This window comes from Puccinia triticina, chromosome 11A (genome assembly GCF_026914185.1).
Source record: "Puccinia triticina chromosome 11A, complete sequence".
In the NCBI taxonomy this organism is placed as follows: Eukaryota; Fungi; Basidiomycota; class Pucciniomycetes; order Pucciniales; family Pucciniaceae; genus Puccinia; species Puccinia triticina.
In genome coordinates, this window is record NC_070568.1 from 1,919,779 (window position 1) to 2,062,257 (window position 142,479).

General features: G+C 47.7%; 18 protein-coding genes across 18 annotated transcripts; 13 read left to right on the plus strand and 5 right to left on the minus strand.

The window, feature by feature from the left end:
* Positions 1-7,842: 7,842 nt before the first annotated feature.
* PtA15_11A208 (uncharacterized protein) lies at positions 7,843-8,695 on the plus strand (the record flags this gene model as incomplete). The annotated part of the gene is made up of 3 exons (XM_053161093.1): positions 7,843-7,988; positions 8,263-8,365; positions 8,447-8,695. 3 exons carry the CDS (start codon positions 7,843-7,845, stop codon positions 8,693-8,695), a joined length of 498 nt encoding a protein of 165 aa, XP_053025074.1.
* Positions 8,696-8,721: 26 nt separating this feature from the next.
* PtA15_11A209 (uncharacterized protein) lies at positions 8,722-10,348 on the plus strand (the record flags this gene model as incomplete). The annotated part of the gene is made up of 6 exons (XM_053161094.1): positions 8,722-8,778; positions 8,848-8,864; positions 9,253-9,345; positions 9,416-9,612; positions 9,700-9,931; positions 9,976-10,348. 6 exons carry the CDS (start codon positions 8,722-8,724, stop codon positions 10,346-10,348), a joined length of 969 nt encoding a protein of 322 aa, XP_053025075.1.
* Positions 10,349-14,896: 4,548 nt separating this feature from the next.
* On the plus strand, positions 14,897-16,022 carry PtA15_11A210 (uncharacterized protein; the record flags this gene model as incomplete). The annotated part of the gene is made up of 2 exons (XM_053161096.1): positions 14,897-15,542; positions 15,625-16,022. 2 exons carry the CDS (start codon positions 14,897-14,899, stop codon positions 16,020-16,022), a joined length of 1,044 nt encoding a protein of 347 aa, XP_053025076.1.
* Positions 16,023-17,903: 1,881 nt separating this feature from the next.
* On the plus strand, positions 17,904-19,523 carry PtA15_11A211 (uncharacterized protein; the record flags this gene model as incomplete). The annotated part of the gene is made up of 3 exons (XM_053161097.1): positions 17,904-18,006; positions 18,081-18,916; positions 18,978-19,523. 3 exons carry the CDS (start codon positions 17,904-17,906, stop codon positions 19,521-19,523), a joined length of 1,485 nt encoding a protein of 494 aa, XP_053025077.1.
* Positions 19,524-29,035: 9,512 nt separating this feature from the next.
* On the plus strand, positions 29,036-29,502 carry PtA15_11A212 (uncharacterized protein; the record flags this gene model as incomplete). The annotated part of the gene is made up of 2 exons (XM_053161098.1): positions 29,036-29,058; positions 29,343-29,502. 2 exons carry the CDS (start codon positions 29,036-29,038, stop codon positions 29,500-29,502), a joined length of 183 nt encoding a protein of 60 aa, XP_053025078.1.
* Positions 29,503-34,995: 5,493 nt separating this feature from the next.
* On the plus strand, positions 34,996-37,195 carry PtA15_11A213 (uncharacterized protein; the record flags this gene model as incomplete). The annotated part of the gene is made up of 8 exons (XM_053161099.1): positions 34,996-35,338; positions 35,422-35,532; positions 35,600-36,153; positions 36,234-36,353; positions 36,452-36,461; positions 36,532-36,614; positions 36,689-36,799; positions 36,899-37,195. 8 exons carry the CDS (start codon positions 34,996-34,998, stop codon positions 37,193-37,195), a joined length of 1,629 nt encoding a protein of 542 aa, XP_053025079.1.
* A 4,055-nt stretch (positions 37,196-41,250) lies between these two features.
* PtA15_11A214 (uncharacterized protein) lies at positions 41,251-41,943 on the plus strand (the record flags this gene model as incomplete). Its single annotated transcript, XM_053161100.1, has 2 exons — positions 41,251-41,406; positions 41,503-41,943. 2 exons carry the CDS (start codon positions 41,251-41,253, stop codon positions 41,941-41,943), a joined length of 597 nt encoding a protein of 198 aa, XP_053025080.1.
* Positions 41,944-57,339: 15,396 nt separating this feature from the next.
* On the plus strand, positions 57,340-57,976 carry PtA15_11A215 (uncharacterized protein; the record flags this gene model as incomplete). The annotated part of the gene is made up of 2 exons (XM_053161101.1): positions 57,340-57,405; positions 57,476-57,976. The coding sequence occupies 2 exons, from the start codon at positions 57,340-57,342 to the stop codon at positions 57,974-57,976; spliced, it is 567 nt and encodes a 188-aa protein (XP_053025081.1).
* A 240-nt stretch (positions 57,977-58,216) lies between these two features.
* On the minus strand, positions 58,217-58,845 carry PtA15_11A216 (uncharacterized protein; the record flags this gene model as incomplete). The annotated part of the gene is made up of 4 exons (XM_053161102.1): positions 58,217-58,488; positions 58,553-58,592; positions 58,650-58,766; positions 58,810-58,845. 4 exons carry the CDS (start codon positions 58,843-58,845, stop codon positions 58,217-58,219), a joined length of 465 nt encoding a protein of 154 aa, XP_053025082.1.
* A 6,162-nt stretch (positions 58,846-65,007) lies between these two features.
* On the plus strand, positions 65,008-65,636 carry PtA15_11A217 (uncharacterized protein; the record flags this gene model as incomplete). Its single annotated transcript, XM_053161103.1, has 4 exons — positions 65,008-65,043; positions 65,087-65,203; positions 65,261-65,300; positions 65,365-65,636. 4 exons carry the CDS (start codon positions 65,008-65,010, stop codon positions 65,634-65,636), a joined length of 465 nt encoding a protein of 154 aa, XP_053025083.1.
* A 240-nt stretch (positions 65,637-65,876) lies between these two features.
* On the minus strand, positions 65,877-66,513 carry PtA15_11A218 (uncharacterized protein; the record flags this gene model as incomplete). Its single annotated transcript, XM_053161104.1, has 2 exons — positions 65,877-66,377; positions 66,448-66,513. The coding sequence occupies 2 exons, from the start codon at positions 66,511-66,513 to the stop codon at positions 65,877-65,879; spliced, it is 567 nt and encodes a 188-aa protein (XP_053025084.1).
* A 12,115-nt stretch (positions 66,514-78,628) lies between these two features.
* On the plus strand, positions 78,629-78,841 carry PtA15_11A219 (uncharacterized protein; the record flags this gene model as incomplete). The annotated part of the gene is made up of 1 exon (XM_053161105.1): positions 78,629-78,841. The coding sequence occupies one exon, from the start codon at positions 78,629-78,631 to the stop codon at positions 78,839-78,841; it is 213 nt and encodes a 70-aa protein (XP_053025085.1).
* A 1,510-nt stretch (positions 78,842-80,351) lies between these two features.
* On the plus strand, positions 80,352-80,846 carry PtA15_11A220 (uncharacterized protein; the record flags this gene model as incomplete). Its single annotated transcript, XM_053161107.1, has 1 exon — positions 80,352-80,846. The coding sequence occupies one exon, from the start codon at positions 80,352-80,354 to the stop codon at positions 80,844-80,846; it is 495 nt and encodes a 164-aa protein (XP_053025086.1).
* Positions 80,847-99,286: 18,440 nt separating this feature from the next.
* On the plus strand, positions 99,287-99,746 carry PtA15_11A221 (uncharacterized protein; the record flags this gene model as incomplete). The annotated part of the gene is made up of 2 exons (XM_053161108.1): positions 99,287-99,487; positions 99,639-99,746. The coding sequence occupies 2 exons, from the start codon at positions 99,287-99,289 to the stop codon at positions 99,744-99,746; spliced, it is 309 nt and encodes a 102-aa protein (XP_053025087.1).
* A 6,202-nt stretch (positions 99,747-105,948) lies between these two features.
* Positions 105,949-106,443, minus strand: PtA15_11A222 (uncharacterized protein; the record flags this gene model as incomplete). The annotated part of the gene is made up of 1 exon (XM_053161109.1): positions 105,949-106,443. One exon carries the CDS (start codon positions 106,441-106,443, stop codon positions 105,949-105,951), a length of 495 nt encoding a protein of 164 aa, XP_053025088.1.
* An 18,820-nt stretch (positions 106,444-125,263) lies between these two features.
* On the plus strand, positions 125,264-128,287 carry PtA15_11A223 (uncharacterized protein; the record flags this gene model as incomplete). The annotated part of the gene is made up of 2 exons (XM_053161110.1): positions 125,264-125,306; positions 127,944-128,287. 2 exons carry the CDS (start codon positions 125,264-125,266, stop codon positions 128,285-128,287), a joined length of 387 nt encoding a protein of 128 aa, XP_053025089.1.
* Positions 128,288-128,713: 426 nt separating this feature from the next.
* Positions 128,714-128,980, minus strand: PtA15_11A224 (uncharacterized protein; the record flags this gene model as incomplete). The annotated part of the gene is made up of 1 exon (XM_053161111.1): positions 128,714-128,980. The coding sequence occupies one exon, from the start codon at positions 128,978-128,980 to the stop codon at positions 128,714-128,716; it is 267 nt and encodes an 88-aa protein (XP_053025090.1).
* Positions 128,981-132,669: 3,689 nt separating this feature from the next.
* PtA15_11A225 (uncharacterized protein) lies at positions 132,670-133,200 on the minus strand (the record flags this gene model as incomplete). Its single annotated transcript, XM_053161112.1, has 2 exons — positions 132,670-132,684; positions 133,030-133,200. 2 exons carry the CDS (start codon positions 133,198-133,200, stop codon positions 132,670-132,672), a joined length of 186 nt encoding a protein of 61 aa, XP_053025091.1.
* Between the last annotated feature and the right edge of the window lie 9,279 nt (positions 133,201-142,479).

Genomic DNA, 142,479 nt, shown 5'->3' on the forward strand with positions numbered 1-142,479 from the left:
AAACTCCAACTCTGATCTCTCTCTTTGCAGATAAATCTGTTCTTGCCTATTCTCTTCTTTCTCATTGTTCTCAACCCTCAACCTTCATCACCACCAAGAAAGATAAACTGTCACTACACTAGAGGTGACATCAGACTAATTCCATTGAGCTACCCACCAGTTGCACAGTTGGCTGCATGGACATCCCCCTGTAGGAAACAAAGGGGCCATTGTAGCCTAGTTGTGGTAGCACCAGAGCTGGAAATAAGTGACAGCTATTGTTGTTTGGTGTCACCGGATGTCTGGTGACAATTTATTTTTCCTGGTGTACAGTGCTGGGGGTTTGTGCTATGGAACTTGTATTGTTAAGGGGGGAAGGAAAGGGTGATGGTAGGGCCCATGCCACATCTAGATTGGTGTGCCAACTAGCACCCTTTAACAAATGAAAATGGTAGTTGAATAGTTCTCCGGCACTATTCATTGTGCCAGGGCACTATTCCAAGTGCCAGAGGCACTATTCAATGAAAAGTGTAGTTGAATAGTGCTCCGGCACTATTCAGTGTGCCGGGGCACTATTCAGTGTGCCGGGGCATTATTCAGTGTGCCGGGGCACTATTCAGTGTGCCGGGGCACTATTCAGTGTGCCGGGGCACTATTCAGTGTGCCGGGGAACTATTCAGTGTACCGGGGCACTATTCAGTGTGCCGGGGCACTATTCATAGTGCCTTTGGCACTATTCACGGTGCCTGGGCACTATTCATAGTGCCTTTGGCACTATTCAGGGTGCCTGGGCACTATTCATAGTGCCTTTGGCACTATTCAGGGTGCCTGGGCACTATTCATAGTGCCTTTGGCACTATTCATAGTGCCTTTGGCACTATTCATAGTGCCTTTGGCACTATTCAGGGTGCCTGGGCACTATTCATAGTGCCTTTGGCACTATTCAGGGTGCCTGGGCACTATTCATAGTGCCTTTGGCACTATTCAGGGTGCCTGGGCACTATTCATAGTGCCTTTGGCACTATTCAGGGTGCCTGGGCACTATTCATAGTGCCTTTGGCACTATTCAGGGTGCCTGGGCACTATTCATAGTGCCTTTGGCACTATTCAGGGTGCCTGGGCACTATTCATAGTGCCTTTGGCACTATTCAGGGTGCCTGGGCACTATTCATAGTGCCTTTGGCACTATTCAGGGTGCCTGGGCACTATTCATAGTGCCTTTGGCACTATTCAGGGTGCCTGGGCACTATTCATAGTGCCTTTGGCACTATTCAGGGTGCCTGGGCACTATTCATAGTGCCTTTGGCACTATTCAGGGTGCCTGGGCACTATTCATAGTGCCTTTGGCACTATTCAGGGTGCCTGGGCACTATTCATAGTGCCTTTGGCACTATTCAGGGTGCCTGGGCACTATTCATAGTGCCTTTGGCACTATTCAGGGTGCCTGGGCACTATTCATAGTGCCTTTGGCACTATTCAGGGTGCCTGGGCACTATTCATAGTGCCTTTGGCACTATTCAGGGTGCCTGGGCACTATTCATAGTGCCTTTGGCACTATTCAGGGTGCCTGGGCACTATTCATAGTGCCTTTGGCACTATTCAGGGTGCCTGGGCACTATTCATAGTGCCTTTGGCACTATTCAGGGTGCCTGGGCACTATTCATAGTGCCTTTGGCACTATTCAGGGTGCCTGGGCACTATTCATAGTGCCTTTGGCACTATTCAGGGTGCCTGGGCACTATTCATAGTGCCTTTGGCACTATTCAGGGTGCCTGGGCACTATTCATAGTGCCTTTGGCACTATTCAGGGTGCCTGGGCACTATTCATAGTGCCTTTGGCACTATTCAGGGTGCCTGGGCACTATTCATAGTGCCTTTGGCACTATTCAGGGTGCCTGGGCACTATTCATAGTGCCTTTGGCACTATTCAGGGTGCCTGGGCACTATTCATAGTGCCTTTGGCACTATTCAGGGTGCCTGGGCACTATTCATAGTGCCTTTGGCACTATTCAGGGTGCCTGGGCACTATTCATAGTGCCTTTGGCACTATTCAGGGTGCCTGGGCACTATTCATAGTGCCTTTGGCACTATTCAGGGTGCCTGGGCACTATTCATAGTGCCTTTGGCACTATTCAGGGTGCCTGGGCACTATTCATAGTGCCTTTGGCACTATTCAGGGTGCCTGGGCACTATTCATAGTGCCTTTGGCACTATTCAGGGTGCCTGGGCACTATTCATAGTGCCTTTGGCACTATTCATAGTGCCTTTGGCACTATTCATAGTGCCAAAGGCACTATTCATAGTGCCTTTGGCACTATTCATAGTGCCTTTGGCACTATTCATAGTGCCTTTGGCACTATTCATAGTGCCTTTGGCACTATTCATAGTGCCTTTGGCACTATTCATAGTGCCTTTGGCACTATTCATAGTGCCTTTGGCACTATTCATAGTGCCTTTGGCACTATTCATAGTGCCTTTGGCACTATTCATAGTGCCTTTGGCACTATTCATAGTGCCTTTGGCACTATTCAGGGTGCCTGGGCACTATTCATAGTGCCTTTGGCACTATTCATAGTGCCTTTGGCACTATTCATAGTGCCTTTGGCACTATTCATAGTGCCTTTGGCACTATGAATAGTGCCAAAGGCACTATTCATAGTGCCTTTGGCACTATTCATAGTGCCTTTGGCACTATTCAGGGTGCCTTTGGCACTATTCAGGGTGCCTTTGGCACTCCTGTCTGGCTGTCCAGTGCGCAACCTCCACACCCATGTCCAAGATCTCGCGCGGCGTTGGAGATAGGCGTCTAGTCGGTGCGCGGCCTTGTTGGGCGTCCAGGGTTTGATGGCGGGCGGGGAAGGCGGGGAGGGGGCAGCCAGGAAAACGGCGGTCATGCACGGGCACCGCGTAGATCCTTCGGAGGCTTCAGAAGCCGAGCAGCTCAAGGGCGTCGAACAGGGACTCCAGGTCTGGTTCCACAAGACATGCGCCTGCGAAATCTGCAGGCTACACAGATGGTCAGTGGTCAGTGGCGCGGGAGGGGGCTTCATCGATGGAGGCACTGAACTAGAGGGATCTTGGCCGCGAGCATGAGGGCCGCACGGGGCGCATGATTCTTGTCCTCTGATACCGGATGGTTGAGTGCATCCTTAGGTGCATGGGTGTTCTCAAGCCAATTAACAAGCGCGGTGCGGGGCGCGGGCGCTTGTTGGAGCTGGCGAAGAGGCCGACAAAGTGTTGCCAGAGCGGCCGTCGGCTCTGGACTCGCTGAGACACAGGCAGGTCTATGTATGGGCAGCCGCACGATTTTTTTGGCGGCGGAAGAAGAGCAGCCGGGTGTGTGGGGTGGGAGGCAAGTCCGTCCGGATAGCCGTGCATGGCGGGAGACCGGAGTATGAAGTTCCTGTGCGCGAATAGTCCCAGTTAGCAGATCCATTAGAGAGACGCGGAAAATTCAAGGAGGGAGGCCCCGGGGTAATTTGAGTGTTTTGCCTTATGGACCTGGTGTGATCCCACTTTGAGATTGCGCCGCGGCCTCTGACCGAGATTGCATTGGCAGAAATTGATATTTTATCGACCGGGAGCGGGTTTGCATCGAGCAAAAGCGATATCGGGTCGAGCAAGGGCGAGGTTGCATCGTGCCAGCCCGGTGGAATCTCGCGAAAGCGGCATCACGCGATATTGAGTCGATCGTAGCGTCGCAGATGGTCAATACAATGTGGCTTGGGGCCGACGTTGAGTCGGGGGGCCTTTGGGTCGGTTTACAACCTGGGCAACACAACATCAACCGGGGGTTGCGTCGGTGGGGTGTCTGCCAATCTTACATCACCCACCGGCCTTTTCAGATCGGACCACAGCGATGTAACATCTGCCATCGCCGATTTAACATCACAAGACAGTTACGTCGGACTCTTGCACCGATGTAACATCGGTTCAAAACATCTGACGTAAGCGCGGATGCAGCCATCCGATACAATTGTATTGGCAGTGAATCGGGAGGGCTGAACCCCTCCAGCGTCTCGAGAACGTCCAGCAGCTCGTCAGTCGCGAGGAACAGCCGGATTTGCTTGGCCATGTCCAGCTCGGTAGCATTGTCCAAACCGGCCACCATCTCGTAGGTTTTGATGAACCTCTCGACCTTGGTTCCATCGAAGCACAGCCGCTTGTTCGGCGATTTGATCTTAACCATCGCGGCGGATTCTAGAAGGAAAATTGACGGACGACGGGGTGCGGCTCACAGCGTGGCAAAGTAATGCTTTTGACGTGTGTAGAGAACCCTGCACCAGGAAAAAAAAATAGTCACTTGATGACAAGTGACATCATGCCAGCTCCAGCGGGCTACCCACCATCTACCCACCATCTACCCATCATCTACCCACCATCTACCCACCACCTAACCAGTTTAAGAATTTCCACAGGAGATCCTCAGTTTTTGCTGGGCACCACTGATCCCCATTTCTGGTCAGCTGATACTCAGCTTTAGCTCCCAGCTTATGCTCAGCTTTGGTGCCCAGCTCATGCTCAGCTTTGTTGCCCAGATCAGAACCAGTCCTGGCCCAGCTTATTTTCAGCTTTATTCCAGTCATGGCTCAGCTTAGACTCAGATTAGGACTATAATTGGCCCAGCCAATGCTCAGCTTTGGACCAGTATTGGCTCAGCTGATTTTCAGCTTTGGATAAATCTCGGCCCAGCCAATGCTCAGATTCTGAGTCTGACCACTCCTGTAACAGCTTATGCTCATCTGTGGACCAGCCTTGGCTCAGCTGATGCTCAGCTGTGGACCAACCTTGGCTAAGACAATGCTCAGCTGTGGACCAGCCTTGGCTCAGCTGATGCTCAGCTGTGGACCAGCCTTGGCTCAGCTGATGCTCAGCTGTGGACCAGCCTTGGCTCAGCAGATGCTCAGCTGGGGAACAGCCTTGGCTCAGGTGATATTAATCTTTTGAATAGTCTCAAAAAATCTGATACTCAGCTTTGTAACAGCCTTGGCTCAGCCAATGCTTAGCTTTGTACCAGCATTGGCTCAGCTGATGCTCAGCTTTTGAAATATTTTGGCCCAGCTGGTGTTAATCTTTGAAACAGTATTGTCCCAGCTGATCCTAAGCTCTGCACAAGCCTTTCCCAAGATGATGCTCAGCTTTGGACCATTGTTGGCTAAGCTGATGCTCAGATTTGGAATATTCTTGGTCCAGCTGACACTTGGATTTGTTTCAGGCTTGGAATATCCAATGCTCAGCTGTGGCCCAGGCTCAGCCAATGCTCAGCTTTGGCCCAGGCTCAGTCAATGCCTACTGCTCAGCTTATGATGAGCATCAGCTGTTCCTGGGAAAAAATTTGGATCAGCTGACTGTGCCACATTGAGTGCTCTGGTGCAGTCCTGCAAGCTCTACAAGTGCTGGTGCAGCAGACTTGGAGCAGCGCTGGAGTATCTCTGGAGCAGAAACCAAAGCTGCATCATGTCACTTGCCATCAAGTGACTATTTTTTTTTTCCTGGTGGGAGGTGCACTATGGAGTGGACTTACTTCTATCTCTACTGTGCCCCGCCGCTGAACCCCTTTAAAAAAAGAAATGACCAAAGAAATGACCAAGTCCTCAAACGTCTTGATCCTGAAACGTGGACTATACCACTTTGAAACGAGCCAAACAACGATATGGTTGGATGGATCTTGAGAGTTCCGGAGCAAAAAGAAGCAAGCTTCCTTCAGCTGGGATTCCAAATTCGGACAAATGATAGTAAAAAATAAAAAAAGTGTAACCGCCAAGCGCCTCAAAACCACAGTCCGAGACTGTAAATCTTGAGGTCACTGGTTCGATCCCGGCTCGGGGGACCAAATGTGGAGCTCCGTCTGGTGCTAGGCCGGCGGCAGCGCTGGGAGGGGATAGGTGTTGCGTAGACTGCCCTCACGGATGGTCCAAAAGATGAGTCGTTGGGATTTGAGTTGATAGCTGTTGGTGAAGTGGTTTTGAAGTTGTTTGCCGGGGTTTGGATCCTCAGCGGCGGTTTTTTTTGATGGGAGAAGATTCTGAATGGGTGATTGGACTCTTGGATTTGGACTCGTGGGACTCAGAAAAAAAGGATTCTTGAAATTTTGATAACCCCCTGACTTGGATCAGAACAGGTGCTATGGCCTCCTATCCTCCAAGTTCGCCGGGAACTTGGATTCCTGAAGGCCTGTCACAAGGATGTCGTCATCTCCTCGTGCGCCATGCGCGCGCACTACACAAGAAAACAAGAAAAGAAAGAAAAGAAGGCAGAACAACACCAAAACAAAGCTCAGAAGAAAGAACCAACAATGAAACTGAAGAAGATCTGAGAGAGAAAGAAGAAAAAAAAAAAGAAGGGAAGAAGAAAAACAAGAAAGAAAGCCACAATCTAAGAGATGAAAGAGAAAAGAGCAGGGGAAACAAGATCAGACAACAAACAAAAGAAAAGCAGAAATAAACCCACAGAAAAATCTGTGTTAGGACCAAGAAAGAGAAAAGATGAAAAGGGGAAGGGATGGGAAGTAAGAATGAGAGGAGAGTGGGGAAAAGGGAGAAAGAGGATCTCAGAGAATCTTGAGGGCTGATCTTGAAGATTGAACCTGAAGCTGACTACCATTTTGACCACCACACCGGAAGGCACCCAGCGTGTCTTACAACAACCTGATGTGGGTCCTGACGCCACTTGGCCTTGGACCCCCTGTCCCCTATCACCGTGATGCCAAGCTGGACTCCGGGTCAAGCTGGCGTCATGTAACGCCCAGCTGGCGCCTGTACAGCCCCCGCGCCCTCATGGCGCCCCAGCTTTGCCCAATTTGTCCAGGTGTGTAGGTTACATCCATATGAAGTTGATGCCGTGCGGGTCAAAGATGCATCAGCAGCGTGGTGGTGGCATCGTCGCCAAGGATATGTACATACAGCATGCAGGGCCAAGTCAAGGAAGCCAATGCAAGCTTGCTGGGGGAACTGGAACGTGTATAAAAAGAGGTGCCCTTGAGTTTGGATAATCTCCAGGGCGTCCTCTGCCGCTGTACTTCCAGCGTGTGGTTTGTCCTCACCCCCTCCGCTGTTGCACTTGCACAGTTTGAGGGGCTAAACTCGTTGGCCCCCCTTTGCATAATGCCTTCGATGCAGCGCGCTGGGGGTCATCCTCTCACTGTTTTTTAACCCTGCTAGACAGGGATAGACAGTGGGCCAGGGTGCATCAGCTTGCTGATGTTAGGTGGCTGGTTGCAGGCTATGGTTGTATTTCACTGCAAAAAAAACTATGTCAACTGCATGCAGTTGACATGCAGGGAGTTCAATTCTGACTCTAACTTGAACTCAGGTTGTGGCTCTGGGTAGTGGTACAACCTGCCCCTTGCATCACGATGCCAAGACACATACATATGTACATATGGCCCTGAGCTTCGAGGCCAATGCTCAACCAGCGGCGGATCCTCAACCTCCCTGAGCCTTGTGATGTATCAGGCAGCTGAGGAGCTCCCATTGAGTCCCTCAACGGCCACTGGTCATTTCGAGTCGGCTACACTTTTGATGACCAGCACTGGTCAATTGGGGGTGACTTGATAGCTGGATCTGCAGAGACGGACACAGTTTCTGTTAGAGTGAATCATGCACTTATGCAAAAGCTAGAATAGAAACATGTACTTCAGGCACCTACAGTTCCGGCACTCTCTTGCCCGGGCTCCTCTTTGACAGCTTCTGATTCTGTAGTATGAGGGATCCCAGGTGCAGGCGGAGGGATCCTGCCACCTGTCAATGATGGTGGGCAGGACACCCTTGATGTTGAATTGATTCAAATGGGAGGGCCGGGCTCCGGGATGATGCGCTATCCCCTCGGATCCCACATGCAGCTGCAGCGGGGGCGGCTGGCGCAATGGAGGGAGCCAGCCAGCTGTTGGTCCAGAACCTCAGCGCCAATCTGTCCGACGACAAGGTCATCAAAACATTCAGGATCTATCTCTCCCGACAGGACCTTAGGAAGATGACAAAACGATCCGACCGCGATGCGCTCAACTATTGGTTCCCTTAAGTCCATCTCTCCCCCACTTTCCCCCATCCAAAAGCTGCGGACAGCTTCGCTTACTTCAGTCTTTTTTGTTTTGGTCCTCTTCTGACACCCGATTGTCAGGCGCATTTCCAAGATATTCCAGACTCTCCGTTCTCTCCTTTGTATCAATATTGGCGGGTTGGATTCGGTGATCAGCCTAAGCTTCACGTATTTGCTCTTGTACAACAAGCCGGCCGAGCCAGCCAAATAACCCAGGATTTGCTCGCAATATTGGTGCTCAAACAGCGTGGCTTGGATCAACACCACCCAAGCAGTAGCACCGCCACCCATCCTCTTTCAAGTATCAGAAGCAGCAATCCAGCCCGCAGCTACCCACCATACCGGCTCCGTCAGATTTCTACCTGCCGATGTCCGCTTGGCCACCAACTTCTTCCACATCCTCACTCATCCTCAGGCTATCGTCAACCAGCAAGTCGCCGCCATCATCTCGCTTCCGCCCACTCTGCTTGCCAAGCTGGCCCGGACTCCAGACATTGATGTCCAGCAATGGAACATCGAGCAGGAACACTGCCTCGAAATCTTCCTTGTCATGGCCCTCTCCGCCCCGAAACCATCCCCCTTGCCTTGCTGTCCAGTAGTCCCCGCAATCTCCTCGACTACAATTGGATCAATGACCGATTCGATTTGGAGAGGACTTGCGACAAAAGAGGACTACTGATGATCAACGAACTCAAAAGATGCTTCATGGCCGACCGACTAGTACCTTCTTATCGTAATCTGATTGCAATGGCTGTCATCGAAGTCAGTGCAACTTTAGTCCTTTTCTGTTTGATCCGCAGCTAACTTCGCTAATTGGCTCTTGACTTATAGGCCAAATTAAAAATAATGTACGCAGGTTTCTTGCCGGTTGATCTAATATTCTTTTTGCTGTGCGCAAGGTGCGTGAAAATCTTGTTTTTTTTTATGATCTTCAGAGTTGCCTTCGATGATGCTAATACAACTTGCAACACTTCATCTTGAAAAAACAAGGCCCGGAAATTATCTCCCACTGTGGATACTAGCATTTGATTGTCTTCTCCTGCTGAAAGGATTTCAAGAGGCTATCATTCGATACATGTTCTTAGTTTTACGTGATGATCCATCTCTGCTGCTTCGCCGGCGGTTGGCAATGGGTTTAGTCCAGTGCTTACCGATTTTAGTTTTGCTGGAAGAAATTGGTATGTAACCCTCTGACCACAACTTCTCAGTGATCGACGAAAGTCACCCGTTCAATAGCCTAAAGTTCAATCACAAGACCGTCACAAAGCATCTGAGAGCCGAAGTTGGTCGTGCATTAATTCTGAGAGAATGTATCATGTCTGTTATGTTGTAAGTGTTCCACCCCTTCCCTCTCTGTCCGTTATCGGGTTCTCACCCATTCGTTGTCTTCACATTTTAGAGACCCCGCCGTAGACACGGACGTGCAAACTTGTCTGTTGAAAATATCAGAGATCCTCTTCAAACCTTCGGATGAATCTGTGCCCGTTCGGATTCCCGAAGAAAAGCGACCCAAATCAGAAGCTCCGATGCCTGTTTCTACAAAAATTTGGATTCATGCTCCCTCAGCTCCCGCTATTGAACCGGCACAATCTGCAGGTTTGGTTTTTTTTTTTGTCTCTTGGTTTGTCAAGTCCACCACGTTCTTTTTGACTTCACTAAGGCGCTCTTCTATGTGCCTATCAGCTCCCCTGCCGAAGATAATTTTGAAAGATCATCAGCATCATTTGACAAATGATACCGACCCGGGGGCCTCCTCACCCCCAGCCCCATCGGCACCAGATGTACCGTCGAAGCTAGCCGCGGCCTCAATAAGGAAACCAAAACCTCCACCCAAACCCGAAAAGTTCCAGGCTAGTGGCATGTCGATTCCCGATAATAAGATGTGCCATTTATTACTCTCTAAGTGTCGAACTTCGTATGTGGCTGCCGGGATCTGATGATGCTTGATGTTATTATTAGTGTTGAGCTGTTTAATGAGCCAGTCGACCCGGTCAAATACCAAATCCCGACTTACTGCGCGGTGATTGGAGGCCAACAGAGCGCGCGAGATCTGGGGACGATCAAAGCGAACCTGGTCGCGGACCGATACAACAGCATCGGCGAGTTCGAGGCGGACGTGCGGCTAATGCTGAAGAACTGCTTCACGTTCAATGCGCCGACTACCCCGGTGAAGGTGATCGGACGGGACCTCGAGAAGGCCTTCGACATCGCTATGGTCAAGGTTTGCAAAGACGCCGGGTTGCCCCCTACCGCTGGATCATCATCCACCCCTGGAGACAAACGCAAGGGCGTCGAGCCCTCCGCGTCTTCGAAAAGATCTCGCGTCGGGTGATTCAATAACTAACTTTTGCTTGTATGCTTGAACTCGAATCTTGAAATCATGTATCCAAAAAAAAACCACCCTCCCCTCCCGGATCTGCCACTCTCTTCATTTATTGTCCAACATAGCAGGTCAAAGAATATCATGATTACTTGTGCCTTCTTGTTAATTCTCCATTTACTCTCCTTCCCAATTTTCTATATTTCTGCAAACACTTGACAAAAGAAACCCGATCTTGTTCTCCATGATCTTCTAATGAATAGTATACATGTACAATGTATTTTTTCTTCTCCTTTTTTGGGTGGTCTTGTGTGTGTATCTGAAGTTCTTTTGGCTTTTTGTGCAACATGTTCAGGCCCCATCTAGAGAGGGGAGGGGTTTTCCTCAGGGGGAGGGGATGATTTGCGCTGAGGCACTATTCACTGTGGCAAGGCATCCCACTGTACCTTTTTTTTCTGGGTCAGGACAGTTTTTGGTCAATATTTTGGTAAAAAAATTTGGCAGTTGAAAAATCAACTTTTATATTGCACAGACCAGGTCACTAAATCCACAATTGCACCCACATGGTTTTTGGGAGTCAGAAAATCAACTCCCCCCTTGGGAATGGGAGCCAAAAATTTAATTTCACAAAAAATCCATGAATTTAAAGAAAAATTCATATCTCCTCACTTTGGCACCTCAGCCCCCAAAGATTTTGCAGTGGGCAGAAATATATCTTTAAAGCACCTGGTTAGCTGCTTGGCGTAGCAAACCCCAAGAAAGAGGTGGGCTACTGTGGGTGCAATTTGGTGAATTTCCTTAGCAAGAAAGCTACCAAATTGTTAGCCATGGTGCCCCAAAGTGCACCAAAATTTTGTATCATGAATTTAAATACTCTGTAAACAAATGGCTAGCTGCAAGGCAGTGACCCATCAAAAGAAAATGATTTTGAGGCATGCCTTCACCACAGTTAATAGTACCTCCACCACAGTCATTAGTCCCTCCACCACAGTTCTTAGTCCCTCCGCCAAAATTATTATTCCCTCCACAACAATTATTATTCCCTACAAAAAAATTATTAGTCCCTCAGCTACAGTTATTAGTCCTCAGCTACAGTTATTAGTGCCAGCTACAGTTATTAGTCCCTCCCCCACGGTTAATAGTGCCTCTGCCACAGTTATTGGTCCCTCCGCCACAGTTATTAGTCTGCCAACATATAAACTGTAGCTTAGGCACTATTAACTTTGGCGGAGGGACTAATGACTGTGGCGGAGGCACTATTAACTGTAGCAGAGGCACTAGTAACTTGGGCAGAGGCATGCCTCAAAATCATTTTCTGTTGGTGTTTTACTGCCTTGCAGCTAGCCATTTGGTTACAGAGTATTTAAATCCATGATACAAAATTTTGATGCACTTTGGGGCACTGTGCCTAAGGATTTGGCAGCTTCCCTCAGAAGGAAATTCACCAAATTGCACCCACGGTAGCCCACCTCTTTCCTGGGGTTTTCTACTGCCAAGCAGCTCACCAGGTGCTTTCCACAAGTCTTTCTACCCACTGTAAAACTTTTGGGGGCTTTGGGGCACTGTAGCTAGGGCTTTGGTGGATTTCCTTAGTAGGAAATCCATCAAATTAGACCCCCAGTTGCACATGACTTTCCTGGCGTGTGCTACTGCCAAGAAGCTCAAAAGGTGCTTTAAAGACGTCTTTGTCCCCACTGTAAAACCTTTGGGGGTTTGGGTGCCCCAGCAAGGAGATATGATTCTTTCTTTAAATTCATGGATTTTTTGTGAAATTAAATCTTCCACTCCCATTCCCAAGGGCGGAATTAATTTTCTGACTCCCAAAATCCACGAGGGTCAAATTTTGGTCCTCCAGACTGGGGGTGGAAGTCGTGACCGGGTCTGCGTGAGGTAAACACATTTTGGGATTCAATTTTTCAACTCCCAAAAATTTCATGGGAAGGCTTTTTTGGGTGAGGATACCCCTCAATCAACACTTTTTGATTGGATTATGGGTTTTCCAACAGCATCTGTTATTGTGTAGTGGTTAGGTTTTCCCTTTGGTAAGTTTGAGTGGCCATGAGTTTGACCCTGTGTGTTGATGTCTGGGTTTAGAACATCCATCTATGGGTTGATGGCAATTTATACAGGCCACATGCCAACCAATAAGTCTATAACTATGGGTATAAACAGGTGGGTCCAATCAGACCAGGTGACATTTCAAAAAAAAAGAACCACTGGGCAGAAACCTTTGCCACGATATTTCTGGACTGCCCTCCATCTGAAAAGCACAAAAATATGTTCAGGTTGTGGTTTGAGCCCATGGTCTTGACAGCTTAAGGGCCCACTTGCAAAATGTAAATCCTTCAGGTGCGCCAGTACAGCTTATTGCCTTGTGCAACTGTAGTGGCAGAGTGATGCAAGGGTGGCATTTCCCCCAGCAGCCATGGGGCACTGGTGGCTTGCACTTTGCTCAAGGGGGGGCCACCTTTCAATTAAGTTAGCCTCCTTTGGAGGCTTGCGCCTTGCCAGGCTTTGCCCAAGTGGGGCCGCATTCCAACTCAGATTAAAGTTTGACATCAGACAAGTCCAGAGCACAACCCTGTTAAAATCAACCCAACCAGACCAATAAGTACCAGCTTCGGGTAAAGAACAGAAACGAGTAAGTAAATATTTCAACTATTTTTCCTTTGGAAGCACTTCTACTCATCCAGAGATCAATTTTCCAGATTTAGCATGGGTGTCAAATACGTGACCTGTACCTGTATTGAACTTGGCTGTAATAAGCTGAACCATCTAGACGCTGGAGTCGTCAAAACAGGATTTCGAATGTCCCAGTCGGCATTTACCAACCATCAAAATAAAATCAAGGAAAAATTAAAGCAGACTGGCCCATCAAACACCCTTGACAACTCATTGAAAGAAAGACAGGAAAGTTATTTTTATAATCCAATAAATAGTTCATTTTATTCCTTCTTCTTCAGTCTAATACTCAGTCCAGCCATGATATTGAAGTTTCTTCTGTCCCTCTGATCAATCTGTACCAAAATTAAAATAGATATCTCAAAATGAATCCGGATCAACAGACCAGGTGATTTTTTCAATATGGGGACTTGGGAGCCAAAGACTTGAGTAATAAGTTAATTTTGCTTGATTTAGGTTGGTACATCCACGGCTGCGGTTCCCCCAAGAAATGATGATAGGATTCCTTTGGCACTTCTCCAATCATCAAGCTCCAGCAACAAACATGCAAATACCGTCCCCGCTGCGTCTGTTAAATCATTCGATTTCTACGAACCTCATGCTCTGGTTGTGATGATTCAAGCAGCCGAACTTTCGCTAGTGGAACGTCTTAGTGAGGATGCTGTCAACCGCTTTTTGAGGATGGAAATCGAAAAATGGCTATTGAACGATCCCAATACTCCGAACTACCACATCACCTCCGACCAAATACCAAAAACAATTGACACAGTTTTTAACCGTCTTGGCCTATCGCAAATTATTATACATGCCACCTGTTGCCCGTCTTGTTTTTCAATCTATCCAGCACCAGTCCGCCCCACAGCCCACTCGCTTCGCAAAAAAAAACCATTCAACCCACCATCAATCACGCATTGCACCTCAAAATTTTACTCGACTAGCAAGCGTTTTGTGAATTCTTTGGGTGGGAACTGCCCTCCTTGCGGTGAAGCGTTGTTCAAGAGCCCTCCACCCATTCGCGATTATCCTTACACACCTGTCAAGACATTCTCGTACCACACACTAGCCAACTGGATTGCAATCAAGATTCGCCATGCCAAATTCGAAGATCTGCTAGATTCGTCACTCTCACAATCAGTCGAATCAAACTCTAGTACCATGAACGATGTATGGGACGGAAGTGTTTGGAAAACGTTCCAGGATTCAACTGATCCACCCAGGCTTTACACTTCTGTTAGTGGCAACCTTGTTTTCAGTTTATTTGTTGATTGGTTTAATCCTTTTCGTGGCAAGCATCAGGCGCCAGTCTCTGTTGGAGCTATTGTACTAGTTTGCTTGAACCTCCCGCCCTCAGAAAGATATCGGGAAGAAAATCTGTTTCTCTTTGGAATTATTCCTGGCCCAGAGGAGCCTTCGGTGTTTCAAATGAATAATATTCTTCAGCCACTCGTTGATGAGATGCAACGCTTCTGGAAAGGCATCTGGTTTGATTGTTCCTCTAGAAACCCTGAAGGACGCCTTTTTAAAGCTGTAATATTTCCTTTAATTGCTGATTTGCCTGCCTTGCGCAAGACTGCAGGTTTCATGGCTCACAACTCGACAAACTTTTGCTCTCATTGCCTTTTGAATTCTGCCGACATCAACGAGATTGACCCCAAGAAGTTCAAACCAAGAAATCACGAGTCTCATCTAGCCCAGTCTTCGGAATGGTACAAAGCTAAAACTCATTCTGACAGAGAAGAAATTTCTAATAAAGAAGGTGTGAGATACAGTGTCTTGAATGATCTTCCGTACTGGCGGCCGATCGAGTACTGCGGTATTGAGCTCATGCATAGTTGCATCCTTGGAAACCTCAAGGATCATGCTCAAACGTTTCTCGGCATGCTCGATGCTGGTAATGTGATGAAGAAGACGTACAAACGACGTAAAAACCTTCAGCTTGTCAGCCGAACTAGAAATCCTTTTGATATCCTTGCTCAACCAAACGCTAGTGATACTCTCAGCGGAAAACGCAAACAACCAGAAGTGGAAGTCTCTTTAGCTGCTCCAAACGTTAGAAATCTGCGTTCTAGTAAACATAAGGAAAAATTAAATGTTAAAAACCAAAGTGCTAGTAATACCGAAAAATCTAGTTCTCGTGCGCCTCAAAGCCCGGAAGAAACGACTTCACAACTTCAGAACTTAAAATCCCTTTCCCAATTTTCTCCCTTGTGGCGTGACCATCCCAAACAGCTGACGATGCCAGAGATTACCGGCCAAAATAGCGGTGAAATACACAGAACCTTGACAAACGAGGTTCCTGAGACATCCCCTCAACATAAGAAACAGAAAAAATCTACTCCGAAAAAATCTACTCCTAGCTCTCACTCCTACGAACTTCGAGAAAGGGGTGCTCTCAGCTCAAAATCTCAAGGGAAAAAAAGGCTGCTGGATGAGCCTGATGTTGACACCTCATGTTCTTCGGACACAAGGCCCAGTAAAATTTCCAAGAACCAAAAGTCAATGGGAGAAAAGAAATCTTCAATGGGTATGTTTGATGCCTTCTTAATTAATTGGTACATTTGACTAGATGCTGAAATAGCTTGTGCTTGACGCATTTAAATTTACAGGAAAGGCTGCAAAAATTTCACGGAACTCGCAGGAGATATTACAATCACCATCAACCTCAACCACGCCCCAGCCAGGCAGGATCACACGCTCCAACAATGTTTTATCAAAATCGAAGTCCCCCACTAGCTCCATCAGTTCTACTAATTATTCAAGTACTACGCATACTTCAAAAAACTCCGAAAAAAGCAAACAGTCAAGTAATTCCAAATCAACAGAGGACGGCACCATTGGAAGTACAGAGACTGTAAAAGCTGTTACAAGTAAGAAGTTAGAGAATGCTGAACTGAAAGCCGAACTGAAGGCCCTGAGCGCAGCGGATCCGAAACTCTTACCAGAAGAACTTGAAGCTGTGCACAAGTGTATTTCGGCAGCACGTGTGCCATCTTGGATGACTTGAGTAAAGCCAGCTGTTGGGATCGCTGGAAACAACTCGCTCAAGGCAGCAGAATGGCTGATGCTTTATTCGGTTTACTTTTCTCTAACGTTGATTCCAATTTGGAAACTCACCACTGAAAATCCACACCGAGAGGTCCTCCTAACTAGTACCGTCCAGCTGATATCAATCACAAACTTCCTCACATCTCGGACTGTCAAAACTGCTGACCTTGAATGGTTCTCAAATACAATGATCGATTACCGTACAAGTCTTTCCAACGGTTGGAAGGGTCAAGTCAAAAGCAAACCAAACTTGCACATATCACAACATTATCCTGAGCATATCATGCGATTTGGTCCACCTGCGTCAACTGCTTCCTGGGTTCACGAACGATTGAATGGAGTGCTAGGGAAAATTTCTACAAATAATCGTATTGGTATACAAATCCATCTGTATCTATCTGTTCAAAATTAATACTATTCTGACATTTGATCCTCCTTGTTTGCACTCCAGAAAACATGAATAAAACAATTGCCGAGAAGTGGAATGAGAAATCGAAGCTGATCTCACTGCTGAAGCAATCAATTCAACTCTCGAGGAAAGTCCCATCCAGTATTCTCGAATGTATGAAGTCTTCTCAAGCTTCTCCCAAAAAAGAAAAAGAAAATCTGACGCTAAAAAAACTGGAAACACTTGAATTCAACCAATGGATTTCAATAATTTGCATTGGGACGGAATCAGTTCCATCAAGTATTGAAATTCTTCCTGAAGTTCAATTTCATGACTTTTTGGTTTGTTCAAAGAAGCGCTACAGCCTTCAAGAAAAACATCTTGGTAACTCAACTATTCAGTTTACGTTTCAGGGATTGATTAAGTTTGGCTGTATTTCCAAAATATTTACCAGCAACCAGCTCCAGAGTAGAATTTTTATTTCTGTTGTCCCCTTTGAGGAACTTGATCATAACGACATAGCTAACGACCCATATAAAGCATATCCACGCCTTAACTGTAAATTAGTTTATTCAAATTTTGTCTCGTCAATTGTGATTGAGGATTGCATGATTGTAAGTCATGCTGCACTTTTGACCAATCCTCCAGGCACCTTCAACATTGCAAGGGAAACATGTTCGGTGGTAGGATTAGCCAGTGTAGTAAGTCATTCCATGTTTCTTTTTATTCAAACTGCGCTAAATTTGATGAAATTTTGATTCACAGGAAATATCGGATAATACAGCCAACTAAACCGCAGCTTCCTAGTAAATTAAATTTAAGGTGCATCATTCCAAAACACCCTGTCTGCTCCAGTTCTCATCATAAAATCCTGTTTCAGCAATCATTCCCACCAGAGCATTTACTGCAGCAAAGTTTCCTCATTTTCCTTCTGGCTGTCGGTGGAAGCACAGTGCACAGGGGCAAATCTAGCTACTATTGCTTCAAAGTAGGTGCTGAAACCACTTTAATTCTTGTGCGGCAAAACTTGATGATTTCTTAAATCAAAAAAAGGGAATGACTAATATGGTGCGCCATCAAGGTGCCACCGACCTGGGCACCAGATGGCCTTCCCAGTTAGATGCCAGCGTGACAAGCCGGTAAGGGAGGCACCATGCCCGGCTGTCATGGGGTCGTCTAGGCCGGCCGCCCGGCTGGCGCCATTGGATATGGGGGGCCCCAACTGTGTCCTGGGTCGCCCGAGGTGCTAGAATGCCCAATCGGCGCCCTGGCCGGGTGTTACACAAGATATGTACATAGTACGTAAATAAATACATATGGACATGCAAAGCACAAAGGGAAATTCGAACTTTGCGGTTGCGTAACGGTCTCCCCTAGGTTAACCGCTCCGGTGTTTTTTTTGTCAAGAGTGATCATTCACAGCTTTACAACCGGCTTGTTTTATATCTCACGATGGAAACACAAGGCGAGGCGCAACACGAGACTATTGAACCACAAACCAGAGATGATGCTATGGACGTTTCTGATTTGTCTGACGTGGATCAAGGTAGTGAAGGTGCGTCTTCTTTCCTTCTTTCTTTTCATTAAAACCGCTAAGAAATTTGTAAGCATTGATCATTTTCCACACAGATTCTAGCGATGTCGATGCCAATGTGCTAGAATCAAACTTGGATTCTAAAAAAAAGGCACAAAAGGCTAAACGGAGAAACAAGAAGGAAGCGGCACAGATATTAGGAATTGCGAAGTCTCATCCTCTGCCACATCCTGCTGGCGCTTTGTCGACTTCTGTAACCGGTTTCATCAAATTTATGATGGGCTTGTCGAATCCACAATCGCCTTTACCAGCCCCGCCTTCTGATGCTGAAATTTTGGCGTGGACCAATTACGTCTCGCAGCGCCAAGAAATAGTTGTGCAGAATTTGCAACCCACAGCACAGTCCAATCAAGCGACCAATAAGAGCTCTGCAAATGCAAAGTTTCAGCGAAATGAAAAACTCAACCAAATCCGAAGCCAAGGATTGGCTCTTACTACTTATACTGCGGCACCAGAGGTCTTGCCTGACGCTAGATGCCCTCCGATCTCTTCTCAAACAAAAATTCTTTGCGACAACACGTTTCAACGCAAAGGATTTTCTCGGATCACTTTCCAATGGAATGCGCGATCACTCACTGCTTCAAAATGGAATACTGCAACGGCATTAATTCTGATAGAAAGGTGGAGCGACTGGTACAAAACGATAACCGAGAATCCGAATGATCTTAAAGAGGATATCCAAGGTATAATTGAACGATGGCTTAGAACCTATAGAAGTATTTATAGCAAGCAATTAAAGGCCAAACCCGATACTCATGCCATTCCTTCAAGCGATGAGCGTGGGCAATCAACTAGTGCTGGAGAGCGTGGGGATGGTATGCCTGCAGTTCCTGCACACGTTTCTGCAAAGCATAGGAGGAACCGGAAAAATGTTAGATTTCCTTTTTTTGCATTTCAACAGGATCCCATTTGCTTATAGGCATGTCTAACAGGTTTCCGAACGAAGATACCAGGCAGCAAAAGCACTCTTTCCGAACAATAATAGCTTCACCATCCTTTTCAAGGATAGTCGATGTGTTTCCGATTATGAAGACAACATCAACCCAAATTCCCCGCCAACTCGAATCATTCCCCGCTGGCGCAGTGATATTTTTACCAAAGTTTCACATCAGTTAGACGAGGCAGCAATACTACTTCAAAAGAATCCAAGAAGTCGATCTAATGTGTACAATCAACTTCGTCGAGGGGGTGCTAAGTTAGAGTCGCCCGACGCTGAAAAACCGATGGAAGCCCCTCAGAAATTCCCCCGTGATTCATATGATGAAGAATACTTAAGCGGAATTCTGCCCATCGAACGCCGTCACCTGAAAATGAAAGACCCAATCAATCATCAAGCCTTTCTTGTATCGCTCTGTAAGCAAACGGTCCGTGGCTACAAGAATCCAGACGAATCCATCGCTGCAAGCCAAGGTATAAGTGCAGCCGAAACGGGGAATTCGGGCCAGCCGAGTGTTGGCTCTACTATGCGGATAAATTGAACTGATTTTTGGAATCGGATCACTTTGGTGTGTATGCATCTGCATTAATATATCTATCATTTTGCGCAAAAAAGATGGTCCAAAATTCAAGACCCAATCTTCATCAAGTAATTTGATAAATATACTGAACTCTTCTGATGTTTTGCTTTTCTTCCTTGACCTTCTTTCTCATCTCCAGGCCAGATTTATGAGAATTTTTGAATAAATCGAAAACAAGCTTCACACACTTTCAATTCAATTCCTGATCCCTTTTTTTTCCATCAAACTAAATATCAATACTCTATCTGTGACTGGCCTCTGCATCAAACTAAAAATCACTACTCTATCTGTGACTGGCCTCTGTAAAGCCATGTGAGATATTCATGTGCTCTGATGTAAATAGATGTAAAACGTTTTATGTGAGATATTCATGTGCTCTGATGTAAATAGATGTAAAACGTTTTATGCCCTCTTTCTGTTTTTTTTTACTTGTCTTCTGCCGCCTCCAGAATAGTTTCTAACTATAAATCCTTTTTATCCCCTTATCGGAATTTAAATAGATGCATAGAGTCCCATTATTTCATTAGGAATGGAGGCAAGCTCATCTGTATTGATACAAGCTTGCATAATTATACCTCCTCAAACACACGTCCCAAAATTCCGTGTATTACTTGCATTTTCTCTAGTTGCCAATACAAGTACATCAGATGGAAACATGGTTTGTTGTGCACAGAGATTATTTCTGGATGGGCTTGTCACCATGCTCCCAAACCATGGTTACAAAGTTTGCTCCTCTGAGTTGGCCTTGTGCTTGTTATTGGGTCCTGGGTGAAGGACATACAATGGTGACACTGAAGGACATGGAATAACTCATATATATGCCAGCATTCCCTCAAGGGTTCAAATCTATTCCCCCAGCTCACTGAACCAAAGCTGCTTTTCATATAATCTGGCAATTCCTTACCTGGCCAAAGTTGCCCAAACTGAGCATGAGTGTCTACCCAATCAATTCACAGTGCCTGGGCACTATTCATAGTGCCTGGGCACTATTCACAGTGCCTGGGCACTATTCACAGTGCCTGGGCACTATTAACAGTGCCTGGGCACTATTAACAGTGCCTGGGCACTATTCACAGTGCCTGGGCACTATTCACAGTGCTGGGGCACTATTCACAGTGCCTGGGCACTATTCACAGTGCTGGGGCACTATTCACAGTGCCTGGGCACTATTTAAAGTGCTGGGGCACTATTCACAGTGCTGGGGCACTATTCACAGTGCTGGGGCACTATTCACAGTGCCTGGGCACTATTCACAGTGCCTGGGCACTATTCACAGTGCCTGGGCACTATTCACAGTGCCTGGGCACTATTCACAGTGCTGGGGCACTATTCACAGTGCCTGGGCACTATTCACAGTGCTGGGGCACTATTCACAGTGCCTGGGCACTATTCACAGTGCCTGGGCACTATTCACAGTGCCTGGGCACTATTCACAGTGCCTGGGCACTATTCACAGTGCCTGGGCACTATTCACAGTGCCTGGGCACTATTCACAGTGCCTGGGCACTATTCACAGTGCCTGGGCACTATTCACAGTGCCTGGGCACTATTCACAGTGCCTGGGCACTATTCACAGTGCCTGGGCACTATTCACAGTGCCGGGGCACTATTCACAGTGCCTGGGCACTATTCACAGTGCTGGGGCACTATTCACAGTGCCTGGGCACTATTCACAGTGCCTGGGCACTATTCACAGTGCCTGGGCACTATTCACAGTGCCTGGGCACTATTTAAAGTGCTGGGGCACTATTCACAGTGCTGGGGCACTATTCACAGTGCTGGGGCACTATTCACAGTGCCTGGGCACTATTCACAGTGCCTGGGCACTATTCACAGTGCCTGGGCACTATTCACAGTGCCTGGGCACTATTCACAGTGCTGGGGCACTATTCACAGTGCCTGGGCACTATTCACAGTGCTGGGGCACTATTCACAGTGCCTGGGCACTATTTAAAGTGCTGGGGCACTATTCACAGTGCTGGGGCACTATTCACAGTGCTGGGGCACTATTCACAGTGCCTGGGCACTATTCACAGTGCCTGGGCACTATTCACAGTGCCTGGGCACTATTCACAGTGCCTGGGCACTATTCACAGTGCTGGGGCACTATTCACAGTGCCTGGGCACTATTCACAGTGCTGGGGCACTATTCACAGTGCCTGGGCACTATTCACAGTGCCTGGGCACTATTCACAGTGCCTGGGCACTATTCACAGTGCCTGGGCACTATTCACAGTGCCTGGGCACTATTCACAGTGCCTGGGCACTATTCACAGTGCCTGGGCACTATTCACAGTGCCTGGGCACTATTCACAGTGCCTGGGCACTATTCACAGTGCCTGGGCACTATTCACAGTGCCTGGGCACTATTCACAGTGCCTGGGCACTATTCACAGTGCCGGGGCACTATTCACAGTGCCTGGGCACTATTCACAGTGCCTGGGCACTATTCACAGTGCCTGGGCACTATTCACAGTGCCTGGGCACTATTCACAGTGCCTGGGCACTATTCACAGTGCCTGGGCACTATTCACAGTGCCGGGGCACTATTCACAGTGCCTGGGCACTATTCACAGTGCTGGGGCACTATTCACAGTGCCTGGGCACTATTCACAGTGCCTGGGCACTATTCACAGTGCCTGGGCACTATTCACAGTGCCTGGGCACTATTCACAGTGCCTGGGCACTATTCACAGTGCCTGGGCACTATTCACAGTGCCTGGGCACTATTCACAGTGCCTGGGCACTATTCACAGTGCCTGGGCACTATTCACAGTGCCTGGGCACTATTCACAGTGCCTGGGCACTATTCACAGTGCCTGGGCACTATTCACAGTGCTGGGGCACTATTCACAGTGCCTGGGCACTATTCACAGTGCTGGGGCACTATTCACAGTGCCTGGGCACTATTCACAGTGCTGGGGCACTATTCACAGTGCCTGGGCACTATTTAAAGTGCTGGGGCACTATTCACAGTGCTGGGGCACTATTCACAGTGCTGGGGCACTATTCAAAGTGCTGGGGCACTATTCACAGTGCTGGGGCACTATTCACAGTGCCGGGGCACTATTCACAGTGCTGGGGCACTATTCACAGTGCCGGGGCACTATTCACAGTGCCGGGGCACTATTCACAGTGCCGGGGCACTATTCACAGTGCCTGGGCACTATTCACAGTGCCTGGGCACTATTCACAGTGCCTGGGCACTATTCACAGTGCCTGGGCACTATTCACAGTGCTGGGGCACTATTCACAGTGCCTGGGCACTATTCACAGTGCCTGGGCACTATTCACAGTGCCTGGGCACTATTCACAGTGCTGGGGCACTATTCACAGTGCCTGGGCACTATTCACAGTGCTGGGGCACTATTCACAGTGCCTGGGCACTATTCACAGTGCTGGGGCACTATTCACAGTGCCTGGGCACTATTTAAAGTGCTGGGGCACTATTCACAGTGCTGGGGCACTATTCACAGTGCTGGGGCACTATTCACAGTGCTGGGGCACTATTCATAGTGCCAGAGGCACTATTCAGAGTGCCGGGGCACTATTCAGAGTGCCGGGGCACTATTCATAGTGCCAGAGGCACTATTCAGAGTGCCGGGGCACTATTCATAGTGCCAGAGGCACTATTCAGAGTGCCGGGGCACTATTCATAGTGCCAGAGGCACTATTCAGAGTGCCGGGGCACTATTCATAGTGCCAGAGGCACTATTCAGAGTGCCGGGGCACTATTCATAGTGCCAGAGGCACTATTCAGAGTGCCGGGGCACTATTCATAGTGCCAGAGGCACTATTCAGAGTGCCGGGGCACTATTCATAGTGCCAGAGGCACTATTCAGAGTGCCAGGGCACTATTCATAGTGCCAGAGGCACTATTCAGAGTGCCAGGGCACTATTCATAGTGCCAGAGGCACTATTCAGAGTGCCGGGGCACTATTCATAGTGCCAGAGGCACTATTCAGAGTGCCGGGGCACTATTCATAGTGCCAGAGGCACTATTCAGAGTGCCGGGGCACTATTCATAGTGCCAGAGGCACTATTCAGAGTGCCGGGGCCTGGCACTATTCAGAGTGCCAGAGGCACTATTCAGAGTGCCGGGGCCTGGCACTATTCAGAGTGCCGGGGCACTATTCATAGTGCCAAAGGCACTATTCAGAGTGCTGGGGCACTATCCATAGTGGCAAAGGCACTATTCATAGTGCCAAAGGCACTATTCATAGTGCCAAAGGCACTATCCATAGTGGCAAAGGCACTATTCATAGTGCCAAAGGCACTATTCATAGTGCCAAAGGCACTATTCAGAGTGCCAAAGGCACTATTCATAGTGCCAAAGGCACTATTCAGAGTGCCAAAGGCACTATTCATAGTGCCAAAGGCACTATTCATAGTGCCAAAGGCATTATTCATAGTGCCAAAGGCACTATTCAGAGTGCCAAAGGCACTATTCAGAGTGCCAAAGGCACTATTCATAGTGCCAAAGGCACTATTCAGAGTGCCAAAGGCACTATTCATAGTGCCAAAGGCACTATTCAGAGTGCCAAAGGCACTATTCATAGTGCCAAAGGCACTATTCAGAGTGCCAAAGGCACTATTCATAGTGCCAAAGGCACTATTCAGAGTGCCAAAGGCACTATTCATAGTGCCAAAGGCACTATTCAGAGTGCCAAAGGCACTATTCATAGTGCCAAAGGCACTATTCATAGTGCCAAAGGCACTATTCATAGTGCCAAAGGCACTATTCAGAGTGCCAAAGGCACTATTCATAGTGCCAAAGGCACTATTCATAGTGCCAAAGGCACTATTCATAGTGCCAAAGGCACTATTCAGAGTGCCAAAGGCACTATTCAGAGTGCTGGGGCACTATCCATAGTGGCAAAGGCACTATTCAGACTGCTATGGGTAGTACCCATATCATACTAGGCAGGTTGCAGAGGCACTATTCAGAGTGCCGGGGCACTATTCAGAGTGCCGGGGCACTATTCATAGTGCCAGAGGCACTATTCAGAGTGCCGGGGCACTATTCATAGTGCCAGAGGCACTATTCAGAGTGCCGGGGCACTATTCATAGTGCCAGAGGCACTATTCAGAGTGCCGGGGCACTATTCATAGTGCCAGAGGCACTATTCAGAGTGCCGGGGCACTATTCATAGTGCCAGAGGCACTATTCATAGTGCCAGAGGCACTATTCAGAGTGCCAGGGCACTATTCATAGTGCCAGAGGCACTATTCAGAGTGCCGGGGCACTATTCATAGTGCCAGAGGCACTATTCAGAGTGCCGGGGCACTATTCATAGTGCCAGAGGCACTATTCAGAGTGCCGGGGCACTATTCATAGTGCCAGAGGCACTATTCAGAGTGCCGGGGCACTATTCATAGTGCCAGAGGCACTATTCAGAGTGCCGGGGCACTATTCATAGTGCCAGAGGCACTATTCAGAGTGCCGGGGCACTATTCATAGTGCCAGAGGCACTATTCAGAGTGCCGGGGCACTATTCATAGTGCCAGAGGCACTATTCAGAGTGCCGGGGCACTATTCATAGTGCCAGAGGCACTATTCAGAGTGCCGGGGCACTATTCATAGTGCCAGAGGCACTATTCAGAGTGCCGGGGCACTATTCATAGTGCCAGAGGCACTATTCAGAGTGCCGGGGCACTATTCATAGTGCCAGAGGCACTATTCAGAGTGCCGGGGCACTATTCATAGTGCCAGAGGCACTATTCAGAGTGCCGGGGCACTATTCATAGTGCCAGAGGCACTATTCAGAGTGCCGGGGCACTATTCATAGTGCCAGAGGCACTATTCAGAGTGCCGGGGCACTATTCATAGTGCCAGAGGCACTATTCAGAGTGCCGGGGCCTGGCACTATTCAGAGTGCCGGGGCACTATTCATAGTGGCAAAGGCACTATTCAGAGTGCTGGGGCACTATCCATAGTGGCAAAGGCACTATTCATAGTGCCAAAGGCACTATCCATAGTGGCGAAGGCACTATTCATAGTGCCAAAGGCACTATCCATAGTGGCAAAGGCACTATTCATAGTGCCAAAGGCACTATTCATAGTGCCTTTGGCACTATTCAGAGTGCCAAAGGCACTATTCATAGTGCCAAAGGCACTATTCATAGTGCCAAAGGCACTATTCATAGTGCCAAAGGCGCTATTCATAGTGCCAAAGGCACTATTCAGAGTGCCAAAGGCACTATTCATAGTGCCAAAGGCACTATTCATAGTGCCAAAGGCACTATTCATAGTGCCAAAGGCACTATTCATAGTGCCAAAGGCATTATTCATAGTGCCAAAGGCACTATTCATAGTGCCAAAGGCACTATTCATAGTGCCAAAGGCACTATTCATAGTGCCAAAGGCACTATTCAGAGTGCCAAAGGCACTATTCATAGTGCCAAAGGCACTATTCATAGTGCCAAAGGCACTATTCATAGTGCCAAAGGCACTATTCATAGTGCCAAAGGCATTATTCATAGTGCCAAAGGCACTATTCATAGTGCCAAAGGCACTATTCATAGTGCCAAAGGCACTATTCATAGTGCCAAAGGCACTATTCATAGTGCCAAAGGCACTATTCATAGTGCCAAAGGCATTATTCATAGTGCCAAAGGCACTATTCATAGTGCCAAAGGCATTATTCATAGTGCCAAAGGCACTATTCATAGTGCCAAAGGCATTATTCATAGTGCCAAAGGCACTATTCAGAGTGCCAAAGGCACTATTCAGAGTGCCAAAGGCACTATTCATAGTGCCAAAGGCACTATTCAGAGTGCCAAAGGCACTATTCATAGTGCCAAAGGCACTATTCAGAGTGCCAAAGGCACTATTCATAGTGCCAAAGGCACTATTCAGAGTGCCAAAGGCACTATTCATAGTGCCAAAGGCACTATTCAGAGTGCCAAAGGCACTATTCATAGTGCCAAAGGCACTATTCAGAGTGCCAAAGGCACTATTCATAGTGCCAAAGGCACTATTCAGAGTGCCAAAGGCACTATTCATAGTGCCAAAGGCACTATTCAGAGTGCCAAAGGCACTATTCATAGTGCCAAAGGCACTATTCAGAGTGCCAAAGGCACTATTCATAGTGCCAAAGGCACTATTCAGAGTGCCAAAGGCACTATTCATAGTGCCAAAGGCACTATTCAGAGTGCCAAAGGCACTATTCATAGTGCCAAAGGCACTATTCAGAGTGCCAAAGGCACTATTCATAGTGCCAAAGGCACTATTCATAGTGCCAAAGGCACTATTCATAGTGCCAAAGGCACTATTCAGAGTGCCAAAGGCACTATTCATAGTGCCAAAGGCACTATTCAGAGTGTTGAGGCACTATCCATAGTGGCAAAGGCACTATTCAGACTGCTATGGGTAGTACCCATATCATACTAGGCAGCTTGAAAATCTATTTGATGACACCAGGAAAAAACAATGATCACTTGTCTGCAAGTGACATAAAAAAGTACAAAGGGGCCTTTGTACTTTGCTATGTCACTTAAGGACAAGTGGCGCACTATGAATAGTGCCCCGGCACTCTGAATAGTGCCTCTGGCACTATTCATAGTGCCAAAGGCACTATTCAGAGTGCTGGGGCACTATCCATAGTGCCAAAGGCACTATTCAGAGTGTTGAGGCACTATCCATAGTGGCAAAGGCACTATTCAGACTGCTATGGGTAGTACCCATATCCTACTAGGCAGCTTGAAAATCTATTTGATGACACCAGGAAAAAACAATGATCACTTGTCTGCAAGTGACATAAAAAAGTACAAAGGGGCCTTTGTACTTTGCTATGTCACTTAAGGACAAGTGGCCATTGTTTTTTCCTGGTGAGATTCCAACTCTAATGCTGCTTCACCCAGGGGTTTACATTTTCTTTTTGTGTGTGATGTCATATTTTACCAACATGTTTCCACTCACAAGATAACACAGGAAACCTGCCAATCAGATTGCGTGTGAGATTCTTTTCGATCCTATACACACTTTATTACAAGAATAACATACAAAATGGTTTACTACATTCAAAAAGCATCACCAAGCTAACAACATGCTACCCATGATTCATTTGAATATTTTGCAATCTTTGCCTAATCTTCTGAGCTTTATGTCTTGAAAATTCTTGTTCAAATAAATATAATGTGTAATCAAGTTGGTCTCCTGCTTGTGTCAAATTCCCAAGCTTCCACCAACTTGCAACAGCAATGCCCACAAAGAAGCTGACCACGAGAATATTCCGTAAATTTAGATGTCCAGAGTGCCGTTGTGCTTCGGAAGATTTGATCACGTGGGTGCATTGGTTGAATGGTCCCGATTTATTCGCACCGCCTTCAGCGGGAAGCATTTTTTCAGACTTTATAGTGTTGGTCGATGACGGAACTCGTGTATGTTCGTCGGCATCCACTGGGGAACCCAGTTGAATCTGGCTTAAGAACAAGACAGTTTGGGAGGTCAGAAAGAAAATAGATCAGCAGACCAACAAAGAAGTAGAATGAGATTGGGTTACTTGCATTTTTGTTTTCTTTGCTAATGTTTTCAAGCTGCAACCGTAGCTGTTCGATTTCAACCCCTCGTATACTTGCATGTGCATTAGCGGCTTGGCAATTTTCTACATGTTAGATATATAAATGTTTAGTGTATACAAACTTCAAAAATTCTAACTTGTTGGGAAATTGAAGACTCACTTCGAACGCAAAGTCGTTTCTTTTTACTATTTTCAAGCAAACGTTCAAGGTTTGCAATCTTCTCCTTGGCCTCCAACAAAGAATTGCTTCGAGATTCAACCTGGTTCTGCAACTCGATCTCTCGATTCTGGCTCTGCTCAACAACTGATTTTAGCGAGGTGGTTTCCTCCTGATGTTCGTCCTCCAAGCTTTTGATTAGCAGATTCAAGTTTTGTATTTTCTGGTTCTTTTTCGCAAGTATTGTTTTTATTTTGAGAAATAACGGATCTTCAACAATATCCGACATATTCGGTCCATGTTGTCCCACACAGGGAGCTGTCGGCTTTGGCTTGGTGAGATCTTGAGCGGATTCCATTGTGCAGACGATGCAGCTCGGGAATGTTCTGGTGGTTGAAGTTCTGATGTGTCGAGATTTGAGACTGGGGCAGGGTGTATGTGCGGCTACATATGATGAATCAGTTGATTAGAATGGTAGGCAATAGAAAAATTGAATCAATGGCAAAGTCCACCCTTAGCAACTTGAAAGGATACTATAAACCCCTATTGCGGGAGCCTTGGACAACAAAGGTTTATTTCCAAGTGCCTTTCGTTTTCAACCGTGGGAGGTTCAGCGCTTACTTTGATTCGCTCTCAGTGCCCCCCCATTTGCTTCTGAGAAGACCTGATTTTCATTTCATGATTACTACATACTACATGCCACACGAATTGTCTTCAACTACATAAATACACAACGCTGCCGATTCCATCAAGTTGTCTTTGCTGTTGTTAATCTCCATATCCCCGACGCAATCATGAAGCGCAAAACCTCAGCCGTGTACTATCATTGCCCTCATCTGGACTCTTGCCGAGGAAGCAGACTCGGAATATTAAACGTGAAGCCCTGCAAAGAATGCTTAGGACTTACCCGTAGCGCAGTTCGATTGCACACCTCGCGCATGGATCTCCATCCTTTCTGCCAGCAAACTTGTCCAGTACATGAAATCGCTCAAAGAGGTGGTTAGTAACTTGCATATTATTTGCACCTAATTACTGCTTGCCTGACCGACCCACTTCATGTGTTCATTTTCAGGTAAACATCTAGCCGATTTCGAATTCCAGCGAGTTCAGCCATACCATTCAAGGACTCAACGAACTCAGCACATTCAGCCAGCTCATCCAAATCACACCTCAAACGGCTTCCTCAATGGGTGGTTTGGAAGAAGCTCAGTCAAATCTCAGGCCACACAAGCCGAAATTCGACAAGGAATCAACTCAGTGAACCCTCCTCACAAATCCTTAAATTTTTTCTCTTCACTTGGATTTTGTATTATTGGCGTGTATATCTTCATGTGATGGTTGTGGTACGACGATGGTAGTCTACAGTTTTGAACTGTTTTCCTGAATAGAACACTTTCTCCATTTTGCATAAGATTTCAACTGTAAATTTTTTATCCATTTGTGTGATCATGGGCATCAGTTAGAATTACAAGCCTTTTTAAATGGTGAACAAGAGTATTGTTGTGTGGAAAATGGATTCTCAAGAGAAATAATACGCAGACAAAAATACTGTAGGGAAAATATATATGTTGAGATGCTCAATGAGGGCATCTTGAGGGATGGATGGATTGGGAAGTGTTGTGGCTGGCTTATATTCTTGAGCACTTTGCGAGAACAATTTTTCAAAGCAGCCAACAAAGTCTGTTTTTTTGAATAATTTGATTAACAGATTGGATGGCACAGCGGTGATCAGGAAGATGTCCTCAGAAGCACCACGCAAATATGAGTGCCTCTGGCACTCTGAATAGTGCCTCTGGCACTATGAATAGTGCCTCTGGCACTATGAATAGTGCCTCTGGCACTATGAATAGTGCCCCGGCACTCTGAATAGTGCCTCTGGCACTATGAATAGTGCCCCGGCACTCTGAATAGTGCCTCTGGCACTATGAATAGTGCCCCGGCACTCTGAATAGTGCCTCTGGCACTATGAATAGTGCCCCGGCACTCTGAATAGTGCCTCTGGCACTATGAATAGTGCCCCGGCACTCTGAATAGTGCCTCTGGCACTATGAATAGTGCCCCGGCACTCTGAATAGTGCCTCTGGCACTATGAATAGTGCCCCGGCACTCTGAATAGTGCCTCTGGCACTATGAATAGTGCCCCGGCACTCTGAATAGTGCCTCTGGCACTATGAATAGTGCCCCGGCACTCTGAATAGTGCCTCTGGCACTATGAATAGTGCCCCGGCACTCTGAATAGTGCCTCTGGCACTATGAATAGTGCCCCAGCACTCTGAATAGTGCCTCTGGCACTATGAATAGTGCCCCGGCACTCTGAATAGTGCCTCTGGCACTATGGATAGTGCCCCGGCACTCTGAATAGTGCCTCTGGCACTATGAATAGTGCCCCGGCACTCTGAATAGTGCCTCTGGCACTATGAATAGTGCCCCGGCACTCTGAATAGTGCCTCTGGCACTATGAATAGTGCCCCGGCACTCTGAATAGTGCCTGTGGCACTATGAATAGTGCCCCGGCACTCTGAATAGTGCCTCTGGCACTATGAATAGTGCCCCGGCACTCTGAATAGTGCCTCTGGCACTATGAATAGTGCCCCGGCACTCTGAATAGTGCCTCTGGCACTATGAATAGTGCCCCGGCACTCTGAATAGTGCCTCTGGCACTATGAATAGTGCCCCGGCACTCTGAATAGTGCCTCTGGCACTATGAATAGTGCCCCGGCACTCTGAATAGTGCCTCTGGCACTATGAATAGTGCCCCGGCACTCTGAATAGTGCCTCTGGCACTATGAATAGTGCCCCGGCACTCTGAATAGTGCCTCTGGCACTATGAATAGTGCCCCGGCACTCTGAATAGTGCCTCTGGCACTATGAATAGTGCCCCGGCACTCTGAATAGTGCCTCTGGCACTATGAATAGTGCCCCGGCACTCTGAATAGTGCCTCTGGCACTATGAATAGTGCCCCGGCACTCTGAATAGTGCCTCTGGCACTATGAATAGTGCCCCGGCACTCTGAATAGTGCCTCTGGCACTATGAATAGTGCCCCGGCACTCTGAATAGTGCCTCTGGCACTATGAATAGTGCCCCGGCACTCTGAATAGTGCCCCGGCACTCTGAATAGTGCCTCTGGCACTATGAATAGTGCCCCGGCACTCTGAATAGTGCCTCTGGCACTATGAATAGTGCCCCGGCACTCTGAATAGTGCCTCTGGCACTATGAATAGTGCCCCGGCACTCTGAATAGTGCCTCTGGCACTATGAATAGTGCCCCGGCACTCTGAATAGTGCCTCTGGCACTATGAATAGTGCCCCGGCACTCTGAATAGTGCCTCTGGCACTATGAATAGTGCCCCGGCACTCTGAATAGTGCCTCTGGCACTATGAATAGTGCCCCGGCACTCTGAATAGTGCCTCTGGCACTATGAATAGTGCCCCGGCACTCTGAATAGTGCCTCTGGCACTATGAATAGTGCCCCGGCACTCTGAATAGTGCCTCTGGCACTATGAATAGTGCCCCGGCACTCTGAATAGTGCCTCTGGCACTATGAATAGTGCCCCGGCACTCTGAATAGTGCCTCTGGCACCATGAATAGTGCCCCGGCACTCTGAATAGTGCCTCTGGCACTATGAATAGTGCCCCGGCACTCTGAATAGTGCCTCTGGCACTATGAATAGTGCCCCGGCACTCTGAATAGTGCCTCTGGCACTATGAATAGTGCCCCGGCACTCTGAATAGTGCCTCTGGCACTATGAATAGTGCCCCGGCACTCTGAATAGTGCCTCTGGCACTATGAATAGTGCCAGACTGGCACTATGAATAGTGCCTCTGGCACTATGAATAGTGCCTCTGGCACTCTGAATAGTGCCTCTGGCACTATGAATAGTGCCTCTGGCACTCTGAATAGTGCCTCTGGCACTATGAATAGTGCCCCGGCACTATGAATAGTGCCTCTGGCACTATGAATAGTGCCTCTGGCACTATGAATAGTGCCTCTGGCACTATGAATAGTGCCTCTGGCACTATGAATAGTGCCTCTGGCACTATGAATAGTGCCTCTGGCACTATGAATAGTGCCTCTGGCACTATGAATAGTGCCTCTGGCACTATGAATAGTGCCTCTGGCACTATGAATAGTGCCTCTGGCACTATGAATAGTGCCTCTGGCACTATGAATAGTGCCTCTGGCACTATGAATAGTGCCTCTGGCACTATGAATAGTGCCTCTGGCACTATGAATAGTGCCTCTGGCACTATGAATAGTGCCTCTGGCACTATGAATAGTGCCTCTGGCACTATGAATAGTGCCTCTGGCACTATGAATAGTGCCTCTGGCACTATGAATAGTGCCTCTGGCACTATGAATAGTGCCTCTGGCACTATGAATAGTGCCTCTGGCACTATGAATAGTGCCTCTGGCACTATGAATAGTGCCTCTGGCACTATGAATAGTGCCTCTGGCACTATGAATAGTGCCTCTGGCACTATGAATAGTGCCTCTGGCACTATGAATAGTGCCTCTGGCACTATGAATAGTGCCTCTGGCACTATGAATAGTGCCTCTGGCACTATGAATAGTGCCTCTGGCACTATGAATAGTGCCTCTGGCACTATGAATAGTGCCTCTGGCACTATGAATAGTGCCTCTGGCACTATGAATAGTGCCTCTGGCACTATGAATAGTGCCTCTGGCACTATGAATAGTGCCTCTGGCACTATGAATAGTGCCTCTGGCACTATGAATAGTGCCTCTGGCACTATGAATAGTGCCTCTGGCACTATGAATAGTGCCTCTGGCACTATGAATAGTGCCCTGGCACTATGAATAGTGCCTCTGGCACTATGAATAGTGCCCTGGCACTATGAATAGTGCCTCTGGCACTATGAATAGTGCCCTGGCACTATGAATAGTGCCTCTGGCACTATGAATAGTGCCCTGGCACTATGAATAGTGCCCTGGCACTATGAATAGTGCCTCTGGCACTATGAATAGTGCCCTGGCACTATGAATAGTGCCTCTGGCACTATGAATAGTGCCCTGGCACTATGAATAGTGCCTCTGGCACTATGAATAGTGCCCTGGCACTATGAATAGTGCCTCTGGCACTATGAATAGTGCCCTGGCACTATGAATAGTGCCTCTGGCACTATGAATAGTGCCCTGGCACTATGAATAGTGCCTCTGGCACTATGAATAGTGCCCTGGCACTATGAATAGTGCCTCTGGCACTATGAATAGTGCCTCTGGCACTATGAATAGTGCCCTGGCACTATGAATAGTGCCTCTGGCACTATGAATAGTGCCCTGGCACTATGAATAGTGCCCTGGCACTATGAATAGTGCCCTGGCACTATGAATAGTGCCCTGGCACTATGAATAGTGCCTCTGGCACTATGAATAGTGCCCTGGCACTATGAATAGTGCCCTGGCACTATGAATAGTGCCTCTGGCACTATGAATAGTGCCCTGGCACTATGAATAGTGCCCTGGCACTGTGAATAGTGCCAGAGGCACTATGAATATTGCCCAAGACTGTTCTCGAGGCCTTGTTCCAGTGTCCAGAAACAAAAGAAGGAATATTGGAAACAAACTCTTCTCATTTAACCAGTGATACAAATTGAAAAAAATTAGTCATACCTAATTCATTCAACTGGGCACTAGCTGTGAAGCCTTAAGTTCTCTTGGCTGCAAAATTTTGTGTCCCCAAGTCTAGCTCTGATTTCACAATTATTGCATGGAGGCTGCAGCCATTGATGACTGCACCATTGATGATTGATGTGTTGGGGAATTATTTCAAGCTGGAATCTGCCCATTTCTTATTTGGAGAGAGAGAGAGAGCTTCACAAAGAGAAATGAGAAGCAAAAAGAAGAAGAAATTACACCACATGTCTGTTAATTGTCTCAATGGGTTCACAAAAAGATAGATTGTGCTGGTATTTGCTCAGTTCTTGATGAAGGGTTGCATATTAGGAGGCTTATATACAAATAACCATGATCCAAGTTGGTTGCTTGTATAATTGCCCTGCTTCCTCATGACAATGACGTCATGTATTTTTATAGTACACCTAGACTTTAACCAGTTTCATTGTAGCATTGTACATATTTCAAAGTGGTTCAAGGAGCCCATAAAATCTGTGAGCATTCTGCAAGTGCTCTTTACCAAGATTGATCAAGTTTGCTGGATTTCCTCCATCATAGCAAATATTCATAATAATTTGGCAGGAATCATGCCTGATCAAGTGACCATACAATATTGCACTGGACATTCTTTCTTTTTCAGCTTGCTACATAACTCACCCAAAATATTAACACTTGTGAACCTCATTTGAGTCTGACTACCACTCATTTTGTCCACTTGGTGGCTTTGTGATGCAGAACCTAGAACTGGATCAACCTGGCCCATTTCATTCACATCTCACATGGGCTTTCTTTTGTTTCCCAGAAATGTGAAAATCACTTCAACGTTACAAACCAGATATGTATGCATATTGAGATTTATGCAAAACAGTCCAAAAAGAATTCCGTGTCCAATCCACATAGCTGAGGCAGCGAATGATCTTCGTTGACAACCCATGACAAAGTAAGTCAATTTTCCTGCATCTCTGTCTACGGTTGCTCTGGTTGCTGGCAAGGCACAGCTGCGGTCTGCCCTCCAGAGCTTGCCAATCCATCTCCCTCATCTTGTAACACATCACTCAGTAGCTGACATCGTAGTAGCTGACATCGTATTTTTACTCAAAACTCGTCTTTCTCGACATGTCCTCTGCCACCCATTCCATTGGCGCCACATTCAACTCAGCCACCCTGACCCTCTATCCGGCCGATTTACTCTACCCAGCCCAACTCATTGACCAAGTTCTCAAAACCAAGCCAATCCCCGTCCAATCCCTCGCCAACCAGTGGATTGGCATCAATATCATCCCCAAAGCTCCCTCCGACACATGGCTCATCAACGGCCTCTCCCTCTACATCACCGGCCTATATTTCAAGGCAATCTGGGGTACGAATGACTACCGATATTGGATCAAGAAGGAAATCATCAAATGCGTCGAATCGGATGTCGATAAACCACCGATCTGCCAACCCGGCTGCCATTGCCGTTCGACACTGAAGTTCTAGGTTTCGTCAATCTCAAAGCAAGCCTCACACTTTATATTCTCGATCGACATCTCAGACGATCAGGCGGTGGTACATCTCTCGGCTTGAGTCGGGTCATCCCAAAAATCTTCCTCCCTGCGATTTCGGGCGAAATGCGGGATAACATGCTATCGACCAGCAGCTTCCTGCGCATCTGTCGGAAATTGAATGGAAACAAGCTGAAATCTTGGGCTGACCAATGGATCTGCCTCTGGTTGTCCAGTCTTCCAAGTCACCGCGTATTTCAATCGGAAAAAGTTAACCCACGAGCTCACCTTGAGGCAACTCAACCGATCAAAGCAGTACTACCAAGATGATTGGACCACTTGGGCGGAGAAGCGCAACGTGAAACCAGTCGATCGGTTCGAAGGACAAATGTCGAACAGAATCCAAGAATGTGACGGTATTCCTTACGAACATGTGCTCGATATCAAGGAACCTTTCAAGCGCTACGAGCTGCCCTCTAACCACAAGAATGAGAAATTCAAGCGTTCCAGTCGCCGATACGCTTCATCCAACCAAGCCCCTGCTGATCTCACGGAAAACTCGAGCGAAACGTTTACTTATCCGCCCTGGGAGCGTTCACAAGAGGAGCGCGATCGATGGAAAGTGAGAGATTGGATGGAAGAAGAGGACCTGTTTATCACTCAATCGAACGTTGAGTGGATTCATCTGGATGTTGAGGTCGAATGGATCTGTGACTTCAGATTTGAGATGAAAGAGTTCATGTGGCTAGAACAACTTCAGAGGGACCGCAATGTCGTCGCTCAACTACAGGTAAGAAACCACATCCCATCTCCCCCCTGTCTGGCTCAGCAACACAAAAAGCTGACCGGGATTCCTTTTGGTTATCTCAGGCGGTCAAAGCGTTGAAAACTCTACCTTCAAAGATTGTCTCGAGTCACTTGTGCCGAGTTGTTCTCATCCCGGAGTCCTGTTTCAGAATCCGGGTTGAGGCCGTCTTGGCCCTCGTCTCGGTTTGTTTGGAACTTTTACTCGATCAACCTATCCATCCATCTGCATATTTGAACCCCCCCCCCTCTTTCTTTCTTTCTTTTACTTTTCAAAACCACAGTGTGCAAACAGTCGGTGCGGCTTTCTGGGCCTTTTATCTCCTCAAACTCTTCCAAACACGCTACTGTTATCATCCCCAAGTCGAACCTGACAGTCCATGGAACATCAGAGCAATCCCTAAGCCCAACCAATTCAACAACTTTGCCGATTATTTCATCCGCAAGGTCTGTTTTTTTATATATCCAGTGATGTCGCGCTGTGTACTGATTGATTGGCACATCTCTATTGATTCTCACAGGCAATCGTCGTTGCCCTTTCCCACGTGCGAGATCAGACCAACAACTTGCCTTCGGTCTGCCATCAGTTTTTCCTTGACCAGCTGGTCTATAACAACAGTTCCTTGAACGCGGTTAGTTTTATTACCTGTCTGAAAGTTGCGCATAAATGTGCATGGCCTACTGGAGGACGTCCTTAACGTTTCCGCATCTCCTTGAAATTTCTTCTAAAGTATTCCGATGCCCATTACATAGCAACTACAATCGGATCAATGACCGATTCATTGATTCATCTAGCCAACAATGGTGGAAGGGAGCAACTAGGCGAAATCTTTGGAACCAAAGCGCTTTCAACAGGGGTGCTTCCGGATTTGGAGAGGACTTGCGACAAAAGAGCACTACTGATGATCAACAAACTCGAAAGATTCTTCATGGCCGACCGACTAGTACCTTCTTATTGTAATCTGATCACAATGACTGTCATCGAATTCAGTGCAACTTTAGTCCGTTTCTGTTTGATCCGCAGCTAACTTCGCTAATTGGCTCTTGACTTATAGGCCAAATTAAAACTAATGTACGTAGGTTTCTTGCTGGTTGATCTAATATTCTTTTTGCTGTGCGCAACACCTTGAACCCTTTACACCTCACACCCTTACATCTCACTGCGCGCGGGCCGAGCGCGCCTCAGCGCTCATACAGGTACTGTCGGATTACACATAATCCGACAGTACAAGCGCTGAGGCTTCTCACCACCAACCGCGGGCCGAGCGCGCCTCAGCGCTCCTACAGGTACTGCACGTAATCCGACAGTGCGAGCGCTGAGGCTGCTCACCACCAACCACCACCATATTATACAACTTTTTGAGAGCAAGTATCACGGGTACACCTCCCCGGGTACTGCGGGTACCAGGTGCCACCTTTTGGTCAAAAAACAACCCGGTACCTGTACCCACAGAACATTTTGAGAAATTCAGGTTGTTTGGTAGATATGGAGGATTGAATGCAGGTTGCATTCAGGGTCTTCCCTAAAAATATGTGAGTAAGAGCTATTAAAAATATGATTAAATGGAGGACTTCCCGGGCGATATGGGACTCTTGCAGATGTCAATATAGACCCAAAAAGTCTAGATTTTTGCAGGGAAATCTAGCTTTTTGGGGTCCAGATCAGTTCTGGGAGACCCGCAGATTCCGACCGGAAGTCCTCCAATCTTCCCCAATGCCATGCAACGGGTATTAGGGAGTTTTCAGTGTACCAGATTTAATTCTGAAACAAAATTTCCAGAAATCCAGGCAGTTTGAAATTTATTGAGGATCAAAGATTGACCTCACCCTGGATTTTCCTTCCGAAATAGGATAGAAGGACTTCTAGGAATCTTATTCAAGCTCTCCCAATCACAGTCATTCCTCTGAGGGTTCTTTTGAATGTGTTGTATTATATTCTGAAGTAAAATTTTGAGAAATCCCATTTGTTTGGAAGGTATTGAGGATTAAATATAAGTTGCATTCAGGGGGTTCCCTCAAAAAAAAATGTGCAAGATCTGTTGAAAAATATTAGATTTACTAGTTCCAGCCATCTCTTTTGGGGTACTTTCAAGTGTTCCTGATTGTATTCTGAAATAAAATTTCCAGAAATCTGAGTGGTTTGGACTTTATTGAGGATCAAATATTGGTTCCTGCCAGCAGGAAGTTGCTGTGATTTGGGGGAAGGAGGGAGTAGAGGGGAGAGATATGGTTTTTCAGGGAAGGATCTGGATTTTTAGAAATATTTTCCAATGGAAATTTTATTTACAATTAAATTGTATCAATCTTTGAAATAAGATTGTGGAGTTTGACATACTCTGTGGATGAATTGGTTTGAAGTTCTTAGTGGCAGCACATATCAAGGCTGATATCTGATAGATGGCCAGTTGAATAGGTCACCCTGGGTGAATTTTATTCATCCATAAATTTCCTATAATGATTTATCAAAACATTATCCCATGATTTTGAATGCAGGAAATCCATGATCTGCATTCCAGTCCATCAGTGTTCATTGAAAATGTACAAGTTTTAAGGGCATGTACATTAGAAGCCACAATATCTTACTGGGATTGGATGTATTTCCTTCATTCAGGTTTTCTTTCAATACCGGTCACCAAGGGTATATGTACCTCAGGTTGCCTGTTGAGACGGATGTACCGGTTCGGGCTTACAGCCCGGGCACCGCTGCGGTGATCTAACCGAGGAGGGGTCTGTTTCCGATGTTCCTTGGCATGGATGGCGGTTCAGTGCCACAACTTGGCCAACTTTGGCAAAAGACTGGCCAACTTGGCAGTCCAGGGGCGGAAATTAAATTTCTCTGGCAAAATTGGCGGGCCAGTACCTCCATAACATCTGGTGTGTTCACAACTTTTGTATTGTGGGTTTCCATCCGGATTGCCTTGGACATGCAAGCAATAGACCTATCTTCCAAGGAGATCCTGACAGGCCTTCATGAGGTACAACATCATGAGTCGGTTTGAAATCTTGAATCCGGGACACGTCTTTGCCGTCCACACTGTTAAGCTTGATTTCTATCCCATCAGCGGTGCTAGAACTGGGCCATCGCTTGCTTTGCCCATACTCCCAACTCAAGAGTGACATTGGCAAAGCATTCCTCACTTTTTCCTACACAGAAAACTCTTGCTTGGGATGCCAAACTCATGCTATTGGTATATTTAGTCCTTCATCTTGTAGCCACAGCCGTACGTAGTCCTTAGCATAAATTCTTTTTCTTCAGGAACTCGCTGAAGATGGAATGTAAATATCAACTAATAGCAAAGAGAAAACTGGGTTTCCTTCAGCTCTACCTGCCCACATCAATCCTCGCGCTCCGGTGTCTTCACAACCAAATAGCACCTCCACCGAGTCCAAGATATTCGGACGACAGCAAGATGTTGAAGTACCAGACGCCAATAATGAAGCTGATGAATGATGGGCCTGCACGGGAGAGGGCCGAGCTTGAATGCATGACACAGAGCTCATCAAACACTCATGTTTGCTCTACTTGGACACAATCTTGTATTGCCCGCTGCTCTGCAACATGGTATGTGGTTACACACTTACCTCCACAAACAATGAGAAAAAAAACATTTTGTGGAACTGGCACATCCAACAACCCACCTTATCCATTTTTTGATTGCTCCCTTACCCGCTGTTTTCTTCCAGGGCACCCACGTGTACACCACACTCATCGGAAACATGCAAGTGCGGAAAGAATACTCTGTAGAATAGAAATAAAAGGGTTTTTTGACAGGGGGGAATCTAATTGTGTTATGAACTTTTGTTGCAGAATCTTAGCTCTGTTATTTCAGAACACCTTGTAACCTTGTATAGTATAGCATCAGCGCTTGCAGCGCTTGTACTGTCGGGTTACGTGTAATCCAACAGTACCTGTATGAGCGCTGAGGCGGGCTCGGCCCGCGCGCAGTGAGATGTAAGGCTTTGAGGTGTAAGGGTGCGAGATGTTAGGGAAGGGTACCGAGGTGTAATGGCACCGAGTTGTAAGGGTACCGAGGGGTAAGCCGAGGTGTAATGCCGAGGTGTGTAGGACTTCGGACTTTGGTTCAAGGCCGAACTAGAGGGGGGAGTCGTCTGGAGTCGGGCAGATCTTCCTTGCAGATTCCCATCGGAATCTTAAAGCATTCCATTCAAGCCCTCCAACAAGCAAATGATGGTCATGGGCCAGTTCCACAAGGAACTCGGTGAACACTTCCAGCAGAAAACCTTTTTCCGCTTCTTCTCTGGACTCTTGGTACATATCAACGCGTTGGAAGTCTCTCTGGGAAGCTGTTATCAATCAGACATGATGACCTTGAGCACCTATGTTTATTTATATATGTATAGTAATTGAGAGGGAAATTAAGTTGACTCAGTCCCAACATCACACCGACATCCGTTTCTTTGCTGAACCTCCTAACCTATCTATGATGCCTTTGTTTTATCCTTTCCGTATTTTTCCTTTCTCCAATGATTCCCTGAACCTATGCGTAAGCTGCTAACATTTCCGAACAAGTGATTCCCCGTTTTGTTACCTGTCTCGTTTCAAAATATCCTGTTTACTTCTCATCCAAAAATGCCAAAAGAATTTTCATCCCGCTTTGATTTGGAGCTTAACTCTTACACAACCCGCACCCAAAACAAACACCTTGCATCAAAACTTCCAGCTTACAATACCCCCCTCTGCCAGGCATTGTACGATTTCTTGCGACTCCTTCTAGGTATCAAGAAAAACTCAGACCCATGGCCAACCTCACCTACTCCTGCTCAATTGGCTCAGTTCCACTTTGGCTGGTGCCCCGACAACCCTGAAGAAAGCCTTATCAACTATATTTCCAACCAAATGGTAACTCGCCCCAATCTCACATCTCCCGTTCACGGGAAGAAGAAGGTGTTGCATGAATCACTCAAGACGACCTTCTTGACACACCTCAATCAAATCAAATTTCCACACGCGTGTTTCAACTGGGATGAACCGTGTTCTTCGGCGTGGAATGAAGCATTTTCAAACTTAATTCTCAGACACTGGTTCCACGCACGAGCCAATGGAGCTTTCTTGGCGTACCCGATGGACCCCCATGCTGCAGCTGAATCTTCTACTATCATGGCTCTGATCCGCCGATGGTTTAATGGACGGCGTGATGATTTACACAGAGAAGAAAGAAAACCCGGTTCTGCTGAAAGTCAAAAGAGGTTGATTCGGAAGAGTCGTCTGCGCAAAACGGTATGTCCATTACTTCCATGTTTGTTTTCGTATCAAGATGCTAGGCAGTGTGACTGTAACAATATATCTAACAACATGCATGTTTAAATTCTGTAGCTTTCTAAGAACCGAACCGAGACACTCCAAAGACTAAATGTGGATGAAAAATTCCAAGGAATCTTTTCAGATCCTCAATGCAACTCAGACACCGAAGACCTGGAAAATGGAAAACAAGTTAAGGTCAAACTTGCGTGGCGCTCAAAGATAGCCGATTCTCTTGCAGAAAAGATTGACATGCTCACCGTTCAAAGGAAAGAAGAAACTAGTAGGAAGGCATTTGGTCCAGGTCAACTCCTTGAAAACCGCCGACAAAATTCCGATTCAAACAGTACAGTCAGTCAAGCCAAGATCCCAAGATGCTTACCTAGAGATTGGTACGACAAGCAGCTTTTACAAGACCTTGGAAAATCAGCCCGAGAACACCTATCCGATCAAGCTCCCCTTGGCCTGTCAGATTTATGTTTTCATTTGGACCAATTGATTTCTTCACAGCAGTAAAAACAACCTGAAGTCATTGATACATTTGAATTATTTGTACATAAAATACATATACCTTGACCTCATGTTGTACATAGATAAATATCTATTTTATACTCTTCAGCCCTGAGCAGTTCTGATTAATTTCTGTGCCAATCCCTGTTTCAGTGTCATTTCTACACCCAGGCCATGGCCACATTTTTTATTATGGCCTCATGCTTTAAATTGATCATTCCATACAGCTCCACTCAACCCCCCACTGATTAATTGTTCACCTGGTGATGACAGAAACGCTTAGCTGGTCAGTACATCAACTACATACATGAGAAGAATTGCAGGCAATTAGCTCTGTCAATGCACCAAACACTGCAAAAATAACTGGGTCAACTGTAAGCAGTTGACATGTGGGAACTTGACGGAGGCTTTTGGTGTTACTCCAACCTTCCTCAAAGGGTTCCCTCAACCAAACTTTGTGCACATTGCACAGTGACTGTGCCTAAAAGGCAGTCATTTAATTACAAGTGGGGCTACAATGGCAGCTTGGTCAGAGCACCCTGCATGTCAACCGCAAGTGGTTGACCCAGTTTTTCTTGTAGTGGAATATCAGCTATGTATGCCTTTACGGGGTGGGTGTGAGAAGGGGTATTAATATAGAGCAGAGCCACAGTGCTTCTGGCACTGTGAATAGTGCCCCGATACTGTGAATAGTTCCTCCGGCAATGTAAATAGTGCCCTGGTACTGTGAATAGTGCCCCGGTACTGTGAATAGTGCCCCGGTACTGTGAATAGTGCCTCCGGCACTGTGAATAGTGCCCCGGTACTGTGAATAGTGCCTCCGGCACTGTGAATAGTGCCCCGGTACTGTGAATAGTGCCTCCGGCAGTGTGAATAGTGCCCCGGTACTGTGAATAGTGCCTCCGGCACTGTGAATAGTGCCCCGATACTGTGAATAGTGCCCCGGTACTGTGAATAGTGCTTCTGGCACTGTGAATAGTGCCTCCGGCACTGTGAATAGTGCCTCCGGCACTGTGAATAGTGCCTCCGGCACTGTGAATAGTGCCTCCGGCACTGTGAATAGTGCCTCCGGCACTGTGAATAGTGCCTCCGGCACTGTGAATAGTGCCCCGGCACTGTGAATAGTGCCTCCGGCACTGTGAATAGTGCCTCCGGCACTGTGAATAGTGCCTCCGGCACTGTGAATAGTGCCTCCGGCACTGTGAATAGTGCCTCCGGCACTGTGAATAGTGCCTCCGGCACTGTGAATAGTGCCCCGGCACTGTGAATAGTGCCTCCGGCACTGTGAATAGTGCCCCGGCACTGTGAATAGTGCCTCCGGCACTGTGAATAGTGCCCCGGCACTGTGAATAGTGCCCCGGTACCCTCCCGCACTGTTGATCCGGGGCACTATTCATAGTGCCAGAGGCACTATTCAGAGTGCTGGGGCACTATTCATAGTGCCAGAGGCACTATTCAGAGTGCTGGGGCACTATTCATAGTGCCAGAGGCACTATTCAGAGTGCTGGGGCACTATTCATAGTGCCAGAGGCACTATTCAGAGTGCTGGGGCACTATTCATAGTGCCAGAGGCACTATTCAGAGTGCTGGGGCACTATTCATAGTGCCAGAGGCACTATTCAGAGTGCTGGGGCACTATTCATAGTGCCAGAGGCACTATTCAGAGTGCTGGGGCACTATTCATAGTGCCAGAGGCACTATTCAGAGTGCTGGGGCACTATTCATAGTGCCAGAGGCACTATTCAGAGTGCTGGGGCACTATTCATAGTGCCAGAGGCACTATTCAGAGTGCTGGGGCACTATTCATAGTGCCAGAGGCACTATTCAGAGTGCTGGGGCACTATTCATAGTGCCAGAGGCACTATTCAGAGTGCTGGGGCACTATTCATAGTGCCAGAGGCACTATTCATAGTGCCAGAGGCACTATTCAGAGTGCTGGGGCACTATTCATAGTGCCAGAGGCACTATTCAGAGTGCTGGGGCACTATTCATAGTGCCAGAGGCACTATTCAGAGTGCTGGGGCACTATTCATAGTGCCAGAGGCACTATTCAGAGTGCTGGGGCACTATTCATAGTGCCAGAGGCACTATTCAGAGTGCTGGGGCACTATTCATAGTGCCAGAGGCACTATTCAGAGTGCTGGGGCACTATTCATAGTGCCAGAGGCACTATTCAGAGTGCTGGGGCACTATTCATAGTGCCAGAGGCACTATTCAGAGTGCTGGGGCACTATTCATAGTGCCAGAGGCACTATTCAGAGTGCTGGGGCACTATTCATAGTGCCAGAGGCACTATTCAGAGTGCTGGGGCACTATTCATAGTGCCAGAGGCACTATTCAGAGTGCTGGGGCACTATTCATAGTGCCAGAGGCACTATTCAGAGTGCTGGGGCACTATTCATAGTGCCAGAGGCACTATTCAGAGTGCTGGGGCACTATTCATAGTGCCAGAGGCACTATTCAGAGTGCTGGGGCACTATTCATAGTGCCAGAGGCACTATTCAGAGTGCTGGGGCACTATTCATAGTGCCAGAGGCACTATTCAGAGTGCTGGGGCACTATTCATAGTGCCAGAGGCACTATTCAGAGTGCTGGGGCACTATTCATAGTGCCAGAGGCACTATTCAGAGTGCTGGGGCACTATTCATAGTGCCAGAGGCACTATTCAGAGTGCTGGGGCACTATTCATAGTGCCAGAGGCACTATTCAGAGTGCTGGGGCACTATTCATAGTGCCAGAGGCACTATTCAGAGTGCTGGGGCACTATTCATAGTGCCAGAGGCACTATTCAGAGTGCTGGGGCACTATTCATAGTGCCAGAGGCACTATTCAGAGTGCTGGGGCACTATTCATAGTGCCAGAGGCACTATTCAGAGTGCTGGGGCACTATTCATAGTGCCAGAGGCACTATTCAGAGTGCTGGGGCACTATTCATAGTGCCAGAGGCACTATTCAGAGTGCTGGGGCACTATTCATAGTGCCAGAGGCACTATTCAGAGTGCTGGGGCACTATTCATAGTGCCAGAGGCACTATTCAGAGTGCTGGGGCACTATTCATAGTGCCAGAGGCACTATTCAGAGTGCCGGGGCACTATTCATAGTGCCAGAGGCACTATTCAGAGTGCCGGGGCACTATTCATAGTGCCAGAGGCACTATTCAGAGTGCCGGGGCACTATTCATAGTGCCAGAGGCACTATTCAGAGTGCCGGGGCACTATTCATAGTGCCAGAGGCACTATTCAGAGTGCCGGGGCACTATTCATAGTGCCAGAGGCACTATTCAGAGTGCCGGGGCACTATTCATAGTGCCAGAGGCACTATTCAGAGTGCCGGGGCACTATTCATAGTGCCAGAGGCACTATTCAGAGTGCCGGGGCACTATTCATAGTGCCAGAGGCACTATTCAGAGTGCCGGGGCACTATTCATAGTGCCAGAGGCACTATTCAGAGTGCCGGGGCACTATTCAGAGTGCCGGGGCACTATTCATAGTGCCAGAGGCACTATTCAGAGTGCTGGGGCACTATTCATAGTGCCAGAGGCACTATTCAGAGTGCCGGGGCACTATTCATAGTGCCAGAGGCACTATTCAGAGTGCCGGGGCACTATTCATAGTGCCAGAGGCACTTTTCAGAGTGCCGGGGCACTATTCATAGTGCCAGAGGCACTATTCAGAGTGCCGGGGCACTATTCATAGTGCCAGAGGCACTATTCCGAGTGCCGGGGCACTATTCATAGTGCCAGAGGCACTATTCAGAGTGCCGGGGCACTATTCATAGTGCCAGAGTGCCAGAGGCACTATTCATAGTGCCAGAGGCACTATTCAGAGTGCCTGAACACTATTCAGAGTGCCTGAACACTATTCATAGTGCCAGAGGCACTATTCAGAGTGCCGGAACATTATTCATAGTGCCACTATCCATAGTGCCAGGGGCACTATCCATAGTGCCAGGGGCACTATCCATAGTGCCAGGGGCACTATCCATAGTGCCAGGGGCACTATCCATAGTGCCAGGGGCACTATCCATAGTGCCAGAGGCACTATTCAGAGTTCCGGGGCACTATTCACAGTGCCAGGGCCCTATTGACAGTGCCAGAGGCACTATTCACAGTGCCAAGGCTCTATTGACAGTGCCAGAGGCACTATTCACAGTGCCAGAGGCACTATTCACAGTGCCAGGGCACTATTGACAGTGTCAGAGGCACTATTCACAGTGCCAGGGCACTATTGACAGTGCCAGAGGCACTATTCACAGTGCCAGGGCACTATTGACAGTGTCAGAGGCACTATTCACAGTCCCAGAGGCACTCTCCCCACCTATATGTGCACACAATGTGAGAGGGGGGGAGGCTTAACCACAAATTAGCTCAAGACATGATTTATACAATCGAACATCTTTTATCATACCACCCCCCTTCAAAAAGAATTTCACCCAAAAAAAGTTATGTTATCCAAAGGACAAAAAGAAATTTTTTAAAAAAGTTACCTTACATTACAGTACATCATTTTTTTGTTACGTTACAGGAATGGGCATTTTCAATAAATAAAAGAAGTTTACATTCTCCAATTCCACTGCTGTAAAGTACTGTAATGTACCTGCCCATCACTGCCAGGGCATCGCACGGTGGTATACAACGGTTTTTTGAGGCCCTCGAATACTGATTTGTCAAATATTTGAGTATTTGGAATTACTCAAAGGAAAACCTTCCAAAATCCACTCAAAACACCAAAACATCCTGTTTGTGAATAAATTCGGCCTGTTACTGGGCGACAATATTTTTGTGGGTCAAAAATATCATGGTGCTCAAGGCACTTTTCATAGTGGTGGACACACTGTTGAGAGTGGCAGAGCCACGTTTCATAGTGGCGGATGCACTATTGAGAGTGGCAGAGCCACTTTTCATAGTGGCGGATGCACTATTGAGAGTGGCAGAGCCACTTTTCATAGTGGCGGATGCACTATTGAGAGTGGCAGAGCCACTTTTCATAGTGGCGGATGCACTATTGAGAGTGGCAGAGCCACTTTTCATAGTGGCGGATGCACTATTGAGAGTGGCAGAGCCACTTTTCATAGTGGCAGACACGCAATTCAGCGTCTCGGAGGCAGAGTCTTTTTTCTGTTGCCCCAAAGGGGCCAGTAGGGGGCCTATGAAAACTCCTCTGGGGCCTTTTGGGCCCCAGAGAAGCTTGCATGAGCCCTCTATGGGCCCCTTTGAGCCATTATTTGACTTTACTCAAATATTCAAGCCTAAAATAGCCTGGGAATTATTTGAATCAAATTTAATCAATTCAAGTATTCAAATTAGTATTTGATTCAATGTGCTATGCCCTGGCTTTACCTGCCCACCTTCAGTAGTTCACTGTGTCCCTTGCAGATAACCACAGCAAGTGCAGGGTGTTCCATTTTTTTAAAAATTCAAGGAACTAGCTCCACTAGCCCTGGGTACCTTTCAGGACACACATTGACCTGCTGAAAAGGGGCGGGTCCCCGCCAGCGGGTGCAAAAGTGCCATCTCTACTCCTCATCAGGATTACCCAGCAGACAAAATACAGTTTTGTCCAGATTCCAACTGAGCTGTGCTTGCCAAACTAGTCAAGCAGTTTTCTGAGGAGTTTTCCTCCTTGTCAAACTGGAAAATCAGTTTTCTGAGGAGGTTTCCTCCTCATCAAACTGGACAAGCAGTTGTCTCTGGAGCTTCCCTCCTCATCAGACTGGACAAGCAATTTTCTCAGGAGTTTAACTCCCCATCAAACTCATGGATTACTGAGGAGGTTTGCCCCTCATGAAATTGGCCAGTTGCCAGAGGAGGGTTCCTCCTCATGAAACTGGCCAAAGGGTTGTTTGGGGAGGTTTCCTCCTCATGAAACTGGTCAAACAGTTGGCTGAGGCAGTTTTTTTCTCATCAAACTGACTGCCAGAAATGATGGCTGTGATGTGGCACAAAATGTAATTTTTAAGAGCTTACTGACCAACTATATGATAGTGACTGGATTCATGGTGGATATGTGCTTTGAATAGCCAACTTGGACTTTGGAGTTGCTAGTGTGCACACTGGCAACCAGAGCGTGACATGACATGTGTGCGCGCGCTCCTCTGTGCGCTTCAACACTTTGAAAATTTTCGCGGTCTAGGCACCCAGTCCAAATTACTCCGAGTCCAATTTTCTCAGAAACCAACCCAAGCTCTCCCCAAGTAAGCTGCTTCTGTGATTCATTCAACTTTGTCTCTCCGTTTGCTGGAAAGGCACCAAGCAGGAACTAACTGCTACTCTTAACAAAAACAACCCTCTCTACGACTCGCTTGCTCATGAGCTTCAAAGAGCTTGCAACCACGCACAATGAGGAAGACAACCCCCGCCTCGCTGACCTGGTCTCCTTTCTTCAGGCATCCAGGCGTCCTCTTCGCACGCGTGAGTAGCTCAAGCCCCGATGATGTGTTGATCAAGCGTAAGCTGATGGTCCGATTTGGCTCGGCGTAGGATAGCGCTGCTGATGGACTTCCTGAGAAGCGCGATCGCCGGGTTGTCCATCTGCCAATGGGCCGGTTCGGCGAGGCGGTGGAGCAGGCCCGTTGCGTGCTGTTCCTTGCCTCCGAGGGCAGCAGCCATGTGATCGACGAGGGACTTCATGTTCGACAGCGGCGCGCAGGCCTGTTATCTCGTCAGTCTCTCCAGACTAAATCTCGCCTTCCCAGCCTGTACATCACCCTTTCTGATCACACTTCTCTGTTTAGACCCTGACCGGCGAGCCGTCCTCCGAGCCGCACAAGAGTCTCGCCTGTAGCTGGTCAAGAATCAAATCCCTTGTACATAGACCGTATCAGTCCTAGTCCCTAGTACAGCACAAACCTCGGACAGAGGTGACTAAATTGCTGTAAGGCGTGTAATTGAACAGAAGCTGACTGGGTCTTGTCTTAGCCAGCTTTGAGAAACAAGCAGCTACGAGCAACGTAAGAGAAAAACCTTTTTTCTCTGTTGAACTCATTGATATGGGAGTCCAGATGCTGACACATCTTGCAGCTGTTCTTTCCAGACTCCTTTCTACATCCTTCCTCTATCTGCTCAAAGGCAGTCCCTTTTCTCTATCTCTCAAATTAGCCAGAGAAGGATTGTGACTCCGCTCTTAGTTGTGTCAAAGTTGTGTCAATTTTTTCAATTCGAAGGCCGGACCCACGCTCACAGAGATCTTGGTCGAGCTGGACAACTTACGCCAGCAGCTGGACAAGCTCTCAGTCGTCACCGGCTTACAAACTCGCTATCGCTTTGTATCTCCGATTATTGAGGCCAACTAATCTTGTCATCAATCATTGACCGTGTCTGCACCGGCTGGCAGTCCCCAAAACTGAGCCCATCATGCCTAGAAGTAGTCGCCCCCGAAAAGATCCCTTTCTATCCTCTTAACAGTAGATACCATGACTTGATTGCTAAAGACGTCAGAAGATACCCTCAAGATGTAAGTCTTTGTCACCTGGTTCTTTACATCTTACCACCCAACACAAAAATAATAGAAGTTTCAAGGTTAACCAAAATGGATTTTTCTTATCACGTTGGAACCTTCAAACTCGGATTTATGATGGGGTCTTGACGAGCATCGCAAACCCATGGTTCATGACGACATTGACGATGGCAGAGTGATCGATCAAAGAGTATTCCGCTTTCTGTCCTTTGGCTTCTTCTTGAGACGAAAATGCTTCTAAAAATTTGGAGGGCATACTGTGTTCCTAGGTCCAATTGCAAGTACATTTGAGTCACGCTATCCTACGTGCTCGAAAAGAGAAAAATAACTTGGAAGCTTACAGAAATGAAGTCATCCAAGTCGATGCAAACGTTCGACCAAAGGTAGCATTTCCAGCTTGCCAGCATAAGCTCAGATTGAAAAGAGAACACTTTTCTTTGGCAGTCGGACATTGGTGCCCAAGATAGCGTTGAGATAAGCTTTGTATTTGTCCTTTCCAAAGCAAGCAACCTCGCCCGTCGAAAACATCTCGACACCCAAGACTGGATCAGCACCGGCCAGACGCGAAAAACTGAATTGAGGAGCCTTAACACCAACATAGGAATCTCATCATGGCATCGGTGGCCATTGCCACTGCATCGATTCCAGTCACTTTGGAGACAAATGGGAATGATCGAGAGGCCTGGACATTGCATTTAATCACCTGTAATTAGAAAAGTCAGTTACTGTAGCCGATTTGATGGAAGCTGTCTTCTCGTTGCTTGAGCTTACTAGCCTTAGCTGTGTAGTAAAAAAGCAGGCAAAACCGCGGGTCTCGCGGACCGCCGCCAGATGGGGCTGCCTCTCTGCGCCTATTGGACAGGACCATACCGTATCTGGAGCGCGGCCATCATGGGGCATGGCGTGGATGCTGGGCCGCAATCCTGCTGCACGTGGCTCCTTTTCCTCTTGGGTGGCACTGGACTTGATATACAGACAAAAAGGCAGGGGCAAGGCGGTGGGGTTGTTTCTTTTTGGGGGGAAAACAAGACCTGAGAATGCACATGATGGAGCACCCACAACCGGGCGAGTATGTAAGCAGTAGAAAAAACAAGCGCAGGGCTTCAGGAGGGCTTGAGGCGGTCGAGGGCCAGCAAGAGGCCGTCGATGCGTTGGTCGACGAGGGCGTGGTTAGCATTCGCGTTATTTTAGATAGTACTGAGGAGCTTGGAGAGGTGGGCAGTGCGGTCGGAGGTAGCGCGGAGGCCATTGAGGGCGTCGTCGAGTCTAGCCCGGAAGGAGTCGGCGCTGGCGTGGAGGTGGGCGAGAGAGCGGAGTCTGCTGAGGAGGTGGGGGACGAGCGGGAGCAGGGGGTCGAGCCGGGGCAGGAGGCTGTAGAGCCGGTCGAGCTTGTGCAGGGCGTCTGGGGGCAGAAGCGGGGCGCGTGACCAATGGTTGGCATCAAGAGTGTTGCACTCCCTGATGGTTCTTACGGTGATGGTCATGGCCAGTGCTGGCCCTTTACATCTGGGGTTTGAAAGGGGGGACTTTGACTCCCTCGCACAAGGCTGAGGGAGGTTGAGCATTGGCCTCAGGCTGTTATAGTGATGAGCTACTGCTCAGGTATGCATTTATGATGTTTAACTCAGGCTTCAAGTCAACTCGGGTACATTGTTTGACTCAAGATCAAGCATGGGCATGCCTCAAGATCTCGCATGTCAACTGCACGCAGTTGACATCATTTTTTTTGCAGTGTTTTGTTTTGTTGTAATTTTTTTTTTTGATATCATTATGATAAGAGATTTGGGAGATTAATTTTGGTCAGCTCCATTTCCAAAAATTATTTTGGTATAGATTTCATGTATGGAAATGCCCAAAACGAGCTGCTATAGTGTGATTAGTCTTAAAATATTGCCTGATTGGGTATTTTTTGGTGTTTCTGCCACTGTATCTCAACCCTCAATGGAAATGATTTTGTGATATTGATACCATTATGATAAGAGCCTTTGAGAGATTAATTTGGGTCAGCTCTTGCCCATGAAAAACCCAAAATGTGGCAGCTACAGTCTCATGGGTCTCAAACAATCACCAAATTAGGTTTTTCTTTGTTTTTCTGCCATTATATTCCAACCAGGAATGTTGATCATTTCATGATATTGGTACCAGAATATTAAAAAATTTCCAAAGATTATTTTGGCATAGAGCTTATGGATTGAAATCCCAAAAAGGAGCTGCAATAGTCTAATTAGTCTCAAAATATTGCCTAGTTGGGTATTTTATGGTGTTTCTGCCACTGTATCTGAACCAGGGCTAACATTTATTTCATGATATTGATACCATTATATTTTTTTTTTTGATAGATTAATTTGGGTCAGCTCTTGACCATGAAATTCCCAAAATGAGGCAGCTACAGTTTTATGAGTCTCAAAATATCACCAAATTGGGCTTTTCTTTCTCTTTCTGCCACCATATCTCAACCAGGAATGGTGATTATTTCATGATATTGGTACCAGAATATTCATCCATTTCCAAAGATTATTACGGTATGGTGTGTTGATCAATATCATGAGATCATTCCCATTGCAGGTTGAGATACAGTGGCAGAAACACCAAAAGATACCCAATTAGGCAATATTTTGAGACTAATCAGACTATCACACCTGCTTTTGGGCATTTCCATACATGAAACCTATACCAAAATAATCTTTGGAAATGGATGAATATTCTGGTCCCAATATCATGAAATAATTACCATTCCCAGTTGAGATATAGTGGCAGAAACACAAAGAAAACCCCAATTTAGTGATATTTTGAGACTCATGAGAATGTAGCTGCCACATTTTGGGATTTTCATGGTCAAGAGCTGACCCAAATTAATTTCTCAACATGTCTTATCATAATGTTATAAACATCACGAAATCATTCCCATTGCTGGTTGAGATACAGTTGCAGAAACACCGAAAGATACCCAATTAGGCAATATTTTGAGACTAATCAGGATATAGCAGCTCCTTAATTTTGGGCATTTCCATACATGAAAGCTATACCAAAATAATCTTTGGAAATGGATGAATATTCTGGTCCCAATATCATGAAATGATCACTATTCCTGGTTGAGATATGGTGGCAGAAACAGAAAGAAAAGCCCAATTTGGTGATATTTTGAGACTCATGAGACTGTAGCTGCCTCATTTTGGGTTTTTCATGGGCAAGAGCTGAACCAAATTAATCTCTCAACATGTCTCATTATAATGGTATTAACATCATGAAATAAATATTAGCCCCAGTTCAGATAAAGTGGCAGGAACACCACAAAATACCCAATTAGGCAATATTTTGAGACTAATTAGACTATTGCAGCTCCTTTTTGGGATTTCAAACCATAAGCTCTATACCAAAATAATCTTTGGAAATTTTTTAATATTCTGGTACCAACATCATGAAATGATCACCACTCCTGGTTGAGATATAGTGGCAGAAACACAAAGAAAATCATAATTTGGTCGTTGTTTGAGACCCATGAGACTGTAGCTGCCACATTATGGGTTTTTCATGGGCAAGAGCTGACCCAAATTAATCTTTCAAAATCTCTTATCATAATGGTATCAAAATCATGAAATCATTCCCATTGCGGGTTGAGATATAGTGGCAGAAACACCAAGAAATACCCAATTAGGCAATGTTTTGAGACTAATCAGACTATAGCAGCTCCTTTTGGACATTTCAATCCATAAACACTATACCTAAATAATCTTTGGAAATGGATAAATATCCTGGTACCAATATCATGAAATAATTGTTGTAGTGTAGAATCCTTAAGTCTCCATTGCTCCGCCCCAACCACCTCTTGAACTCTCCATACTCCAAATGTGGAGTTTGTACACCCCACTCCACTACATCCCCCCTCAAACTCCACACCTCTGCATACACATAAACAGAAAAAAAAGGAAAAATCTAAAGGGATAATAAAGTGAGACGGGGGAAAGGTCGATAACAGTGAAAAAAAAAAAAATTAAGATATAGAACTGAGGATGATATAGAATTAAATTAAGATCTTTGCCATTGATACCGCATGAAGATTTGCCCTTAGAGTCTTGGTGAAAAAATCCGCCAAATTTTCTGAAGTTGAAACCCATTTGAGTTGTATGTTGTGTTTGCGGACCGTGTCGTTAACAAAGAAAAAATTGTGTTCCAAACTCTTCATCCGTCCTTTGGAAGAATTGTCGTCCAAAACCAAACCCGCCGCGCGATTATCACAATTGATTTTGAGTGTTGTGTTGATGTCAAGTGATTTGATTATGGGAATAAGAAACAAAAGGAAATCGACCAATGATCCGAGTGATATAAATTCCACCGCACAAGTGGATGTCGCCACCACCTTCTGTCGACGCGAACCCCACGCCACTGGACTGCCAAAGAGAGTGATGATGAATCCTGAAGTAGAACGCTGGAATTCTCCTCCCCAGTTCGCATCTACCCAAGGGGTCATGTCATTTCCAACCGGGCTCAGACGAAGACGTTTAGATTGAGTTGTATGTATGTATTGGTCCAGGTGTGATAACGAATTCCAGTGAGAGTCGTTTGGATTAGAGCTGAACCGGGCCAAGTAATTCACCGCAAAACTGATATCGGGTTGGGTCCCCAAGGCAAGGTAGTTGATTGAGCCTATGAGTGACTGTCCACTCCGGCCTCCGTGGCGCTCAGTGAGTGGGTGACGGAGAGAGTGGCGGCTGTCTTTTACGCAGCCTGCCTGCCTGCCTGCCGCTCTCTCTGTGCAGGTTTCTGCACCTGACACAGTCGGAACGCAAAGACGGGGCTCAACCTGTATAGCGGGAGCCCCAGTCTGTCGGCCTGCGGGCCGACTGTGTGTGGGAAAAAGGGGAGGAGGAGTTCCTTTGACGACTCAGAGGGCTGAGACTCTCTGTCAACTCAGGAATCTCCTCCGAGCAGGACAGAAACCTAGACTGCTCGGGGAGTGGGGTTCGAGGCGCTAAGCCCATCAACTCCGGCTCGTCAAGGAGCCTGAGCCTAAGTGGCGAGAACCCCACACTCCCGACGGGGCGGAGTGCCTTATGTCTGCAGTTTTTCTCGTAATCCCCCCCTGCCTAACCAGCGGTTGGCGGTCCTCACTAGGTCGTAGCCAGTTGTCAAGCTCGCGGCTGGTCTGAAGTCAATGCATATTTGCGGACGAACAGGTTAAAGGCAGACACTTTAAGTGATAGGCGACGGAAACATGTGCCTAGTGATATTGTTAACTACCGGAAGAAATAGAGTGATTGCCTTGATTTCTTGCTCGGGTACCGCTGCTATGAATCACCTGTCTAACTCTTCCCGTTCCGGGAGTAGCAATTGTATGTTGTGTGCCATGCTATAGCCTGACAAGCCACCTTGCAAAAAGGCTATTGGTTCCGTTATCTTTTGGATTGACCGGTCTCACTACCAAGTCTATTTTGGTGCTCGGCCAGGAGGAGGTGAACATGTTTCCATTCTATTCTGACCCATCGGCCGCTAGTTGATAACCGTTGGTTCCTGTACCCCATGGTGACACAGGTCTTGACTGGTTGGGGGAAGCTTAACGGGCAGGAGACGCGCGGGTAAACATGATGTGGAAGGCATTTAAAAAAGGACATGTTCCATCACCAATTCACTCAAAGAGACCTTAGGCTCGCGGAGGGAGCGGGTTGTAGCGACTGCCCCAGTGATTGAAGGGAAAAGGTTGAAGTCGCATGCCAAGTGGGTAGTTGAGTCAATTTAAAACTTGACAATCCGCGGAGATGTTCAAGTGATGGGGAGAAACCTTTCTATGCGCGCTAATTACTACCCTGGCACTGGCCACAGGGTTATTAGGTGACATTATTATTAATATGTACTCATGCCAAAAAAAATGAATTCTTAAGGAGTCTATTACAGAACACTACATGGCCTTCATCTACGAAGCAGATAGATACAAGAAGAAATTTATTGTATCAAAGGGTATGAACCAATGGTTCCCTCCGAATATGACCTGGGTTTCCCAATTGGGACAAGCACACTTTACGTGTTGGACGTTCAACTGAGAATCTTGTGTTGTATGTACATGTGTAACAAGGCGTAATCATGCTTGTCTGAATGGCCTCGCAGGACTCAACAGGCTGCGAGAATCAGGAGATTTAAGGTTCTTATTTCCCTCCATTCCAGAGTACAGCACTTTCGGAAAAGGATGTCAGTGGATCCCAAAAACCAAAAACCAAAAACCGAAAAGCAGAGCCTGCAGGTCGTGCATGCGCCTGCATATGAACTGTGGGGCTGCAGATATCGGACGCTATTTGCAATCCTGAAAATCCAGCCCCGGCCGGCTCCCATACGCCAATGAGCCATCGAAGGCCATCGACTACTGGCTTCGCTTCCTGCCAGGTACCCCCCCCTTCCCCCCAACCGCTGCCACCAACCGACCGAATATTCATTCTCGTCCACTTCCCGCCAGCCACTCGAATCCCAATCCATCTCAACCCGCCGTCGCCATGGGATTTGTTACGTATGCACCAGAAATCAAGGCCGTTTGCGTACGCCTGCTGATGAATGGATCCACCCCCGAGCAAATCAACCTTACGATTGGCTATCAAATATCTAGTCAATCATTCGCACGGTGGAAGGCGCTCTTCATCTCGACTTGAGCGGTCGTGCGGGATCCATCTGAATACCTAGCGCGCGGTCGACCTCTCCGGCTCTCTCCAGAGCAAAGCGAGTTTGTATGGGAGATGATCCTGGGCGATCCGACTATGTATCTTGATGAAATTCAATCCCGTTTGGCTCAAGAAGGGATCGACGTCTGTATCACTACTATTCACCGGGAGTTAACCACGAGGTTGGGTCTTTCGCGTGTAGTTGCACGCACCGTCAACCCAGCTCAATGTCCGGTCAAGCGAGCTCAGTTTTGCTTGGATGTAGGCAGACTACCCGCCGACTACCTCGTCTTTACTGGTGAGTCGTTTTTCGTTTTTGATTTGAGTCGTTTTTCGTTTTCGATGGCCCTGTTTTCCAACACTGATCAATCTGAATTTCATTTCTTCTCTTCTTCTCTCTCCAGATGAAAGTGCGGTCTGCTTGGAGGTACAGCAGCGTTGATTTTGCTGGACAAAAAAGGGATTTCGCTCAAAACGGATTCGCAAGGTCCGCAACTCAACACGATACAGTGTCCTGCCGGCGATATCTCTAGATTTTGGTGTCTTGGGCAGCATTATACAGGAGGGTTCAATCACTCGCCTGGACTTTGAGTTTTTCCTGATTAATATATTGGCATGTTTGTATTTTGATTATCTACTTGACATATGTATTGATACTCATGTGGCTTTGATTACGACTAATAAAATGATCAGATACCGACAATGTCTCCGTTTCCTGCGAAAAATAGCGTCCTCATCCTCGATAACGCAAAAATACACCACGGGACAATTCAGAAGATATGCAACGATCAACGAGTGGTAGTAATTTACCTCCCACCTTACTCGCCCGACTTTAATCCGATTGAGAAGCTGTTTGCGGTCCTCAAGATGCATCTCAAACGGGATCGGGTTTTAACCGGAAAGGCCCGCAATGCCAACATCATCAGCAATTACCTGCGCACGTTGGCGACCCCCAACTTAATGCGATCTCTGTACCTCGATTGCGGTCACTTGTCTTTTTAGATGGTATTTCACTAGTCAAATTTACTGTTGCTCCTCGTATATATTATGTTATTTTTACTTTACCTGGTCCTTTCTTGTATATAATTTTGTTTCAATTTACTTTTACTTTATTAGTGTGATTTTTTGTGAGTTAAGTGATTGAAGTGATCAGCGCAATAGATCTGTTAATCAATCAGCTGTTGGATCTGAGGATCTCCTGCTTGGTAGCCTCGGGACGAGAGCAGCTGCTGATCAGTCATGACATGAAATATAAAGGGCCATCGCTTGTAGGATGGTGCCGCCAAACTCCCAACCGCTCAATAGCAATGCCGCCTCAGTTCCGCACCCGTTCTCCAATTCTGGAAGATGAGGATGGTATGACCATCAGAGCGGTATGTTAATGATTAACAGTGTGTTTGATTGCGCAGATCATTCAGCCTTATTGATTAATTCCAAATGTAGGGACACCGATGCACGATCAACACATCCTTAGACATTTACATCCCTAATTCAACTGGACAAGGGCCATGGTGGACCCGAGTATTTTTGCCACATGCAGTGACGCTAGATGTAGTAGCAAAAGAGACACAGTTCGAGGACTTTGTTGCGGACGTGGCGGCCGCTTGCGACAAAATCTCACCTGGGGCTGGGGCGGTTCTCATGGACTCCTTCAACACGATGGGCCGGGTAGGACAGCTGGTCTTCTGGAATGCCATCATCCCTGGCTGCGAGGATATGGACTTTGATGATGACTTCCAATTGTCCTACTGGGGCAATTTCGACGACTGGTTGACGAGCGCAATTACCGTAGGAACCCGGTCACTTGAGCTCAAGATTCAAATGCTCCAACCATACGATCCATATAGCAGGCAGATGAGCAACCCATTTTGGAGAAGGGTTGAGCTCCGCGATCCTTCTTGGAGTATGGTTGAGGCCCGAGAACGTCGGACGAACCTCACTTGAACTCAATATTCAGGCATCATACATACTTTTGCTTGCTTGTTTGTTTCTATCAAATACTGGCTAGACTATGTACATCTAACAGCCACAAGAATAACAACAAAATATGTATAGGATACCAATAAAAACACGAGTTTGGAGGGGAAAATAATAAATAAGAAAACATCGAGAGATTGGCGGGTAAAATAAGAAATAAATAAGAAAAGAACAATCAATGTGGAGTGATTATGGAGAGATCACAGACTATCTATTGGAGGCGTATTCGACTTCGTTTTTGATTTCTCGCCGGTTCTTCTGGAGGGTGGCCACCCATAGGGCCATGCCATCACACAACTGTTGAGCAGGCCCTTTGGCAAACTTCAACATGAGTAGTGTATCCGGATGGACGCGGCGAAAATACGTCCAGTGCGTTATCTTGTAGTGCTCGAGGAGGATCCGGGTATGATGGTCATGTACGCCGATTTGGCAGATGCCAAGGTACTGGTCTAACGTGCCCAAATGTTCGACACCGAGGACTGGGAGGAGGGGGAGGGGCTCTTGACACCACTCGCAAGCGGTGCTACATCGGGAGGGGGATACCGATTCCAATCGCGGGTTTTTGTGAAGACCGGTACCGGGACTAGTATGAGAAACCCATCCTCCCATCAAGGAGGATGGAGGAACCGAAGAAACTGACGACAGTGGGGATGACGTCGGAGGGATAGATGACAATGACAAAGATACCGAATGGGGTGATTGGCGGGACGCCGGTGGAGTTCGGAAGGAGCCGGACGCCGGTGGAGTTTGGAAGGAGCTGTGAGATCGACCTGATGGGGTCGGAGCAATCCTGCCCCCACCTTGACCACCTCGTTGACCGGTTGGTGTGGCAGCATTCCGCAGAGCTCGTCTCGGTGTGGTACGCAAAATGTGAAAAATCAAAAGTTTTTCTCATGTACATACAGAAGGCCTCAAGATACCATCCATTGGACACCATAAATGGACTCCACGGCTAAAGTAACCCCTAGTCCCCACTGGAAGCATCACTGGAGCCCCACTACACTGGAAGTTAGACCCCTTGGACAACCTGTAGCACCCAGTCAACCACCTGTCAGGCGCCTCAAGTCACATTCCTCGCACCATTCTATCTCCACTACATATATTGGTTTGGGTTTGTTTGTTATGTACATGACATCATGCAGCACTGCCCCTGCAGGCTGTGCCCCTTCAACTGAATGGTTCCCCGCATTCTAGTTCCTTCTAACTCCACTTTGTTTGGTCTTATTACATCACCTGATCCTTCCCTGCACAGCTTATGCACCCCTTGCATAAATTATGACATCATCTGGCACAGCCCCTCCTCATGTATGCACCCCTTGCATAAATTGTACACAGCCACTCCCTCTTAACTCCCTCATGTTGTACAGCCCAGGCCAGCTAAAATACCTCACTCAGGGGCTGCCCTGGAGCCAAAATCCCTCACATTTGTCTATATAAGGAGCTCTCTTCCCCCCCATTTGTAGTTCCTCAGTTTATTACTCATCAAGTTTTATACTCACCCATCACCCAAAACACTTACGTACCCACTCAACCCTCTTACTTACATATAACAACCCTTACATACTGAATAACAACCTTTTTATACTGTGTCACGAAAAACTTATCTTGAGCTAACCACTCCTATCACTTATTAAAACTTGCCAAGCTTACCTTGGTGGGTCTTGTAGCTGGTAGTATAGAAGGGCAGAGCTTGCACCTCCTTCATCCCCTTCTCCATTCAGCAAAAGGGTTTCACAACCACTTTTGAGTCTTACATCGGGGGTCGAGGCTGGTTGGTTTTCTTTTCCAGCCAGATAAAAATTGGGTTGTCCTCCTCCTCAGGCGGATGGGTCAGGTCGACTCCTGCATCCCCTCGCTCCAGCGCGTCGGTCCAGTTCCAAATCCGATCGTTGCCAATGACCATGTACAACGTCGGATTATCTTGGCAGGTAAAAGTGAGGCCCTCGGCGGCGGAATTCGGATGCTGCAGGCACGATTCCCGGATCTGCATGCAGAGCGTCTGCCTGTTGGACGCCGAGACCGCCTTGGGCTGCAGGTCAAACCATATCAGAAATGGCCCCCAAAGCAACGGTCAAATAAGACTTACATTAACTTCTTTGCGCCGCATTAAATGCTCCGCTTGCTTCCGCTCTTCAGCAGTCCCATACTGCATTCATAGAATATCGTCGCACTCGGTATTCTAAGTGCAAGCGACCGGATCAGAAACTGTTTCCAAGGTTTATGCAAATATAAAACAGTCAAACAGCTTACAGTGGCCTCGTCCTTCTTGCCCTTCTCTGGATTGGCCATGGAGACCGAGACATGACAGGGAGACTTGTGAACCTTCTCGGCCCGCGCGGCAAATAAGGCGAAGGCGTCCTCGGTATCAAGGGTGATCGGGCAAGACTTCGGATATACATTGTTGTTCATGATATAACCGACCCATTTTAACAAACCGCCCGCCTCCGCCTCAATCATGAACTCAAGCATGTTGTTTCGGGAGTTGAGGTAGGCCGAAAGGCCCCGTTTGAAGTTGTACAAGTCCCATCCGGTGATGTCAGTTTTCCAGGGAGTCAGGGTGGCGTGAGTGGTCGTCCTGATGAATTTTGAGGGCACCTGCGGGTTGGAAAACTTCTTCTCCATATAGACCAAGTACGCTATGTGAATGGGAGTGATCACCCGTGATTCTTCTTCATTGTCTGGATCGTAGAATCGATCCTCGGGTTTGTTATGGGACTCCGATCCCAATCGCGCCCGGGTGCCAACGCCAAAACCAGGGCCGGGGTAGCTCGAGGTGGCGGGTGCAATGGCAAGGTGGCCACCGGGACCGGTGGGCTGAGCACCCAAAGCGGCGAGGGCCCGTTCGGCGCCGGGAGTGGTGGCGGTGAAATCAGCATGGCCGGCCGGGTAGCTGCGAACAAGTCCGTCCGGGTAGCCGGTCGGGTGACCACCGGCATAGCCGGTCGGGTGACCACCGGCATAGCCGGTCGGGTGACCACCGGCATAGCCAAAATCAACGTGGCCGGTGTTGGTGGGCAGCTGACCGGATGGGCTGGCGGTACCATAATCAACGTAGGCCGGGCCGTTCGGGGCGCCATGAGCAGTTGCAATGGCGGTGTGATAAACATGGTGGCCGGCGACTAACGGAGGGCCCCCAGTAGCGGCACCAGCAGGTGTAAGACTCCTAAATAGGGGTCTTCACTGATGGGTCAAAAGGAGGCACGAGGGATAGGCTGAAGAGCCTGGAAGTGATTCTAGTGCCAACATATACTGGATTTCGGGGACTAGCCAGTAGTGAGAAGGGATCCAAGGTTCTCTGTAAGTACAACTAGATTGATGAGAGAGGAGAAGGAAAAAGGCTTACCTAGCCAGTAGAGAGAAGGGATCCAAGGTTCTCTACTGGACTAGGGAAGAGAGGAACTGAGACTAAGTACAATAGGCTTATGTAATCTTGTGAAAGGCTATGTGAAGGTCTTGTGAGAGGATCCTGTGAGACCCCCAAAGGTGGGGCTCACAGCAGGGCCCGGAATATGGCTGGCGTCCAAGTTGTAGTAGCCGGCGAAGCTCGGATGATGGCTGCGGTCGGCTGGGTTAGGTAATCCAGAAATCCCTTCGGCTTCAGATGGGGTAGGGTACCAATGGGGCATGGAGATCGGCGCGGGCGCATCGAGTACTGGGCAAAATTGGTTGAGCTAGACATTTTGTGGTTTTGGGGTTTTGGGATTCGAGTTTTTGGATTCGAGTGGCTGGCGGGAAGTGGACGAGAATGAATATTCGGTCGGTTGGTGGCAGCGGTTGGGGGGAAGGGGGGGGTACCTGGCAGGAAGCGAAGCCAGTAGTCGATGGCCTTCAATGGCTCATTGGCGTATGGGAGCCGGCCGGGGCTGGATTTTCAGGATTGCAAATAGCGTCCAATATCTGCAGCCCCACAGTTCATATGCAGGCGCATGCACGACCTGCAGGCTCTGCTTTTCGGTTTTTGGGATCCACTGACATCCTTTTCCGAAAGTGCTGTAATGTCTTTGTTTGTTCAATCATGTAGAAAATATAAGTGAGGTAGAGACGAACTCAATACCCTAAGGGCAGACGTAGGTGGTGGGAATCAGGAAAGTAGGGTGTGAAAGCTATGAGATAGCGCAACACAAGATGAGGGTTGCTTGGGAAAAGGAAAGGGCAAGGGCGCGGAACAATGTCGTCGCGGGATTGCCAACGCTGGTACAGCACTTTCGGAAAAGGATGTCAGTGGATCCCAAAAACCAAAAACCAAAAACCAAAAAGCAGAGCCTGCAGGTCGTGCATGCGCCTGCATATGAACTGTGGGGCTGCAGATATCGGACGCTATTTGCAATCCTGAAAATCCAGCCCCGGCCGGCTCCCATACGCCAATGAGCCATCAAAGGCCATCGACTACTGGCTTCGCTTCCTGCCAGGTACCCCCCCCTTCCCCCCAACCGCTGCCACCAACCGACCGAATATTCATTCTCGTCCACTTCCCGCCAGCCACTCGAATCCAAAAACTCGAATCCCAAAACCCCAAAACCACAAAATGTCTAGCTCAAACAATTTTGCCCAGTACTTCGATGCGCCCGCGCCGATCTCCATGCCCCATTGGTACCCTACCCCATCTGAAGCCGAAGGGATTTCTGGATTACCTAACCCAGCCGACCGCGGCCATCATCCGAGCTTCGCCGGCCACTACAACTTGGACGCCAGCCATATTCCGGGCCCTGCTGGTGCCGCTACTGGGGGCCCTCCGTTAGTCGCCGGCCACCATGTTTATCACACCGCCATTGCAACTGCTCATGGCGCCCCGAACGGCCCGGCCTACGTTGATTATGGTACCGCCAGCCCATCCGGTCAGCTGCCCACCAACACCGGCCACGTTGATTTTGGCTATGCCGGTGGTCACCCGACCGGCTATGCCGGTGGTCACCCGACCGGCTACCCGGACGGACTTGTTCGCAGCTACCCGGCCGGCCATGCTGATTTCACCGCCACCACTCCCGGCGCCGAACGGGCCCTCGCCGCTTTGGGTGCTCAGCCCACCGGTCCCGGTGGCCACCTTGCCATTGCACCCGCCACCTCGAGCTACCCCGGCCCTGGTTTTGGCGTTGGCACCCGGGCGCGATTGGGATCGGAGTCCCATAACAAACCCGAGGATCGATTCTACGATCCAGACAATGAAGAAGAATCACGGGTGATCACTCCCATTCACATAGCGTACTTGGTCTATATGGAGAAGAAGTTTTCCAACCCGCAGGTGCCCTCAAAATTCATCAGGACGACCACTCACGCCACCCTGACTCCCTGGAAAACTGACATCACCGGATGGGACTTGTACAACTTCAAACGGGGCCTTTCGGCCTACCTCAACTCCCGAAACAACATGCTTGAGTTCATGATTGAGGCGGAGGCGGGCGGTTTGTTAAAATGGGTCGGTTATATCATGAACAACAATGTATATCCGAAGTCTTGCCCGATCACCCTTGATACCGAGGACGCCTTCGCCTTATTTGCCGCGCGGGCCGAGAAGGTTCACAAGTCTCCCTGTCATGTCTCGGTCTCCATGGCCAATCCAGAGAAGGGCAAGAAGGACGAGGCCACTGTAAGCTGTTTGACTGTTTTATATTTGCATAAACCTTGGAAACAGTTTCTGATCCGGTCGCTTGCACTTAGAATACCGAGTGCGACGATATTCTATGAATGCAGTATGGGACTGCTGAAGAGCGGAAGCAAGCGGAGCATTTAATGCGGCGCAAAGAAGTTAATGTAAGTCTTATTTGACCGTTGCTTTGGGGGCCATTTCTGATATGGTTTGACCTGCAGCCCAAGGCGGTCTCGGCGTCCAACAGGCAGACGCTCTGCATGCAGATCCGGGAATCGTGCCTGCAGCATCCGAATTCCGCCGCCGAGGGCCTCACTTTTACCTGCCAAGATAATCCGACGTTGTACATGGTCATTGGCAACGATCGGATTTGGAACTGGACCGACGCGCTGGAGCGAGGGGATGCAGGAGTCGACCTGACCCATCCGCCTGAGGAGGAGGACAACCCAATTTTTATCTGGCTGGAAAAGAAAACCAACCAGCCTCGACCCCCGATGTAAGACTCAAAAGTGGTTGTGAAACCCTTTTGCTGAATGGAGAAGGGGATGAAGGAGGTGCAAGCTCTGCCCTTCTATACTACCAGCTACAAGACCCACCAAGGTAAGCTTGGCAAGTTTTAATAAGTGATAGGAGTGGTTAGCTCAAGATAAGTTTTTCGTGACACAGTATAAAAAGGTTGTTATTCAGTATGTAAGGGTTGTTATATGTAAGTAAGAGGGTTGAGTGGGTACGTAAGTGTTTTGGGTGATGGGTGAGTATAAAACTTGATGAGTAATAAACTGAGGAACTACAAATGGGGGGGAAGAGAGCTCCTTATATAGACAAATGTGAGGGATTTTGGCTCCAGGGCAGCCCCTGAGTGAGGTATTTTAGCTGGCCTGGGCTGTACAACATGAGGGAGTTAAGAGGGAGTGGCTGTGTACAATTTATGCAAGGGGTGCATACATGAGGAGGGGCTGTGCCAGATGATGTCATAATTTATGCAAGGGGTGCATAAGCTGTGCAGGGAAGGATCAGGTGATGTAATAAGACCAAACAAAGTGGAGTTAGAAGGAACTAGAATGCGGGGAACCATTCAGTTGAAGGGGCACAGCCTGCAGGGGCAGTGCTGCATGATGTCATGTACATAACAAACAAACCCAAACCAATATATGTAGTGGAGATAGAATGGTGCGAGGAATGTGACTTGAGGCGCCTGACAGGTGGTTGACTGGGTGCTACAGGTTGTCCAAGGGGTCTAACTTCCAGTGTAGTGGGGCTCCAGTGATGCTTCCAGTGGGGACTAGGGGTTACTTTAGCCGTGGAGTCCATTTATGGTGTCCAATGGATGGTATCTTGAGGCCTTCTGTATGTACATGAGAAAAACTTTTGATTTTTCACATTTTGCGTACCACACCGAGACGAGCTCTGCGGAATGCTGCCACACCAACCGGTCAACGAGGTGGTCAAGGTGGGGGCAGGATTGCTCCGACCCCATCAGGTCGATCTCACAGCTCCTTCCAAACTCCACCGGCGTCCGGCTCCTTCCGAACTCCACCGGCGTCCCGCCAATCACCCCATTCGGTATCTTTGTCATTGTCATCTATCCCTCCGACGTCATCCCCACTGTCGTCAGTTTCTTCGGTTCCTCCATCCTCCTTGATGGGAGGATGGGTTTCTCATACTAGTCCCGGTACCGGTCTTCACAAAAACCCGCGATTGGAATCGGTATCCCCCTCCCGATGTAGCACCGCTTGCGAGTGGTGTCAAGAGCCCCTCCCCCTCCTCCCAGTCCTCGGTGTCGAACATTTGGGCACGTTAGACCAGTACCTTGGCATCTGCCAAATCGGCGTACATGACCATCATACCCGGATCCTCCTCGAGCACTACAAGATAACGCACTGGACGTATTTTCGCCGCGTCCATCCGGATACACTACTCATGTTGAAGTTTGCCAAAGGGCCTGCTCAACAGTTGTGTGATGGCATGGCCCTATGGGTGGCCACCCTCCAGAAGAACCGGCGAGAAATCAAAAACGAAGTCGAATACGCCTCCAATAGATAGTCTGTGATCTCTCCATAATCACTCCACATTGATTGTTCTTTTCTTATTTATTTCTTATTTTACCCGCCAATCTCTCGATGTTTTCTTATTTATTATTTTCCCCTCCAAACTCGTGTTTTTATTGGTATCCTATACATATTTTGTTGTTATTCTTGTGGCTGTTAGATGTACATAGTCTAGCCAGTATTTGATAGAAACAAACAAGCAAGCAAAAGTATGTATGATGCCTGAATATTGAGTTCAAGTGAGGTTCGTCCGACGTTCTCGGGCCTCAACCATACTCCAAGAAGGATCGCGGAGCTCAACCCTTCTCCAAAATGGGTTGCTCATCTGCCTGCTATATGGATCGTATGGTTGGAGCATTTGAATCTTGAGCTCAAGTGACCGGGTTCCTACGGTAATTGCGCTCGTCAACCAGTCGTCGAAATTGCCCCAGTAGGACAATTGGAAGTCATCATCAAAGTCCATATCCTCGCAGCCAGGGATGATGGCATTCCAGAAGACCAGCTGTCCTACCCGGCCCATCGTGTTGAAGGAGTCCATGAGAACCGCCCCAGCCCCAGGTGAGATTTTGTCGCAAGCGGCCGCCACGTCCGCAACAAAGTCCTCGAACTGTGTCTCTTTTGCTACTACATCTAGCGTCACTGCATGTGGCAAAAATACTCGGGTCCACCATGGCCCTTGTCCAGTTGAATTAGGGATGTAAATGTCTAAGGATGTGTTGATCGTGCATCGGTGTCCCTACATTTGGAATTAATCAATAAGGCTGAATGATCTGCGCAATCAAACACACTGTTAATCATTAACATACCGCTCTGATGGTCATACCATCCTCATCTTCCAGAATTGGAGAACGGGTGCGGAACTGAGGCGGCATTGCTATTGAGCGGTTGGGAGTTTGGCGGCACCATCCTACAAGCGATGGCCCTTTATATTTCATGTCATGACTGATCAGCAGCTGCTCTCGTCCCGAGGCTACCAAGCAGGAGATCCTCAGATCCAACAGCTGATTGATTAACAGATCTATTGCGCTGATCACTTCAATCACTTAACTCACAAAAAATCACACTAATAAAGTAAAAGTAAATTGAAACAAAATTATATACAAGAAAGGACCAGGTAAAGTAAAAATAACATAATATATACGAGGAGCAACAGTAAATTTGACTAGTGAAATACCATCTAAAAAGACAAGTGACCGCAATCGAGGTACAGAGATCGCATTAAGTTGGGGGTCGCCAACGTGCGCAGGTAATTGCTGATGATGTTGGCATTGCGGGCCTTTCCGGTTAAAACCCGATCCCGTTTGAGATGCATCTTGAGGACCGCAAACAGCTTCTCAATCGGATTAAAGTCGGGCGAGTAAGGTGGGAGGTAAATTACTACCACTCGTTGATCGTTGCATATCTTCTGAATTGTCCCGTGGTGTATTTTTGCGTTATCGAGGATGAGGACGCTATTTTTCGCAGGAAACGGAGACATCGTCGGTATCTGATCATTTTATTAGTCGTAATCAAAGCCACATGAGTATCAATACATATGTCAAGTAGATAATCAAAATACAAACATGCCAATATATTAATCAGGAAAAACTCAAAGTCCAGGCGAGTGATTGAACCCTCCTGTATAATGCTGCCCAAGACACCAAAATCTAGAGATATCGCCGGCAGGACACTGTATCGTGTTGAGTTGCGGACCTTGCGAATCCGTTTTGAGCGAAATCCCTTTTTTGTCCAGCAAAATCAACGCTGCTGTACCTCCAAGCAGACCGCACTTTCATCTGGAGAGAGAAGAAGAGAAGAAATGAAATTCAGATTGATCAGTGTTGGAAAACAGGGCCATCGAAAACGAAAAACGACTCAAATCAAAAACGAAAAACAACTCACCAGTAAAGACGAGGTAGTCGGCGGGTAGTCTGCCTACATCCAAGCAAAACTGAGCTCGCTTGACCGGACATTGAGCTGGGTTGACGGTGCGTGCAACTACACGCGAAAGACCCAACCTCGTGGTTAACTCCCGGTGAATAGTAGTGATACAGACGTCGATCCCTTCTTGAGCCAAACGGGATTGAATTTCATCAAGATACATAGTCGGATCGCCCAGGATCATCTCCCATACAAACTCGCTTTGCTCTGGAGAGAGCCGGAGAGGTCGACCGCGCGCTAGGTATTCAGATGGATCCCGCACGACCGCTCAAGTCAAGATGAAGAGCGCCTTCCACCGTGCGAATGATCGACTAGATATTTGATAGCCAATCGTAAGGTTGATTTGCTCGGGGGTGGATCCATTCATCAGCAGGCGTACGCAAACGGCCTTGATTTCTGGTGCATACGTAACAAATCCCATGGCGACGGCGGGTTGAGATGAATTGGGATTCGAGTGGCTGGCGGGAAGTGGACGAGAATGAATATTCGGTCGGTTGGTGGCAGCGGTTGGGGGGAAGGGGGGGGTACCTGGCAGGAAGCGAAGCCAGTAGTCGATGGCCTTCAATGGCTCATTGGCGTATGGGAGCCGGCCGGGGCTGGATTTTCAGGATTGCAAATAGCGTCCGATATCTGCAGCCCCACAGTTCATATGCAGGCGCATGCACGACCTGCAGGCTCTGCTTTTTGGTTTTTGGTTTTTGGTTTTTGGGATCCACTGACATCCTTTTCCGAAAGTGCTGTAAGGAGAGAGAAAGCGAGCCGATGTTTGAGGAACAGGTTATGTCGGTGATGATGTGTGGAAGGGGTGCTTTGCTGATGGTATGATTGAAAATTCTTTTAGGATCTATGAGGTGAGAAATTCATTGTGGTCTGACTCGATCACAGAGATGTTTACTTGTCTATCAATATGGCCCGTTCACGACCAGGCTAGTTGTAAATAGTGGTCAGGGTTTGATAAAAAGCCTCTTTATTGATGCTCGTGGTATAGTCACCGTACGCAATGGGTCTCCGAGTTGATAGGAGATGACAATAGCATCTGTTTGCTGCAAAATCAAGGATACAATGGCTGGGCCACCCGGGCATGCCGAGACCAGCCTTAAGGAGCCCACTTGTTGGGTCCGGAGCCGGTTTCTGACACCGATGGTCTTACAAGGCTATGTCAATATCGGTGGTGGTGTTTTGGCCTGGACAGTCTACATGTCGCTGGTCGCCGATTATCGAGAGGCTTTGCTTGAAGGTATTGGGAAAGGTAAAACGGGTTGGGGTATGTATCGGAACAATGGGGGGGGGGGATTTGGGCTGTATGGAGCCTGCAGGTTCTCACTTTGAGTGGGTCAAACATGAATCCATCTCTGCTATACTTCAATGTTCAGCCCGTGTTGGCTTTTTTCTCAGAAGCCAACCGGTAGTTTGAGGGGCATAGCACATTTTTGAAAAGGGACCGGTGAAAAACCGCTTTAGTTTGAAGTCCATCCTTGAAGCGCTGCTCCCATTCGCTGAGGTGCTCAGAAACTGTCCTGCCTTGGGCTTTGCCCGGCGGATTGGAAACTTAAAATCCTGCCTTGGGCTTTGCCCGGCGGATTGGAGACAAAAAGTACTGCCTTGGGCTTTGCCCGGCGGATTGGAAACTTCAAGTCTTGCCTTGGGCTTTGCCCGGCGGATTGGAAACCAAAAAAGGGCCTGCCTTGGGTTTTACCCAGCGGATCTGAGGCTATCTTCCTGCCTTGGGCTGCTCCCGGCGGATTTGAAACTTTTGTATACAATGGCATTATGGCTATAAAGAGATCTTTGGTTTGAAACTTTCTTACCTATCTACTATATCGTTTTCTTGAATAACGGAGTTGTTGGGTGAGCCAAAGAAGAAACAAGGAACAAAGTCCCCTAAAAAGAAGGAGGGGACGAAGTTCCAACAAAAAGAAAATAGTGAACAAAGTTCAAGCAAAAAAGAAAGAAAGCAGGGACGAAATTCCTGCGTATGAGTAGCGAACGGAAGTGGGAGCTAGGAGACAATCCCTCGCTCATACTCCGTTTGCTACAGTGGCCTTCTTAAGAAGGCCGCTACCCATGGTAGCTCTCTGGAGGGTCTGGGGACCACCCTCGGCCGGAGCTATTCAGGTCGCACGCTAGCTGCTACCTGAGTACATAGCTCTGCCAGCAGGGCGTGACCGCACTGGCTCAGTACAGTAGAGTCTCACTTGACATGTGAGACTCTTGAGCTGCATAGGTCACTGGCTCACCTCCGGCTCCCGTGGACACCGGGGGCCTCTGAGCTGCGCTCTGCCGGCCACCTAACAATAAAGAGTAGCTGAGACCGGTTCGCCCCATGAAGTCGTAAGGTTTTCACCAGGCAACGGAGTGTAGATTGGCACTAATTTATTGTTTACCTCTTTGCGATACTTGCTTACAAGTTGATCAATTAGCAGATGTTGACTTAAAAGAATGCCGTTGTCTTCATACTCCAGTCGGATACCAACAAGTTTGTTGGGTTTTGAATCCCATTTCACTCAAAGACTGCCTTCCATCTTCTCTCGTAATAGATTGATATCTGACTGTAGATTTCCAAAAACAATCCCATTGTCCACGTGAATCCAAACAATAATGACCGAATTACCCTTTCTGTACCGATAAAGACATTCTTCCACTTCGTCGCACTCAAAACCCCAACCGTGCAATAGACTCTTGAAGTGTTTCCACCAGCATCGACTGGCTTGACGAGTACCGTATAATGCCTTCTTAAGTCGGAGAACCTTGCCCGCAAGATGTGGAAATAATTCAACCAGTGGATCGACGTAAATCGTCTCTTCAATTGGACTGTGTACGAATGCTCCGGTGATGTTGAAAGAATTAATGTGCCACTTGTTTCTGACCGCCAGATTAAGTAGCATACGAAGAGTTGAAATTGATGCAGTTGGGGCAAAGGTTGAACGAACGTATTTTCCAAGCCTTTGTTTGAAACCAGGCACAACGAAGCGCACCTTGAGCTTGTTAATAGAGCCGTCCGTATTCCTCTTGATGTCAAAAACAAAACGTGTACCTATAGAATGTTTTTTTCCTTTGTCTTCAATTTCGAAAGTTTCTATTTCCTCCAGTTGATCCCACTTGGATATACAAGCCTTGCGCCACTCAGTAGATGCCTGGGATTGAAGCGCGGCTTTTAATGTCGTCGGTATTTCTGCATCTGAAATTGCTTGAAGAGTTTCCACTTGTTTGTCTTGATCCTTGCATATCTCCTTAGTCTGTTCTTGTCCAAGCGTCAGAACTCTATGGACGTTGGGATTGTTAGCAAGGGTTGAAGGAGCGGACAAAAGGGGTTTTCCTTGAAAGTCAAGGAAAGTGGCACACTCTGAGTTGACCACCTTTTGCGTTAAGGGGTTCCAAAAGAACCAACCACGTTTGTCGTCTTGATATCCCACCAAGTAACCCGTCCATCCCCGTTTATCCAACTTTCGACGACGTTTTTTTGGGATATGAATTGCTTCCCGAGCGCCGAAAGGATAGAATGATGATGCATCCGGCTCACGACCAGACCATAGCTCAATCGGAGTACTCTTGCAGCGCTGATTTGATATCTGGTTGACAAGAAAGCAAGCGCATTGGTATGCATGGGACCATAATTTTGACGGTAGTTTGGAATGTGCAAGAGTTGAACTGGCTATGTCCCCAAGAGTCCAGTTGAGCCTCTCGGCCTCGCCGTTCTGCTCAGGAGTATAAGGGGAAGTAAAGATTAGGTTGCAGCCGATGGAGTCGAGGTAACTGGTCAAGGATTGGACCGTTGTGGTGATCAATTCGGTACAGGCGTAGTCAGTTCTCAAAATGGCGCGGCGCGTGGAGGATCAACTCTCAAGTGCGCTATGGTGCGCAGGAACCCTTTCTTCCTATGTAGTGCTGTCTTCTTATTCTTTCTCCCTCTTCTTTCTCTTTTCTATCTTCTTGTTCCTTTTTTTGTTTTTTTTTGTTTCTTCCCTGCGCGTGTTGGATGGTTTGGTTATGTGGTGGGTTGGTTTTGTCTGAGTTTTGTTCTTTTTGTTTGTTTCTTCTTTCTGTTGAGTTTGTTGCGCGCGTGGGTGTATGATAGGGGGTTTCAAAGTTGGCAGATCCCGCTTCCAGGAGCGGATCCAGAACTCAAAATCAGGAAAAAAAAAGTTCCTGATTTGGCTTCTGATGACCTGATCTCCTTCCTCGATCTAGCAGTCAGGAAAGGTCCTTTCTGCCACAGAAGCCCAGGAGATGATGTCTTAAACCGGCAAAAATTTCACATCCATCTCATGCCCCGGGGCCCGAACACTCATCCAACATCCCAATTCCGTATGTATCCCTTCACATTATCACTCCACTGATCCAGCATTCCCACTTGGCCAAGTCCCACCATCACTCAACCACTCCACCAACTCCACTTTCCCGCTCCCATCATCACACCTGGGTGCAATCATCTACATATGTATACTTCTTTTAATAAAATCTTGCCTTCTTGCTCTCTTGGCCCTACCACTCGCTCAATAATTTCAACACCGCACTTTTTCATCACATCACCCTATAAAATATTCTATCCAACTCTTTCATATCCACGAAACCAAACTCAATGGCTCCTACTCTACCAAATCCCACCAACTCCCAAAAAGGATCCACCCAACCGGCCAGGAAACGAAAATCAGCCGCTGAGAAACACTCACAATTGACACCGAACACCACCAAATCTGCTGCTGAAAAACGCCGAAAGCCTGTCAGTTGGGAAAAGGACGGTGTGGAACTCCGTCCGTGCGTGGGCCGGCGGCAGTTCTGGGAGGGATTTGAGTGATGTAGTGATGAGTGCCCTCCTGTGAATAAGGTCGGATGAGCTGAAGATCAGGAAGCGAGGAAGTTGGATGATTTTTTTACGACGGCGTTGAGCGCGCGTCGGCGGTTTGAGTTATTCAAAAAAGAGGTGGGGGCTAATGGTGCCTAAGTCGCTTTGAGAGATCACGAAGCAAACGCCAAGAGTTGGGGAAACGAGGGGATCGACAGAAGAATTGAGAAGTTAGAGTTCTAACTCTGTCTTCGAGGGATCAAGAAGGTTTGAGATCGACGGATATTGCGAGAAAAGCCGCCGTACAGGCAACAAAAAAGGAAGCGGAGACTCGAATGAATATTCTAGGATCGATATAAGCTCAGCGAAAGCACTACGAAGCCACTCTCAGATCGGGATCGAAAAAGCTGATAGAATTCCTCCTTGGATCAGAAAGGGTTCTATGCCTCCCCTTCGGCTAAGCTCGGATGAACTTAGACTCCAGGGAAGCGCCGCGCACTGCGGACCCATCATCATGCCCCGCGCGCCCAAAACAAAAAAAGAAAAGCATAATAAAGGAAAAGGAACCAACCCGCCACCTTCAAAACCTCCAACGCGCGCACAGAGAGAAAAGGGAATAAGAATAATAAAAAAAAGAAAACAAGATAACCAGCACCAGGACATAAGGAAACAAAGAACAGAGGAGCAACAAAAAGGAAACTAGAGACGCCTCGCCGTACCCGCTGCGCGCCGAGCCGAACTGAGTTTTGACCGTGATTCCCTGACTGTACCGTGTTGCGCACCACATCTCCTCCACGCTTGCAGTCTGTCCCTAGACTGCTCGCGTCCGCCTCCGTTGATTGAGTGTTTGAATGGAAAAGACTGGAGAGACCGTTGAAAATGACCTGAGAGAAAAAAGAAACAACCAGGGCCACGGCGATGCTCACGAATGTGGCTGAAGCAGAGTTTTTACACGAAAGCGGTAGAATTACCCTGGAGGTGCACAATTGGGAGGACTTACTTTTGGTCTCCTGTGCCTCCGCGGGAATAATACCGTTTTACCTGATCCGCCGAGAACCTCCGCCCCAACTGAGTGCCGTCGAGTTCTTCAAGAATGTAGGAACCTCCATGCACCTGGCGCACAACCCGGAAGGGCCCATTCCAGCGGCCGGCAAATAACTTGCCCCACTGCGTTTCAAGAGCGCGGTTGTAGGCCAATACCATATCACCAGGCTGGAGAGGGGATCGCAGGCGACTCGCGTTCTTCTCTTCCCAGTACTTGACGGACCCTTCTCGTGACTTCATCAGCTTCTTGTGCGCTAACTCGCGCACCTCCTCCGCTGCCGCTTCCAACGTCGAATCTGAAGAGGAATCATCGCAAATTTGTCCTAGGCTCACATGTGTGGCGACGTATTGCTTTCGATGGTGCAGCGGAGAGCCCTCGGAGGTGCATAACTGGGGAGGACTTACTTCTGCTTCCCAGTGCCTCCGCAATGCGCCAGTGTCCTCCACTGCAAACAACCCCTTCTTCAAACCCTGAGACGCTAGTTTACCCTCCTTGCGGATAAACTCAAAGATGACCGATGGAGCTAGTTTTTCCTCATTGCGGAGGCGAAGTTGAATTGCTAGAAAGTTCTCATTGCCAAGACGCGTCCGACGGGGCGGAAAACCGGCTGGAATAGAAAGGTGGAGAAAATTCCCGGTGGGGCTCACATACGTGGCATGTAATGTTTTCGACGACGTAGCAGAGCCCTCAGAGGTGCATAACTGGAGAGGACTTACTTCTGTTCTCCAGTGCCTCTGCGGAAACCCATTATCCTCCTCATACGCTTTCCTCTGATCCTGAAACGCTGGATCTTGAGAAGATAGAGTAGCCGCCCGTACCGAAAGAGTCAAGCCGGAAGAAATTGAGACTGAAGAAACGATTGGGAGTGAAATATTTTTGGATTCTTTTGACTTTTCTTGATGTTTTTGATGTTTTGAATTCGGCTTGGAATGAAAAAATAACGGTGAGCGCGCCAAATGAACCTCTTTGAGATAAGCTAACCCTTCAGCACGAGAGCGAGGCTCTACATTAGCTCGGCCAATAGTAGAGTTAGCTGAAGTCATAAAAAATGATGTTCCTCTTCAGGATCATTGCGAATGCTGGCCATCCGCGACAAAACCGCTTTCCTTCCCTTCCCAGGAAAGTCGCGTTCCCAGCGCCCCTGGTCCGTGGCACACAGCGATATCTCGATTTGCCGGCCCTCTGAATCCGGCAACAGAATCTTCTCGCCGCCCTGGCCTGAATAAAGGAGGGTTGCTTCGAAATCAATGAGAAAGGGACGACCCAAAATCAAGGGTCCCTCGGCGCGGGTGATCCAAAAGTGGCAAGACCCAATGATCGTGCGCCCCACGCGGATCTGGACATCCTCAGCGACTCCCATCAACTCGCAGGATTGATTGGCAATACCGTAAACCGCCGAGCTAAAATTTACGCGTGGGCTAATGTTAAATTTGTTAGCCATCGCATTTGAGATCAAGTTCAGTTGGGAGCCGGAATCGATCATGGGAGAAGCTGCACTCTCCTCATCCCCAATCAAACAAGGCAGGAATCCAAGGGGGCACGAATAGAGCCGCGAGTCCGCTCCGGGGCCTTCCGGGTCGGGTCCCTCTGCCAACAACGTTCCGGAAGCCGTCCTGAGTTCCTCGGTGCCCGCTTCCACCCGACGCTTAGTCACCCACTTTTTCCATCCCTCTGCCATAGCCGGAGAAATTGCTAAGAGCTCCCTGACTGTTACTCCTGGAACTGGAAGGTCAGAGACCTTCTTGATCATGTCGTCGATTGCGTGAGGCTGATCCTTGGAAATGGCCCTCTCAAATCGAACCTTCTGAACTGGCGGCTTCGGTTTGCTAGACGGCTCTGGTGCTTCCGTGCTTTGCGGAATGGGATCCGCCGACGGCGCAGCTGGGCTCCTCTCAAAAAGCTCGGGCTCTTCGTCCTTGTCCTCCGCATCAGAATCCGCCGGAGGCGTCGCGGTCTTCCTGACTGGCTTTCTCACCACCGAAGGAGGGACCATTGGCGCCTTGTAGGGCTTCGGAGGTTCGTGCTTCTTACGGGCCGGATCCGCCTCATAGGTTCCCGCAAAAGATTGAGACGAGATGGCCGGGGGATACCAAGGCTCAAGGGACCCACAAGTAGCTCGAAACTCAGTCGAAGAAGCAGCTGCAGACTTAGGCTGAAAAGATGCAACCACGTGTCGAATCGGCCTCGAAGAATCAAAAGGGATTAAAGCTCCGTTGGGCAGAAAAAAATTACTACCCTTTTGCTCGACCAGGTTCGCCTCTTTATCTTTAACCAGCTCCATGCAACGGCCCGTACCGTGACCCTCTCGGTGACAGTAATAGCATACCATTGGCCCACGAGCTTCGCGCGGCGTTCCAGGTGTAGAAGGGACACCCTTCAGCACGAACTTCCGCTCCAAGCGCTGCTCGAAAGACTGCAGCATCTTAGAGATTTCGTCCACGGTCGCGGGAGGTTTATCTGAGACCGGAACATCCTTCGGGCGGCGGTCGTCCTCCATTTTTTTCATGATCTCATTAGCGGCCTTGAATTCAGATGCGGGAACTGCGCCCACCTTGGGTTTGATCTGCTCAGAGGTAAAAGCCACCTCCTCTTCCATCTCAGATTTGACAGCTGCTCTGAGTTCACTAAGGACTGGAAGGCGGTACCGTCCGTCCAACGTCTTGACCATCTTTTTCTCCTTGACTAAATAAGACTTGATGCGCTGCTGAAAACCGGATGAGAATGAAAAGAAAAAATGATCGACGGCTAGATCTTCGGAAGATAGGTGCTGATAGCGAATTAAATAGGATAAAATGACATCGAAGACGGATTTAAATGATCTGTACGCGTCCAATGATGAGATGCCGCCTTTGGCGGTCCACGAGTCTTTGAGGGCTTGAAGATCCGCGACAGTGTAGCGGACTGTATCGACCTGACCCCAACGCTCGATCATCTGCTCGCGAAGCGTAGTCCACGACTTCGTCGCGTAGCCGCTCATGTCCCATACCGCATCTTGTATGTCCTCACTCCCGAGGAAAGAGGGAATCTGAAGGACCTTGTCCTCGTCGGACGCGCCGTCCAAGTTGGCCGCGAGCTCATACTGACGCAGAAAGGCTTCAACCCGAGTTCCAACGAACTTGAGAGACCGGTCTTGAGGCTTGATTTTTACCATCTTGCGCGAAGATCCCGAGTCCTAAGACGAATCCATGAGGATCTAACTAGAAAGGAAAGGCGTTCGAGGGCGGCTCACAGCAGTGGCAGATGTAATGCTTCGAAACTTGTAGTAGATACCCGCGGAGGTGCACAATTGGGAGGACTTACTTTTAGTTTCCTGTGCCTCCGCCACTGAACACACGAAAGAAATAAAGGAAAAAAAAAATTTCCCGGTCGGTAAGAAATCGGATCCGTCCGGAAGAATAAACCTAAAAAAAAGACTCGACCGCCAAGCGTCTCAAAACCGTGAAAATCGGCGAGACTGTAAATCTTGAGGTCGCTGGTTCGATCCCGGCTCGGGGGACCAAATGTGGAACTCCGTCCGTGCGTGGGCCGGCGGCAGTTCTGGGAGGGATTTGAGTGATGTAGTGATGAGTGCCCTCCTGTGAATAAGGTCGGATGAGCTGAAGATCAGGAAGCGAGGAAGTTGGATGATTGTTTTACGACGGCGTTGAGCGCGTGTTGGCGGTTTGAGTTATTCGAAAAAGAGGTGGGGGCTAATGGTGCCTAAGTCGCTTTGAGAGATCACGAAGCAAACGCCAAGAGTTGGGGAAACGAGGGGATCGACAGAAGAATTGAGAAGTTAGAGTTCTAACTCTGTCTTCGAGGGATCAAGAAGGTTTGAGATCGACGGATATTGCGAGAAAAGCCGCCGTACAGGCAACAAAAAAGGAAGCGGAGACTCGAATGAATATTCTAGGATCGATATAAGCTCAGCGAAAGCACTACGAAGCCACTCTCAGATCGGGATCGAAAAAGCTGATAGAATTCCTCCTTGGATCAGAAAGGGTTCTATGCCTCCCCTTCGGCTAAGCTCGGATGAACTTAGACTCCAGGGAAGCGCCGCGCACTGCGGACCCATCATCATGCCCCGCGCGCCCAAAACAAAAAAAGAAAAGCATAATAAAGGAAAAGGAACCAACCCGCCACCTTCAAAACCTCCAACGCGCGCACAGAGAGAAAAGGGAATAAGAATAATAAAAAAAAGAAAACAAGATAACCAGCACCAGGACATAAGGAAACAAAGAACAGAGGAGCAACAAAAAGGAAACTAGAGACGCCTCGCCGTACCCGCTGCGCGCCGAGCCGAACTGAGTTTTGACCGTGATTCCCTGACTGTACCGTTTTGCGCACCACAACGGTGAAGATGGGATCTTGAGTATACGAATCTTGCTCGATTGGCTTGCTGTTGATGGCAACTACCAGCGCTGGAGAGGTGATACGAGAAACGGCTTGACCAAATCGGCTTTAGCCTCGGAGATCTTGCTGATTATGGAAGGTGCTGGAATAACGCACCGTGATAACAAAGGAATTCAGACGAAGATGCAAGAACTTCAGGGAGCGTTTAGCAAGGCAAGTGATTGGCTTTGTAACACTGGAGCTGGAGTTCTTGAGGAAGACATTTTAAATGGCACATCAACGGTTCCTGGTTAGTCTTAGTTTACCTCTTTCTCCATCCGATTCTCAGATTGGTCATCAACAGCTGAATATTTTGCCTTTGATATTAATTAACTAGCTGCGTTAGTTAAGAGATGTAAATATTGGGACGAATTAAATCCCATAATGGGTACACGAAGCTGTGCGAACCCTGAAGTCACGGTGGAATTGACCAACAGTGGTGTTCCAGACTTGCTGAATCGTGAAGTAGACAACAACGAGCATGATTCTCAGAGCACTAATGAGATGAATAGAACAGATGATAACCAAAACTCTCCCCCGAACTCTTCAACTCCGGTGGCCACAGAAAATCCGATCGGAGCTCAATCTGGCGCTGCAAAACGCAGGCCTAGTAAAGTTATGTTATTTTTTGACTCGCTTTGTGCTTAAACTTATTTCAACGAAGTGACCAACATTATTCTTACTTATTTATGTCTTAGGTCGCGAGCCTCTGCCTCTTGAAAAAGCTATTGAAGAGACCAAAATTTACCGAGCTCAATGTATTGCATCCAAAGAACGGCGTGATCGGTTGAAGATTGAAGCAGAAAATGTTCGGGCCAAGATGGTCGACTCTTGAGAGAAAAGAAAGCTTCGATTGGAGGAGCGACAAATGAATGTGCTTGAGATGGATGCCAACTTGCGAGTACGGAAAGCGGAGATGGAGGAGGTACGAGCCCGGTTTCAATTTATGCAAGATTTGAAGGCCCAGGGCTATGACCAAGCCACCATCGAACAATTCCTCAACGAGCAGTTCCAGAAGGGCGAAGGTAGCAGCAACATCCGCCAAGAGGCAGATGACTCGGATGACTCAGATTCCGAATAATTGTAACTTTGAATAGGCTATTTGCAGGTGTTTTCCTCTCGATCGTGCCTTTAGTTTCATTTGATATCTCCTATCTCCATGTGTCGGTTTTCCCTTGGATTCTGTCAAGCTTTCGTGATATGCTCTGCCTCACTGAACTTAATCAAATCATCACACACATGCTTTGTTGTCTTGCTTGTTCAATGTTGGAAAAAATCTTTGTAAAATATCAGAAAAAAGATCGATCTGGAATTCAAAAACTTTGAGCCTGAACACAAGGAGATTTAGGAGTGATTTGCAATATTAAATCAGGAGCTATTGGTTGATGCAGAATCCGATCCATCTTCTATGATATCTCGGCTCAACACAGGTGTCAAGACATCCCAGTAGCGGCATAACCTTTGAGTGCGAGCTGAAGATCAAAATGATGATTGGGTCAAACTAGGTTCGCCATCACTTCATGTCTGAAAAAAATAATATTCACCCATAACCACTTCGTTGCCATGCTGGTTATTAGCCATCTCTGCACGAATCATGAATTGATAAGCAACCCTGTAGGATTCTATCAGATTATTGACTTGTGTGTGTACTCCTAAGGAAAGCAAGCTAATTTAGAAATATTTATAAACATAAAACAATTATCATATGTTATAGAAACATACCTCTTAAATCACGGTGATTTATGCCTTGTTCATTCAGAAGATTCATTATTTCCAAGCAGAGCATTTGTCTAGTCATCCCATCTGGATCGAGACCCTGCCACCGATCATAGTTGTTTGGCGTGGCAAGCCAGCGGACAATGATTTGAATGCTTGAGCTTCCAACAAGTTTCCACCTTATGAACTTCTGCCCGAGTGCTCGAGTTCAGAGGAGGGCATTGCGAAGGCACCTGCGGCTCTTACGAATCCGTTTCAGAGCGGATAGACTCGACTTGGTTCTTGGCAATCGAAGAGCTGAGGTGGCATTGGCAAAATTCCTCATCGACTCCAACCGATTCTCTGAACAACTCCCTCATTGATTCGACCTCCCTGGTTTCCCAGACACAACCCCCTCTCTTTCAATTCTCCTTTCCCCTTCTCTTCTGTTATCTCGTTTACATCAATATCCACCCCCACCTCTCATAACACTAGCAATCCTGTAGTTGTGTTTGTCATAAGTATTGTGTACGCCCCATGTCACGTAGATGTTACCTAGATTCATAGTGTGCAATGCCATAGGCCAAATTTCACTTAAAAAAAAAAAAAAAAAAAAAAAAAAAAAAAAAACCATCAACTCCATCTCGGTCCCATGGTATCCGTATTCTTCTTTCAGATTCGATCCTTTGGGTGGAGGTTGTTCGATTGGTTGCCATTGGCTGCTAAGTAGTTGGGGTTCAATTGTTTAGTTGGTAGAATTTCCAATGGAAATTTTAGACCAAAGTCATAAGTTGAGCAATTTTTACCCACACTTAAAGTGGCTGAAAAGTGTGGCTTTTTCAAATATCCCTCCACGTTGTATTGCTTTCAAAGATTCCGAATTCTCCAAAGTAAAGATGCCCGAAAAGCCCTTTGATATCCTCGCCAAACTCAAGTGCAAATTCAACTTCAAGATACCGGTTCGAAAGCAGTCCAAAGGCAAAGGCCGAAAAAAGATCTCATCTCTAGCAAAATCAGAAAAAATTGAGCCGGAAACTCCTGGTGGATCTCGTGCGCTACCCAAATCTGTGGAACCGCACAGTGAATTGGAATGTTATACGACTGCAACCTCCTCAAGCACTCGCTCAAACCGTTTACAGAAGCCAACAGCAGGCACACAGGTTCCAGATCTTCGGGGGGATATTGAGAGGATTCTGGCTGAGCAAGGCCTACCACTACATAATTTTGGTGCTAATGCGCCAAAAGAGGGGAGTGATCGGATTCAAGCCACAATTGATCCAGCTCTTCTATCCGACAATGACTTGCCCGCTGACTGGAGGAATGAACCAATTTTTGACGACCCAAGTATGTTTTTACCTACTTACTTCCATTGTAATATGAAAAGATACTAAAGTTTGCGCTGAACAGATAAGCTATGTTGCTTTTGTGACGAGGAGCTTCCACAGGCGCCTTCAGAAAAGCTCACAAAGCTCGGCAACTATCTCAAGAACTTACCAGAAGTTCGAAGTAGGATCGAACTCAGTAACCCGCTGGCGTTACATCTACCCGTGAGTGACAACACTTTTTTTTTGATGGATTGGTGTTACTGTTATTTAATAAACAGTGGACCTCAATATATCTTATATCTTAGTTTCCTAGGACTGCTGGGTACTGCCAGCTTCATCGGGCCGAGGCCACTGTTATTCCGGAAGGAATTGAAAGAGGATGGCCCGGTAGAATTGACTTTGACGCTCTCAACAAGTTGGGTGGATATTTGTAGTTTTTTGATCATTTTAAATAATTCTAACACTTTTTCTGATCATCAAAGGCGGGTCAAATCTTATGAAATTTATTTTCGAAAGGTCTTTGCTAGAGAGATTCCATCATCTTTCATGGATGCCGCTTTGAAAGGCTGGAACGATCTTGGACCTACCAAAGTTCGAAGTATCTTCAGTGAGATGGGGACATTGGAGCTTGAGCAGCCAGGATAGTTGAGTCAATGATCTAATCCAACCCCAATACAATTGAAACTGATTTTTTATTTAAATTTTTGAAGCTATGGTGTCCAGGGTTATCAAGAAATTTATCGGGCACTCCATTCAATGTTCTTAGATACCACTCATCTTGCCCCAATTACTGCATTGGTCCACCCAGTATCACCCGATTATCTTGTGCGCAAGGCAATGTTACCGGAGGCTGCGATGTGTCTGATTGCCGAAGACCTACAAACTTGTACTACAGACCCACTTGTTATGAGGACATTGGAAGAAAGCCGCGCCTTCGGAACTGCCATGTTTCCTGATAATGATTAAATTACGTTGGAGAAAAATGTGTCCCCAGTCTTACAAGCGCACCCTTTCAGTATTAAAATTAAAGAGTTGTGCAAAAAAGGCAACAAAACATGTTTCTTTCGAGTAGAAATCAATTTTCAAACATTAATCATTGAGAAAAGATAAAACACGAGTCATTACATCCTTTTGTTTGTTTATCCCAGCAAGAGTTGGACGGAGAGCAATTGAATCTGAATCTGTTTGTGGATTTTCTTGTGGTTGTAATTCTAGCTCAGATGAATCTGGATCAAGAACACTGGGATCAAAGCTGTCAGTCTGATTCAGATAGTTGTGAAGCACCGCACATGCCTGTTCCAATTGATATTAGCGAACAGGAATTAAGACCAGCAGATTATCAAAGTGGCAGGGAGGAGGCTTACCATTATCCAGGAAGTCACTCGCACCAAATCCTTCTTCCCCGATATCCGCATGCGCAGGCCTTTGAGGCTTTGAAATCGTCCCTTCAAAAGTCCGATGCAGTTTTCAATAAGGACGCGGACTGTTGACAGGTAGTGATTGAACTTGTGCTGATCGTCAGTAAGTTGTATTCCGCGTTGGCGCCTGAAAGCAGGGACAATGTTTGGTGTGGGTGCGAAAGCGGAGTCTGCCAAGATGTACTCGCCGTCTGAGAAGAAATTGTTTGGCGTTTTTGTCAGTCCAGAGTTACTGGTCATGCGTTGATCGTGGGAGCAGCCTGGCCATCCCGTATACACATAAGTGATGTTCTTTTCTTGATCGCATGCAATGAGAGTGGCGATGGCGTAGAATCCCTTGCGAGAATAGTAATCGGATCCATCTTTCCGCGGACACTCATGCAAGACCACCAAGGTGCCATCGATAAGCCCAATGCATCCGTCAAATCCAAGATCGCAGTACTGATCCTTCAGAGATTTCCGCTTTTCTTCATTTGGCCAGTTGAGAAGCTGATTTTGAAGCCGTAAGATGGCCATGATGCAACGATCGGTGTAGAGCTCAACAGTACCTTCTGCAAGTCGAAAGAACCTAGCCATCATGCCCACAGAAGCCGCATTTCCAAAGCATCCGAGACGTTTTAAAGCCACCATCATTTGCTCACAGACAGGCCTCTGTGGGTTTTGAGAGTTATTATGGTAGACCGGATCGTTAGAGACTTGGTCGCATAGCTTTAAGAAGGCGCTGCGAGACATGCGAAACTCTTGTTTAAATCGCTTTTCATCTAGATCATGCATGAGATATTCGTGGATGAATGGTGGTTTGGCGACTGGGTTACGATGTGCAAGGTAACGAGACGAAAGAAGAGCCGCAAGAGTAGTTTGTAAATCATAGATTTGATTGATTTCGAAGTCTTTGTCTGAGTCGTCTGAGCTATCAGTGCTGCTGTCGGATGAATCTCCCTCATCAAGACCGAGTAATCCTAAAACAGCAACCTGCATCTGTGTGTCTTCAATGGCACTCTCCAACTGACAAATCATCGATTTCCGTGTTGAGGTGCGAACCATCTGTGTAAGTACAAGCTGTGGAACGGGGCAGGGAATTTAGATCAACTGATCACAAACAAGTGTCTTGGAATGAAGAATGGAAAAAATGACTTACAGAGAAAGTTTAACCTGACTGTTGACAACAGCAAGATTTGAAGAGGATGGAGACTGAGTATAGGGTTTCGGGTGGAGAGCTGAGGTTGCTCCCCCCGGACTTACCCGTTGGGTATGAGTTTAGTTTAATCTGGTACACAAAACACACAGGCGATTTTGTTGCGCATGAAGCAGGTGCTTCCCAGGAGTTCTCAGAAGCCTATCGGGGCACTCAAAGTTACACAAGTATCAGGTTGTATTTGGCGGGGGAATTTTTTTCCTGCTCCTGGGACCTGATTCCGGTCCTGGACGCGGGATCTGCCAGCTTTGAAACCCCCTAATACGCATCTCATTCGGTCATCAATCGGGGACGCGTATTCATGAGTTGGTCGGCTGAAATCTACATGGGCAATCTTCAAGAGTACATCGATAGGACTCAAGCTCATCTTCTCGACATCGATGCCGTGGGGATCAATCTTCCGGATGTCATCATTTCTTATCTTGTACTCGGCAAGCTAATGAATGATTATAAACTCAATCAGATCATTGACACCTGTGCGCTATCTGAAGAATGCACTTCATCTCCGTATCTCGTTCTGGATGCTCTCCAAACTTGGTTGACTCACAAGAGTGGTCGAAAGGACTTAGATCACGGAACTGTGTTGATCAATACATCAAATATTCCGACTCCAACCAGCAAGTTTCCGTTCAAAATCCTTCATTATTGCGCAAACAGGGTTCATAATCCTGAATCTAATCACGCTGAAGAAAATTGTTACAAGAAGTATCCTGGTAAACGACCGACAAGCTCTTCAAAGGGCAAGAATGCCAGCGCCAGCTTCGCTCACGCTTCGGTCTTTGTTTCCTTTGCTTCTGGACGTGCTTCTGAAGATGTCGTAATCGATTCAGCAGCTTCTCATCACATGCTTCGCAATCGAAGTCTTCTTTCTTTGTTTGTTCCGGAGAAAATTAACATCAAAACTGGTAATCCTGACACCCCTCTCATTGCCTCTGGTCATGGGACGGCTGAAATTTTTACCAATGGTCGGGTAATCAAACTCGTTGATTGTCTCCTGGTTCCAAACATCACTCAGCAGTTGATTTCACTCGTCAAACTCATCACATCATCTGTCAAGATCACAAAGAATAATCAATACTTTGACATCTCTGACAAATCAGGATCGCTGTTCTCCGGTGACATCATCGATAACTTACTTCAGGCTCAATACATTCGATGTCCCTCTGCGCTAATCAACATCAAAGATTCCAACCATGAAATATGGCATCATTGATTAGGACATCCGGGCAATCAAGTCATGAAGGCCATGGGTCTTCCAATGTCAAAAGATAACTCGTTATGCGAGGTATGTAGTTGTTCCAAGATGACTCTTGTTCCGTTTCCCGGTCATTTTTCTCCTAGCAAGTTTCCTCTTAGCCGTCTTCACATGGACCTCGTTGGCCCAATCAATCCCCCCTCTCTCTCTGGCTTCAAGTATTTTTTGACCATAGTGGATCAATACTCATCCTTTAAATTTGTTTGGTTTTTAAAGGCAAAGTTGGAGGCTTTTGAAGAATTTGAACGTTTTGTCAACCTAGTTGAGAACATTCAAGACAGCAAAATCAAGGAGATCGTTTCTGATCAGGGAGGAGAATTCGTCAATCACCAATTCAGTGAATTTGCCGCCGAAAAGGGAATTCTTCAGACCTTCTCTCCAGCTGAAACTCCTCAGTTGAATGGTTTCGCCGAACGAGCAAATCGAACGATCCTGGATAAAGCTAGATGTCTCCTCTTGACTAGCAGTCTGCCCAAAACCTACTGGGTGGAGGCTGTAAACGCTGCCACATTCATCTCCAATATGTTAGCTACTCCATCTCGCCATTCCTCTCCGTATGAGCTATGGACTAAAACTTCTGCTCCTTATCATCGTCTCAGAGCTTTCGGTTGCAAAGCATATATTGCCGTCCCGAAGCATCACAGATCTTGGAAGCTTGGGAACACTGGGGAGATAGGAATTCTTATCGGTTTTGAGAATGAAGGCTTGGTGTATCGGATTCTTCGGCTGCAAGACAAGAAATTGATTAAGACTCGACACGCAAAATTTGATGAAACGTTCTTTCCAAAAATATCCAAGGATTCGGTTCCTTTCGCCATGTCAGAAACGCTTGTCAAAGGAGAATTTGCTCATGATTCATTTGAAGCGGATTCAGATGCTTCTTCAGAATCTTCAGTTGATGTTGATCACTCACCGCCTCGGGCTCCTCCTCCTCCTCCAGTCCCTCATCCTGAACGCACTGAGTCACCACCTCGGCCTCCCTCTCCTTCTCCGGTTCCTAGGCTTACAGTTGTTGGTCCTCGGCATCCAACTCTAATTAACGGTGAAATCTCAACCGAGAATATACTCCCTTTCCGTCGCCAGCAATGTCCTCGCACTTTTGTAACTGAGTTGGGAGACAATATTCCAGGGCATTATCATCAAGCCGTCAAGAGCAGTGAGTCTGTTGGTTGGCTGAAGGCTATCAAAACTGAGCTAGAGGCGATGGATAGACTCAATGTGTGGAATGTTGTAGATTGATTTCCGGATATCAAGACCGTGGGCACCACTTGGGTGTTTAGGATGAAAAAGGACGGAAAGGCTGTTGTTTTTCAAGCAAGATTGTGTGCTCAGGGATTCTCTCAAGTTCACGGAGTTGATTTCTCAAAAACCTTTGCTCCTACTGGCCGTCTTAACTCACTTAGGGCTCTTATCTCTCATGCAGCTGCCAATGGGCTCAAGTTTCATCAGCTCGACGTCAAAACCGCTTTCCTTAACGCCAATCTTGAGGAGGAATTTTTCTTGTCCATCCCTCAAGGTGTCAAACTGGACAAAAAACGGAAATGTCTAAAATTGAACAAGGCTATATATGGTCTCAAACAAGCGCCTCTTGCGTGGTATAATCGGCTGTCTAAGTGGCTTGTCTCCGTTGGCTTCAGCATAGCCATCTCCGACCCCTGTGTTTTCTTTCGGATGGGCGAAAATCCTGTTTGGGTGTTTGTGCATGTTGACGACCTTGCCGTTTTCAGCAAAAAAGTTACGCCTTTCAAAGATCAAATCAAAGACGAGTTCGACATGAAGGATATGGGTCAAGCGGATTTGATGTTGGGAATCAAGATTCTTCATGAACCGGACGCAATCGTCCTGTCGCAACTTCATTACGTCAACTCAGTATTGGATTTGTATGGCATGACTAACTGTCGTACGGTTTTGACTCCCTTGATCCCAAATGTGCACCTTGACAAAGCTACAGTGGGGGAGCAAGACTGGTTGAAGAGTCTCGGAGTCAATTACTGAAGTGCGGTTGGGGCATTGAGCTACCTTTTGACTGCAACTCGCCCGGACATCGCTCACGCCGTCAGCTCTTTATCGCAATTCCTGGAGGCTCCCGGTATCAATCACTGGGAATCTTTCACCCATGTGCTCCATTACCTGGCCGGTACCGCTGACAATGCCTTGATCTATTGACGGGGGACTCCTAAGCCTCTCACGGGCTTCACGGATGCGGATTGGGGCAACTGCCTCGTCACACGAAGATTGGTCACTGGCTATCTTTCTCAGTTCAATAATCATCTCATTTCTTGGCAGACAAAGAAGCAACCAGTGGTCTCGCTTTCTTCTTGCGAGGCTGAATACAGAGCTCTCACTGATTTCTCGTGTGAACTCCTCTGGCTTTGACAATTTTTGGATGAAGTGAAGGTCTTCTTGGCAACGTCTCCGACGGTGGTACATGAAGATAATCAAGGTTGCATTGCTGTGGAAAACTTTGAGGCGAATACAAACGCGAAGAGGATGAAGCATGTTGAGATTCAACTGCACTTTATCCGGGATGTGATCAAAGACGCAAAGATTTTCCTTGAATATACTCCAACAAGTGAGATGCTCGCCGACTTTTTGACCAAATCCGTCCCACGGCCCGCCTTGGCTAAATCTCTCCAGAAGCTGGGTCTTCTTCATCTAGAGGGAAGGGGGGGTGTTAATATCTAATCATTATCCCTCTAGTACTTCAGCTTGAACTCGGTCTGTTCCTTCAAGGCCTGAGAACAGTTTGCTTGAGAATGATGTCACTCAAATTCAACTCTCGGACCTTCATATTTCCTCCGGCAAAATCTCCGCTTGGTCCTCTCTATCTCTCATATTTAAAGTTGTCCTTCTATCCGAAATCATCTTTCTTCTCTCGTGGATCCCGCAACAATCATAGTTGCTCCCTATAGCTTGTACATTATAAATTACCTTCAAGCTTTGGATTCACCACTGTCGTCATCATTCACATAGACGACCACTCTACTCTTTTCAGTTCTTGCGTACATACGCTTTCCCTTCTATTCAACAACTTGCCGATCTCTAGCGCTCAGTTCACTCATCCCTTCCATTCAGCACTCCGCCGACTTTCAGAGCTTTGTTCTCTATTGTTGCTCCTTTTGATAATTCGCCGACACTGTCTTCTGAACATCAAGACTTCTCTTACCAGTAGGTTCATCATCAAGTACTTTGACAATCACTCATCGGTATTGAACTAATCTTTATATTCTTAGTTCTTCTTTTGTTTCCTTGTCTCTTGTCATGTCGTGTTCTCTTGTGTTCCTGTTCCAGTGTTATCCTTGCCTTTAGGTATTTTCTTTTCTTTTCTTTTCTTTTCTTTTTATTGTATTTCATCGTTTCCTTTAGCTTACTCGAAATACACTTTAGCTTGTTGATTCACACATCTGAGCATAGCCGCCATTCACCCAATCATTATGCAGCCAAACCCCGGTGACGCCACAAACCTTCCGCAATACCTTGCCCCAGTAGTGATGACCGCCCCAGTATCCTTGCAACATCAAAGTGTAGACCTCACCAGCGACCATAAGCTTGAAAGGCCAGTTCATTTGGCCCATGAACTCGAGAGGTTTATCTTCATCACTGAATGTGGTCACATTGATATGGAAGTATAGGTGAGGGGCTGATTTGGAATCGGCAAAAGAGATAGTCAAGACTTCTTCCAGGTAGTTACTGGGATGCAGGATGCCGCTTTTCTTTTTAGGACAAGATTTATTACCTGCGAGGGCATTGCAACCCTTACATTGCAGACCCAAGGTTCCAGAAAGTCCAGAAGTGGCCCACCGCGTGACCAGGAGACCGGTGTTGACAAAGCTGATTGCTTTCTCTTCAAACATAGACCTGAAGATCTTCAGGCAACCCAATCGGCGCTCTCCGCGGGGGTGGTCAGCTTGTTTTTGGTGGATTTTCCGCGGACAGGTGAACGTGCGACTTTCTTGTACGGTAAAGAGGGTGTGTAGGACCTTCAAACTGTTTGATTGAGGGCTCAAGGCAATCTCCATGAAGAAATCACAGGAACTGAACTCGCCAGGGATGAAAGATTCAGGATGAAGGTTCTGTGCTGCTTCAAACAGTTTGTTTGAACCTTGGGTGAGTATTGATTTGAGGTTTTTGTTCTGAATCATTTCGTTGGTTGTCCGGGAGGTGAAGTGCGAGACAAGACAGTGGAAGATGTTGGTTTTTTTTCCCCCAGGCGATCGGAGCCAGAGCGGACTGTAGACCGCATATAAAGAGTCCAGGGCAGCCAACAACCAGCATTGATTCTTCCGGTTTGGCTGCAACAATGCAGAATAGGACTTGAAGGTTGTATGCGGGGAACGGTTGATGTTTTGCGAGTTTGGAGGTCGTCCAAGTTTGGGTCGCTTCTTTGGATGGTCCAGGAGAGCTTGGGTTGTGTCAGGAGCGCGTCCGTTGTTTAATGCGGCCCATTGACGCTTAGTAGGTTTGATTCACCCAATCGAGTGAGATACATCCTCCTGGTTCCTTGCCTTGGTGCCATAACGAATTGGGCAGCCCCGTTGGATCATTGCATGATCCATCTCAAGTGCCTTGAAGAAGGCGTACAGCTCCGCAAATCCGGCCTTCAGAGTCTTCTTGCCAGAACTAACATCATAATACAGTTAGAATGGGAGACTAATGGAAGGATGTGGAAACAATCCAACGTACCTAAACATGTAGTAGACCCTGTGCATGCTCTCCTGAGCATTAGTTGAACTCGGAAGCCCATTGTCACCATTAGGACAATCCTCCAACATCTTGCGGTGGCTAGGGAATAGCATGGCCTTGACGTCGGCCATTGTCCACCAGTCAAGCCACGCCTTGATCTTGGGGAATCGGCGCCACATCTCTTCTACTTTCTCGTTGTGAGTTGGGCCATCATCCTCACACGGCTGGAGTAGCCCAAGGCACTTTGACTCAAACAGGGCCTGCGGATAACGTGCGCTACATTTTAGTAACAGTACGGATATCACAAGAGAAAAAGTAACCAATACAATTGCTTACTTGTTCGTCAGCCATGATGACAGAACGGTTCCGCTTGACCCGGGTAATTGATTGCCAAAAGTGTTTGCGGCAGCCTTTGAGTTTCTGCAACGCTTTGTCGGGATTGCTTTCTCCAAATACCTCCATATAGGCGGCCACAAAACCCCGCTGCTGGGCTTTGGAGAAATCGACGATGCTGTGGGCCATGTTCTCCCGCTCGTGTTGCAAGAGTGAGGGGATCAGGAACTGTTGAAAAAGGACGGAGAAGTGGAATTTATAGTATGATTTGCTCAGCCCTTGGATCCAGCTCAGCTGGACAGGTATCCATCGGCCAATGTCGTCACAATACATTGAGGTGGTGAGCAGATACCCCGAGTTGAAGAATCGGTAGGTAACATCAGATATTAAACCGCCAGAATACAAGTTGTTACCTGCTTCGCCACAATCAAGAAGGCGCTGAGACATCCAGTTGGTCTGGAAAGTAAAGTGCTTGTGACCCCTCTTGCACAATATTGATATGATCTCAAAGCCATTGCTGTGGACAGAAAGATCAAACATTGATGTTAGCAAAAGTAGAACATCAATGATCTGGTCAGTAATGTGCAGCAACTCAACAGTTACCATTCAAACAAGACATCCATGAACCGGTCGCCTCCATCTCCATCCTTGGATGATCCGGGATCCTGGGATCCATCTGCTGAAGTATCTGACACCAAAGGTGCCGCAGTCAATCCGAGTTAGCTAGAGATTTGTGAATAGTCACTACACTGTTGCTCGGGTGGCCGGGCCCGGTTGCATTGCCAATCTTATAGGACAATGTGATCATAATGTGTCAGTATGATCACCTTCCATTCCATAAGCCAAAATAAAAGCAAATATAAAGGAAAAGGGGGACATACCTTCAGCTGGAGTGCACTTGCCCTTGGATTTTTCATGACGGTTTCAGTGAGGTCTTTCTTTGCTTGTGGGTCCGGTTTTTTTGATGATGGCCATTGATGGTTGTGGACACCTTGGTAACATAGGAGACACCAGCGGGTTTTTTGGTGGTAATCAAATCTGCACTGGGTATCCGAACAACTGTCCCAGATAACCTTCCCTGGGCAACGGCCTGCAAGCCCTGGAAATTTTGGATTACTAAGGAGGATATTCAGCTGATCAGTTTATTTTTGGAAAAAAAAAGCGGACAGAAGGCTTGATGTACTTACTTGGTGAGATGCTCTTCAAGTTTTCCCACACCGGTGGGAGGCGGGCCACTGTAGTCACAACCTTCTTGATCACACCAAAACACACCCAAGCAGTAAATTCGAATGGTCTTCCACTCGTCGGAGTTGCTGCCATTGCTAGACTCCTTGGAGAACCCAACTGCTCCAAAATTGTGATACTCGTCGCCAGGGCAACGGACAAAAGTCGTGGATCCGTTTGGGTAAAGTGGATACCCTTGGCGGTCCAATACGCAGCCGTGATTGATGTAGGTTGTAAATTCTCGGTCCATGGCGGTAGGAATCTGCCAGTATGGCAGGTGGTCAGGCGCCCCGTTTGAGTCTTCAAGATCAGGTTGGCCAGGATGATGGCTATTTTTTGTATCTCCAGAATTGGAATCTGCTGTCGGGGGGGAGCGCTTACTGTGGCGGGGAGAGGTATACTGAGGGGGGGTGATAGCGTGGTAGGATGGCTGGGAGGGTTCAAAAAAGGGATGCCGGGTGGCACGCCTGTGGATGCTGTGATTTTCTTTTGGCGGAGCATTAATATGTGGATATGCGCGTATGGTCTTTGTGATCATTAAGCTTATTGCTTATCTTGGGTAATAGTAGAACTTTGGACATCAGGGTATGTAGTTAGGAAGGCTAATAAGCTTTCAAGCTTGATGGATGGGTGGAGGTGTGCAAAAATCGATATCCCAGGCGAAAAATCTGAATGGGGAGGTTGTGGGAAACCTATATGTCCGTGGCATGGTGGTTGGGTCAAAACCTAGTTAGGTCTGGGGAGATATAAGCTTCCCAAAGTAAGTTTAACTGTTGACTCCGAGGAATTGTGAGGGAAGGGGATGTAAAATTAATTGTTTGGTAGGTTATGTACATATTTACATGAATTGTAACATGCATTGTGACATGGCATACTGTAAAATTACAGGCCACCGCGTCCTAGGTGCAAAATTACAAAGTTTATATTACAACATGTTACTTTACAATGAGTGGTTTGTACGACATAAATTGTAAAACTAATTAAATAAGAGGTTTTGTACATTTTTACAATGCCCCCACTTTACAATGGGGGGGCATTGTAAAACACAGTTTGTAAAAATGATTCACCCCTTATGATAAGATATTTTGACAGATTAATTTGGGTCAGCTCTTGCCCATGAAAAACCCATGATGTGGCAGCTACAGTCTCATGGGTCTCAAACAACGACCAAATAAGGTTTTTCTTTGTGTTTCTGCCACTATATCTCAACCAGGAATGGTTATCACTTCATGATATTGATACCAGAATATTGATCAATTTCCAAAGATCATTTTGGTATAGAGTTCATGGATTGAAATACCAAAAAGGAGGTGCTAAAGTCTAATTAGTCTCAAAATATTGCCTAATTGGGTATTTTATGGTGTTTCTGCCACTGTATCTGAACTGGGGCTAACATTTATTTCATGATATTGATACAATTCTAATAAGACGTGTTGAGAGATTAATTTGGGTCAGCTCTTGCCCATGAAAATCCCAAAATGAGGCAGCTACAGTCCCATGAGTCTCAAAATATCACCAAATTGGGCTTTTCTTTCTGTATCTGCCACCATATCTCAACCAGGAATGGTGATTATTTCATGATATTGGGACCAGAATATTCATCCATTTCCAAAGATTATTTTGGTATAGCTTTCATGTTTGGAAATGCCCAAAAGGAGCTGCTATAGTCTGATTAGTCTCAAAATATTGCCTAATTGGGTATTTTTTGGTGTTTCTGCCACTGTATCTCAACCTGCAAGGAGAATGATTTCATGATATTGTTACCATTATGATAAGACATGTTGAGAGATTATTTGGGTCAGCTCTTGACCATGAAAATCCCAAAACATGGCAGCTACACTCTCATGAGTCTCAAAATATCACCAAATTGGGGTTTTCTTTGTGTTTCTGCCCCTATATCTCAACCGGGAATGGTGATTATTTCATGATATTTGTACCAGAATATTCATCCATTTCCAAAGATTGTTTGGTATAGGTTTCATGTATGGAAATGCCCAAAAGGAGCTGCTATAGTCTGATTGGTCTCAAAATATCACCTAATTTGGTATTTTTTGGTGTTTCTGCCACTGTATCTCAACCCACAATGGGAATGATTTCGTGATATTGATACAATTTTGATAAGACATGTTGAGAAATTAATTTGGGTAAGCTCTTGCCCATGAAAAATCCAAAAGGTGGCAGCTACAGTCTCATGAAGCACCCGCTTTGCGGGGAGGCTACTCGGCATGTCGGTTGCTTTTTTTTTGTTGTACTTCTTTTTGCTGTTGTTGCAAATCCACAACCAAATGAAATTGGTGAGCTTTTTTTAGGCTACATTCAGGGTTGCCTTGCAACAACCTCGTTCTGCAGACTTGCCATTCTTGGCCCGCGTTCCATTCCTTTTTTTTACTCTCATTACTTTTTTCTTGCTTCACACTTTGGGATCTTCTCATCCTTTATCTCAGCACCATACCCTGCCCTTAAGGTACAAAGAGTGAAACTAATTGTCTTTTTCTCTCATCATTGTCATCTTCATGTTCATGTAGCCTGAGTCCTGACAAGTGAAATTATATCCTTAAGTCTTGCAATTCTTACAGCAACCACATCAGCCGCTATTGTCATCCCCTATCATCTTGTGGAACCCATTGGGCAGGGTGACAAAATCACAAGCGCCACTCAAGAAGACCGCCATCTAACCCTGAATGTTACTTTGACCAGCCTGTTTGTGAGCAAAAATCAAACCTCTCTATGGGAAAGCAAAAGCCTCCATGGCTAAACCAGCCCACAATGACATCTCACCTTGGACTGCCGTCCTACGAACATCCTTCAATTATCACATCGGCAAATCACCCCTTCCACAAATCACCACCGACAAAACCTCTTCTTCAAAAATCCACTTGCCTTATCTTTAAATTTATCATCAACCATCTCGCAATGACCTTGATTGGTGTTGTTGCCCTTTCCTTTTCTCGCTGGATCCTCATTGTGTGGAGTGCTAATCTATCTCATCACATACACATCCAGATTCCTTATTTCCACCAAGAGGCCTCAGGTGGTGTGACGGCCACATCTACCGGACCTCACCGAACTCAATCACCTCAGAATTCTCAGCTGTGGATGTTTCTTGTTCGACCTACGGAGCTTAAACTCCAGTTTTCCCTAGAGATTGATTGGTTCATACCCCCAACCAAAAAGCCGATCAGGATCATATTAAGGCAGGGGTTTGGAAGTCATAGGGCTAGCCAGGTCTTACCGCCACATCCAACCCGACCTCATACATTCAAATAAATCAAGATTTACAAACCTCAGACTTTTAAGCTGTGTTGTCAGCCGCCTGCGCGTACATACTGCGCAGAGACTGAAAATACACAGGCCGCTGTGAGAACTCCTTTGGGATGGGTTGGCAGACCTTTGAGGGGGAAATAACAATATGATATTCCAGCTAAGTAATACTACTGTTACGGGTGGTTTGAAAGACCTGCCCCTCTATTATACTACACAGAATTCTGACAACAAATTTATTTATTGTTGTGGCGTGACTTTATGATGGAGAAAACTTGTATGTAGTAGTTTCTATCAGACCTAGATCAGTTTTAACAAGTACAAGGTGCGTATACAACCTCTATATGGCAAGATGGGCAAAGAATATAATCAAGTGAGAATATGTTTTGTTGGGTTTTTAATGGTTTCAGCAGAGGGAAATGATGATGGAGTGTGGTATGGGATTTCTATGTTAATGTATGATGACTGTGTCTTCCGTGATGATGGCAAAATGATGACTGGTGACCACTGAGCTGGGGTGCCTGGGTGATGATGGAAAAATGGTGGGAGGAGGGCCTCCTTATATATTCTTTTCTGAGTTATTTTTGCTGGTGAGGGCTGCACTTGAGGCATTTCTGCTGGTGGTGACCCTGTGGATTGCACTGCCTTCTGCCAGGGGTGCATAACTTAAACTGATGTTCCGCATGACCATGTGTGATTTGTACTTTTTAAGGCAAAGTCCACCTAGGTTGGTTGCACTGCTAAAGTGGAGGCTTTCTGACCACATGCATCAATGTAAGGTCCGTGCAAATCTGTTGAGTTGTTGAGTGGAGGCCTAGTCAATGCAATTTCCAACACGCAGGTTGCGTGAGGTGATCTGTAGCTAATAGTGGAGGCCTGCCTAACTAGTAAATCTAACTATACTCATCTATATATGCATGCCTTTTATGATTTATATGAATTTCCACCTGGGTATGGCCTGTACTAAACCTATAATTGTAACTAACTTCTAAACTAAAAGAGCTAGCTGGGTAGTTGAAGTGAGTGACTAGGGTTAAGTTTGTATTTAGAATCTATTTCTCTAATAATATTCTATCATATGCTAGTATTGTAGGCTGTGAGTTGAGGTTTTGGCAGTTTTGTTGCGCGCCACAGATCTGGATCACCACCCCGCTGAAAAGGAAAGCGGCACACGCGCTGAGGGCATGTCAGGCCTTTGTTTCTGAATAGGATATGTTCATCCCCATGAGGTCGCCGACCTCGAATGAGCACCTGTGAGCACACATCCTCTGTGCTCCCAGGGGATGGATGTTTCCCAAGCTGTTTGATGAACAGTGGACCACAGGCCAGGCAGCTACAGCTGCGGTATAAAGTACGGGGGACCTCTGCACAAAGGAAGTTCCCTCAGATCAGTTACCACACCCGACTTTATTGTTGTATTTGACCAACTACGCCGAACACAACGATTGGGGTTATTTCTTGATCCACCTATCTTTTACTCCCATCCTCTCTGCACTCGACCCAACTCCCTGTTTTACTAGGTAAGTCGGGCCTTTTCCCTTTCGCCTCTTCCCTGTCCTAGACAGGACCAGTTCTTCGAGTCCCTTGGACTTCGGTTGTATACGCTCAGCCAGCCCCTCCAGACGGAGGCGCGGCTTTCCTCCTTGTGCTGCGGCCAAGTCAAGTACTGACGGACGTCGTGACAGCTGAGACCAACTGAGAACCTTAGAATATATCTAAGGTTAAGATTCAGGGCGCGGCCACGATAGAGACCCGCCCTGACATGTGTCAACAGTGTATCCGCTGCGCTGCGTTTAGCGCAGCGCAGCGGTTCGCGCAGCGATTTTTCGGGTCGCTGCGCTACGCGCTACGCGCAGCGGGCAAATCGCTGCGCTACGCGCTTTTTTATTTTCCCGTAGAAAAAAATCACAAAATAGCGCGCTGAAGAAGCAATCACGTAGCGGTCAGCGCCGCTTTTCTCTATGCCATGTGGGAGCCAAAAAAAAAAAAGGAAAAAGGTTTTAAGATAAATAACAACATGTATAAACCATAAAACTGTTCCACTATCCGCTAATTTAGCAGGTAGCGTAGCAAATTTTTGCTTTCACTGCGCTTTTTCTAATGACCCTGGGAGGGTAGCGGACAATTGCTGCGCGTAGCGAGTAGCGCAGCGGTTTTCTCGCTGCGCTATTGCTTTTTGGTCTGGTCACGTAGCGGTCAACCGCTACGCTACGCTAAAAGGCAGCGGATACACCGTCGGCTGTGTGCGGGTTGAATTTGTCAGAGTTCGCCTAATGACGCTGAGGCTTTTTTGACCTCAGGTAAGTGACCAGACCCTGAGCAAGCCACCTCGCCTCAATAAGGCGAACAAGACTAACCTGGCTTGTTACCGTGTCTACAGACAACAATGCCCAAGCTGCCACCTTCAACTACCCTGATTTCAACCAGGATGTTTCCATGGGAGACATAAACCCCTAAACAGTACAGGACCATTCTGACTGGGCTGGCCGTCGTTTTACCGTGAGAGCTTCCTCTACGAGACTGGGCTACAAAGACTATAAAAGGATGTCCTTTGAGACCAATGGCTAACTTGGGTTCCCCATCCTCTTCGTCTCTTTTAGCTTACCATCATCATCAACCTTATTCAATCATCAACCAACAGTTGCTTAGAAATTTCCTTTTCTCATCATTTTGCTGCTACGATCCAGTTTCACTAGCCTTTATCATCCTGCTGTCAAAGCCCTCACCGCGCAGCTTGCTATTCTTGTTCTACTTTCTTTTCTTACTTTCTTGCTCAAAACTTTAGACCTTTATCTAATGCGCGACAAAGGGGAGTGCAACTATAGCAGCGAGAGGCTGTGAGTGTGATGACACTGAGAGACGACACGGGCAAAGTGGAAGCACACCTATAGCAGCAAGAGGCTGTGAGTGTGATGACACTGAGAGACGACACGGGCAAAGTGGAAGCACACCTAGGACCGAGTGAGGATGAAGTTTGAGTGAGTTTGATGATGAAAACAATGAAGTGAAAATGAATGAAAACAACCAACGATATACTGACCTATAGCAGCGAGAGGCTGTGAGTGTGATGACACTGAGAGACGACACGGGCAAAGTGGAAGCACACCTGAGAGAGAAGAAAAGCAAATGAGACAAGAACATGGGAACGAGATGAGTGATACGAGAGCATACCTAGGACCGAGTGAGGATGAAGTTTGAGTGAGTTTGATGATGAAAACAATGAAGTGAAAATGAATGAAAACTACTACAAGCTAGGCAGACGTAAACACTACAAAGACACTTAGGGTTGCCGAGTATCACCATCTAATCTCAAACCTAAACAATCTAAGTCCGCAGCACGGCGCATGAGAGTCTGCCCGGCTCCATATGCCTCAATATTATCTTCGTCAGACCGCTCTCAAGCGATTTAGCTTTTTCCTTTACTTTTTCTCATTTCCACTCACTTTCGCCAGCGCCCCTGCTCTCAGGTAAGAGGATGATCCACTTCACCTTATTTTTCTAAAAACACATTGCTTTCTTTCATTGTACATATAACCTGACTTGGAAATATAATTCTCTCAGTTTGTGAATTCTTACAGACTTAGGGGCTTTCAAGTACAGTTTTCTATCCATCTCGATGAGTGAATACGTCCGACTAGAAACGGGAACAAGATCGCACTAGGGGAGGAACAGCGCTTGGTACTATTGTTTAAACTGCACTATCTTTCTCTTTTTTTGGACAATACACCATGCAGGATCGGAAAAAATTGGATAAATGTATATATTCCGCGACTCTAAGGATAGAAAAAGTAAAGTTACAACAGATGGTGATAAAAAGAAAATCAGAAAGGAGGTGCTCCTATGCACCGAAAGGGCCGAAAAGAAAAATTAAGAGATCAGCCTAATAGCCAAGCAATGTTGGGATAGCAAGTCTTACATGGTTGTGCAGATCTGTCGACTTGATTGTTCTGCTGTGGTCAACAGGCCGGAGTTTTCTTTTTTTTTGGACAAAACATGAGGGGAGAGCTAAGGGCAACCAGAAATGTCTGGGGAGTTAGTGCAAATGAGACCACATGAATATGCATTGAAAGGAACCTACGGCGTTAGGAGGAGTACGGTGGGGACACTTCCAGGCGCAAACCATCACATAAAGAAGATCAGGAGAGGGATTCAGGATGGGAATGTTGGGAAAGTATGGGTCGGTCAAGGGAATCTTAGCGAGGAATGCGATGAAGAGGATTTGAGCTGCTTACTTGGAGGGGTAAGTGGAGCGGGGGCGCGGCAGATGATGCAGTAGTGATTGCTGCCACCCCTCGCAGGCCGGATTCGCCCGACTGGTTACCCATTTTGCTCGAATCAGCCTTGTGGGGCATATGTACACTTCGGTGCGCGCTGTCGAATCGACACTGCACTTACGGAGACGGTGGATCTCAACCGGGCGAGGGCGAACTCATTTACCTTTTTTGCGCATGACCTAGTTTTCGTGTTTCTGGAGCAAATCCGGACATCAGTTTGCTTGGATGAGGAAGTGGAACCACACAGCATTCCGTGGAAGCATTAGCGCCAGTCTCCTCGTGTCTTTCCAATGTGAGAGAAAAGACCATTTTCACCGGTTGCAGTGTACGCATTTAGTATTTAGCATTTAGCTTTCTTGGTTTAAAATGCAACACGGCTTTTGCGTTTCGTGACGTCAGATATATGTCCTCGATGCTTTCAGTCCTCGATGCTTTCATGTCCTATGTTTCGGGTGTGTTTGCATGTTGTACCAAAAAGTGCCGACCACTGACCTTAAGTTCCATATATGTAACTCAGATTTATGTACCAATGCGGCGCAACGTCTTGCCGTTCAACCCCCTCACCCCCGCATTAGGTCAATACCGCACTCAAGACAAGCTTTTGACCGGGGATCTCCTATAACTAGAAATGCACACAGTCACATTCGCGCAGAATTGTGCCCGGGAAAAGCTACTGAACCTATGGGCAAACGGTACTCCTCTTGAGCCCCAGTCGACAATAAAACCAGGCCTTTCCCACGCGATAATTTCATCATCTCACTATCCCATCCCCCACATCTCACCTCACATTCTCCAATACACTCACTGCCCCCTCCACTCCTACATTCCACAACAATTCGTACCCAAACTCTCCTTCTTCTAACATGCATCGCAAGGAAATCGGTGGTCCTGGTGGCTGCGTCGTCAGCAACGAATCGCACACCCCTCGTGGTGAAATAGGCGGTCCCGGCGGCTGCGTCGTCTCAAACTCCCCTCGAGGCGAAATTGGTGGACCCGGTGGCTGCGTCGTCAGCAACGAGGCCCACACCCCTCGTGGTGAAATAGGAGGTCCAGGTGGCTGCATTGTCAGCAGAGGCATGTCCAGCTGTCTTTACTAATTGCACTGCGCCATTTACCGCAACTCTTGGCCGAAGGTCAGGTATACCTCCCAATCTTTTCATCGTAACCATGAGCCCGACGCGAATCACTAAGTTGACTTGGTCTCCTCATTTTCAGGTTCCCATGGCCCCCGTCTACAGTTCAGTTGGACACTCCCCGGCAGTGGTCGTAGTTAAAACTCAGATCGCCTCTATATGTCCATTTCAGCCGAAGTCCCTGTATTAGTTGTTAGCCTTGCATGCAACCTCCTTCCCCTGTGCATATTCCAGTCCCTGAACTCGTAATGTAACACATCCAGCGTCTCCAGTTGCAAGTTTGTCCTTTAGACATGAAAGCCTTGTTGCAAGCCGGCCGGAAGCGTCCTTGTGCAACCAAGTCTCATTAATCTCCCTGTAAATCGTTGCATGACAGCTGCAGGTGTCGTGTGCAACAACGAGGTGTCGCGCTTCATAGCCCGTCATGCCATGCATTGACCCTTTCCACTCTGCACCCCCAATTGAGAGAGTCAAATTGAGAGAGTTGATGAGTGAAATGCAAATCTCAGGAGGAAGGTCTTTTTTATTTTATTTATGTATTTATAGTGTTTTTGATTTCACATATCACACTGTGCAACTAAGAGCGGAGTGATTACAGCTTTATGTATCTTGTTTTGTGGTGTTGTTGTCCTGTTGATGGTACAAGTTGTCATCAGGATCCCAGCAATCTGGATGGTATAAGGAAAAATAGAGAAAAGGATAAAGAGAAAAGAAATGAGGAAGAGAAAAGATGAGAGAAAATGAAAGGCAATTGGATCCCAGAGAGAGAAAAGATGACCATGAGGAAATAAAGAAAAGAGGCTGAAGCAGGGAGATAATTACATGAGCATAAAAAAGATAATTGGTTTCACTCTTACCCATTAGAAGAATGTTTATGTCTAGAGTAGGGGACATTCTCTATCCCACCATAGGTTGAGTTGAGTTTCTGGATAAGAGCAATTTGCTCGACTGGCACCTACCCAAATGTGGTGCAACCCAGTAGAACAGCCCCTCAAGCTCCGACTCACCAGAACAACAGGCCAAATGGGACGGACTGACCCAGAGGCAATTTCTACCGCCCTCAGTACCACCTCCAGCGCGTGGATTCACAATTTCCAGCGGGATCAACTAGACACACACCTCAAGCAAATGCAAGGTTGGTGGTGTAAGACTCAAAAGGTGTCGTGAGACCCTTTTGCTGAATGGCAAAAGGTATGGATGAGGTGCAAAACTCTGCCTTTCTGGATATCAGAAAACAAGACCACCAAGCTAAGCTTGGCAGTTTTATTCAGGATATGTTCAAAGATGAAGAGTATAGTTGGATTGTTTGGTAAAGAGTTCTGAGTGTCTAAGGAGCAGATGAGATATCTGAATGGGCAAAAAAATACTGATGACTTGGACGGTGTCAGCCTGTAGGTAACTAACCGTGTCTGAGAGGGTTGTTACTAGCAAGATGATGGTGTAAGATGCCAAGGATGGGCCAATGGGTTCGTGGTAAGACCTGTAAAAGGTTTCACTCTATCAGTAATCTTGACTGAGAGGCTTGCTCAATTAAGGCGCATCCAGATCAACACAGGGTGTTAATAGGCATCCAAGGAATAACTCAACTTGGGTTTGAGGTTTTACCTACAGAAAGGTAAGGGTAATCAAGAGTTGAGAGTATTCCTGAATTGAATGATGGTTGAGAATGAAAGCACTGTTTAACTATAGTATGGGTTAAACTTTGCTGTAAATATATTCTGAGGGATAAACAGTCCTGAGGGGCGTGTTTATATGGAGGGGAAAGAGCAGGAGGGGATATGAGGCGCTTGGAGGCGCTTCAGGACCAGGGGGGAACTGGAAGCGCTCAAGGGAAGCAGATCCTCATGAGGATCAACATTGGAAATGATCAGGGCAGTGTAATGATCAGTACTGATCCTGGATCAGTAGCTGTGCACACTAGCTGATCATAAGCAATCATTGATTCTATTCAGTGCTCTTTGAATTGGATTACATCATGTATTGTTTATGTAATTATACCATAACCAATATATTATGTAAATGGGGACTGAGGCGTAACAGGGGATAACTGAGTGATACCTGTCTTGTGGTATTTCACGTGTACAGTAATATTACAATGTATTGTAATCTTACTGTTGCACGTAACTTAACTCTCATAACAACAGTACATTATGGTAACTGTATTTAACTATGGTTATCTGTAATGTAATGTATAACAGGAGTACATTCTTAAGCTTGTATCAAATGATATACATATGTAATAAAGGTGTAAAAAGGAATATACTATATGTAATGTGAACAATTGCAGGTACTTGGTACGTGTAAGGTACTGTGACATGTACTCTGTGGCTGACAGACGGGGCTTGAACCCAGGTCCTTGAGCAGAGGTCCAATCCTCTGCTACCATTCCGCATAGGGTTGAGCTGAGTACCGGGATGGTACTCAGCTTGTGTTGGTTTCTCTTTGCAGCCCTTTATTGCTTAGGGTTGCCTAGGTGACCCGGGAGTTGTTCCTCCAACTCCCCAAGCCACCTGAGTGTGGGAAGGGTTCTCTCTCATCTCTCTGGCGGTTTTGCCACACTTCTCCCCTCCCTGAAGGAAGGCGTGGCACAACGGACAATTGAGCTGGGGGAGTGGCCACTGCTCCTTGGGGAGTGTGGCCTCTCCTTGCCTATGAGCACTAAGATGTGGGGGTCTGAGCCCGACCCGCTACTCCAGGTGGCCTGGAGCCTGCTCAGACCCAACACTCCAGGAAACCTGGACCTAGTGAAGGCTAGGTGCCCTCCCCTTCCCCCCCATATTGCAATAAAACCTGGATTCATTGCAGTTGCAGACCTCCCCCCTTCGCCCCAACCATGCCGCCTACGTAACTTCACACCTCTGTTACCTGCTCCATTAGTTCCTCTAGTTCATGGGGAACCTTGACCCGTAACTGATAGCGGTTCCAATGATTCCGTCTGATCCCCCTGGGTAGCTCGTTGGCCCAATTCTCGGCCAAGGTGACGCGCTTTGCAACAAGATTGATCTGGTTCTCAATCAGCGTTGCTTGGATCTTTTTCCATTTGGCGTTGAAAAACCAATCCTTGGATTTCCGCTTGGTGATGACGCTCTCTGTTGTAGTGTTGTCGGTCCAGACAATGAAAGTTTTCCCTCCCCTTGCCCCTAGTTTGATTAACATCAGCAGCCCTAGCCGCACCACTATGGTTTCTAGCCTTGTAATCCTTTCCTCCTCTTTATTCTCCTTGTCAATGTCTGTATCCAGCTCCGTCATTGATTGCAGGCGGAATTGTGCCCACCTTTTACCAATGAGCCCCCCCACCCCAAATCCGGTTGACGCATCGCCGACCCATCCTACCTCCATTGGTTCCTGTCTTGCAATCAGCCTTGTTGGTTTAAAGTTGGAAAGTGTCCTGAGCCACGTGTGCAGGTTCTCTTCGGCGTCTGGGGGTAGTGGGCTGTCCGTCTCTTGGTGTACCCAGTCTTTGAGCCACCTATATAGACTACACAGGTAGCATCTTAGTTGCGGTAAGATGTATGCTACGTGGTTCAACCTTCCGGCAATGACCTCCACATCATTGTAACTGAAAGTTGCTCCTATCTCTAGGAAGTCCCGGATCTGGTTGATCCTCTTGGCTAGCTTCGCCTCTGGGAGCCGTACGGTCCTGTTGGTTCCGTTCCAAATGAACCCAACGTACTTCTGCTCTTCTAGAAAGGGCTATGTAAGGGTCGGGAGACCCTTCACTGTTTGGAGGCTGGTGGCTTGGAGGGACGAGGCACTAGGCCTGAGGATGTTCTAGTTACAACGTCCTCGGGGGTCTGTATTGCAATGTCTAGCTTGGCAGAGAGGTCGAGGGGTCCGGAGGTCTCTCCATTAGTCTATGTACAAAGGTCTTGAGGATGGGAAGGAAGGGGCCAGATAGAGAGGAAAGAAGAACTCACCTAGCTCGGCAGAGAGGTCGAGGGGTCCGGAGGTCTCTGCCGGGCTAGGAAGGAGGGGGAAAGCCTGAGACTAAATCCCTGGCTGTGTAGGTCATGTGATAGGTGTCGTGACACCTAGTGAACCCCGCAAGGGGTGCGGGGCTTCACAGGCGAGTACTTCTCTTTATTTTTTTTCACTCCCAGCTCGTCAGATCTCTTCACGATGTCAGCCATTAGGGTTGCTGAGTCTGGTCTTTTGACAAACAAGTTATTGTCAACCCATCGAAATATGTTCAAAACGTCGAATTCGGAGATCATGAGTTTCTTCCACGCATCCGCCGGCCGGCCGAAGGACCCGCAGCCCGCTACTCCTTCAAAAGCTATCCGGGTATCTAACAGGAGCATGTGGTCGAAGTCCCGCACCATGAGGTACAGCCATTGACTTGGCGCAGTTAGGATCTGGCGGTAGGCCTTTTCCCAATCCAATAGAGCCAACAGGACCGGTTCCTTTTGCTCTTTGAGGAAGCTGGCAACCGCGTTGAAATCATCCCACGACGTTTTGAAGTCATCCGCGTTGACAAAGGAGTTCATGGAAGGGATTCCCGTCTTTCCGTGCGGGAACAAAACATCATTGATTGGCCGGAGGGAGCCATCACCGTTAATCACTTCTCCCAAAGGATTCGTCCTAAAGAAGCTGAACCGCTCTTGGACTTGGTCGTACGTGAACGGCCCAAACATCCTACCGGCATCTAGTTCCTTGCGGATGGAGGCTTCTATCTTGCTCTTCGCCAACAGCGCGGAGGTATGATTAGGGGGTGTGAAGTAGGGTAAGTCCTTTGACAGCTTGTGCTCCGGGATTCCATGGTCAAAACCATCTCGGAAGCCGTCTAGAACGTCTTGAAATCTTGGGAGGAGGTCCGCCTTCTGTGGCGCGACCTCCCAGGCGTTGATCTTCATCTTGCAGGAGACTTTTGTTGGCCAATTGATCTTGCCTGACCAACAGTTTCCGGTCCCCCCTTGCAAGGGCCTTGGGAGTGTATTCTGGCCCTTTGGCTCACCATTTGTTATATAGCCATCTAGCTTCTCGCTCTCAATGCTTCTCACAAAGGGTCATAAAGAGATCCAAAGTCAGGTTTTGGTCTACCTCAATGTAATTAAATTCCATGTGAAACAATCATGGCACCGCCCCCCCAGGCTTGGTGCTGAGCGTACATGAAGGCGTGGTTGTGGTTCATTAAAATTGAAAGAAAAACGCTAACAAATAACTTTTCCCCTTCCCATAACCGCCTCCTGTCCCTCCTCCTCCTCCACCGCCGCTGCCTGACCTCCCTTGTCACGGTCATAGCCCGGCCCCCATTTGCTTCCCTTGAAGCCACCCTCCTTGCCGCCGGTCCCTCTCTGGTTTCTAGGGCCTCGCGGGGTTTCTGGTCCCGGTTTGTTGGCGGGTTGAATGCCTTACCTGGTCGTTGTAAGTGGAGCAGGGTCTTGTTTACCTGTTCGTCCTTCTTCCGGGTTGGTTGTCCGGTCGTGGGGTCCCAACCAACCCGGCAGCCTCCAGCAGCATAGGGGTTGTTGGTAAACTCGGTCTCGCCGAACCTGACCGTCTTGGCGTGAACTTCTTGTACGATCTTGGTTCAGAAGATTGAGATATTTGCAACGGAGAGTTGCCCCCCTGGTACCGGTACCCAATGACACAAGGCATTCATCCGTACATGGATGTCATACCTCAGTGCAGTCATGAAGCCCTCCCTCCGTATGATGCCATCCGCGTTCCTCTTGTGTATCACAAGCCAGTGTGCCAGGTTTGCATGCAAGGGTATCTTGCTGACAGCCCGAAGAAAGCCCTGGTGGTTGACTGACCATTCCTGGTACGCCTGGAGGTACTCGCTCAGGTACGGGAAGCCTGTGTAGCGCAACTGATCCCCGCTAACGTCGTTGAATTTGTTCCTCTTCTCGGCGTGGTGGAGGAACACTTGTTCTTGCCACCACTTGTTGAAGATCGTCAAGGGTAGGGGGGCCCGAAACCCTATGAGATTCTTTGCTAAAAAATCAGGAAGGCCGATGTCATTGTTGTTTGGGATTGCGGCATTGTCAAAAAGGACTGCCGCCTCTGGCCCTGTGGATCCAACCATCTCATTGTAATCTCTGACCCTTGGGGTGACTGTCGACGCTGGAGTCGGCACTTTGAAGCCGTGGAGTTGGATGGGGTCGTGGCCGGAAACGCGAAAGGGGGTGTGGTGATTGACCGAGTTAGAGACGTGGGTATCCAAGCCGCTAAGGTCGGGGGTTGTGGTACTGGGGTCGCCGGGTTGCCTGCAATGGTGTTGCCCAAGCCTTTGCAGATTTTGATAAGCATTGTCGCTTTGCCTGACTGCCCTGCCGCCTCGGCTGCTAACAACCTCCCAATAACCTCCAGCATTGTACCCTGTAGGTCCACCTTCCCTTTTTACCCTCCTATGACCCAAATCTCCTCCTTTGCGTTGACCGGATTATTAGCTAAGCGAAATAAAGCGCTGCAATCCGTGAGTCCTGACCCTCTACCCCTAGCCATATCCAGCCCCTCTTGTCCCCATCTCTTTGCTTACCAGTTCCCTTTTGGCTCCCTTGTACTCCGGTAACCTCCCCTACCAACTCCCTGAACTCCTTCAGCCCTGTCCCCCTTTCCCCCTCGTGATCCTCCCCACCCCCTCGGTCGTCGTCCCTCTCCTGCTCCCCTGGCCTCTTTGAGGTTGCCTGGGTTGACCTTCCCGCCAGTGCCTTCACGGTGACCTTTTTTGGTTTCTTTGGAGGGGCCGGTGCTGGTTCGTCGGCTGCGCCTCCACCGGCTCGTTCTTCCTCTGGTGGTGCTGGCGCTTCTGACTCGTCTTGCGTCCCTGTGACTCCTTGCAACTGGCCACTTGCCTCCCCATCCCCTTGTCGGCCTGTGTCGCCTGTCGACAAGCCTGCCGCCACTTTCACCGCCAAGGTCGCTGCTGCGATCAAATTGAACATTCCGGTTAGCGTGGTTTGATATCAATCAGGAATGACTTAGTTTTGGCGAAATTTCCCGGGAATTTTTGGTGCTCTAGTGCTCGGCGTGACGTGCTCTGTTGCTGGTTCTGGGTGCTAGGTCTCGGCCGGTACCGGTTGCTCCTTGACCAACTAGGTTTGGTCTGACCTGGCGCGCCTCGGCTGCGCGCTGTGGGTGCCTTTGCGTACGCGCCACGCAGGTGCTCCACTGCCGCCTTCCTTGGACTCGGCCCACCTCCTGCTGCGCTCCTGGTAAGCGCACAGTATATAAAGTGAAAAAGAGAATGTCAAGGTTTGGAAGCTATGCTTCCACCAGGATTGGAACCCTGCACTGAGAGACTTGTGAAAGGTTTGTGAAACCAACTATGAGTATGAATTGCAAGTAACTGTGATATGTATGTGTAATAAATAACTGTGACAGGTGAGTAGATGGATGTGGGAGCCAGATGGAATGAGCATCTGAGGGGGATTGTCCCCTGATGGGATGAGGAAGGAAACAACTGGCAGGCAGAGGCCTCCTTACGTAGTAAACTTAGAGGGGGTCTAGCTTCTAGGGGGTTACATGAGTATCATATATATGCAATGTGAAAACAGTGGCCATCTTGTGGTTGAGTAGAATAAAAGGAAGAAAATAAAAGAAACAAACACCAGGAAAAAAAAATATTCACTTGATGAAAAGTGACATAATGCCAGCTCCAGGGGGCTACCCACCATCTACCCACCATCTACCCACTATCTACCCACCATCTACCCACCATCTAAACACATCTCCCCCCATCTACTTCCTTTCAGAATTTCCACAGGAGATCCTCAGTTTTATCTGGGCACCACTAATCCTCATTTCTGGTCAGCTGATACTCAGCTTTGGCTCCCAGCTCATGCTAAGCTTTGGTGTCCAGCTAATGCTCAGCTTTGGTGTCCAGCTCATGCTCAGCTTTGAACCAGTCTAGGACCAGCTGATTCTCAGCTTTAGTCCAGTCATGCCTCAGCTTAGACTCAGATTAGGACTATCTATGGCCCAGCCAATGCTTGGCTTTGGACCAGTATTGGCTCAGCTGATTTTCAGATTTGGATCAATCTCGGCCCAGCCAATGCTCAGCTTCTGCACTGCAAAAATAACTTGGTCAACTGCTTGCAGTTGACATGCAGGATACTCAAGCCAAGCTGCCATTGTAACTCCACATGAATGCAGAAGTGCCTTTGTTGGCACAGTCACTGTGCAAGGTGCACAGTGACTGTGCATTGAAGCTTGGGTTGAGTCAAACCTTCAGTAAGGCTGGTGTAACACCACAAGCTTCCTCAGAGTTTCCGCATGTCAACTGCTCACAGTTGACACAGTTTTTTTTGCAGTGCTGGCCACTTCTGTAACAGCTGATGCTCATTGGTGGACCAGCTTTGGCTCAGCTGATGCTGTAAGAGCCGGATGGCTCTTCACTGATTTGTTGAGGGACTTGTACAACAAGGTTGCAGAAAAACCTTGTCAGCCTGTAGGTAACTAACCGTGTCTGAGAGGGTTGTTACTAGCAAGATGATAGTGTAAGATGCCAAGGATGGGCCAATGTGTTTGTGGTAAGACCTGAAGAAAGTTTCACTCTATCAGTAATCTTGACTGAGAGGCTTGCTCAATGAAGGCCCATCCAGATCAACACAGGGTGTTAATAGGCATCCAAGAAATAACTCAACTTGGGTTCTTGGTTTTACCTACAGAAAGGTAAGGGTAATCAGGAGTTGATGTTATTCCTGAGTTGAAAGATGGGTGAGAATGAAAGCACTGTTTAACTATAGTATGGGTTAAACTTTGCTGTAATAATATTCTGATGAATAAATAGTCCTGGGGGGTGTCAACCTTAGAGATACAACAAGTATCCTAAAGTCTGCAAAAACCTGTAAACCATTTACAAATCCTGAAATATTATTGAATATGCAGAATCCTTGTGTTAAATTAAGGGGGGTCACCCACTCCAAGTAACCCCTCATTCCTACTCCTTCATACATTTTTCACATATGTACATATAGCCACAAAGCGCTCCAAAGAGCAGGAAAACTACATAATTTTTTTTTACATAAATTGAAATACATAAATCCAATTTTATCAAAGACACATTTTTTCCACAACTGAGAAAAAAAAATCAAGGGTTCCTGTAGAGGTAGTATATGTTGGTACACCTCACACCTGTGGATATAGCTCAATGGTAGAGCAACCCAGCATGCATCGGGGAGATGCGGGTTCGATTCCCCCTGTCCGCACTATTCCTTTTACTCGCTCTACAGGTTATGAGCCCAGCGCTTTAGGCAGCTGCGTACCTGGGATGAGCCTCTGGGAGGATTAGTGGGCTCTGTCACCGGTGTAGGTGTACAGGGGGTGTGTAGAGGTAGTATATGTTGGTACACCTCACACCTGTGGATATAGCTCAATGGTAGAGCAACCCAGCATGCATCGGGGAGATGCGGGTTCGATTCCCCCTGTCCGCACTATTCCTTTTACTCGCTCTACAGTTCCCCCTGTAAATACATATACCAGAAAAAAAAAACATCAAGGGTTTTCCCTTATTATAAAACACAAGAAAAAAAATACAATTTTTAATCTAGATACAACAGAACTGGAAAAAAGGAAAACTCCAATGCCTCCAAACAACACCAAAGGTGTTGTGAACAGCAATGGCTGTTGCATCTGGGCCAACCTCCAGCCCGTGTCAAGCGCACAGCTCAAAAAGGAAAGGCGTTGAAGGCCCCCATCCCGCAACAAAGGCTGCAGAGCCCGGGGGGCCCACTCTTTAGCCCCTCAAACTGTGCAAGTGCAACAGCAGAGGGGGTTGAGGACAAACCGCACGCTGGAAGTACAGCGGCAGAGGACGCCCTGGGGATTATCCGGACACAAGGGCACCCCTTTTTATACAAAATCCACCAGCAGTCTTGCTTCAAGCCTTCCCCTTGACTCTGCCCTGCTACATATCCTTGACAACTGGACAACGCCACCGCTGTGGTAGACGGAAAAGTGAACAATCAAAAGTTTTTCTCATACATATAATTACTCACCCTAGGCCTCAAGATACCACCAAACAGACCTCAGAAATGGATTCTATGGCCAATTTTACCCCTATTCACCTCTGGAAGCATCACTGGAACCCCGCTGGATTGGAAGTTACACCCTCTTGGACCCTCATGGACACGGCCAGCCCCAGTCATCAACCTGTAACACCCCTCAAGACACCCATCACATGTTCAACATACCCTGTCACCAGCCTGTAAAAAGCCTCAAGTCAAGGATCACAGCATTATGCTTATACACATCACAGGATACAAACATACATCTCCCTATCAGACTACAGTCATTACATATTATCAAGTCCTCTTCTATTTCCATATTATGATGTCATCACGCACTGAATCTGAAGCCTCAGACTTCATTTATTCACCCCCTGCATCCACCTGTCAACTTATGCAGTCTACTGTCACTTTACACAGCTGTAAGAGTCCTTGTAGGACTCTTCACTAACTGGGCTGGCACGAGGCACGAAGGCCTAAAAGGTTTCTATGAACCACTCGTGTATTGCAAATATACTAGCCCAGGAGAGAAGTCTCAGTTTCTCTCTCTACATACAACTAGGATGATGAAAGATGAATGAACGATGCTCACCTAGCCCAGGAGAGAAGTCTCAGTTTCTCTCTGCTGAGCTAGGAGGGCGCGGGGGAACTGAGCTTAAGAGGCTGCTGGATGGCTTATGTAATCTCCGCTTGTGAGCTCTCAAAGGGGGCTCCACAGTCTCCCCCCCTATAAGACCTTGAGGATGAACGTCGAGGGTTATCGGAGAGCGCCAAGACCCTGTCCGAAGTGGTATCCAATTCCTCGCGGAAGGGTTTGATTTTTGAGATGTGGAATGTTGGGTGGCGTTTGTCCCCAGCAGGTAGAGCCAGTGTCACATTCTGGCCAAAATTCGATACCTTGATGATGGGGTACGGACCTTCAAATCAATCTTTTAGTTTGTCGACGCCAGTTTGATGTTTACCACGCCAGTCGGCCAAATTCAGCATTACTCGTGTGCCCGTTGTCAAAGGAGGAGGGTCTGCGTGTTTCTTGTTATGTTGAATAGCCTGTTGAACCCTGCTTGTACACAGCACATCGTGGGCGTCGGCCCAGGCACTTTCACAAAGCTTAATCCATTTATCGAGGGCCGGTAGGTCTGGCGGGGTGTCGGTAAGGGGTTGGGGTTGGGAGGGGAAGAGCGAGGGTTTCCGCCCACAAAGAAGCTCAAAAGGACTGATCCCTGGAGCCACATTCATTGCCGAGTTGATGGCGTATTCCACAGCAGGCAGGGCTTCCAGCCATTTTGTCTGACGTTTGGAGGTGAATGACCGCAAAATCTGACCCACTGTCTTGTTGGAGCGCTCGCTCCGGCCGTCAGCTTGGGGGTGGAATGATGTTGACATGTGAAATTTGATATTCAGACGGGACATAAGAGATTTCCAGAAACAAGATGTCCAGGTCTTATCGCAATTGCTGATGATAGAAGTTGGTGGACCAAATTGAGCAATCCACCCGTTGAAGAATTGGCTCGCTGTCTTTTCAGCCGTGTCTGTTTGAAGAACCGGGATGATCTGAATGAACCCGGACAATCGGCAAGTGCAGGTGAGAAGCATATCGTAATGGGATGCCTTGCGTAACGGTCCCACAAAATCAATTGCAATGTCGGTCAGGGGTTGGCGAGGGAAGGAGGGAGTGAGCATTTTTCCCGCCGGCGCTGTGGTGGGAGCCTTGGTGCGTTGACAGGTGTCACAGCGCTTGAGAATTTGTTGTATGTCAGTGGACATCCGTGGCCAGAAAAAATCTCGCCGGAGTTCGCTGGTTGTCTTGATGAACCCGAGGTGGCCAAGACGTAGGTGTGCTTCAACAATGAGTGATCTGCGTAGTTTGAAGTTTGCTGGAATGACCAGTCGTCCATCAATGAAAAGGAGTCCATTCTCCTCTACGCAATCTGTGCGGAGGGGAAGAGCATCACGTAAGGCAATGCAAAACTGGTCATGCGCATAACCCGTTAGAATGGCTTCTCTAAGAGAAGGCGCAATTGACAAACCAAGTCCCGTTAACGCTGCTACACATGTTACCTCTTCTGTGGATGGTTTGTTTTCGGGAGATCCTTTCTGGAGAGGGTATCGGCGACAGAGTTGTCCTCGCCTCGAATGTAGTTGAAATTAAGGTCGAAGTCCGCTAGGAGTTTGGACCAACGCGCTTGTTGCTTACTCAGGGTATGTTGACAGGGAAGGTGGACCAGAGAATGATGATCCGACATCACGTTGATCTTCATTCCAAGAATTAGAATTCGCCACTTCTGCAGTGCATGTACGACTGCAAGTAATTCCTGTTCATGGACGGGATAATTGCGTTCCGCCGGTGTCATTTGGTGTGACTCGTAAGCGATTGGGGATGCAATCTTCCAATCTTTGCCTTGAAATAAAGCCGCCCCAAGTCCTGAACCGCTTGTGTGAGCCCGCCTCCCGCGAGCTCACAAGAACAGTCACAGAGAAATCACGGATCCACCTGCAGCAGGATTCTTAGACCTCGACCGGCCGCGCCCTCCTAGCTCAGTAGGGATGTACTGACCACTCCCTCTGAGCTAGGTGAGCACTCTCCTTCTTCTCTCGTTGTCCTTCACATTATCATCAATTGTATAGAGTAGGGATGTACTGACCACTCCCTCTGAGCTAGAAATTCAAGCAACTGTGGTTCTAGAACTCCCTCCAAGGCAGAGCCTTGTCCCGTACCACTGCCCCGTCCGTCTGTCCCGTTTTTTCCCAGCCAGTGAAGAGCCCTCTATCTTGGGCTCTTACACTTTTTTTTTCTTGAACCACCCCAATTATCGCCTCTGTATCGAAGAATGACGCACGCAAACTCCCCGCCCTCTCGGAACCCAGAAATTTCACCTGGCAACACGGCCAGACCACCTCCTCGACTCATCATTTCCCTCCGGATCTCAAACCTGACGGTGAGAGCTATGGTAGACAGCGGGTCGGAACTCAACCTTATCTCGGCGGTCGCCGCTAAATCAACCGGATTGCCCTGCATCCCGCTTCTCACTCCTACCCGCGTGCAACTGGCCTTGAAATCAGACTCAAGCCAAGCTGTGACCCTATCCCATTACGTGGTGGGCACGCTGACAGACCCGACATCTAGCCACGACTTCCCAGACGTCTCTCTACGGATTGGTCCCGTCCTGGGGGATTACGAGGTCATACTCGGCACCCCCTTCTTGTACCGCTTTGGCCTCCTCGTGTCAATCAGGGACCGCTGTATCGTCCTCGAGTCACACGACCTAGAAATCTTCGACCATCGGCTGGGCAACGCGGTTGGTGTAGCCTCCACAACGGATGTGGACTCCTACCCCTGCGAATCCTCTGAAGCCGTGGTCCTTACCGAATTCGCAGATTTGTTCCCCGCAGACATTCCCGCGGTCTCCGATGAAGCTGAGGAAGCCAGACTCTTCACAGTCGGCGCTTTCCCAAAGAAGATCCAGGACTCTAGCTCGAAAGTCCGCCACAAGATAATCCTGACGGATCCGGCGGCTATTGTAAACGAAAAACAGTACCCTTACCCTCGGAAGCACCTTGCAGCGTGGAAAACGCTTCTTTATCAACATCTAAACGCAGGCCGCATCAGGCGGTCAACAAGTCAATATGCCTCCCCAAGCCTGATTATCCCAAAAAAGGATCCGACGGCCCTTCCCCGCTGGGTCTGTGACTACCGCAAGCTGAACAGCATCACAGTCCGCGACCGCTCTCCCTTGCCAAATGTTGACGAGTTGGTACGCATGGTTGCTTCTGGGAAAGTTTTCTCCATTTTGGACCAAACTAATGCGTTCTTCCAGACTCGGATGCGCGAGGAAGATATTCCACTTACCGCCGTGAAGACACCCTGGGGACTCATGGAGTGGGTGGTGATGCCGATGGGGCTAACAAACGCGCCAGCCACGCACCAAGCCCGCCTTGAGGAGGCCCTAGGGGATCTACTCAACAACATTTGTGTCGTGTATTTGGACGACATTGTGGTGTTCTCAGACTGTTTCGAAACTCACGAGAAACACTTGCGTATGGTTCTCGACCGGCTTTGGGCGGGAAATCTCTACTGTAGCCCCAAGAAAACACAACTCTTCAGAAAGGAAATCAAATTCCTTGGTCATTGGATCTCCGCTGATGGGATCAAACCTGACGACAGCAAGGTTGAAGCCATACAGAAGTGGCCCTCCCCGAAATCAGCCAAGGGGGTCAAACGATTCCTTGGCACAGTTCAGTGGATGAAAAAATTCATCTGGGGCCTTCAAAAATACGTAGGCACACTGACCCCCCTGACCAGTTCGAAACTCGATCAAAAGAACTTCCGGTGGGGAGAAGCGGAAGAAGCGGCCTTTCAGAATATAAAGCGCATCATGACCAGCCTACCCGCTTTGAAGAACGTAGACTTTGACTCGGATGACCCCCTCTGGATTTTCACTGACGCTAGCGGATCGGGGCTGGGAGCAGCGCTCTTCCAAGGAGCCGAATGGAAACACGCTTCCCCAATCGCTTATGAATCGCGCCAGATGACCTCGGCGGAACAAAACTACCCGGTGCACGAGCAGGAGCTTCTGGCTGTAGTACACGCACTGCAGAAGTGGAAGATGCTCCTCCTCGGCATGAAAATCAATGTGATGACAGATCACCACTCCCTGGTCCATCTCCTCCGACAACGCAATCTCAGCCGACGCCAAGCACGGTGGACGGAACTCCTGGCCGACTTCGACCTACATTTCGAATACATCCGCGGTGAAGATAACACGGTAGCCGATGCTCTCTCCAGGAAGGATATACCGGAAGGAGACTCAAACATCACCCCAAGCGACATCGCCTGTGTCGCTTCCCTGACCGAGATGGGCTCAACCCTTTCTGAAGAACTTCGTCGCCAGATCATGATCGGATACACGACCGACCAGTTCTGCATCTCGGCGCGGGAGGTGCTCCCGCTACGAGACGACTGTGTGGAGGTGGAGGGGCTTCTCTTCATAGACGGTCGCCTTCTCATCCCATCGGTGGGTACTATCCGCAAATCCCTTATCAGAGAAGCTCACGACCGCCTCGGACATTTGGGCCACCAGAAAACCCTGGACGAACTCCGCCTTGATTTTTTTTGGCCACGGATGGCCACAGATGTCGCGGAGTTCACTGCCGCCTGCGAAGTCTGTCAGCGGACTAAAGCTCCGACCACGGCCCCGACTGGGAAAATGCTTACACCGGCTGTTCCCCGTCTCCCCCTCTCCGACTTGGCCATCGACTTCGTTGGCCCCCTCAAACAATCAGGCAACCACGACATGATACTGACGTGTACTTGTCGCCTATCCGGATTCACTCGGATCATACCGGCTCTCCAGACAGATTCGGCGGAGAAAACAGCTTCCAGGTTCTTTTCCGGCTGGATCGCGACCTTTGGTGCCCCCCGGACTATCCTCAGCGATCGCGATAAAGCGTGGACCTCCAAGTTCTGGAAGTCGCTGATGGAGAAACTGAACATTAAATTCCACATGACGTCCGCCTTCCACCCGCAAGCTGATGGCCGTAGCGAACGCACCAACAAGACGGTCGGCCAGATTCTGCGGACGACGACCTCCAAGCGTCAAGGACGCTGGTTGGAGGCCATCCCCTCGGTGGAGTATGCAATCAACTCGGCGACAAACGCAGCGACTGGGAAAAGCCCGTTCGAACTGGTCTTTGGACGCCCCGGCCGACTTTTCCCCTCTACCGCGTCAAGCGTTTCAGCTGGGTGCCCTTCCTCTCTTGACGCGTGGCTTCGGTTGCGAGAGGGGAGCTGGGCCGACGCTCGGGACGCCCTCTGGACGAGTCGTGTCAAACAGGCGGTTCATCATAACCGCAGCCAGAAGGATCGACCCCCACTGCAACCTGGCACACTGGCCTTCCTCGACTCGGCGGATTGGCGAGGCCGTCACCAAGGCGGCACTGACAAACTGAAGGAGCGCTACGAGGGTCCCTACCGTGTTGTCAAGTCGACCAATCACGGACAAAACGTTGAACTACTGCTTCCGCCTGGGGACCGTCGCCACCCCGTCTTTCACATCTCGAAAGTCAAACCTCTCGTCACCTCCTCTAACCCGCCGGACGCTACCGCCCTACCTCAGGCATCCGAGCTCGATGATCCGGCGCCGACTAGCGAACCCCCCTCGCCATCTTTTATAGGGGGGGAGAATGTGAGCCCGCCTCCCGCGAGCTCACAAGAACAGTCACAGAGAAATCACGGATCCACCTGCAGCAGGATTCTTAGACCTCGACCGGCCGCGCCCTCCTAGCTCAGTAGGGATGTACTGACCACTCCCTCTGAGCTAGGTGAGCACTCTCCTTCTTCTCTCGTTGTCCTTCACATTATCATCAATTGTATAGAGTAGGGATGTACTGACCACTCCCTCTGAGCTAGAAATTCAAGCAACTGTGGTTCTAGAACTCCCTCCAAGGCAGAGCCTTGTCCCGTACCACTGCCCCGTCCGTCTGTCCCGTTTTTTCCCAGCCAGTGAAGAGCCCTCTATCTTGGGCTCTTACAGCTTGCATCCGTGAAAAGCCAGAGCGGGTCGTTGGACTCGTAATTGACATTCTTCAAACAAGGGAGTGTCGTCATTATGCGTTTGATATTCTGGAAAGCCTTTTCTTCCCTAGGCCCCCATTTAAAGGCCTTATTATTGAGTTTGGAGCTAGTCAGGGGCGTGAGCGTGCCGACATAACGTTGTAGGCCCCAGATGAATTTTTTCATCCATTGTACAGTGCCGAGGAACCGTTTTACTCCCTTAGCCGACTGTGGCAAGGGCCAGGATTGGATATCAGCTATCTTGTTGTTGTCTGCTTTGATGCCGTTGGCTGAGATCCAATGTCCTAAAAACTTTACACGGTTGCGCCAGAATAGAGATGGCCAAACGGGTCCGGGTACCCGCGACGGGTGCGGGTACTTGCTGTGAATTTCTCCAATTTTGGACACCCGGACCCAGACACGGCACCCGCCGACGGGTACCGGCGGTACTTGAGGCGGGTACCGCGGGTACCACACTGGTGACCGATAGAGTGGGGTATGTACACACCCCTCTTGATGACCGCACATTGAGCGGGGTGCACATCCCACTCGATGACCGGCCATCAAGTGGGATGCGCGCTCAACCCGATGACCGGCCATTGAGTGGGGGTGTAGGCCGGTCATCGAGCAGAGTACACACCCTGCTCCGTGGCCGGCCATCGTGATCACCCCACTCAATGTCCGGTCATTGCGTGGGATGTGGAGGTGTGTACTCCGCTCAACGATGGCCGGTCATCGAGGGTGTGTACTCCACTCAATGACCGTTCATCGAGCGGGGTGTGTACTCGGTGACCGGTCAATGGTCATCGAGTGCGCATCCCACTCAATGGCTGGTCATGGAGTGCACCGGCCATCGAGTGAGATGTATATCCCGCTTGATGTCCGGTCATCAAGCGGGGTGTGTACTCCGCTTGATGTCCCATCAAGCGGGGCGTGTACTCCGCTTGATGTCCGGTCATCAAGCGGGGTGTGTACCCCACTCGATGGCCGGCCATCCACTGCTGACATTGGCGGGTACCTGTTTGGTACCCGGGTACCCGGTGATTTTCCGGCCCAAATTGCATACCCGGACCCGTACACGGCACCCGCGGACGGGTACTCAAAGGGCAGTGGCGGGTACCTGCCAACGGGTGCGGGTACCCACTGGCGATCTCTACGCCGGAAGAGTTTTGTCTTTTTCGGCCTGCAGTAGAGGTTGGCTTGACGAAGTTTACGGAGGACCGCGCGCACGTGTGCTTCATGTTCTTCAAACGAGTTCGAAAAGATAACGATGTCGTCAAGGTACACGACGCAGATGTTGTTGATGAGATCGCCTAACGCTTCCTCGAGCCTAGCCTGGTGAGTGGCTGGCGCATTCGTCAATCCCATTGGCATCACTAACTACTCCATAAGCCCCCACGGTGTCTTGACTGCTGTCAATGGAATATCCTCCTCTCGCATTCTGGTCTGGAAAAAAGCATTTGTTTGGTCTAAGATTGAGAATACTTTGCCCAAAGCAACTAATCGGACCAGTTCTTCGACATTGGGGAGTGGGGAGCGGTCACAAACGGTAAGGCTATTGAGCTTACAATAATCACAGACCCAGCGGGGAAGCGCTGACGGATCTTTCTTTGGAATGATGAGGCTCGGGGACGCGTATTGGCTGGTTGATCAACGAATCTGACCCGCTTTAATGTGTTGATCTAGGAGAGTCCTCCACGCCGTGAGATGTTTGGGCGGATAGGGAAATTGACGCTCATTGATGATGGCGTTGGGGTCTGTCAAGACAATTTTATGTCGAGTGCGGGATGCCGTGTCTTGTAGCTTTCTCGGAAAAGAGTTGTCCAACGCTGGAAGTTCATCGTCAATCTCACTGTCCACCGCCGGGATGTCTCCAGGGAAGAGGTCCGCGAATTCCTTTAAAATTAGGCGTTCCGAATCCGCGCAAGGGTACTCAGCTGTTGAAGCGGTGATTGTGGCCGTTGACTGAGGCGCACCAAAGTCCACCCGGTAATCGTAGATGAGGGTGTTGGAGCGGGAACACACTACCGCCTGTAGTTCTACGGATACAGAGAGGCCGTGCCGGTGTAGAAACGGAGTTCCAAGGATGATGTCAAAATCCCCTAAGACAGGGCCTACGTGTAATGGAACGTCCTCAAAAATCAGGGATGGACGAGCAATGCGTATCGTAGCCGTCACGTAATGCTGAATGGTGAGGGGCGTTGCTGAGCCATCCCCAAGCGCTAGTCTGATGGAGCTCGGACGTGCCAACGGTCGGCGAACTAAGAAGGACTTGTCCGCGGCACTATCTGAGATGAGGTCAATCTCCGAACCCGTGTCAACAAGGGCCCTGAAATAACGTCCTGCTAGTTGAAGTTCGAGAATGACCCGCGCTGGTTTGAAGGGATTCAGAGAAGGGTCGACGGTGGGAGGTACGGGAAGAGGTGGTGGGATCAAGGCCAAAGGCAAAGACAAAGAATGAGCCGAAGTGCTCAACAAAGACGAAACAGATGAGGAACCCATCGCAAAAGGGACTTCCAGGAGTGGTGTTGAGAAAGAAAAATTGTAAGAGTCCTTGTAGGACTCTTCACTAACTGGGCTGGCACGAGGCACGAAGGCCTAAAAGGTTTCTATGAACCACTTGTGTATTGCAAATATACTAGCCCAGGAGAGAAGTCTCAGTTTCTCTCTTTACATACAACTAGGATGATGAAAGAAGAATGTCCGATGCTCACCTAGCCCAGGAGAGAAGTCTCAGTTTCTCTCTGCTGAGCCAGGAGGGCGCGGGGGAACTGAGCTTAAGAGGCTGCTGGATGGCTTATGTAATCTCCGCTTGTGAGCTCTCAAAGGGGGCTTCACAACAGCCTTCATGCGGCCCTACTGCATCCTGCTGACATTGTTTATGTACTCCTGACATATCATGACATAATTTTATATCTGCTCCCACCAGCTAAAATCCCTCACCCTTTTGTCTAGATTAGTTGAAACCTTAACCCACAAGCCCCTCTGGGGCTCCACTTTTGTCTATATAAGGAGCTCTCTCCTCCCCAGTTGTCAGCTCCTCAGCTCAGTACTCCCCAGTTATTTACATACCACCTTCACACTTACCATCACATCTATACCTCACCACAACCCTCATATTTTCAAATAACTACTGAAATCACTCTCAACTCTCACATACCTTTCATCGAACAACTTCATCTGGAACTAGACCAGACCTATCACTTGATTAAAACTTGCCAAGCTTAGCTTGGTGGGTCTTGTCATCTGATAGCAGAAGGGCAGAGTTTTGCACCTCCATCATCCCCTTCACAATTCAGCAAAAGGGTTTCACTACCACTTTTGAGTCTTACACGGCCACGGCGCTGATGTACGTTTTGTTGAGATAGTGTCTTAGCATTTCCCCATGTAGTATGCTTCTAACCTATACACCCACAACTTACCCTATATTATACATGTATATAGTCTAGTTGTTCTTCTTACTGTTATCCTTCCTCACTGAATGATTATTAAAAGTTGACTGATCACTGTGCTTGGACCATGTCCTTGACACCTTGTCAATCTCTCTTAGTCTCGTGTCACCCAGTTACCCTCAACACGTTTGACCTGCGCGGCACTGACTACGTCATCCTGTCAGAGGTTTGCGGCGACTATCCGGGTGCATCCCCAATGGTTTGCCGTGGGCCCGCTGTGTAAAAGCTTTGACCGTGACCTGTAAGGTACTTGCCAGCTTCACCTTCAAAAGGCTTGGCCCACGAGACCATCACATCCGCTTGCTTCACTTCACTTGCTCAAAAGAAGCCTCCCTGGCTTGATGTGGTCAGTCCAATACCCTTCCCCCAAGCTCGCTGATTGTGAAGACAAACTTTTAACCACTCAGCTTGCCACAGGGCTACCAAACAACAATGGGTCGCTACATTACGCTACATTATCTGGATCTCCCAGTAGCGTAATGATTTGAATGACTGCCCCACTACATTACCGCTAACCGTAGCGGGCAATTTTCACCTTAAGCTGTAGCGTAATGTCAGGGGTCATTTTTACCCCTATAAACCAGATAGCGTAGAATATGTTGACCTAAGAAAGCGCATGAGTCCATCCCCCAGGGGTGAAACATCCCTTTTTGGCCCCAGAAAAAACGGTGGTTTTCTCCAGGTGTGAAACATCCCTAACCCTGGGAGAGTTTGCCCTTTGGAGTCCTGTGTTCCCCTCCGAGTCCTATGAGAGATCCCCCCTCTCAACTCAGCTCAAGCCTCCGCACATCCTTCTAAAAAATTTTTCCTGGTCATCAACATGGCCCCAGAAGCTCAGCCGTTGGCCACCTCCAATGCCAACCCTGTTAACACAACCTCTGATTCCCAAGCTGGGTATGCAACTGATCAATCACAGACTCAATTCCGCCGTTCAACCCGTGGTTCTTTGGTGGTGGTGCCGCTGGACATGGTCACCCCTTCATCTGACTCCAGGGTGAGATTGAGCCATGCTGGTCCTCAAAAACGGGCAGAACCACCTTCATCAGATGCGGAAGCAGTTCAGTCAATTGGGCCAGCAAAATCAAAACCACCTTCTTCTACAACTGGCGCGGGATCTAAAACTGGCACGGGCAAGGACTCTAAAAAAAAGACGAAGAGGGCCAAAGCAGCAAGTGGAGCAGCGCTGGTTTGTAGTATCTGGCATGAATTTTGAACATTGTGTAATACTAATTTCTGCGTTTGATTTGTTGAAAAAAAAAATCTTTCTGGTTGACAGGTAAACTCTGCCAATGTTGATGAGCCGTACAACTATGATCAAGATAGTGGTGATGGCTCAATTGAAATCCAGCCCCAAGACAGCAAGAAGACAAAGTCATCAAAGGCAGAAGAGGCTGCGGAGGTCCTGAAATATTACAAGACACCGTTCTGGAAGAAAAACGACCCACCCAGAACAGCCCTTAACTATTAGTGCAGATGGTGCAAAGAAATATATCGCGCGCAACTTCTTTCTCATGGCAATCTGAAGACACACCGAGATGGAGCAACACAAGCGGACAAATCTGACAAAGGGTGTCCCGGACGGGAGAAAGCCAAGAAGGCTGGGATGATCCTACCCCCTTCAGTCGCCGAACGTTGGGCTCTAGAAGCCAAGAGTGGAGACGGGTCCATACAATAAGGCATAAAGGGATTCCTTGAGTCCAAGCCTGTCTTTTTAAATTGGGTCTTGAATCAGATTTTGATGATCTGGCAGATTTGTCAGGCATTGCCATGGACTCGCATTGAGGACCCTTTCCTTTGAGTTGCATTTCAATACTGCAATAGCAAGGCAATACTGTATGGACGGCGATGGTCGGCCGATGAATCTAAGAAGCTGTATAGTATGCTGAAGTCTCATGTATTCGCCGAGTTAAATGTCAGTGTGACCTCTCCTTGTTGTCTTAGACACAATGTTCTCCCCTCTGAAACATGACAAATTACAATCTCTCAACACAGGACCTCAACACTCAGTTCACCCTGATCCATGATGTATGGACAACCAAGGGCAACCGTTTTGCCTTCATCGGTGCCGCTGCCACTTACGTTAATAAGGACTGGGAATACACTGTGCAACACTTGTCACTTAAGATGATCCCGTGGAAGCACTCTGGGCGGCTTCTGGCACGCCCCATTGCAAATCTTCTTAAAAAGCATAAGCTTCACACCAAGATAAGTGATAACCTTTTTTTATCCCTTGTTTGATGTTCTGTGCTCTTTCCAATGCTGATACTTCAACTTTTTGTCTCTACATGCTGGCCCAGACCACTGATTCAGGGTCCAACAACAATACAATGGCGAGGACAATGTCTACCTTGCTCAAAGACGCCAAGGGTGGATCAGCGGAAGAATCCACTTGGGACCCAACAACCATGCACATCCGGTGCATTTGCCACAAGCTGGCTCTCATAGTCAATGCAGGGCTGGCGGCCCTTGCCCTCAAGACACTAATGGTGATTCGAGTTCTGAAGACGAGGTGGTATCTGAAGGATTACATGAGAAGAGCACAAAACTTCTTGATCTCACCAACAAGGTACTGTTGTACCATCTTTGATCTTTAAAACTCAGAAGGACCCGAGCTTACCCTTCTGAATACATAGCTTGATCTTGTGATCAAAAAGATCACCCGTTCAGCTGCACAGCGTGCAAACTTTAACCGGGTTGCTCAAGAACTTAACTTGAACGTGGCTCCGTTAATTGCCGGCTACGGTATTCGCTGGAATATCAAGTACCAGAGTCACAAGAAGGCCATCGATGCTCGAGAGGTCATAGAAAAGATCCTCAAAGAAGATCAAGAGGAAAACAGTCCTGGAGAATTCAACGATGTCTTCTTCTTACCGCGCGATTGGAAAGAGATTGACAATCTCAATCGAGAGCTTGAGGTGAGATTTTTGTCTTCAATACAGGCTGTTGCCATGCGAACTGACTGGCCAAATTTTATTTATTTAGGTGTTTGTTAACCTTACTTCTGAAATGGAAGGCGACTCGGCCACAGGAACACATGTCATCCCAAAGTATCTCGAATTAAAAGAGGGGCTCATCAGCAAGATTGCGGCCTCTTCGCAATCAGCCTTGCTGTACCCGATGTACCATGCGATGTTGAAGCGAGTGGAGAAGTACCTCAGCGAAGCGATGCAATGCGAAACCCTCTTCATGGTCACTATTTTGCATCCATGTTACCGGATGACTCTTTTTTAGATTGGCTTTGGAATAGAAAGCTCGGAGGTTGCTGAAGGCCTTCAATTGCTTCAGCGCTACTTCAGACTAGCGAACGATTGAAAAAAAACAGCGCCAAACACTAGTGATACCGATGTTCTAGAAATCACAAAGCCACACCCTCAGCCCAGCTCACTCATGGGTCGCTTGACATCACATATGACCCACCAGCCAAAACCAAAAGCAAACGAGATTGAGGCCTACTTGAAAGCAGAACTACCATTCAGCCCCAAGGATTTAGATCGCAAAAGCACTCCATTGACATGGTGGAAGGTATGTTCCTTTCCCCCAAAAGTCAGATTATATCAAAGAATTTCACTAACTTGGAAACTTTTCCCAACAGGCCAACCAGAAAACCTACCCCACGCTGGCCATCTTGGCCCGTTCATACCTTGGAGCAACTGGAAGCTCCTGTGCTGTTGAGAGACTGTTCTCTGCAGCTTTGGATGTATGTAGCAGCAACCAAGGCAGGCTGCTCCCTTCAACAATGTCTCATTGTGTCTCAAGCCTTATGTGGCTTCGGGAGGACATCCCTCTGACAGGGGATTTCTCCGAGGCTGGAAAGGTTTTGAAGGCAATGCTGCCATCCAAAAAGAAATGACTATCCATTCTGTAATGTAACGCAAAAAAAAACCCTTCCAATGCTGTAGTTTCAATGAAAAATCTTTAGAAATATGCACAGATAATGTAGTGCACAAAAATTACATGTAAGTATGTGTAAAGTAGCGGTAGCAACCTTAAAATTGCTACTTTACCATTACGCTACCGCTACGGGTAGCGTAGTCACCCATTATTGTACCAAAGAAAGGTTCCAAATCTACAAGATCCCCGATGGCAAACCCAAGAACAGGTGTGCTTTCCTCCCCTGTCTTTTCCGCCACTGAGATGCAACTCTCTGATATGCGGCCCTCTTCCAGGTCAACAAGCAAGCCACTATGCTCGGCTTCACATCCAAACCCTAAATTCTGCGTCTTGCAGGTCATTTTTTCTCAGGACAGCAGAGTTACAAGAATGTGCGGCCAGCTCTCCCAAGAGCCCAACGGGATGGCGGACAAAGCTAGTGGAGATCATGCGCTAGGACGGCGGGATGACAGATGTGGCGCGCTCCTTTGGCCTCTACTCAGTCCTCTCTTGCTCCCCTGGTGTCCTTGGCTATACCCACACCACCTTTGAACCCATCAATAAGATCCGGGAAATCGGCCTTGATATGGGCGGCACAAGCACCAAATTCAGTGTGTTTGATGGCCGCTATGAGACTTATTTTAAGTCAACCACCGCCGCCCTTGCCATGTCTGCGGTTGGATATCAGTGAGTCTTTCTTTTAACCCTAAACCTCTCTCTGTGAAAGTGAACGCAACATCCCTGAAAATTCACTCATTCAGGGTTGCTACTGGCTGAGGCTTGTGGTTGTGATTTAGGAGCGGACTGTTCTTCACCAGGTCCAAGAGTGCAGGCGCGTCACCCGGCCCGGCCTGCTTGCCGAAGGACGGCTTGCTGGCACATTGGGCACGTCCCCAGTTGTTGATTAACTTCATCTCTCTATCCTCAGTTCGACGACGACTTAGCCAATGCTTCCCCCTTATCTGGAACGGCTATTGCATCCAGGGGGCTCGCACGCGAATAAAAATACGATGATCATTTTTTGTAATCTGGGAAAAGAAGAACAATGTTTAACTTGTTAGCCGTTCTCTCTCAAGTCTGACCTTACTTAGCCAGAGTTGCATTGTTACTTCTGAACTGTAAGCTTAGCCCGAACAGCAGCACCATACTGTTGGCTGTATCTATAGCAAAAGAGTTGAGAAACAGGCAAACTTGTGTATACAACAAAATTTATTTATACCTTTAGACCAACTATCCAAACACAAGATGGGTACAGGGGAAAGATTAAAAGCTTGGGAAAACCCAAATACAAATAAAACATTGAAATTACTTTGAATTGGACAATGAAAAAAGCTCTTCACACACTGGTGACTGTGCAGTGCGCTCAATTTTCAAACACTTTGTGCAGTGTGGGTGTAGGAAGCAACTTTTTCAATATTTTTGACCAATCAATAGACAAGCCTTTTATTGTTGTCTCTAAATGTTTTGGGAGTTTTTGGAAGCTTCCTTGTCTGCTTAAAAAAGCCAACTAATAAAAGAAAAGGATAGTCATTTGGGGACCTGGAATCCATGTTCCCACAGGCCAAAAAATCCAAAAGATTTAGTGAATTGTGATAAATATTTATTTGAATATTTTGGAACTTCTTAAGTTGCTTCCTTCACCCGCAGTGTGTGAAATGTTTGAAAACTGTGTGCACTGCAGAGTGCACAAACAGCTATCTGCAGTGCGCAAAGTAAGCCCTTAAGAGCATCTCCAACAGTCCAGGGGTCGCGGGTTATAAGGAGACTGAACAGCAGTCTTGTCTCTTTTCAACGGGCTAAGATAAGAAAACAGTGTCACTTCTCCAGTAACGCAAGCTGAGTAAACGGGACATTTGCAGGCAAATAAGGTTGAGAACCAACCAACATGTTTTTCCAGCAATGCAAGATGAACATTTGCAAGGAAATAGGTTTGCACCTGATTGCTCCCAATTTTCCAGGGCCAGGTGGATATGGCTGTCCCACCTTTTTCCCAAAACTAGAATTGGGAATTATCCAGTTTTTTTTTTTTTATACTTTAGAGGCCAAGGCAGCTGCGCCGCTGCAGGGTACAACACCCTGAAGACCAGGAACCATTTTTTTATACATGTACAACAAAACATGTTTAACTATATACATGCAACATTCTAGGTTCAGGTTTAATAAATACCACTATTTGGCATCCACCAATGTGCTGCAGAGGGTGAAAAAGGAAACCCCTGTACTGCCAGTTCAACAGAACTCAAGGCTTGGTGAAAGCCAAGTTTAGCTCTCAGGATACCACCCATGTGGTGGATGCCACATCAGCTTGGGAGCCAACCATGGCTCACTGTTAGCACTGCATCCAGAAAGCTCCTGCGGTGAAGTTTCTCTCATGTTTGATTCCTGACTTAAAAGTTCAAATATGGGTGAGAATGAAATCACTGTGTAACTACTTTATGGACTAAACACATGTCACAGATTGCACACTCATTTTTTGAGAGGCTGGAGATCCAAGCTCCTTCCTCATCCCAAAATCTACCATATTTGATCCAGAACCCCCAGAACCCCAGACCCCAGGTTGTCTCTTCCTCTCCAAAGACCAGAACTTATTATGTACATGTCCAGGTTTATTAAAGAGGCAGTTTTTACAAAATCCAAAAAAAATCCAGAACAAGGGTTCCCCCTGCAAAGTCACCACAACAAAAATAATGGTTTCCTCAAGGTACAAATGTGAAAAAAAGTTGCAAAACAGTGACTTATCAACAAATAGATGTGAAGCACAAAATCTCTCTGTGAGTATATACAAATTTGATCTCAGAAGAAAAGGATAGAGAAAAAGGAAATTGGTTCAGAATCTACAATAATCCAAGTTTATTAAAGACACAGTTTTTCCAAAATCACAAAAAAAAAAGATCAAGGGTTCCCCCTATAAATACAAAAATGAGAAGAAAAAAAATCAAGGGTTTCCCCCTTACAAAAAAGCAATTGACAGACCAAAAATTTCCCCTACATAAGAATACAACAATAAAAAAAAATCTCAACCCAGCCTTCCAACATCAGCAATGCTGTGCCCACAGGCTCACCCCTCAGCCTGCGTCAAGTGCACAGGTCAAAAGGGATGGACGTGAAGGCCCCCAGCCCGCAGCAAAGGCCACGGACCAGTGGGGGGCCCACTCTTTGCCCCTTGGACTGTGCATGTGCAACACCGGAGGGGTTGAGAGCGATGGATAGCTGGAAGTGCAGCGTCTCCAATCACCCTGGGGAATCAATAACCTTGAATGCTGCCTCTCTTTTAAGCTTTTGGTCCTTCTCAGCGTTGCTAGAATCACCACAGCCATTCCCTCGACTTGCTCTGAATCAATTTCACCGTTATGGAGCTTTGCTCGGTGCTAGGCCGGCAACAGCGCTGGGAGGGGAAAAATGCCGTGAAGGCTGCCCTCGAGAAGGGTCCAAATGAGATCCAAGTTTTGATCGAAGTGATAGCTAGGGGAAGTGGTTTTGGGGGGTACAACAAAGGTTGGATCTTTGTTGGCGGTTGTTTTTTTTTGGAAGTTGTATCTCGCAATGAATCGGGAAAATGGATTGGGAAAGAATCGAGGATCGGATAGATTTTCTTGATAGCCGCCTTGGATCAGAGCAGATGCTATGGCCTCCCATCCTCCAAGTTCGCCCAAAACTTGGATTCCTGGAGGCCTGTCACAAGCATGTCATCATCTCCTCGCGCGCCGTGCGCGCGCACTACACAACTAAACTAACACAAAACAAGACGAGACAGAAAGAAACAAGAGCAGGAACAATAGTACCAAACAAAGCTCAGAAGAAAAAAACCAACAATGAACTGAAATATACTCGAGAGAGAAAGAAGAAAAGAAGGAAGGAAAGAGGAGACACAAGGAAGCAGGCCAGAATCTAAGAGATGAAAGAGAAAAGAGCAAGTGGGAACAAGATCAAACAACAACCGGGGGAGAAAAACAGAAGGAATAAAACCACAGAGACATCTGTGTTAGGACCAAGAAGGGGGAAAGGTGGAAAGATGGGGTAGAGTGGAAGAAAGAAAAGGGAGGAGAAAAGAGAATCTTGAGGGTCGAATCTTGAGGTCCGGAAGTCATGCGCCGCCTATTACTGAATCCTGAAAGGTGCACCGGCTAGGCCACCACACCGTTACCCTCGCCACGACATTGTACACATCCACCGTTGCTATCTGCAACCCACCGCCACATCACCCAATCATTGCCTTCCACTAACATCCCACCGTGGTGCAACGTTACTCACACTCGTGTTGCTTTGCCTCCTATTTGTAACGCTCCTACGTTTTTGCAGCCAATACTGCCTTTACTTGCCTTCTCCAACCTTCGCAGTAGCTCTCAAACACGCTTGACCCATCCCGACCTGCAGCGCGCACAGCCAGGCCTCCAGCTACAACCTCCAGCGGGCACTTCCGGCCACCAGCAGCATCAGATCCACCAGTCGCCGCAGCTCTCCTCAAGAAGGCTTCTTTGCCGGCTTCGTCAGAAGTCTCCATGCCAAGCGAGGCCGACAGGCCGACAGCGGCGGAAGACGCGCGAGGAGTTGATGCACTTGGACAGCGGGCCGACAGATATGGGACACTCCTGCTTCCTCAGTCCTGTTCGGCCCCGCGAGTGGCTTTGTCGGCTATGCCCGCACCACCTTCAAGCTCATAAAAAACTTCCCCGTCGTCGAACTCAATACCAGTGGCACAAGAACCAATTTCAACAGGTTCAATCGTCGCCATGAGACCGTCCGCAATTTGATCACCAGTGGACCTGCAATTTCTGCGCTCTCCGGTATGCTGGATCAGCAACTTGATGAACTCTTCGGCCAACATCTCGACAATAGTCAATATGAGGAACGCGAGTGCAAAAGCTTGACTGAGTTATATGTCAGCTATCTACATGAGTTATATGATTGAAGAATTGATACCGAAGAAAGAGACGCAAGATGATCCTGAGCAGGATCGATATCTGGTGGATGCGTATTGTGGTTCGGTCTGTTTTCGATCTCCTTGGCTCAATACTTCACTAAGACTACCGATATCGAACTATCTTCTGACTCTTTACGGTACGCCAAATGTAGGTGTGAAGACATCCAAGCCCCTCCGATGTTGTGCTTCATTTTTTGAGAGGAGTAACAAAACACTGATCATGTCTGTTTTTTTCGTGTGATTAGGCCTATGATGGCCATATGAATATGGTGCTTTCTCATGTAGCGAAAACCATCACTGCCGTTGATCCAGCCCAAAAACCACAGGACCAGCCCATAATCCGGGTCTGTCTCTCAGCACCCACGCTTCTTGAACTTTTCCCTTGTCTACAATCATCAAGAATACTAAGCTCACTTATAATGCCTCTCTACTGTTATTGATTGCGTTCTGTTGAAGGATCTTGCCAAAACTGGCTGCAATCACCAGCCGGATCCCGGCGTTTCTAAGGGCCGTGGCAGCCTTCTCGCGGGACAAGCCAGTGCTGAAGTTCGGTCCGATAACAAGCTCGGCGCCGGTTCCGGTCTTCCGGCTCTGCTGCGCGGGAGGCGGAAGGGTTCCCGTGGAAGGAGAACGGTAAAATTCCCTTGCAGTCTCAGCAAACGAGCGGTCGTAGTTCTCCATCACCACCGCTGTCTGTCCCTCCAGCCAAATGCTGTCCTGATAGGTATATTTGCCTGGGTAGATCCCGTCGGTGTTGATGTTATTGGTGGGTGAGAAGACCAGCGAGCCTCCAAAGATGGCGGGGAAGTTCCTATAACGTCCCCGCGACTACCTGCCGAGCTCGTTTGAGGAGGAGCAGCAGGATGGCCCCCAATTACAATCTCCCAGTGCCCCGTTGACCGCTCCGACAGCCTCAGACAGATCTTGGACGGCTTTTACCAAGAAATTGACCTCCACATCCACACGTACGTCTCCTTCCCCCTCCTGTAGCCTGCTATGCGAACACATCACACGGACAACAATCTATGTCCCTGGCTCTGTCCAGCTTAAAAAGAGACCTGTTCCACTGCTCCCCAACGCTGCAGACAAGCATCCTGGACGCCGAGCCACTTGCGACGCCCTCAGGCTTGCCACAACCCTCTTGGGATTCATCCACCCCAAGGCCTTGCCTGCTTCCTCTGCATTCTTGGCAGCTTTGGGGCCTGTAAACTCAGCCCTTTGGTTGTCAACAATTTCCACGAGGTCTGTCCCTCCCCACATGATACACATTGCTGTGTGTTTTTCATTTTCTTCTTGTGGCCTCTGCTATTTTGACAGGATCTACCACCAATTGGAAACATATCCAGTCTCTCTCTGATTGCCAAGTCTATGGGATTGCTGTTGAGTATTGTCTGAGTTGTTAGAGAATTATTTATGACACTGATTTAGCTTGATCTTGAATGGGCAAGAATCAATTTTGTCTACCTACTAATACATATGTATTACTCAACAGCTCCCTGAGCTGAGTAATGGGATGGAAGTAAGTAGTTGTAGCCTGAAGTAAGTCAGAATCCATAATAGATTACATGGTGGCTATTCACAACCATATCAAGTGGATTGGTTGGAATTTGGAGCACATTTCATGTCATTGCTCAGACTCAAACTTATTACTTATGCTTATTTGCAAACAACTGAATTCATATCAAGACCTTGTGATTTAAAGCTATCAGGAAATATGTCATGTAAATAAACCAGCTATATTCTGCATGATTTTGGACACATATTGGAGTTGCCCCTCTCACGTGATAAATTTCAAATTTGTGGGCTGGTTTAAAGAGGCCTCAATCTTGGATAAATGAAATAGAGAAGTAAATAATTCATATTCATGGTGCATGTTGCTATAACGCTGTTTTTTTTTTTTTTTTTTTTTTTTTTTGCAATATGTGAAAGCAATCTAACTGAGAGTGTGAAATTGAAAATCAATGATCAAGCCAGCTTTGACTGAATTTTGATCTATATATCTGATTAGCCTGCAAAGGGAGGGGGGATATGGGTTTTGGCTTTGCAGCGGCGGGGCCGCCTTGGCCTCTAGTATTCTAAGTATTACATGTGTAAGATTCATGAATAATGTATCTTACATATATAACTAGAGGCCAAAGCAGCTTTGCCGCTGCGGGGAAGAGCCCCCCCTCCCTTCCCCTCCAAGGCAACCACTCCTTTCTGCTATCTTCCTCATTCCCAAGAGCCCCATCCCACGCAGTTGCCTTCACTTGTCAGGTGTCTCCTAGTCCTGGGCCAGCTCATCAATCATTGCCAGGTGTCTCTTTGACGTTGTCAGCCGCCACAGATAGGCTATCAACACAAGACATGACAACAATAGCAAAAGCCCAAAATCTAGCAGGAAACATCACATCCCCAATTTCTCTGGTGCAAAGTCTTGCTGAAATCAGTTGGAGGTCAAGACAGATGATAAACAAATATGACCAAGTTCTTTGTCTAGTACATTGTCCAAGTCCACAATGTTTGTTTACGCTCTCCCAAGTCTTGGGTTGCTGTGATGTAAGAGAAAACATCTAAACATAGTTAAGATGTGTACAGTGGGTGCGCTATAGTTTTTGGTGCGGGGTGAAAACATGTAACAACCCAAGTTCACCCAAGTTTAACTGAGAGGCATATCACCCATGACCCAGCTCACCTCTCATCATTGGTCAGCAATCAACACCAGCAACACCCCCAATACCTCATGAAACCATTCCCAACTCCCTCCGCATACCCTCCTGATTCTCTCATATTTTTTAAAAAAATATCCAGCAAGTCAAACATTTTCTGATAATTTCATCATGTTTTATCTTTTCTTCTACTTGCTGTGTAATTATAATGTCTTTTGCATCTTTTTCCTTGACCCCTTGAGCCCTCCTGAGAAATAAAATGGAGCTTTAAAAGTCCTCCTTGTCCCTCAAAAATTAAAAAATGGTGCGCCAAAAATTATAGCGCACCCACTGTACATGTCAGGAGTTCAGGACTTTGAGTGATAGCATAATATGAGCAAGAGGGGCCATGATCCACATCATTAACCCAAAAAAAGTTAAATTCTAGTGGGAAGACCATGAAGGCTATCCATAAACCAGATGTTTTCAATGGGAAAACAGGCATGCCAATTACATATCTATCAATCAAAGGATATGGTGTGTGAGAGCGGGTTGGGGAGACGGAAGGGTTAGAGCTCCAGTAGAGAATCACAATGATGGAGGTTCTGAGTCTAGATGCACCATTAATGTTGACATATCCTATGCCCAGAGTTGTCAAGTGGCCTTGTGAATTGTGCTTGGCAAGGCGCTTGATACCCTTGGCTTGTTGGGCTCTGAGCTTGACAAGGCCAAGACCGGCAGAAAGAATTTCAGTGACAGGTGGTTTTGGATTCCATGGAAGCCTGTGGTAAATATCACAGCAAGAGCGCAATGTGGACAGCCAAAACAGCGGCCAGGATTGCTTGTTAGAAGCAAGACCCAAGAAAGCCCAGAGTGGAGGGGTTCATGTCCGCACCCCAAACTTGGACCTTGAGTTGGGAAGCTTTGGGGTCGCAGTTGAGGAGCCAGGCTGTCAAGTCTTGGTAGCCATTCTGGATGTTTGATATTGTCAGGTCTGGGTTGTATGTAGGGTCATTGATGTCCTACCAGTTAAACTTAAACAAATATGTTTTTTTGTTAAGAAAATTGGCAATGCTTGGAGCCAAAGATGAGGTTTCTTACCCAGTCAAAGGGGACACGGCACCAGCCCAGCCTTTTGCTCTTAATGGCTGATAGCAGATTATAAGTGGCCAAGACAAGTTTATTGTGGAGGAGGCCGTCGGCGTCTATTACAGTGAGCTTGACCTTATTGAACCCTTTGTCAGCTGGCTACTATGTCAGAGCCACCGTGACATAATATCCAAAGCAAACATGAAATATCATTAGATAAGACCTTATTACTGCTATTACTTATACTTACAGATATAAAACCTGGAATATGATTCCGGATTCTGAATCTAAACCCAATTTAACTTAGGGTACCTCACTTCAAGGTACCCTTAATTTTTACTGCTTCCTTGTGTAAATGTGCATTGAAAATTTAACAGGTACACTCAAAAGGAGTGATATGTATGCTCATAAGCGTATGTACATATGCTTATACCCCAGTTTCAGTAACAAAACTGAAGTGTTATGTTTAGCTTAGAAGACAGCACAATACAGGTATGCTTTGCCAAAACCCGCGTGCTGTGCGCTGAATAACACAGCCCATGTGTGACAGGTTTCTCAGAGCCCGCGCGCTGCACACTACAGAAACCTGTGACAAACCATTTTGTATTATATGAGCGCAAACCCCCGTGCAGGCTTTTACATGTCCCCAAAGGGTTACAAGTACGCATCCTGGAAAGAATATGACATAATCAGCCCAAAACGTGACACGTTAAATGTTGTACAAATGCCCTACACATGGAATGATGTCATGGAACGTTCCTCATGCAACAGAAAGACTAGTACATATACAGTACGCCAGATTGGGAAAATTGGGAAATACTGTGGCCCATTCTAGAAAAAATGACCACACGTCTCAGCCCCCCTCTGTACGGATCTACACCACCACTTGAATTTGAGCTTGGGTTGACGTGGGCCCAACGGCGCGGTTGGCGAAAGGTTGGCCCGGGTGGGCGCCAAGGGGACCGGCATCCTGGAAACATACTTGTTTCAGACAGCACATGCGAAGTCATCCACATTGACTATGGCATCTGTTTTGGTCAAGGCTTGAACCTCATACACCCCAAAGTAGTTCCTTTTCGATTCACTCCCAACTTGGAGCTGCTCTTGCAGGATCTGACTATCAGGAGCAAGGGGCGGTGGCGCAAGGGAGCGAACAAGGATGACGAGTTGCGGATCTTCAAGCATTTTTTTGCCACCACCTTGTGGCATCTCAGTGGCGCCCGAGGGGCGCCACCTATGCCCACAGTCCCGGTGGCTCCCCCTAGCATGACAGAGTGGCGCCTGTACGGCCCTGGGTCCCTGTCACGCCACCGTGGCGCATGGAGTGCTGGGACGCCAGCTGGACGCATTGGCTTTGCCCAATCTGCCCCGCTGTGTATGGCGACATCAGACAGGCCAAAAATACGTGTGAAAGCGCCCACAAGTTGGCCAGAAGCCCTGTACTTCCCCTGAGCGCCCCAGAGAGCTTCCACGAGTATCCAAAGGGCACTCTGTCCGCCCCAAAAGCCCTTTCCTCACGCTTTGACATACCTACTATAGCTTACCCGCCTTCAACACGTGCTCAATAGCCTGTTCCTAGTCTGGTAAGCCCCTTAGTAGTTGTTTTTTAGCCCCATTTTTCGCCAGAAACTGCCCAGTGTCCACCCAGCCTCCAGAATCAACCTCTTCAAGCGCTTCCAACTTCCCAGTTTCTACCCTGAAGAACCTCAAGACTTCAAGGGCTTTATACTAGTAATTTTAAACCCCTTCTCTTGAGATTCTCCACCATTCTTTACTGGGATTCAAAACACCCCTGTTCACAGGCCCCAGTGTGTAACAGGTACCTAAATCCTCTGTTTTTGCAAGATACCTTTGAGGGATTCAACACTCCTGATTTTATCAGGCCCCTCTGTATTTAATTGTATTAATTTTATTAATATAATGACACCATTTTCTCATATACTAGAGGCCAAGGCGGCTTTGCCGCTGCAAATCCAAATTTGAATGGCTTTAATTCCTTGATATAATTCTCCCTCTTTGGAGCACTCTATCAATCCAGATGTTATATCAATTCAAAGCCCTCAAATTTCAGCACTCTTCATCATCATTGTTTTAGTCCCAAATGCAGTGGGTAGAACTCCCCAATATGTAACTTCATTCCCATTCTTATCAAAATTATGGATTTGATGGTCCTGCTCCTGCTGCCTTTAATGTCACTTGGATTCAAAAAGGTGGCCAAAAGCCATGAATTTGCCAAAGCTCTCATGCAGAAGAATCCCAATAACTCATAAGCCTTCCATTGGAGATGGGAGATGCTTCACATTGAGGTGATCTGCACCCCCAGTCCCAGGAGGCTTAGTTAATTCAGCCCCTCTCAGTGTTTTTATCATTCATATGTTTTGGAAGATATCCTAACTTTAACACATTGTTCATCCTCAAATAGAGAGCTGAGAATATGATTATTACAAAGTTTCAATTGAGCTGATGACAATGAGACATTTCTTTCCATCTCATTCATAAGCTCATTAAAACTTGGTGGTCTCAAGTGATTCATCATTCAGGCACTCTCAGGTGCAAGAGTATGTTTTCTTGTTGAGCAGTGTGACCTTGATTTTAGTAAAAGTGCAAGGGGAAAATTTAATGAAATGGTAGCTGCATTCTATAACAACATTGCAAACTTGGTTTTCATTTTGGACCATCAAAGATCTTTTCCTCATCAAAGTTCATAGCGGCTCCACATCTCTCTCAAGGTGGTTGTCCGGCCTTTGCCTTGCCCATTGGCACTTTTGGCTTCAGATACAACAGTTTTCTCCCTGGCAGCAACCTGAGCGGGTTCTTTGGAGGAGCGCAGCTGGGGGAAGACGTGGTTCTTCCAAAAAGGAAGCCGATGTGCAGAGGAAAATATAGGCAAGCAATGGAAGAGAGGGCGACTCATGAGGCCAAGGGTGAACTGGATACATGCTGTTTGAGCTCAACTTGGTCCAGGTGCCCGGCCTCTAGAGCAGAATTGGAGAAAGGATTGGCGACGGGAAGACCTGGCCATGTTCCAACCAATGTGACCAGCCTTCATGGCGCCGAAGCCGTTGACGCAATCACCAATCACAAACAGGCACTTCTGGAAGGCCGGGTAATCCTTTTGCGGGATGGCGAAGGGGCAGGCAGAGGAGATCTGGAGCAATGCAAGCCCGGGTGCGCAGACGGAAATATCCCCCTTCGGTGTCTCAATTGGCGACGGCCTCAGCCGCGGCTGCTCTTGTTAGAGCCCGACTCGACAGCCACGCGGCCTGATTTGCTGATCTTCTTATGTAGCTGCAGATCGCCCCCCAACTTGGCCAGATTCCCGCACTCTCCGAGGAAAAAATGAGCGCCAAAGTTGGCAAGGGCTTGGTTAGCTTTCTGGTTGATCTGATGGCCCAAAGAAAAGAACGTTTTAGAGCTTGTGTCACCATGGGAGTTTCCTCAGCACTTGCGTGCAAGTGCCATCTCTTAACTCAGTCATAGATTTGGTTGGATCTCACTTAGATTCTGGTTTGAAGGCAAGGTTCATGTCTGCCATAAAATATCCTGAAAGGATCTGGAACAATACTTGATGTATTGTGTAATGTATGTGTAAAATGTATACCACACCTATGCTGAAAACAAGGCCATTTTAATGATAAGTTTTACTTGATCCTCAAGCTTGACCAAAGTTCCTCATAACTCAATTATCATGATTTTTGAACTCTTTGAAAGCCCATACCCAGTAGTTTTCTCTGAAATGGTTTTTGTATTTATTTTCAGGGCACACACCAAAAAGCTGCCAGTTATTTCTAAGTTGTTTCTATTACACATGGTGAAAACTTTGGATGGAGTGTAGTGATACTATGGGAGGTAGAGCTGGTCCCTAGTACCCGTTGGCGGGTACCTGTGGAAGAGCGCAGGTATCCGCCGGGTGCAGGTGCGGGTGTCCAGTCTGGGTCCAAATTCAGGCAGGTACCCGCGCACAAATTGCTATTCTGCACAGCTCTGCTTGCCCCTAGTGCCCATTGGCGGGTACTAGGTACCTGTGGACGGGTACCCATGGAAGTACGCAGGTAACTTCCAGCGGGTTCCGGGTGTCCATTCAGGCAGGTACCCACACCCGCCGCGGGTACCCGGGTGCAAAGTGTCAGCTCTAGTGGGAGGTCTGATTTTTCTCTGGTACTACGGTTTGACTTTTGTGCTGTAGGGCCAGCTGTCACACAACCATGTAACCTGTGCGGGTTTCTGTGACACATTGTGTCACACAAACGTACGCACGCGCGTTTGTGTGACACGTAGACCATCACCCAGCCATATCATGCCAAGATGAGTGCCCTGAAATCCCAGGGTTGAATTAGCTGAATCCTTTAAGAATGGTATCTGATCTTCATCCATCAGTACAGAAATCCTGTTGAGGAGATTTTCTGAATTCGTACACAAACCCTGGGTAATCTGAGGTTCCCCTGGACTTGTCCCAGAATTCTAACTCCCTTGGGACAAAATTTAGCAGCTGAAGACACTGCCAGCATATTTGACTGGGATGAAGACATCCCAGTTTAACTGGGATGCACTCAACCAATTTAAAATGGGTTGATCTCATCCAATGAAATATGAAACCAAGGGGGGTACCTTGGATTTATATTTCATCAGTTGAGATCAACCAAGTTTAAATTGGTTGAGGTCATCCCAGTTTAACTGGGATAACCTCAACCTAGCCAATTATGTTGGCAGTGAGAATGTGCCACACAAATTTACACATGTGTGCTGGTGTGTCACATTTTTCATCACTGAGCCAAGTGATGCTAGCCTGAGTGCTCATGCAGAGCCAGGGGCTTAGGTGGACCCTTCAAAAATTGTTTATAACGTTCAGCCATATGTGCACAAATGATTTTGGGGATATTTTCTGAAGTCATACACAACTCCTGATTAATATGAGGTTTTTTTCCATTTCCAAGAAAATGGGTTTGACTCATTTTACTGCAACATTTCCACATTCCATTATTCTAAAACCAGTAATACCAAGTTGACTTTTACTTTAATTTTTTGCATGAGGGCCAATAATGTGCATTACAAGAAACTCATTTTTTCAGAGGAGTTGATTTTGAGAATTCCAATTTTGCTTTGCTATCCTTCAACCCTTATTATATTTGACATTTCCCCACTTTTTTTATGCACTCCTTGAATTAGCATGACACCATCTTTCATCTCTCATTCCACTTTTTGCCTGTATTTAGTATCTTCTGAAACCAATTAGACACAGCCCACCAGCTAAAATATCTCATCCAGGGATAGACATCAAAGAGCATATCACATTTGCACCTTGCTTTTAAATACTACAAAGAAATAACAACTGGAGAATTGAGAGAGGCAGAGTCGCCAAGATCACACTGAGTTTAATAAGCTTCAATTATCGAACTTTCAAGTATAATTATCATGTATTGATGCAAGAAGTACTCAAAAGGGAGGCTAAAGGTGTTCAACTTTAGGACCAGTTTGGCTTAGAACTGATGATGAAATTTCTTGAATGGGAAAACAATCTTCAAGTAGCAAACACCAGGGGGGAAAGTGTGGCACTCCCTGGAGAGTGCCAGACCGTATGTTCCTTTGGGAAGACTGTCTGATGTCAAATGTGTGAGCATGTGTGATTTAGGCTTCAAATATGTTGACCTTATGTTCAACTCAGGCTGATCTTTGATCCACTCCATGGTGAACATGTTGGTAATTGAGTTGAGAGTACCCCCACTTGATGCCTGGTACACCCTGGTATTCTACACTTAGTGGTGTGTTTCAGGAATCAATTTGAGACCCCCTCCACTCAATGAATGGGTTGTAAAGTCATTGAGTGGAGATTCCCTCCACTTGATGACTGTTGGACAACCATTGATTGGAGGTTGTGTCCACTCAATGACCATATCCAAATTACCAGCAACCAAGTGAAGACATCTTCCACTCGATGACTGGTTTTTAATGTCATTGAGTGGAGGGATTCTCCACTCGAGGACTGGTGTGTATACTGGCTGTTGAGTGGGGGGGTTCCTTACTCGGTGACTGGTTCTACGGGACATTGAGTGGAGACACCCTCCACTTGATCACAGTTCACTACACTGCCAGCATATAAGCCTCGGATGTGTGCATCCCTGTTAGTCTGGGATGCACACAACCGATTTAAAATTGGTTGCGCGCATCCGATGCAATCCGCATCCGATTTGACATCGGGGGACAGTAACCCAAGGGTTTTGCCACCTGATTCAAACTCGGCTGCTCCGCGGCCGAGCCAAAATCGGCAGGCTGTCTGGCCGAGGAATTAAATTCCTTGATCAGTGGCCAGCCGAGTTAACCTCGGCCGCCACCAATCGAGCAATGGAAGCTCGGTTGACAGTTCAACCGAGCTTTCATATGATTGGTCATTCATAACCGATCATATGAAAGCTCGGTTGCGGACCCACCGAGCAAAATGAATATCGGCTGTTGACTCACCGATGATTTCGAATCATCGGTGGGTCAACAGCCGATGATTTTGAATCATTGGTTGTTAGCTCATCCGACGAAATTGAACTGGTCAACAGAACCTCTCCGGGGAGAAGTTACCCTCCCCGGATAACTTTCCCGGGGAGGAGCCCTCTGGCAGTTAGCACGTCGAACCACAGTGGCCGGAGCCTGCTCGCTGGTCCAAGACGTCGACTTGCCGGTCCAAGCAGACTGCTCGGACTGGCGAGCAGTGCTGGCCGATCACTTAGAGGTACCTCCTTGGCGAGCAGGTCAGCCTGCTTGCTGAGCAGGTACTTATACCTGCTTCGCCAGTAGGTCAACCTGCCAAGCTGCTGGCCGAGCAGGTTCAGGTACCTGGTCAGCGAGCAGGTCAACCTGCTGGCCAGGCAGGTAACAGTACCTTGTCGCCAGGCACCTGAGCACCTGCTCGGCGAGCAGGTTGACCTACTCGCCGAGCAGGTAAAAGCTCGCCGAGAGGGTCCTACCTGCTCGGCCATCAGGATGACCTGCTTGCCGAGCAGGTACAGTTACAGGTACCTGCTCCGGCTCGGCCGGCAGCTCATCCTGCTGGCCAAGCAGGTAACAGTACCTGCTCGGAGCAGGTTGACCGACTCGCCAAGCAGGTAAAAGCTCGCCGAGAGGCTACTTTTACCTGCTCCGCCATCAGGATGACCTGCTTGCCGAGCAGGTACAGTTACAGGTACCTGCTCCGGCTCGGCCGGCAGGTCATCCTGCTGGCCAAGCAGGTAAAAGCTCACCGAGAGGGTACTTTTACCTGCTCGGCCATCAGGATGACCTGGTCGCCGAGCAGGTACGGTGCTGCTCCGGCTCGGCCAGCAGGTTGACCTACTCGCCGAGAAGGTAAAAGCTCGCCGAGCAGGTACCTCTACCTGCTCGGCCATCATGATGACCTGCTCGTCAAGCAGGTGCTTTTACCTGCTTGGTAAGCAGGTTGACCTGCTCTTCAAGCAGATACCTGTAGCCGCTTAGAAGCGGGAACAAGTACCTGCTTGCCGAGCAGGTACAGGGATGTGCTGCTCGCCGAGCAGGTACAGCGATGTGCTGCTCGCCGAGCAGCAACGGTGAAACCATTGTGAGAGTGAGGTTTGATCAAAAAACCCCCGCGGGTACCGCTGGTACCCGCCCGGCGGTGCCGGGTACCTGATTTTGGTAAAAAAGACGCGGGTACTGGTGGTGTCAACCCTTGAGACATTTAGAACGTCCAAGAGGGTTGCAAAATATCATAACTACTAATATAATATAAAATTGTATAAGATGCGCAGGCGCAGAGATTAAACTGTTCTAATTAAATGTAAACGCAGAGCACAGAGCATAGAGCTAAAGAATGTGTAATGATAAGCTATGTGATAGATCAGTGCTATGGAGCGCAAGAGCTGCGCGCAAGAAAACAGAAAAATGCATACATGCTTAAAGTAAGAACAACCATAAGCTGTAGAAATGTTAATCAAGAATTAACAAACAAAGAAAGCAAATAGTGAAGAAAAACTTTGACATGCATGTTGATGAGAAGATCACAACCAAAGCCAGTAGAGATTGCCGTGGGTACCCGGTATCCGTGGGCGGGTACCCACCCGCGGGTGCCGTGTGCGGGTTCGGGTAGATAAATTTTGGATGGCGGGTACCCGCTGCAAAAGGTCTGGAGACAAGCAGTCACGGACAACCTTTTGCAGCGCGATCATGGCCCCCGCTAACCTAACCCTCTTGGTGTCCAGCACATTCTGGACGCCGAGAGGGCATACACTCTTGATGTCCGGCACAGAGCGGACATTGGGAGGGTGTAGGTATGCCCTATCAATGTTCTGTATGTGCTGGACACCAAGGGGGCATACACTCTTGATGTCCGGCACAGAGCGGACATTGGGAGGGTGTATGTATGCCCTCTCGATGTCCGGTATGTGCTGGACACCGAGGGGGCATACACTCTTGATGTCCGGCCCAGACCTGACATCGAGAATTCACACGCAGACATACCTGCCTGGCAAATCAATGCCTGGCAAATGCCTGGCAATGCCTGGCAATGCCTGGCTAATGCCTGGCAATGCCTGGCTAATGCCTGGCAATGCCTGACAAATGCCTGGCAAATGCCTGGCAATGCCTGGCAAATGCCTGGCAATGCCTGGCAATGCCTGGCAAATGCCTGGCAATGCCTGGCAAATGCCTGGCAATGCCTGGCAAATGCCTGGCAATGCCTGGCAAATGCCTGGCAATGCCTGGCTAATGCCTGGCAATGCCTGACAAATGCCTGGCAATGCCTGGCTAATGCCTGGCAATGCCTGACAAATGCCTGACAAATGCCTGGCAATGCCTGGCTAATGCCTGGCAATGCCTGGCTAGTGCCTGGCAATGCCTGGCTAATGCCTGGCTAGTGCCTGGCAATGCCTGGCTAATGCCTGGCAATGCCTGGCTAATGCCTGGCTAATGCCTGGCAATGCCTGGCTAATGCCTGGCAATGCCTGGCTAATTCCTGGCAATGCCTGGCTAATGCCTGGCAATGCCTGGCTAATGCCTGGTTAATGCCTGGCAATGCCTGGCTAATGCCTGGTTAATGCCTGGCAATGCCTGGCAAATGCCTGGCAAACTCCTGACAATGCCTGGCAAACGCCTGGCAATGCCTTGCAAACGCCTGGCAATGCCTTGCAAACTCCTGGCAATGCCTTGCAAACGCCTGGCAATGCCTTGCAAACGCCTGGCAATGCCTTGCAAACTCCTGGCAATGCCTTGCAAACGCCTGGCAATGCCTTGCAAACTCCTGGCAATGCCTTGCAAACGCCTGGAAATGCCTTGCCAACGCCTGGTGACAGCTCTGTTTATGAAGCTTAGGGCAAAAAAACCATCAAAATAAGGGTCTTGGGCCCCAGCACTATAACTGTGCTGATGTAAACACTAGTAATGTAAATTACTAAAATTGTTACGTGGTAAATATGGCCACTACAAGGGTTTAAACACTCTTTAAAGGAGGAGGATTTATTATGTAATTAATAATATATAATTATTAACTAGAGTCCAAGGCGGCTTTGCCGCTGTAAATCCCAGGTCTAAATCTTCAAGTGCCTTGTCTGACTGAATTCAATGAGTCTAGGCAGATTAAGAGGCCACACTTACAAGCCAACTCCATGGCTCTCAATTCTCGCAGGTCTCTCTAGCTGATGAAATTCACTTGTTGCCAGTTGTTTCAGCTAGATTAAATTTTGGTGACTAAACATGAGAAAATCAGTTGTTCCCTCCGACTCCCATCTTCATCAATCAATTGGGACCTGAATCATTGAACTGCAGTTCATATTCATTTGAAGAAAATTGTGATAGTATTGCTAATTTAAGAAGTGCCGCAATTCACTCTATAGAAGAATTAAAATTTTGAATGACTGCAGCTTGAAACATGTACTTGTTACTTGCTAAAGCTTAATCCCCACATAATTGCTTCAAATTTCTTCAATCCATGTTTATATAAATCTTCAAGTACATAGGCCTTGTGTGCATCATCCCTTGATTAAGATTCAAATGCTAAACTGATGAGCTTTTCTGATGCAAGTGGCCCCATTAATTTCTCTGGGAGCGTGAAAAAAAATTGGTGGAAGAACTTAGAAATATTTACAGACACAGTTATCCAGCTTGGGATCAACAGGCCTATGGACACACCCCCAAGCTGATTGAGCAGAAAGCAGAAGAGGTTGATCTTGCAGAAGTTTCAGGTGGATTAGTTTCTGTCCCAGGTGGAGATAATTGTTTATGAGTGGACTGATATGCTAAATTTGTTGTTAGTGTAGCATATTGTTATTTTTTCACTGCACTACATCAATAATACTTTTATCCTTGAATTTTTGCAAATCACAATACTTTCTTGGTTTTATTCTTTTGCAGTGAGTGTAGATAAAAGATAGCAAGTTAAGAATAACTAAATCCATATTTTATTGTGGTTGACCATCTTGTCTTATCTCTGAAAATAGATGCACTAAGAGTTAGTGTATGTATGATAGT